This window comes from Geotrypetes seraphini, chromosome 2 (genome assembly GCF_902459505.1).
Source record: "Geotrypetes seraphini chromosome 2, aGeoSer1.1, whole genome shotgun sequence".
In the NCBI taxonomy this organism is placed as follows: Eukaryota; Metazoa; Chordata; class Amphibia; order Gymnophiona; family Dermophiidae; genus Geotrypetes; species Geotrypetes seraphini.
The window spans coordinates 264,870,988-265,015,166 of record NC_047085.1 but is presented as its reverse complement, the minus strand read 5'-3'; the positions used below and the strand labels follow the sequence as shown (position 1 = coordinate 265,015,166).

General features: G+C 43.8%; 1 protein-coding gene across 4 annotated transcripts; it reads left to right on the top strand.

The window, feature by feature from the left end:
* Positions 1-31,507: 31,507 nt before the first annotated feature.
* On the top strand, positions 31,508-140,153 carry MICALL1 (MICAL like 1). Of its 4 annotated transcripts, none has more exons than XM_033929562.1 (16): positions 31,508-31,551; positions 36,255-36,303; positions 54,965-55,106; positions 56,833-56,945; positions 57,081-57,199; positions 59,960-60,684; positions 61,715-61,769; positions 62,106-62,479; positions 65,102-65,499; positions 79,255-79,389; positions 79,476-79,602; positions 87,732-87,822; positions 111,692-111,765; positions 123,274-123,388; positions 127,230-127,276; positions 136,870-140,153. In XM_033929562.1, the coding sequence occupies exons 3-16, from the start codon at positions 55,022-55,024 to the stop codon at positions 136,989-136,991; spliced, it is 2,580 nt and encodes an 859-aa protein (XP_033785453.1). In that variant the 5' UTR covers positions 31,508-31,551; positions 36,255-36,303; positions 54,965-55,021; the 3' UTR covers positions 136,992-140,153. The 4 variants fall into 4 exon arrangements, with proteins under 4 accessions (XP_033785453.1, XP_033785451.1, XP_033785452.1 ...); XM_033929560.1 differs by lacking the exon at positions 31,508-31,551 and adding an exon at positions 31,720-32,014 and having other exon boundaries at positions 56,836-56,945; XM_033929561.1 differs by lacking the exon at positions 31,508-31,551 and adding an exon at positions 31,720-32,014 and having other exon boundaries at positions 62,106-62,464.
* Positions 140,154-144,179: the final 4,026 nt, after the last annotated feature.

Here is a 144,179-nt window from a genome sequence, read left to right as displayed (position 1 = left end):
GACAAAATTACGAGAACATCGATAAAAATAAATAATCACGAATACCCAATTTCCAAAAACATAAAAATACTGGGCATCACTCTTGACACTCACCTAACTATGACTGACCACACAAACTCACTAGTGAAAAAATGCTTTTACACGCTATGGAAACTAAGAACCATAAAAAAATACTTTGACCCTTCTTCATTCAGGTTGCTGGTACAGGCACTGATCCTATCCCTTCTTGACTACTGCAACATCATCTACCTAGGCATCCCACAAAAAACAATAACAAAACTGAGATTAATATAAAACACCGCCGTTCGCCTAATTTTCGGACTAAGAAAAAACGACCACATCAGCCCCTACTATAAAAAGCTGCACTGGCTTCCAATAGAAGCGCAAATTCTATTCAAATTCGCTTGCACCTGTTTCAAACAAGCCTGGGGACTAGCACCTTCATACCTACAAACTCACTTCACCCTACACAACCCCACAAGAATGACCAGAAACAAAAACATCTTTGCATACCCAAAAATTACAGGCTGCAGATACAAATCCTTCTTGGACAGAACCTTTCAGTTCCAAGCGAACAGACAGCAAACCTGGCTGAAAAACCACATAAACGAACCAAACATGACTTATAATACTTTCCGCAAATCGATCAAAACCACCCTATTCGCTAAATTCATTGGCTAAAACGGTCCCTCCCCCACTAAGACCCCTTTCACGGATGTTCTAAATCTTTCAGACACTCATTACCCTAGATCTCCAATTAGTATGTAAGTTTACCATTTAGACTATTGTACTGCATCTAGACTCTTTATTCGGTACTGTATTTAAACTTATTGTATGGTATTGAATTTGGACTCACTCTACTGTATTATATGTGGATTTATTGTATTGTATTAGTATTGTACTGTACTTGTTATTCGCTGAATGTCCAGCCTTCTTACAATGTAAACCGCCTAGAAGTCGCCTGACTATGGCGGTATAGAAAAATAAAGTTATTATTATTATTATTATTATTATAAGAGGGGGAAGGGGAAAGATAGAGTTGTCTGACCATGGGAGAAGGATGAGATGGTGCACAGGGATGTAGGGGAAGGGGAGACAGGGAGGAGATGGTACACAGCAATGGGTGCGGCAGGGAAGAGAAGAAGAAATGCTTCTTATGGATAGATGGGAATAGGGGAGGAGATGGTACACATGGATAGATTGGAAGGGAAGACATGGAAAAGTAGATAGATTTGAGAAGAAAGCAGAAAAATTGAAGAAAGTTGAATGTTAAAGAAGATGGATGTATTTTCCAAAAAAACCCAGGGGATTTAAGTCCAAATAAAGTACTTGGATGAGATAGGAGATCAATAGTAAATCAAAACAAAATCCCTCACCCGTTAGAGCAATCGTATAATCATCAAGCTTAGTAAGTGTTACAGCATTAAGAAATACTCTTTAAACTGGAGCCGAGATACACCAGTTCAGATAAGTGTCATTCCTTTTTTGAAGAGCTATATGAACAATTCAATGTTTAACAGAAGCTTTAGCGCTCATGATTATGTGCTATAATTAAGAACTTGCAGTATCAGTGACTTTGTATCGCTGCATGGCGCCCTGTTGAAGCATCTATGAGCACACCAAAAAATTTAAAAAGTATTTCTTAATGCTGTAACACACTAAGCTTGATAATATAAGATTGCTCTAAAAGGTGAGGAATTTTGTTTTGATTTACTAAAAATGGATGTATGGCAGAAAGCGAAGGAGAGAAAAACAGCAAATGAATAAGGTGGCCTGGATACACAACTAGGAGCACAGACAGAAGGAAGTGCAGCCAGAGACTGGGAATAGATGGTTTGAAAAACAAAATCACCAGACAACAAAGGTAGAGGAAATGATTTTATTTTAAATTTAGCGATTGAATTGTGTCAATTCTGAGAATTTACATCTGCTGTGTATATTTTGCACTGTTCAGGAAGCAATGCATTTGTTTCTAATTCTCTCTGTATTGCATGCAGAGTCTTGAATCTTAGGGTTTCGTTTGTATATATTAGTACTTTTACTTTGTGGTCCTGTATTTGCATAGGGGTTATCTGTGTTGTGGTAGGAATGAATGTTGAGAAGCATACAGTGTGCTTTGTGTAGTTTAATTTTGTGGTGCCTTGGAGAGCTTATAGAGCAACTATCGTATCTATGGGTTCATTTCTAAAATGTAATCACCCCAAAGCGACATTATCCCATATGTTTTGGGAATGTCCATTGATTCACAGTTTTTGGTCAGAGGTCTTTTCCAAAGTAAATAATATGTGGCAGGTAAAATGGCATTGTAACAGTTATAATCTATTTTGTATTTTTGATATTCAACACCCAATACCTAAAGGCTATAAAGGTTTTTTGAAAAGAGTAATTCTTATGGGTTTGAAAGCTATTCTATATTTATGGATAAGATCTTTAGGTCCAACTTATGGTCAATGGAGAGCTCATATGATATATACATTTCTCTGACTCCTTCCTGCCTTGTAATATTTCTGAAACACTTCCGGATATACCTAACTACTCTCAGCTTACCAATGTAATTTGAAAGTTTTTTTCTGTAACATCGCTGTCTGTGTACAGTCTCTTCCTCTGTAAACCGCTCTGAACTGCTTGTGGTATTGCAGTATACAAAAATAAAGTTATTATTATTAGTTATTATTATCTTGTGTTCATGGAGGCTATGTCTGTCTCTGCTTGGGATATGAAGCAGGGTAGATTATTTCTCATGATTTGGCAACCTTTTTTAAACACAGTGACACCCACTGCTAGAAGTCATGTTTTAATAGGTAGACCTTAATTTTTCATTATGCAGTTTTGGGAAGGGGAATGGGAGAGGGTGGTTAGTGGGACAGGGTAATTAATGGGATAGGGTAATTGGAGGTAGAGGGTAATTAATGGGCGAAGGTAATTAATTGAGTCGTCTTTCTTTTATTATAATTATATCTGAAATATAATCCATCTTATTATTCTTGTATTTATATTCATCTGTTATTGTATATTTATATACTAATCTTTAAGCCCGTTATATTAACGGGTGCTAGAATAGATGTGTCTGTCTTTCTTTCTGTGTCTCTCCTTGGCCGTTGTCTGTGTGTCTCTCTGTCTCTCTCTCTCGTTGGCCGCTGTCTGTCTGTTTGTCTCTTTCTCTCTCTCTCCTTGGCAGCTGTCTGTGTGTCTGTCTGACTTTCTGTCTCTTTCTCTCTCTCTCCTTAGCCGCTGTCTGTCTTTCTGTCTCTGTCTCTTGTTGGCCGCTATCTGTGTGTGTGTGTGTCTCTCTCTCTCTCTCCTTGGCCGCTGTCTTTCTGTCTCTCTCTCTCCTTGGCTGCTGTCTGTGTGTATGTCTGTCTTTCTGTCTCTTTCTCTCTCTCTTGTTGGCCGCTGTCTTTCTGTCTCTTTCCTTGGCTGCTGTCTGTGTGTATGTCTGTCTTTCTGTCTCTGTCTCTTTCTCTCATTGGCTGCTGTCTGTGTGTCTGTCTGTTTCTTCCCCTCCCTCCCGTTCCTTTGACCGCCCCCCACCTCCCTCTCTGCGGCAGCACCACCAGCCTCCAGCCTCCAGCGCCATGGCAGCATCCTCAACCCGCCCAACGAACTCAAATTCTAAGGTAAGGGGTGTTGGTTCGCCGCTAGGCGGGCAGAGAGCACAACTCCTGCAAGCTGCAACAGTGCTCTGACCCAGAGGGAAGAGTGGAGGCAGAGGAGAAGGCTGTGCGACCAGAGAGCGGCAGTGGTTGTGGCCTTCCCTCCCCTAGTTCCGTACCTCGGTCACCACCGCCTCCTTCTCTCTCCGATGTTAGCTTCGAACGTGCACACACGCTCCGAATATCCACATGCACACGCCACACTCTAACATTCTGCCGGCCACAGAGCTACAGATTACGGAACATGCAGGTAGGAGTACGCATACGCGCTTAGGGTTTTATTATTAGTGATTGTATATTATTTTATTCAATAAAAATGATTTAAAGTTAATTTTGTGGTTAATAATTATGTGTTGTTAATAAGATTATATTGTGTGTATATATGAAAAATGAATGGAAAAAATGGTATTACAATTAGTACTATTATGGGGGTGGAGATTGGGTGGGGTATGGCCCGCGACTTAGCCTGTGTTTTAGATTTCAGTCCCTTAATGTGATTGAGTTTGACACCCCTGGTTTAAATAGTTCATGCAATGGCAATTTGAAGAGCTCTTTGGAAGGTCCATGAAAGTTCAATATAGTTTGGAATTCAGCATTAAATTGAGGCATCAGTCTCCACTGAAAGAGACAAATCTTTGCACAATTGGTAAATATAAGTGGCAAAGGAGCTGCACCAACAGACTTAGGTTCAGAGAGGGAAAACCTACACTCCAAGTTAGACTTTAATTCCGAAAACACTTCTGGGAAAAAATGTCTAGAAGAAGTCCTGCAACATTTTTGGTACCGGTCCAATGAAGAGGCGGAAATGGATCGATGAAGTTCCTGATACCTCTTCGAAAGAGGTTGCGTAAAAGAAGAACTCCAATGTCTTGATTTGGAATGCCTGACAACAGAAGAGGACTTACGGCCCGAAGTAGCAGTTCTAAGTCTCGAAGGGGAGCATTGCTGAGAAGAAATAGAATTTTGATGTGAAGAAACATGTCTGGAGAAAGATCGGCACCAAGACATAGAACCATGACGCCTCAAAGAAGAAACCTGAGCAGCATTTTGATCAGAACCTTGATGCCGCACAGTGATCAGGTTGGGCTAGTACCAAGGGAGCCGAGTGTAGGAGACGCATGCAATGTGACCTAAAAACAGTGGCAATTTCCCTGTGAAAGAATTCATTGAGCTTCTGTTAAAAATGCACCAGTAGTGATTGCTCAATAGCCAGTACTGTTGGTGCAGCAGGTTGTTTTGGTATGGGTGGCCTAGTAGAAGACGCACCTCATATGGGAGAAACAACCTGCAGCTCAGCAGAACTATGATGATGTCTCTTGGCCTGCATCAAGAGACTTGATTCCGTCAAGGCCTGTGATACCTGCTGAGCAGCATGCACCAGTACTGCAGGACAGAGGTATCTTTCATCGAGCTCAGTATTTGTGAGTTAAAGAGTGCTAATGTGCTAACTTTATGTTAGAAGCACAGAACATTAGCACTCTTTATCTCACAAATACTGAGCTTGATGAAAGATACCTCTGTCCTGCAAAGACTGTAGAATAAATCATTCATGATTGTACATTGCAGGCATCTGAGAGCACAGTTAATTTAAAAAGTTAATCTAAGAAGTGAGTTTAGACTAGAGATAATTTATTAGACAAGTCTGTTCTTTTGGATTATCGGACGATACATTTGACTTGTTTCCATTGTGGAATAATTTAGTGTTTTCACAATCTCAATGGGGACATCATTTTCCATTCTAGGTAAAGCCAATCCGGAAGATGTTCCAAACCCTCAGGAAGGATCCAGTACATACCCTGCCGTATGATAAAAGCTTGATGATATCTATAAAAGTTTGGAAAATTTACCCTGCCCACCACAATTAGTTTTTGTAAAGATACTAAAGCTATTCTAGCATTTTTACCCAGCCAAATAAATTTTGTGAGAATGCCATTTAATTTCTTATAAAAGGACCCCTGAAAAAAACCAGGCAGCATACGCATTTGGTAGCAAACTACAGGCAAAATCATCATTTTTTACTGTTTGAACTCTCCCCCACTATGAGAGATGTAAAGGGTTCCAATGCTCACACATTTCTTTGACTTTCAGATTTTTCATTTACTGTTATTGTGTCTTCCAGTGTTTTCTGTATCATAATGCCTAAATATTTTATACCTTCTTCCTTCCAAAGGAATGGAAATGACTCAAATAATCCTTTTGTACAATGTACAATAAGTGGCAAGACCTCCAATTTACTCCAATTTATTTTATATCCAGAAAATTTTCCAAATCTTATCAATAAATTCTAGTAAATGCATGGACAGATCGACTGGCTAACATCCCATGCCAGGGCAATGAGTTGTTTGATGATTCTATTGAGGCAGCTACCAAACGCTTATCTGAGCATGAGAAGTCCTTTGCTTCTATCATTAGACCAAAGCCAAAGAATTCCACTGCCAAAGGTTATAGACCTGTTCCATCCTACCAGAGGCATTTTCCTCAGAAAGCAGTTCCTTATTCATGGCCACCTCCTAAGAAACAACAACAGCAGCAGCAAACACCTCAGACTTCTGCTGTACCTAAAGCCTCTCAGTCTTTTTGACCATCTAAAACAGAGCATAACCTCCATCATTCTGCCTCTATCCTCTCCTCTTCTCATAGGGGGTCGTCTCCATCTTTTTTACCACCGATGGGAGCTCATTACATCTGACCTCTGGTCCTCTCTATCATCAGGGAAGGTTACTCTCTTCATTTCATCCAGATTCCTCCAGATCTTCCCTCTTCCTTTCAATCCATCCCAGACCACCTTTCTTCTTCAGGAAGCTCAAGCTCTGCTCCATCTCCACAGCAGAGCATGGTGTTTTACTCCCGTTACTTCCTAGTTCCGAAGAAGATGGATGATCTGTGACCTATGTTGGATCTCAGAGCAATCAACAAATTTCTGTCTCTGGCATCCTTGTATCCCCTTCTAAATCACAACAATTGGTTATGCTCTCTGGATCTCAAAGAAGCTTATACTCACATTCCTATTCATCCAGCCTCTCGCAAGTTCCTCAGATTTCGGGTGGGAAATCATCATTTTCAGTACAGAGTGCTACCCTTCGGCCTGGCATCATCTCCCAGAATCTTCATCAAGTGCCTGGTGGTGGTAGCAGCAGCAGCTCTGTGAAACCATGGTCTTCAGGTTTTCTCGTACCTGGACGATTGGCTCATCAAAGATTCAACATTTCAAGGGGTTATTGTAGCGACCCAATGGACTACTTGGTTCCTCCAAAGCTTGGGATTCGCAATCAACTTCCCAAAATCCCACCTACAGCCCTCTCAGACTCTACAGTTCATCGGAGTTATACTGGATACTGTGCAACTCAGAGCATTCATTCCTCAACAACGTCAGGATGCTCTTATTCAACTTTGTCACAAAGTGTCATCTCTCACTTCAATTTCAGTGAGGCACATGATGGTTCTCCTAGGTCACATGGCCTCTACAGTTCACATGACTCCTTTTGCTAGACTTCACTTCAGTGGACTCTGGCATGTCGGTGGGCGCAGGCTTTCAACCCACTCTCTCAGCACATTGCAGTGATTCCTTCGTTGAGACAGTCCACTGGTGGATGCTTTCTTCCAAACTCTCCAAAGGTTTACTGTTTCAAACGCCCCCTCATCAGAAGGTCCTCATGACAGATTCCTTGACCTACGCTTGGGGGGCTCATCTCGATGGTCTCCGTACTCAAGGCCATTGGTCCAGCACAGATCGTCAGTGTCACATAAATCTGTTGGAACTCGGAGCGATCTTCAGTGCTGTCAAACCTTTTCAGTATTTCTCCACAATCAAGTAGTCCTCATTCGGACAGGCAATCAAGTCACCATGTACTACGTCAACAAGGAGGGAGGCACAGGATCTCTCCTTCTCTGCCAGGAAGCTCAAAAGGTGTGGAATTGGGCAATTTCACCACACCTTTCTAAAAGCGGTCTATATTCAAGGAAAGGTGGACAAATTGAGTCATCTTCAACCTCATGAATGGACACTCAATTCCTCGCCTCTCCATCACATTTTTTTCTCAGTGGGGGACTCCTCAGATAGATCTCTTTGCGTCTCCCCACAACAACAAACTGCCTCAATTCTGCTCCAGGATATACTCTCCTCATTGCCTCGAGGCAGATGCTTTTCTTCTGGAATGGACGAATCAGTTTCTGTATGCATTTCCTCCATTTCCTCTCATTCTCAAAACACTCGTCAAACTCAAACATGAACCTGCCACCATGATTCTGATAGCTCCTCGGTGGCCCAGACAACCGTGGTTTTCCCTTCTACTTCAACTCATCAGCAGGGAGCCACTACTTCTACCAGTTTTTCCCTCTCTGCTTGCACAGAGCCAAGGGTCTCTACACCTGACAGCTTGGTACCTCTCAACCTAACTGCCACTCTATAGTTTTGGCAATCTATCAAGGACATTTTACAGGCTTCTAGAAAGCCTACCACTAGGCCATGTTACAACCAGAAATGGACTAGGTTTTCTGCTTGGTGCACCATTCATCACAAGGAGCCTCAATCTTCCTCCTTGTCTTCAGTTTTGGATTACCTCTTGCATTTATCTCATTCAGGCCTGAAATCCACATCTATTCGAGTCCATCTCATTGCAATTGCTGCTTTTCATCAGCCTATTGAAGGGAAACCCCTTTCTAATCCTGTGGTTTCCAGATTTATGAAAGGACTTTTCAATATCAAGCCACCTCTCAAACCACCTCCAGTCATTTGGGATCTCAGTGTTCTTGCTCAATTGATGAAGCCTCCTTTTGAACCAATGGCTTCGGCTCATCTCAAATATCTGACTTGGAAAGTGGTCTTTCTCATTGCTCTCATGTCTGCTCGCAGAGTCATTGAGCTACAAGCTTTGGTAGCAGACCCACCTTTCACAGTCTTCCATCATGACAAGGTGGTCCTCCGTACTCATCCTAAATTCTTACCTAAAGTAGTTTCAGAATTTCATCTCAACCAATCCATTGTACTTCCAGTGTTTCTTCCAATGCCTCATTCTCATCCTGGAGAAACAGCTCTTCATACTCTGGACTGTAAGCATGCTTTGGCTTTCTACTTGCAACACACTAAGCCACACAGATCTGCTCCTCAACTTTTTGTCTCCTTTGATCCAAACAAGTTGGGGCATCCAGTTTCCAAGCGCACCATCTCCAACTGGATGGCTGCTTTGCATCTTTTTCTGCTATGCTCAGGCTGGACTGCATCTACAGGGTCGAGTCACAGCCCACAAAGTCAGAGCCATGGCAGAATCAGTAGCTTTCCTTAGATCAGCTCCTATTGAGGAAAGCTGCCACTTGGTCCTCAGTTCATACATTTACCTCTCATTATTGTCTGGATTCTTTTTCCAGACGGGATGGCCATTTTGACCAGGCATTTAAAAAAAATATATTCTCCTAAATTGCCAACACTCCCACCATCCCATTTTGGTTAGCTTGGAGGTCACCCACATGTGAGAATATGCTGCCTGCTTGTCTTGGGATAAAGCACAGACAGACAGAACTACAATCAATAAATGTATGGATGAGGAGATGGTGTGAGGAAGAGGGTTTTCTCTTCGTGAGGAACTGGACAACATTCTGGGGCAAGAACAAGCTCTTCAAGAGAGATGGACTACACCTGAGCATGGCGGGGACTAGACAACTAGCAAATAACGTCAGAAGAGCAATCGAGCAAGCTTTAAACTAAGTAGAAGGGGAAAGCCGAGAAGATACTGAGTGGGAAAAAGGCTGGGAAGATGCAGATGGCAAACAACAGGAGCTAAAAGAGCAGGGAAGTCGGACGAAACTTGAGGAGGATAGGAGCGTACTACAAGGGGAAGTCAAAATGGAGAAGGATGAAGGGAAGGAACGAGAGGAGGTCAATAGGAACATACCACAAGAGGAAGACAAAAGAGACAAAATTCAGGAGTCAGCAAGTCAGGGAGGGGACGGAAAGAAAGACGTAGCACAAGAGAAAACAACAAGGAAGGGTAAATACCAGGACTTGAACTGCATGTACACTAATGCACGGAGCCTAAAAAACAAAATGGGGGAATTAGAAGTCATGGCCAATAATGAGAGGCTAGACATCATAGGGATCACAGAAACATGGTGGAACGAGGAAAACAATTGGGACATAGTTCTGCCAGGGTATAAGCTCTACCGAAGAGACAGGACATATCAGAAAGGAGAAGGAATTGCACTATACATCAAGGACACCATTAAATAAACCATGGTGGACGCGGCAGCAACAAATGACCAACTGGAATCCCTATGGGTTAAAATACCAGGAAAGAACGGAACCAATATAAAGATGGGACTGTACTACCGTCCACCTGGTCAATCTGAAGCATTTGATACAGTAATGGAAGCTGAATTGAGGCGGGAATGCAAGAACACTAACACCACGAAGCATAACCCAGAAAGTAACATACCCCCTCGCCTCCCATGCGCAAAACACCCCTCGAGCTTCCCCCCCCCAAAATTGAGGCTCACCCAGAATAGGAGCCAGCATCGAAATCCCACTTCGCCCCTCACTCTTACGAAATTTTCCCCATAAGCGTACCAAGTGGCTAAAAAAAGGATTGGACACCTTGCGCAGCCTGTCCACCTCCGAGTGAGAGGACCACATCCAGTGTTTCAACAAACCAGTCTGTACATAACTCTGTTCAATCTGGACTCCAGGTTTATATTGTGAAATAACCCAATCTAAGACCAGACGAAGCTGCGCAGCTAAATAATACCAATGAAGATTTGGAACAGCGCGACCGCCCTCCTCTCTGGCTGCCCAAAGTACTGATTGCCCAATCCACGGTGCTTTCCCTTGCCAAATAAATGATCGAAATTCCCTGCGCAGCACTTTCAAAATCCCTCTAGGTACCACCAATGGAAGCATTTGAAATAAAAATAACCGTGGTAGAATATTAATTTTAATCACTGCAATACGTCCCCACCAAGAGAGCCAGAGACCCTGTCACTGCCGCAAATCAGCTCATACCAGACTCACTATCCGCGTGTAATTAAGCTCATACAATCTCGTTAAGTCTCGTGAAAGCTGTATTCCTAAGTATCTGATATTACCCTGTGCTCTCTTAAACAAAAAGTTAGTGACCAATCTCTGTTCCACTTCTTCCGTTACAGATACCCAGATTAAGTGTAAATCCCGAGACCCGACGGAACTCCCGAAATACATCAACTAAAACAGGAAACGAGTGATGAGGCTCATGCACATATAAAAGGATATCATCAGCAAACATATGCAATCCCTTAATAGCTGTATGTGCCCTAATATAACATGCTAAGTGTTCCAGATAAAGAGCAAACAGCAGGGTTGATAAGGGACACCCTGTCGCGTGCCACAGTAAATATTAAAAAAATCAGTATTAAACCCGTTAATACAAAGGCATGCACGCGGCTCCAAATAAAAACTTTTAATCCATTGCCCAAACCCACCACTCAACTCCATCCTGTCCATCACAGACCAAAGAAACTCCCAGCATACTTTGTCAAAAGCTTTCTCTGTATCTATAGATAATAGAACCATAGGGCTGTGATAGGTCTGAGCCCCCCACATCAAATGTAGCATCCTACGTGTGTTATCCCCCACCTGACGTCGCTGAATAAAACCGGATTGATCAATATGAATCAAATCAGGAAGTATCCGGCCCAATCTCAGTGCTAACACCTTTGCAAGAATCTTGGCATCAACATTTAGCAAGGAGATTGGTCGGTAAGAGCCACAGTTCTCAGGATCTTTGCCCGGTTTCAACAGCAATGAGATACCGGCCTCCCCCATAGATCTTGGTAAAGGTATCCCCTCACGCACTCCATTACACACTCATACTAGGAATGAGCACAATTGGTCCCTGAACCGTTTATAAAAAATATTGGAAAGACCATCAACCCCCAGTGACTTACCCCCTTTTAAGCCTTTAATAACCTCGAATACCTCTCCCTCAGTTACAGGGCAGGCCATGTCCTCCTGGACTGATTGAGGCAGTATAGGTAAGTCCAATTTATTTAGAAATTCCTCAATTGCTCCAAAAGAGCTCTGTTGGCCTCCCTGATACAATTGGGAGAAAAAATCCACAAACGCAGCTCGGATCTCTTTATCAGTATATTTAAGGATCCCCTTTCCATTCTTCATTCCCTTCACTGTATGCTGTACCCTCCGAGCTTGCAAGAATCGGGCCATCATAGCACTAGATCTGTTTCCACTTTCAAAGAGCGCCTGCTTTAATTGTAGCTTTCGAAATTCCATTTCTTCCAATTGAAGCTGATGCAAATCGAGCCGGGCTAGTTTCAAAAGCTCATATATTGCTGGAGTTGGAGTTAATTTATGCTGGCGCTCCAAATTCACTAACCGCTCTCAGAGCCCAAGAGAACGTTCTGCCCTATCCCTCTTCTTGCGAGCTCCCCATTTAACAAAAACTTCCCGAACAACAGCTTTCAGAGCATCCCAGAGTATCCCATCTCCAACTTCTCCATTGTCATTTTCATGTAGGTATACCGTAATCGTGTCCCTTACCTCCTGTAAAATCTTAGGATCCCCCAGGAGAGATTAGTTAAGGCGCCAGAATTGATTACCCGTATTCACCCTGAGTCCAGTACAAGAAATCCAAACTAGAGCATGATCCGAGATTTGCATCACTCCTATCTCCGCCTGTTTAATTGCACCCCATAAATTCAGAAAAGTTGTCTCTTATGGTCAAGCGGTCACCCTTCTTTTTAGCTTTATATGAAACATTAATCAGTTCTAAAAGGTATTCTGATTCAAGCAGCATTCCAGGGCACCATTATGCCACCTCCACACTCTTGTGGGCGGTCTGACATTGTGAAGATCTGGCTCTGCTCTAAAGCCTTAGCCAGGCCCAACTGCATTCCTGCAGTCCTTGCTGATAACATTCCTGCTTTGGAAAGCCTCCCTCTTCTAAATAATTTCAAATCAGACCTGCCTATTTGTGTGGTGGAAGAAATCATGGTGGTAGTAGGCCGTCAGTAATGCAGGAATGTTTGGAAATTTACAGGCAGTTATTATGGGTGAATGTTTTATCAAACAGCAGGCACGCTTTGGGTCTGCTCCGAGAAGTAAAACTGATACTTTGCTTGTTTTCACTGTTTTTGTATAGATATAATTTTTGAACATCCATTGAGGTTTTATAGGCTGTATTATGTTCTGGCTAGATGTAGTCCTTCTGGGGATGCTTCGCTCTTTCTTATAGGCAGGAGCCACTGATGATAAGCAGCAGGTGTCAAAACTGCCCAGACTGCAGTTTCCTGTGGTACCCACAGCTCACTACATTTTTGTAGATATTTGAACAATAGTCAAGAAAGGAATGAAATAAACTTGGCTCTTTGTGTTCTACAGGGCCAGGACCCTATTCTGCCAGCTAGGCCTGGCCTCCTTGTTGGCTGACTTTTTCTTCCTATAGCTCTGCTTTTTATTTTTGCCTTCTTACTCATCCTGTTTGTGATGATATCTCTGAAAATCAGTGTCAGAAGACAAATGGATAAAGTAAAAAACTAGGGCTTTTTAATTTCATAAAAGGTGCTAAAAGAGGGTGGCCAGAGGTTTTTTTTGAGACATAATAGTGCCAAAGGAAGAGGCAGGCAGTGAGGGGGAGAGAATTGTGGTTGAACATAGCATATTTTCCATGATCAGCCAAGGCAGCAAAAGAACCAAACCATTGGAAAAAAAATTGTCAGAAATTAATACTGAAGTTTACTAAGTGTGTCATGAGCCTTTTGAGAAACTTCCATCAAACAAGATTCCAGTGCGTGGTGCCTGAATCCCATAAAGCATTACATACATTCCTGAAGAGCTCAGCTAGTGACTCAGCAATAAACTTTTGTTCTTCTTATAAATGTATTTAGTTAAGTCAATAAGCATCTCCTAGAACTGGATTGTTAGATTTCATTTCTGTGCATCTGATTAACACAACAGATGCTTTATTTGTTATAAAATTTATAGCCTGCTTCATGCACAGTGCAGAATGGGTAACAGTACACAAACGGTACATAATAGTAAAACCAAAGCAGTCATCAGACTTTAATAGGTATCACATTACTAAAAATTCTGAATATATTACTACAATATGATCTCTTCTCCAGTTGACTTTATATTCTCATCATAATATCTTACATAATGTAATAAAGTACCAACTTCATAACAATCATCTTGCCAACATCCAGAAAGCATAGTTACTTACCATAAAAGGTGTTATCCAGGGACAGCAGGCAGCTATTCTCACATATGGGGACGACATCGACGGAGCCCGGATGCAGACGCCTCGCAAGCAGACTTGCTTGAAGAAACTCGAAGTTTTGAGTTGCCTGCACCGCGCATGCGCGAGTGCCTTCCCGCCCAGCGCAGGGTGTGTCTCCTCAGTGCAAATAGCTAGCAGAGAAGCCAACCAGGGGAGGTGGGTGGGTTGTGAGAATAGCTGCCTGCTGTCCCTGAATAACACCTGTTACGGTAAGTAAATGTGCTTTATCCCAGGACAAGCAGGCAGGTATTCTCACATATGGGTGACCTCCAAGCTAACCAGAATGGGATGGTGGGAGTGTTGGCAATTTAGGAGAATAAATTTTGTAATACTGATTGGCCAAACTGTCCATCCCGTCTGGAGAAAGTATCCAGACAATAGTGAGAAGTGAAGGTATGAACCGAGGACCAAGTAGCAGCTCTACAAATTTCCTCAATAGGTGTAGATCTGAGGAAAGCTACTGAAGCTGCCATTGCTCTGACTTTATGGGCTGTGACTTTACTGGGAAGGGGTAATCCAGCCTGGGAATAGCAGAAAGAGATACAAGCTGACATCCAGTTGGAGAGGTACGCTTAGAAATAGGATGGCCCAACTTATTTGGATTGAAGGAAACAAAAAGTTGAGGAGCAGTTCTGTGTGGTTTGGTGCGATCCAAGTAGAAGGCCAAAGCACATTTACAGTCCAGAGTATGAAGAGCTGATTCTCCAGGATGAGAATGAGGTTTTGGAAAAACACTGGAAGTACGATGGATTGGTTGAGATGAAATTCTGAGACCACTTTAGGTAGGAATTTAGGATGAGTTCGAAGAACCACCTTGTCATGATGGAACACAATGAATGATGGGTCAGTAATCGCAGTTCACTGACTCTTCGAGTGGAAGTGAGGGCTATGAAAAATACCACTTTCCAAGTGAGATACTTCAGATGAGCCTTATCAATTGTTTCAAATGGAGGCTTCATGAGTTGAGTAAGGACAACATTTAGGTCCCAAGCTACAGGAGGCGGTTTGAGAGGAGGTTGAACATTGAAGAGTCCTTTCATGAATCTGGAAACCACTGGATGAGCTGAGAGGGGTTTCCCTTCAATAGGTTGATGGAAAGCCACGATTGCACTGAGATGGACTCGGATAGATGTAGACTTGAGGCCAGAAGTGGATAAGTGCAAAAGGTAATCCAAAACAGAAGATAAGGAGGAATGTTGAAGCTCCTTATCATGAGAAAAACACCATGTAGAAAATCTAGTCCATTTTTGGTGATAGCATTGTCTAGTGGTAGGTTTCCTAAAAGCCTCTAAAACATCTCTTACAGATTGAGAAAACTGAAGAGGAGTCATGTTGAGAGGTACCAAGCTGTCAGGTGTAGAGACAGCAGGTTGGGATGAAGGAGAGACCCTTGACTCTGTGTAAGGAGAGATGGAAAAACTGGTAGAAGGTATGGCTCCCTGCTGCTGAGTTGAAGTAGAAGGGAGTACCAAGGTTGTCTCGGCCACCGAGGAGCAATCAGAATCATGGTGGCATGATTGTTCTTCAACTTGACCAGAGTCTTGAGAATGAGAGGGAATGGAGGGAATGCATATAGGAAGAGATTCGTCCATTCCAGAAGAAAAGCATCTGCCTCGAGGTGATGAGGAGAGTATATCCTGGAGCAGAACTGAGGCAGTTTGTAGTTGGGAGCTGCAAAGAGGTCTATCTGAGGCATTCCACACTGTGAAAAAATGTGATGAAGAGGCGCAGAATGGAGTGTCCATTCGTGAGGTTGCAGAAGACGACTCAAGTTGTCCGCCAAGCAATTCTTTGCCCCTTGTATGTAGACAGCTTTGAGGAAGGCTTTGAGGAAGGCGTTGTGGCAGATTGCCCAATCCCAAACCTTCAGAGCTTCTTGACAAAGGGAAGCAGATCCTGTCCCTCCCTGTTTGTTGACATAATACATGGCGACTTGGTTGTCCGTCCGAATGAGGACTACCTGGTCGTGAAGAAGATGTTGAAAAGCGTTGAGAGCCTTGAGGATCGCTCTGAGTTCCAACGGATTGATATGACACTGACGATCCGTACTGGTCCAGTGGCCTTGTGTACGGAGACCATTGAGATGAGCGCCCCAAGCGCAGGTTGAAGAATCTGTCGTGAGGACCTTCTGATGGGGAGGGGCGTTTGAAAAAGCAAGCCTCTGGAAAGATTGGAAGAGAGCATCCACCAACGGAGAGACTGCTTCAATGAAGGAGTGACTGTTATGTGTCGAGAAAGTGGGTCGCAAACCTGCGTCCATTGAGATGCCAGAGTCCACTGAGGAATTCTGAGGTGAAGTCTGACAAAAGGAGTCATGTGTACTGTTGAGGCCATGTGACCCAGAAGTACCATCATGTGTCTCGCTGAGAGAGAAGAGCGGGAAGACACTGTATGACAAAGTTGAAGAAGAGCTTCCAGACGCTGTTGTGGGAGGAATACTCTGAGTTGGACAGTGTCCAGAACAGCTCCGATAAATTGTAGATTCTGTGAGTGCTGAAGCTGGGATTTGGGAAAGTTGATTTCGAATCCCAAACTTTGTAAGAACCAGGTAGTCCGTTGGGTCTCTATAACCCGTTGAGATGTTGACTCTTTGATGAGCCAGTCGTCGAGGTAGGGAAATACCTGAAGATCATGGTTCCTTAGAGCTGCTGCTACCACTACCAGGCACTTGGTGAACACTCTGGGAGATGAAGCCAGGCCAAAGGGCAGCACTCTGTATTGATAATGCAGATTCCCCACCCGAAATCTGAGATATTGACGGGAGGCCGGATATGAAGACGAAGCAGAGCTTGAGCTTCCTGAAGAAGAAGGGTGGTCTGGGAAGGATACTCTCTTGGAGGAAGCTCTGGTGGGACCTGAGTGAAATGAAGAAAGTATCCTTCCCTGATGATGGTCGGATGTAATTGTCATCCATCGGTGGTAAAAATGATGGAGACGACCTCCTATAGGGGGAAGAGAAGTCAAGAGACAGAACGATGGAGGTTATGCTCTGTTGTAAACAGTCAAAAAGGCTGTGAAGCCTTAGGTGCAGCAGAAGGTTGAGATTTTTGTTGCTTCTGAGGCTGCTGTTTCTTAGGAGGGGGGCGAGTATAAGGAGCCGCCCTTGGAGCAAAATGCCTCTGGTAAATGAGAGGAGGACGTGTAGACTTTGCAGGAGTTGGCTTGGGCTTAGGTCTGACAACAGAAGCGAAATATTTTTCATGTTCAGACAACTTCTTGGTGGCTGCCTCGATAGATTCATCAAAGAGGTCATTGCCTGCACAAGGAATATTAGCCAAGCGGTCCTGAAGATTAGGGTCCATGTCAATGGTATGAAGCCAGGCAAGGCGATACATTGCTATAGAGCAAGCAGCCGCCCGGGCAGACAACTTGAAGACATCATAAGACGATTGAAGGAGATGTAATCTGAGTTGTGATAGGGAAGCAATGACTTTTTGAAATTCAAAGTGTTTTTGAGTATCCAAATAACTCAAAAATTTAGGTAAAAGAGTTATGACGAACTCAAAATAAGTAATAAAATGAAAATTATAATTATAATTAAGGACTTTAGAGGACATCATAGAATTTTGATAGATGTGACGTCCAAATTTGTCCATAGTTTTCACTTCCCTTCCAGGAGGAACGTGGCATAAACCTTGGAAGGATGGGACCTCTTTAAGGATGACTCCACAAGCAGGGATTAATGAGATAACTGTGAGTTGTCAAACCCTTTACGGTGGAGAGTTTTATATCTAGAGTCCAATTTGCCTGGAACAGCTGGAATGGTATAAGGAGTCTCCAGACATCTGGCAAAAGTCTGAGACAAAAGCTTGTGAAGAAGAAGCTTAAGTGACTCTGCCGGAGGTTGAGGTAGATGCATGACCTCGAGATACTCCTTAGAGTATTTGGAACCAGCATCTAATTGAAGATCCAAGTCAACAGCCATCTGACGAGGAAAAGATGAAAAAGATAGCTGATCCGCCAATTCTTTGCCTCGAGAAGGACTCGAGGTCGTCGAGACAGCCTGGGTTGAAGATGAAGCTTCGGCAGGAAAAAAGGCATCAAAAGAATATGGAGACTTGGATGAAGCAATTGAAACCACTGCATCCTCGAGGTGTGGAAACGGAGACCTCGATCGAGGAATCAGCGGTCTAGTCAAAGTAGGGGTAGATCAAGGCTTAGTTGAAGAAGGACATTCTTTAGAAGAAGAACTATGCCTGGAAGTATGCCTCGATGAAGGCCTCGATTGTCGGTGAGAGCGATGCTTGGAAGCAGATCTCGAAGATCGAGGAGACTTCGCCTCGGAGACAGAAGCAGCCAATGCCCCCAAAGAATGGATAGGACTGGAGGCTGTAGATCAAAGCTCCAGAGGCTTGGTGAAGGAACCTCGATGCACTCCCAAAGACTCTGCTCCTTGTATAGAGTGTGAGGATTCCTGCCGAGGCACTTGCAAAGATTCTGCTCCTTGCTTTACATGCTTGGATGCCAGACCAGACACTCACAGAGACTCTGCTCCCTGCATAGAGTGTGCAAGCTCAGACTGAGGCAAAGGAAGCAGCTTGACCTTGCGGGAATCTTCAGAATGCCCAGGCTGGATGAGAGGAAGAAGCTTCGGTCCCATATTAGTAAGGAACTGAATGAATTGCTTCTCCAACATGGTCTGGAAAGAAGCCGGCAAGGATGGATCCGCGTCAGAAACCGGACCACCTGCTTTGGCTGGAGGTTACATAAGAACATAAGAAACGCCTTCACCGGATCAGACCTAGGTCCATCTAGTCCGGCGACCCGCACACGCGGAGGCCCAGTTAGGTGCTCCCTGTTGAAGACCCGGATTTCCCGTATCCCTCGATATGATTTGCAAGGAGGTGTGCATCCAACTTGCGCTTAAAACCCAGAACAGTTGTCTCCGTCACAACCTCCTCCGGGAGAGCATTCCAAGCACCCACCACTCTCTGTGCGAAACAGAACTTCCTGAGATTTGTCCTGAACCTGCTTCCAGTGGAAATGTGCTTCGACTTGGAAGTCTTAGGCACCTTAAGCACCACCACTGGAACTTTCTGATGAGCTATCTGACCTGAGGATACAGGGGAAGATACAGCAGACATCGTCGAGGAGAGAGTCGCTGCAAACGATTAAGGTCTGATGAGGCTCGAGATGGAAGCAGGAGGAGTCTCGGTCGAAGCTGAGGCCGAGGTCACCTTCGAAGTCGAGGGATCGGAGGAAGACTCCATCCCGAAGAGCTTCTCCACCAAAAGACGATGACGTTTAAGAGCTCGAGGTTGAAGAATAGCACAGCGCTCGCACGACTTCGGTTGATGATCCGGCCCAAGGCACTTGAGGCACCAATGGTGTGGGTCCGTGAGAGAAATCGCACGCTGGCACTGGCTACACTTCTTGAAGCCCGTTGCTGGCCGGGACATAAGAGGAAAAACAACCGCCGCAAAGTCGAAGACCCTGGGCTGCGGCCGAGCGGCCTGCCCCAGCAGCCGAACGGAAGAAAATAATTTTTTTTTTTTTTTTAAAAGAAAGAAAAAGTAAAAAACAGCGATTCGTGAAGAAAAACCCCCACAAACTGCAGTTGAGAGAAGGCACGAAGTAACAAAGTTAACGCAGAGAGTCAAAGACGGACTTCTCGGCTCTGTGGAAAACTGAGAACTGAGGAGACGCGCCCTTCGCTGGGCGGGAAGGCACTCGCGCATGCGCGGTGCGGTCGACTTGAAACTTCTAGTTTCTTCAAGCAAGTCTGCTTGCGAGCTTCCGTATCTGGGCTCCGCTGATGACATCACCCATATGTGAGAATAGGCTGCCTGCTTGTCCAGGAATAAAGATATAAGAACATAAGAACATAAGCAATGCCTCTGCTGGGTCAGACCTGAGGTCCATCATGCCCAGCAGTCCGCTCACGCGGCGGCCCAACAGGTGGGGATTATAATCATGTTAAGAAGAGCCACCCGCTCTAAAAGGGAAAGAGGATAATCCTGCCACAGTCGTAATTTAACAGCCAGCGAGTGCAATAAAGAAGTCACATTAGACGAGTATAAAATGGAAAGATCGGCAGGAATAGTTACGCCCAAATATTTAATAGCAGTGTTAGCCCACTGCAACGGAAAGACACCCACTCAGGAATCCCGAATAGAGGAATGTGAAGGCAAAGCCACCGATTTTTCTAAATTAATAATAAGCCCTGAATAGAAACCATATTCTGCTATAAGATCCAACGCAGCCCCAAGCGAGCTAGCCAGGTTTGTTAGAACAAGCATTAAATCATCTGCAAAAGCCAAGGTTTTAATTACTTGGCCCGCTATATGCAATCCATTCACTTCCTCAAATTGGCGAAGGGTGCACAATAAAGGTTCCAAAGTGAGAATGAAAATTAAAGGGGACAGAGGGCACCGCTGACGTGTTCCATGGTGAATAGGAAAGGTGTCAGAAAGAGTACCATTAACAACCAAAGACGCAGTCGGGCCAGCATATAGCGACGTAAGAGCAGCATGGTAAAATCCCAAAATCCCGATATAGTCGTCAAATGCCTTAGCCGCATCCAAACTAACCAACAAGGTTGGCTCCTGAGCGTGAGCAAGAGTCAAAAGGATTTTACGAATGTTCAGCATCAACTGTCTCCCAGGAACAAAACCCACCTGGTCCCGTGGATCAGAATTGGAATCAAGGGGAGGAGGCGATCTGCCAAAATCCACGAGAAAAGTTTAAGGTCAACATTAATTAGTGAGATGGGATGATATGATCCTGCAAGATCAGGTGGCTTTCCAGGTTTAGGCAGTAAAACTATGGAGGCCTCATTGGCAAACCTCGGGAAAGCCCCAGACTCCACAGCACTATTATAATATGCTAACAAAGGACCACAAAGCTGTGGTTCCAGCATCCTGTAAAGTTCTCCTGGGAAACTATCAGGACCCAGAGCCGTACCTACCTTGCTAGTCCGAATAGCACGCTGTAACTCTTATCGCCTGTAACGGTCTGTTCAAGCGGTCAATGTCCACCTCCCGCAAACGTGGCATGCCCGACGCAAGGAGGTAGTCGTCAATCAGGTCCCCAGGGAGACCAGAAAGAGAGCTCTACTGGGCTGCAAAATAATCATATAAAACCCGAGCTATGTCATCTGTACGTGACACAACTGTGCCACTTGCGGAGTGCAAAGACAAAATCGGTTTCTTTCCCACGTGACTATCCACCAATCTAGCCAACAGCTTTCCCGATTTGTTACCGAAGCGCTGAAAGGTATACCGACGATAAGTGGACCAACATTGGGTTCAGGAATGCAAGAGAGAGTTGAGCGCTGCCTGCGTGGCCAAGTATTGTTCCCTGGTGGATACCAAAGGATGGACGATGAGCCCTCTTAGCCATACGCAGGGAACACTCAAAGTGACGATCGCCTTATTCAATCTATGTGTGCGGGTACAGGTATAAGCTAAAATATGACCCCGGAGCACGACCTTAGCCGTCTCCTAGAATAAAAGTGGGTCACCCTGATGCTGTTCATTAGTCGAGACAAAATCCTTCCACCGCGCCAGTAGAAACTTTTGAAAGTCTTCATCATGCCTCAAATAAGCAGGGAATCGCCAACGGCTAGATCTAGTCAGGTTTGCATAGAGTTGAATATCTATCCATACAGGAGCATGATCAGAAATTTGTATCGAGCCCACTCACGCCACCGTTACCTGCGGGAATAAGGAAGAAGAGATGAGGACGTAATCCAGTGAGATCATCAAGTTTGCAGATGACATAAAGCTATGCTGGGCAATCAGATCGCAGAAGGATAGCGAGGAACTCCAGAGTGACTTGTGTCAGTTAGAGAAATGGGCGGATAATTGGAAGATGAAGTTTAATGTGGAAAAGTGCAAAGTAATGCATTTATAACACGAGTATAGAATGTCAGGTGCAACTCTGGGTAAGAGCGAACATGAAAAGGACCTGGGTGTACTGGTAGACAGAACCCTGAAGCCATCAGCACAATGCGCGGCAGCGGCAAAGAAAGCAAATAGAATGTTAGGCATGATAAAGAAAGAAATCACGAGTAGATCGGAGAAAGGAGTGGAAAATATGAAAAAGGATCTGCAAAAGTTAGAGGAATGGTCTAATGCCTGGCAACTAAAATTCAATGCAAAGAAATGCAGAGTAATGCATTTGGGGATTAATAATCGGAAGGAACCGTATATGCTGGGAAGAGAGAAGCTGATATGCACGGACGAGGAGAGGGACCTTGGGGTGATAGTGTCCAAAGATCTAAAGGCGAAAAAACAGTGTGACAAGGCAATGGCTGCTGCCAGAAGGATGCTGGGCTGTATAAAGAGAGGCGTAGCCAGTAGAAGGAAAAAGGTGTTGATGCCCCTGTACAGGTCATTGATAATGCCCCACTTGGAATATTGTGTTCAGTTTTGGAGATCGTATCTGGCGAAGGATGTAAGAAGACTTGAAGCGGTCCAGAGGAGGGTGAAGAAAATGATAGGAGGCTTGCACCAGAAGACATATGAGGAGACTGGAAGCCCTGAATATGTATACCCTAGAGGAAAGGAGAGACAGGGGAGATATGATTCAGATGTTAAAATACTTGAAAGATATTAACGTAGAACATAATCTTTTCCAGAGAAAGGAAAATGGTAAAACCAGAGGACATAATTTGAGGTTGAGGGGTGGTAGATTCAACGGCAATGTGTTCCCTTTTTATGTACCTTCTCTATATAAAAATTGTAGTTCTTCCCCCCTTCCTGTTGTTTCTTAACGACTTAAGAAGTCATGTACATCAAGTTAGTCAACATTGTTTGTCCTCCTGTAACTTCTTAGATTTTTAATCTTATTGTAAAACGCTTTGTACCTTAGGATAAGCGTTTAATCAAATATTCAAATAAACTTTTAAAAAAAACCTTAAAACTTACTTTACGGAGAGGGTGGTGGATGCCTGGAATGCGCTCCCGAGAGAGGTGGTGGAGAGTAAAACTGTGACTGAGTTCAAAGAAGCGTGGGATGAACATAGAGGATCTAGAATCGGAAAATAATATTAAAAATTGAACTAAGGCCAGTACTGGGCAGACTTGCACGGTCTGTGTCTGTATATGGCCATTTGGTGGAGGATGGGCTGGGGAGGGTATAGATGGGCTGGAGTAGGTTTTAACGGAGATTTCGGCAGTAGGAACCCAAGCACAGTACCAGATAGAGCTTTGGATTCTTGCCCAGAAATAGCTAAGAAGAAAAAATTTAAAAATTTAAATTGAATCAAGTTGGGCAGACTGGATGGACCATTCGGGTCTTTATCTGCCGTCATCTACTATGTTACTATGTCCAGGACAAATATCAGGAAGTTCTGCTTCACGCAACGAGTGGTGGACACCTGGAATGCTCTCCCAGAGGAGATTATTGCGGAATCCACCATTCTAGGATTTAAAAGCAAACTAGATGCACATCTCCTTACGAGAAGTATAGAGGGTGACTAAAATTACGCCAGGTGTACACCTGGCTGGGCCTCCGTGTATGCGGATCGCCGGACTTGATGGACCAAAGGTCTGATCTGGAGATGGCAGTTCTTATGTTCTTAAGCCTAGACCACGAGCCATGTGCCTGGGACAAATGAATGTAATCAAGTACCTCCAGATGTAACAGTCTCCAGGGATCCACTAAGTCTAAAGCATTGCAAAAATTTGTAAGCACAAGACCCTTGGGCCCCAAAGGAGCTGCGGAACTGGAGGATTTGGTCATGGATATCAGGATCCATGACCAAATTAACATCCCCCAAGCAACAAAAGTGGTTCAGCAGGATACTTCATGCGAAGAGCAATCAATTTCTGAAAGAAGGGCAGTTCAGCTGAATTGGGCCCATATACTGTTAACAATAGGTAATGTAAGGCGCCCACCTGCAGACGAACCAGCAGGTATCTACCCAGCTGGTCTGTCTCCAGCACCTGAACACCTATGGGAGATGATTTACGTAGAAGTAGAGCCACTCCCCCATGGCGTCCCGTGGAGAAGCAAAATAAACTTCTCCCACCCAAGATCGTTTCAACTTCAGGTGCTCCTCGTCAGTCAGCCTGGTCCCCTGGAGGCAAACTAGATCAGCTGTAGTGCGCTGCAACACAGCTAAGATTTTCTGCCGTTTAATGGGTAAGGTAATGCCCCCTACATTCCAGGAGAACAGCCTAAACGAAGAGCCCGGCATGTCCTAAAGAAAAGGCGTGCAGACAGGGCCCTATGTGATCAAACCCCAGGAACTCAGCCTCCCCCATGGCAAAACAGAGTCGAAAGAGCAAGAAGGAACAAAGACATGAAATGTGTCCTATATCCAAAAGAAAGTTATACATAGTGTGTTGATGCATATATATATCTAACCCCCATCAGGGACTCCAGACCTCCCCCCACCCCAACCACCCTACCCACCCTTCCCAACCCCCTACTTCCCCAACAAACCCCCATACAACCACACCCACAAACAGGACCCACAACCAGTGGAGCCCCAGAAGATCAACAAAATGCAAAGGACCCCCACGCACACTTACATCAAACCATGGTAAAAATAAACAAAATTGTTAAGAACCAAAGAGTCACATGTGCAGGCAACAAAGCCAGCTCCCTGTGTGCCGCAGCTCTGAGCACAAGCCAAATGGAACTAGGCATAAGAGCCCCCCACCAGAACAAAAGGGCTCCACAAGTACAATCAGGTAAGTCGTGTCACCAAGGGTTGTGCAGCCTCTATGGAGTCAAATGACTTCCAGACTCCATTATCTTGAATCTTGAGGACCGACGGATATAAGAAAAGAAATCGAATCTACTTAGTTGCCAAAGCCGCCCATAATGGTTGAAACTTCCGCCGCCGAGCCTGGAGGGCCACAGAATAATCTTGGAAAATGCGGATGGGTGTATCATCGTAGTATCCCTCCGGAGACGATATTGCTTAAGGATTTCACCTTATGGAGATAATTATGCATTTTTGTCACCACGACCCTAGGCCGCTGCCACTCTGTCTCCGGGCGTCCCACCTGATGGATCCGTTCAAGGCAGATAGAGCCCATGCCAGCAGGCAAGGGAAATTCAGCTGCAAGCCAGTCTTTAAAGGTAGTGCCCAATTGACGATCCGACAGCGTTTCCGGAACCCCTATAAAGCGCAAGTTGTCCCACCTAGATCGATTTTCGAGGTCTTCCATTCTTTCTTCACTCACCACCAGACGCTGCTCCAGACTGGCAAGTCGATCGCTCAGGGTCTGGGCTGAGTCTTCTGCTGCCGAGACTCTTGTCTCCAACTCAATGGTTCGGGTTACCGTGTCCCCCAGCAAAGTTTCTAAATGAAGATGGCCCCGCCTCCGCCATACTGTCGTCCACTGGTCGCGCTTTCTCTTTGGGTTTAGCCGTGGTTCTGCAGCCCCCCGATTTGGAAACAAAGTGGTCCCTAAGCTGACCTACTGGAGGGGGGAACCACGGAGCTGCAAGTTGCCGATTACAGTAAGTAGAGAAGGGCTGTGCGCGCGAGGGCCCGGGAGCTGCAGATCACACATCTGCTCTCCTCACTGGATCACGTGGTCCTCTCAGAACTTTGATTTATAAAATGACAATTGTACAGAATATTTTTTCTTTTTATACTTTAACTAGTATTTTAGTTGTTACTTAACTAGTATTTTAGTCTGTTACATTAACGGGTGCTAGAATATATGTCTGTCAGTCTGTCTTTCTTTATTTCTGTCTCTCTCTCTCTCCTGCTGTCTTTCTTTCTGTCTGTCTCTCTCCCTGGCCCCCTTTGTCTGTCTGTCTTTCTGTGTCTCTCCCTGCCCGTGTCTATGCAGCAGCATTTCTCTCCCCCCACTTCCCTGTACAGCAGCATTCCCTCCCCCTCCATTTCCCTCCCCCCACACTACTTCCCTGTGCAGCAGCAGCGTTTCCCCTAACCCCCTTTACTCTTCATGGCCTCCTGTCTGTTAAAACCAATTTCCAAAGTCCAAATATATAGAGAAACCAGACTTCATGGCGAATCTCTCCTCCACCTCGCAGGGCACCGGCATTGGCACCTTGGAAGATAGCGGCGCAGCGACCCCTGGGGCCACATCTGCACTCTAATCGTTCCCTATCCTCCCGGCCCAGGGGGTCAGGAACTGTCAAAGCTACCTCGCACTCACTGCCTCGCGTTGCTTCATCCTTTATGCTAGCAGGTCCTGCCTCGCGCTGCAGACTGAGCAGCGGTGCGAGCGCCCCTACAGCTCCCCATTCATCACAGCCACTGAGTGCTGAGGCCCCGCCCCTCGCAATGCCCTGCCATTGGCTAGTCACACGGGCCATCGTCCTCGTTGGTCCTCTGCTCTGTCTGGTCTCGCGAGCCTCCTGGTGCAGCTAAAGCGAAGGGCTTGGAATGGACATCACCAAAGTCAGCCAGGATGTACAGCCTACCTTTACATCTCCACAACAGAACCCCAAGTGCGCATGCGCACTCCTACCTGCCGGAGACCTACAGATCACGGAAAATGGAACACGCAAGTAGGAGTGTGCTTGCGCGCTTAAGGTTTTATTATATTAGATAAAATAAGTTCAGTATAAAACTATTTGAGGCTTGTATGGATGGGATCAGATGGTTTGCGGGGACAGGGACCAAGCTCGCGGAGACAAGCTTGCAGAAAAGGGGACAAATTTTTTTCCCTGTGTCATTCTCTAGCATTAGGTTCACCAAGGCTCTCTAAACTCAGCTCTCATACCCTCTTCAAATCTTAATAAATTGCCCCGGCCTAATAGGGTGCACACTAGAGGCCACACACCACAGGCCGCACATGTGCAGTACAGGCAGTCCCCGGGTTAAGGACGGGTTCTGTTTTTTAAACCGTTCTTAAGTTGAATTTGTATGCAACTTGGATCCTAGTATTCTTCCCTTCTCCATCTCCTTGAGGCCCCTCTTGCATCCTTTTCCGTTCATCCCATTTTTCCCTCTCCACCACCACATCCAACATTACTCCTTCTCATCTCTCTTTCCCATGCATCTCTACCTCACTCTTCTCCCACCACCATGTCCAATAATTCTCTCTCCCTCCTTATGCCCAACAATTCTCCTCTTTCTTCATCTGCAGCATGTGCACCATCTCTCTTTCTCTCTCTCAGAGATCCAATTCTCCCTTTCTATTCCCTCCCTCATCTCAGCATCTCTTTCCCTCACTCTCTCCATTCTTCCATCCTATGACTCATGCTCCTCTCCCCCCTTCATTCTGTGTCCCAAGTTCATGCCCCCTCCCTCCCTCCTTCTTTCCATCATTTGTCCAGTTTGTGCTCCCTCCCTCTTGAGTTCCAACACGCCCTTCTCCCTCCCTCCAGTGCCTCAAGTACATGCCTCCTTCTGGTGGGTGTTTACGTTCTGGCCGGCTCCCTCCTCCTCACTGCCACAGTCGTTTCTCTGTTCAAAGCCATGGGTGATGGCTCCCACGTGTGCCCCACAAAGAAGCCACGCTCCTGATAGAACATGCCGTGACAGAAACAGGGGACTGTTTCCCAGAAAGAATGTAGGCTGATGAAATGGCATTATGGATTAATCTGGAAATCGGGGCCTTGGAAGCGGAAGCGCCCTGCTTAACTGAATGAGTCAGCACAAACAAATGGTCAGAGAGACAAAACTCATTAGTGACCTCCAGATAATGCAGAAGAACTCAAGTCAAGAGGGAACCATTCTCGAAGGGGCTCAAAAGGAGCCTTGGTAAGACTAGACAGCACCAGGTTAAGGACCCAGGAGGAGAAAGGTTGCTTAACCGGCGGTCTGACATGAAGAGCTCCCTTCAGAAATCTAATCTAAGTCTTGGATTTACAGTCAAACCTTGGTTTGCAAGTGTTTTGCAAGACGAACAAAACATTCTCTCAAATCTTGCCTTGCAAACTGAGTGTTGACTCGATATGCGAGGCATTGCCCCTCCCGCAAACTGGCATCACCCTCCCCCCCAAAACCCTTACCGTGATTGGGCACCGGCATGCAGCACCAACCCACAGGATGTGCCAGTGCCCAAAGAGCCTGCCGCTTGCTGCAGATTCTGCTGGGCCTTCAGCATCTGCGCATGCTCAAGACCTGCTGGTTCCCGTTCTCTCTGAGATTCTCAGAGACACTGAGCTATGTGCATCAGTATGGGCAGTATAGAAAGTATTAATACCGTAAACTGTAAAACAGTTGTGGGATCATATTGATTCTTATAGATTTACATTCATATCATAAATACACAGACTTCATTGTTGACAAGTTTTGATGTCTTTAGGTAGAACTTTGACTCAGGGATTTATTACATTTTAGTTTTACTTGATGTATCAGTGACATTTGACACAGTGAATCACAAAATTATGTTGTAATGTTTAATTGACATTGGGATTACTGATGAGTCCTATGCTGATTTGAATCCTTTTTGACTTAGTGTACACAGCAAGTGAGATTTGTCTTGTTGGTTTACTTTGCCTAAAAGAGTATCCCAGGATTTGCTCTATCAGCTATGCTTTTTAAAAAGAAAGCAAATCAAAAATTAAGGGCAATTGTTAAATTATGTGATAACCAGAACAGAGCTAGCGAAATGCAACATATGTACTTGCACATTGCCTGTTGGATAGTTCGTCCATACACAGTGTAGCACTCAGCCTTTAGTCGTGGCAGTCACAAGATCAGAAATATGGACGCTCCCATTGTAAGATTGCATCATCAAAAAACAATGTGCAGTAGTGCACTTTCTTTGGGCAGAGGGAATGAAACCTGTGGAAATTCACCATTGGATGGATATTGACTCAGTATGGACATAGCATCATGAATCAATGTAAGGTTTATGAGCGGTAAAAAGATTTTAAAGCGGGAAGAACAGGTAAGAACATAAGAAATGCCTCTACTGGGTCAGACCATGAGGTCCATCGTGCCCAGCAGTCCGCTCACGCGGCGGCCCAACAGGTCCAGGACCTGTGCAGTAATCCTCTATCTATACCCCTCTATTCCCTTTTCCAGCAGAAAGTTGTCCAATTCCCTCTTGAACCCCAGTACCGTACTCTGCCCTATCACGCCCTCTGGAAGCGCATTCCAGGTGTCCACCACACGCTGGGTAAAGAAGAACTTCCTAGCATTCGTTCTGAATCTGTCCCCTTTCAACTTTTCTGAATGCCCTCTTGTTCTTTTATTTTTTGAAAGTGTGAAGAATCTGTCCCTCTCTACTCTCTCTATGCCCTTCATGATCTTGTAAGTCTCTATCATATCTCCTCTAAGTCTTCTCTTCTCCAGGGAAAAAAGTCCCAGCTTTTCCAATCTCTCAGCGTATGAAAGGTTTTCCATCCCTTTTATCAGACGTGTCGCTCTCCTCTGAACCCTCTCGAGTATCGCCATATCCTTCTTAAGGTACGGCGACCAATATTGGATGCAGTACTCCAGATGCGGACGCACCATTGCTCGATACAATGGCAAGATAACTTCTTTCGTTCTGGTTGTAATACTCTTTTTGATGATGCCTAGCATTCTATTTGCCTTCTTAGCAGCCGCTGCACACTGTGCCGACGGCTTCATTGTCAAGTCCACCATCACCCCCAGGTCTCTTTCTTGGGTACTCTCATTTAAAAACATCCCTCCCATCGTATAGTTGTACCTCGGGTTTCTGTTTCCCACATGTAATACTTTACATTTCTCAACATTGAACTTCATCTGCCATCTCGTTGCCCATTCCCCTAGTTTGTTCAAGTCCCTTTGCAGTTTTTCACAGTCTTCTTTAGTCCGAGCTCTACTAAATAGTTTAGTGTCATCTGCAAATTTTATTATCTCACACTTCGTCCCTGTTTCCAGATCATTTATGAATACATTAAATAGCAGCGGCCCTAGTACTGAGCCGCTGCTATTTAATGTAACAGACAAAGGCTGTTCTGGACGCCCATCAACATTGCACATACAAGAGCACACTGACCGACAGCGGATGCCTTAATTAGAGAAGACCGACAGACAATGGTGTCTCAACTGACTGCAAATCTGGACATCAGCTATAGATCTGCATTTGCCATAATGCATGATGATTTGGGATACAGGAAAATCTGTGCACAATGGGTTCCCAAACAGCTTACTGATCTGCACAAGCAACAGCGTGTGGAGGTTGAGGCCCAGTTCCTGAGATGGTATGAAGAAGATTCAAGCATTCTGGAGAGAACTGTCACCAGCATCAAGACATGGGTGCATCACTGTGATCTGGAGAACAAAAGACAAAACATGATGAAATAAAGGAAGTGGTGCTCACCTGGCTTTGGGAGCAGCCAAAAAAAACTCTCTGCATGAATGCAGAAGCTAGTTTAACAATACAATTGTGTCATCTTGCATAGGGACTCTGTGGAAAAGTGAGGTGTTCAGTTGCTCACAGTTACTTATATTAAAGCCATTAAATGTATTTTGCCTTTCCTTTTTGATTTCCTTTTGTATTTATAACACCCTTATTTGTAAAATGCTTTCTACCCTTGGGGTCCATTATAGGCTATATGCAATTTTTGTTCCAGTAGATGGAACAGTAACCTAAACACTAATTTTTAGCTTTAAACTATATTATATGTGTGGAGTGATGGGTGACTCACAATAAATTGTTAACTTTAGGGAAAGTTGAGTTTAAGTTCTTAATGCAGTCTTCTGGTATTTCTGTGTTTACATCCCTTGAGGCTGAAGGATGGTCTTTACCTTTTCAAATCTAAAAAGATTAGGCATCAGTGATGCCAAGTTAGATATTAAACTTCAAATTACAACTGTTGTTCTAAAGGCATTTTGAAATTGTTTATCTAATCTATCATCTCATGTTTTCTTTATGCCTGATATTTTTGGATGGTTTTGCAATTATTTGTAACGTATGTGGAGCAAGTTATATATGTGTGGCATTTTACACATTAACAATTTCTTATCAGCGTATAAAAAAGAGGTAGTGTGATTTATGTTTGCCTCCCTGTTTCTTCTTTGAAATCTCTTCAAGTGTTTCAGAATGCTGCTGCTTGGGTTTTTGTGGGTATCAGAAGTATAGATCAGACCACCCCTATTCTCTGGTTTGCATTGGCCCCTGACAGACTAGAGGATTCTATTTAAAATTCTGTATTTAATATTTATAGTCCTCAGATTGGCAAGCATGAATTTCCTAGATATTCCCTCTTTTCCTTTGGCTTGTGCATTTGCAGTTGTTGGACCCAAATTGTGGAATTCTTTACTTGGTGGTTTAAGAATTAGTATATGTACTGCAGTGTTTAGTAAGTAGCTTCAATGCATTTTTTTTTCAGCAGGCTTCTTCTGTATATTTATCATAATTGGAACTACATGGCAGATGGAATAACAGAATTAGCCTTTACAGGGAACATGATAGGCAAGATTTTAATTAATCAGTAGTTGTTTATGGTAAGAACATATTATGTCTGTTTTTATTTGCATTCTACTATGTATCTTGCTCTATGTGGAGCAAGTTATATATGTGTGGCATTTTACACATTAACAATTTCTTATCGGCGTATAAAAAAAAAGAGATAGTGTGAGTTTCAGTGCTTAAACTCCAGGTTGTAACTCGCCTAAGATCATCTTGGGAGATGGGGTGAGTCAGTGCCGGAGATGTTATTTGGTCCCATTTATTTAAGGCCACGAATCATTAGGGAACGCCCCCCAGGCTTAAAGTTTAATGCATTTGCCTAGGCCCGAAATAGTGAAAATATATATAGAACAGAAAAGAGCAGCTTTGGTGAGAGACAAATACAGTAACCGTATACAAAAATAATAAAAAAGCGAGGGGGGCAGTTTGTAGCGGTGGGTGGCGTGAGGCCTTCACTGGTTACTGAGGGGTGTGTATGTGTGTGTACCGCCCCGGGGTTGGCTGAGGTGATTTGGGCGGCGTCGAGAGGCCTGTGCTTGCGGGGGTTCGCCGGAGAGAGGGGAGGGAAGAGGAGGAGCCGACGGCAAAGGGAGGAGGAAGAGGAGGCGGCGGCGCCGCCGGGCAATGAATGAGGCGAAGGCCGGGGAAGAGGGAGAGGAGGAGGAGAGCGGGGCCGTGACGGGGCCGCCATGTCGGCGACGCGGGCGCTGCAGGAGTGGTGCCGGCGGCAGTGCGAGGGCTACCCCGGCGTCGAGATCCGTGACTTGAGCGCCTCCTTCCGAGACGGCCTGGCCTTCTGTGCCCTGCTGCACCGCCACCGCCCCGACCTCATGTGAGTACCGGGGAGGGAATCGCTCTGGGAGTGACCTCCGCAAGGGTCGCGAAGAGGCTGGGGTGGGGCCACTGGATACCTGTGACCGACTCCCAGCATCTTCCTCCAAATACCGAGCAAGCTCCTTCGCTCCGTCCGGCCACTCCAAGGGTCGTTTCTGTCGAGTTTCTGTCACAGGAGCTCAGTCAAGGGCAAGAATTCAAGTCAGGTTGGGATAGGTGAAAAAAAAAAAAAATTGCTAAGCGGTCTGAGGGAGCACAGTAGGGAGGGACTGTAACAAGTAGTTTCCTCCATCTAAAACTGCCTCTGTCACATACAAGGGAAGGGCAAAGAGGTTGCATTTTATTTTTTGGTCAGAGGTGAGGTTCTAATCTGTACCATCCCATCATCTTTGTTTACCACTGGAGAGTGAAGGGTCTACAGTATAGCAAACTTCTCAACATCAGTATTCTTACTAGTTACAGTAAAAGAGATCAAAGACACTGCAGGCTAGAACATTTACATAGTCATTTATATATTCCATGGACATGTGAAATTAGATAACGTTTTAAGGGTTCTTGATGACAAACTGGTAGCATATTCTTGCTCAGATGTCTCCTTTTAAGAAATAGCCAGTGCAACTGATCTGTCTTCTGTCCAGCATCCATATTTACTGAGGAATGGGAAGAATGGGAAAGTTCGCTTTCTTCAGCTGCCAGTGGAAGAGTTTGAGACCTGGTACAGCAGGCCCAAACTTCCTCCAGCCAGAAAAGCCATGGGGGTTTAAGAGATTAGTAAATAAACAGCAAGTATTTCAATCTTTCCTGAAATGGAAGGGGGTGAAAAAGCAGCACAATTCCAGGGTTCATATGGACTTAGATAAACCAAGCCTCCCTGTATGTCAGCATTTGCCTGTGTATAGCAGAGTCTTAGGTGGGTAGGCTGAGCTCTCTGATGCCCGACAAAGGTGTTATTTATATACAGGCAGTAGTGTAGTGCTTATGGTTGGCGCCCATCATCGCTTTGCTCTCCACTCTTCCCTGTCACTTGAACACCCCCCCATACTTCCTCACTGTGTTAGTGCCCCCCTCCCCCACGTACCTCTTGAAATGTTCACCAGCATAAGCAGCATCTTCTATACACTGCTCTCGCTGGCCTCAGCACCCTTTTGGTTCCACAACCAGGAAATGGACTTTAAAAGGGAGCCAAGGCCAGCATGAGCAGTAAGTGGAAGATGTTGCTTGCGCTGGTGAACATTTAAAGAGGTATACAGTGGCAGAAAGGAGGAGAGGCGCCAGTGACCAGCCTTCGTGAAGATGGCGCCTGGAGCGGTCTACACCCCCTCATACTATACAGGAGAGAATGATTTGGCAGCCAAAGAAGGGGACTGAACTGGAAGTTCAGTCAAATGTGTGGCTTTAAAATATGGGTATTGTGAATTAGAAGAGTGGCAACAATTTTGAATCACAGCTACAATAAATGAATTTACTTTTCACTCAAACAGGATTCAGATACCCTTTACTGTTAATGTACAGAATTACAGAGACAGGTGTGGATGGCCTGGATAAACTGAAACCCAGGGAGAGTCAGACACTGCAAAGTGATTCCTCTTGGATTAAATCTTCTCACCATGCAACATTACCTTGACTGTGTTATCGCTGGTTTGACCTGCGACTTTCAGAGAAGTCTAAAATGGCCTTTGAAATATAATGGAATGGGTCTAGTGCAGGGGTGCCCACACTTTTTTGGCTTGCAGCTGCTTTTAAAATGACCAGGTCAAAATGATTTACCAACAATAAAAATATTAAACATATAGCCCCTCTTTTACTACGGTGTGCTAGCCGATTTAGCGCGCACCAAGTGCTAATGCGCCCATTATATTCTATGGATGTGTTAGCATTTAGTGCGCTTTAAATTGGTTAGCGCGCCTTAGTAAAAGACCATATATATATATATATATATATATATTTATATATACCGAGTGCACCTCTTCTGTCCTCCAGACCTCATTCCATTCCCCAACCAACATCTCTTTCTGTCCCTCCAGTCCAACTTTTCTTCCTCTCTTCTCCACCCCTATTGGCAACATGTCTCCCTCTCTCTCCCTCCTCTGTTATGATCTTGCATTTCTCTGTTCTTCCTCAGGGTTTCTCCCCCTCTGTCTCTTCTGTCTGCACCTCCCACAGTCCAACATCTGCCCCTCTCTCTTCTGCCTCCCCTTTGTTTCAGGTTTCTCCCTCTCTCTATCTTCCTTCTGCTAACATTTTGAGTCCTTCCATCTTTGGTCCAGGTCTTTGTCTTTCTCACTAGTCTCTTTGTCTTCCCCCTCCCCAGGGCCTGGCACCTCTCTCCTCGATTCAGGGTGTTTCCCTTCTCTAACGGTAGTTAAAGTTTCAAGTTTATTAGGTTTTTATATACCGCCTATCAAGGTTATCTAAGCGGTTTTACAATCAGGTACTCGAGTATTTTTCCCTATCTGTCCCGGTGGGCTCACAATCTATCTAACGTACCCCTCTAGTAGTCCAGGATCTGCCCTGTCTTCCCCCTCCCTTTTGGTTCAAGGCTGCTTTCCCGCCCCTCCTCGAGGTCCTTTTGTCTTCCCCCCACCCCGATCCAGCATCTCTAAGGCAACCCCCATTCCGATGGGGCCCTCACGATGGACACAGTCTTACCCTGACTTGGGGGCCTTACCTCCGCTGCTTCCCTCAGACTGGATCATTGTGCAGTCCTTGCCTCCATTCTTCCCTCTGGGCCTAACTACCACAAGTTCAAAGTAATTACGGCAGGCTGCCGTCATCATCTGTAGCACGTTCCCTCTGCTGCAGTCTTGCTCCTCCTCTGACGTCAGGGGCGGGACCGCAGAGGGAACGTGCTACAGAGGCTGACAGCAGTCTGCTACATTTGCTCTGCAGGCTTCCGTAATTACTTTAAAAGTAAGACAGTGACCATGGGGGAATGTGCTATGGAGAACACTGGCTCTGCGATCTACTGGCATTGCCTTTGTGATCGACCGGTAGATCGCGATGGACATTTTGGGCACCCTGTTTTGGTCTAGTGGGACAAAATCCTTCCTAGAGTACACAGTTAAGTGAAGTGTACAAGTTGTGCAAGGAGTCATGGGTTACATTAAAACTAGGTCACAATTTAAAAATATGATTTGTGACCTAACTATGAATTTATGTTTGGCTTGAACTCTTCCTAGAGGCCCAGAGATCTTTTTTTGTTCACAAATTATTTTTCTGTTGATTTTAATTGTATGGATCAGAGTATTTCCAGCTAAGTACTCCTGTGAACACTGCTCCCAGTAAGCTGAGTGAGAGTCCTTCAACTGCATTACTGCCAGTGGGGGAATGGTGCTTCAGTATAGTGTTTTCAGTCACTAGTGAGAGGCAGATTCCCTGGAATACTACAGAGCTTTCCTGCCCCTGACTACTGAAAATGTGATAGTGAAACAGCACACCTAAAAGATGATGATCACATCAGTGGCACACTGAAACTCCAGTTCATAGATGAACAAAAAAAATCCCTTTATACATTGTTCATTATTGCTGAAAATGATGCAAAGAAAGGTGGTGACTGCTGGGTGGGAAAGAGCAGGCTTGCAACATTTCCAGTTGGAACTGGTGGCAACACTGAGCATTGTGGGTAATGATGAAGCAGAAAGGATTAGCTATGTGGATTTCAGGTATCTGATTTCCTATTCTGTTCTCTGCTCTGCTCTCCCCAGCCCACAGGTACACATTTACATGGTGGTTAAGGAAAGTAAGGACTTGCTGTCTGTCACATTTTTGGTGACATGCCTCTCGGCTCTTGTTTCCCGACTCACTGGTTGAGAACCACTGGCTTAGAGGAAATAGTCTGAGATTTTTTACTTATTTAATTTTTTTTTTTTTTTTGAGCTCCTCTGCCCTCAGCATAATTTGTACTGAATTAGAAAATTCTTCCATCTCTAATTGCAATAGCAGAATAGTTAAGCCAGGCCTAGATTTAAGCATAGGCAACAGAGGCAGCTACCTAGGTTACCAGATTTTGAAAGCACCAAATACTGTAGTTGACCTAAACAGAAACTTGATTCTGCTTGCTCTATGATCTCTGAGGAACCTCCTTTCCCCATCACTCTCTGGTCCTCTGGGCTCTGTACAGAACAAAAGTAAAAGAATATCACCAAATTGTTTTGCTAATAAAGAAAAACTTTGATGCAGTAGGCATGCTCATATGCCTCACTTTTTTTCCATTCTGTCAATTTTTTTTTCTTTTTCAGAGACTTTAACTCGCTCTCCAAAGAAAATGTGTATGAGAACAATCGACTGGTGAGTTAAGAACTGGGGAATAAATTTTGAAAAATGGCTTTTTAAAATGTTCTTTTCAGCGTGGCTAGTGACAACACCCTGGAAATGCAGGATTGCATCTCAAGTACAGCTTATTCCATAGGGAAGAGGGAGTCTCAGTTGTCACTCAGTGATGACACTTAACTGGTGGACTTGAGCAAACTTGTGATATTCTTTAGTGAGCCACAAGACTGCGATGTCCATAGGAGCCAACTTTTCAAAATGATTGAGGTGTTCAACTCGGCACATACAGTAGTCCCCTGAAATTTGCGGGGGTTCTGTTCCAGGAGCACCCACGAAGTTTGAAAAACCGCAAATCAGTTTAGAAGCGGATCGGAAGTGGGAGAGGGCTGCAGGGGCGGCAGCAGGCACTGAAAAAAAGGTTGATGTCCTGCAGAATCGTCCTTAGTAATTTCTGACTGCCTCTTTCGGGAACTAAAGTCAGGCTACACCAATCAGGAGCTGCTTTGACATGCTATCTAGCGCATCAAAGCAGCTCTTGTTTGGTGTAGCCTGACTTTAGTTCCCGGAAGAGGCGGTCAGAAAATACCGTGAATGACTGAGTCTGCAATTTGTGAACCGTGAATTTGCAAGGGTTTACTGTTTTACCATGTCTGTAAAAAGAAAAATAAGTATGGCAGGGTCATGGGCATAGCTAGCCAGCTCATATTTAGATGTAGAACACAACAGAAAGTAAGCATACTGGAAGGACTTGTGATTAAAAGAAGAGCAAAGGCAGCACTGAATGCCAGATTCTATGAACGGCGCTGGTATTGGTGGCTGTCTAAAAAATGACTGCATGTCAATCATGCAACAGCACTGTTTGTAGAATCGTGACTAATTTAAACACAGGTGCCTGAAATGTAGGCCAGAGTTTTCGAGGCCTGCATTTCGGCGCCTATGTTTGATGTGAATCGCGTCTACGAAGGTGCCTAAGGCCACCTAAGGTCATTTCTGGCATTAGCCACATCTACTTCAACCTTGGGCATTCTAAGGCATCATTTATAGAATATGGGCCTTAATATCCCACCAGTTTCTCTTCCTTCCCAACTTTTACTCATCCCCACCAATTTACTCCACTACAGTTTTTTCTCCTCCCTCCCACCCACAGCCTATCTAGATCACAATCCTATCCATTCCCCCCAGACTCAGACAGGATGATTGTTTATTTTTGTGAAAAAGGAACATGATGGTCCTCTCTTTCTCTTTCAGTTTGAGACTGGACTATAGTCTTCTCTATTACAAAACCTTTTCAGATCATGGCATCATATACTACCAAAACTCCCTCTGCTCTACCTCTTCTCTTCAGTAAAATAACTTGTATATCCTAACATAGTAACATACATAGTAGATGACGGCAGATAAAGACCCGAATGGTCAATCCAGTCTGCCCAACCTAATTCAATTTAAATTGTTTTTTCTTAGCTATTTTAGGCAAGAATCCAAAGCTCTGCCCAGTACTGTGCTTAGGTTCCAACTACTGAAGTCTCTGTCAAAGCTCACTCCAGCACTAATGAAGTCTCCATCAAAGCTCGCTCCAGCCCATCTACACCATCCCAGCCATTGAAGCCCTCCCCAGCTCATCCTCCCCCAAACGGCCATATACAGACACAGACCGTGCAAGTCTGCCCAGTACTGGCCTTAGTTCTTCAATATTTACTATTATTTTCTAGTGACTATAGGGCAAAATACCTCCCAACCCAACTAGAAAGAAATCTTTACTTTTGTATCTAGTTTGTCTTATATCTCTGTCTCTGCTTTTTCTTGCTCTTCTCTTATGCCTCCTCTCTGCTTTTGTGTTCTTTGTGCTTTTATAAATTATTTTCCAGGCTTCCTCTCATTCATTTGATTGATCTTTACTCGATGTGTTTGACTCTGTAGTCTATCTCTCTATCTTCTCTCATCTTGCTTCCTTCTAATGTCACCCCCTCATGACTCTTCTCACCCTTGTCACCTTCATGTCTGTTTCCTCCATCATGACCTCTCTTTTCTCTCACCTTTCTCTTATCCCCTCTTTCTGTTACATAAACATAGGAGTCAGTAGGTGAATATCCTCTGGTCAATCACATCTTTCAGTTCCTCCTCCTTCACCAGTGGAGTATTATGCCCTCTTCAGTTTTTCCTTTTGCAAGAAAACTGAGAAGGTATGTTCTGATCTGCTCTGTTTGGTTTTATTATTTTTGGGAATTTTTTGTACTTTATCTGAGGCTTACGTGCCTGGAGGTCCCAAATTTGGGGCTACTCTACCTGGAAGATCAAATTTGAGGGTGGTCTCCAGCTCACGGGGTAACCCCCAGGTGTACCTTCTGAGTCAGCTTGCTCTGTGCATTAAACTCGAGATCCATTCCCCTGGGAGCTAGCTTGCCTTCTGATTTATCAGAAGCTTGAGCGCAGGCTTTGGGGCCCCTGTGTTAGTCACTTTGGGCTTCAGGGACCCAACTGCATTTCTCACACCCTCTTGTCAGAATGCGAGGATCTGGGTGGCCTGAGCTCACAGTCAGTACTAGTACGACTGGCAGCCTGAAGATCTCCAGTTTTGGAACACTTTTGACAGAAATTGAGGCAGAAAGTCTTCTCCATTCAGTCAGGCTGCTGAAAAAGCTGACACAGGCAGGCACCAGCACAGCACAGTGAGTACAGCTCATTATTCCCTATGGGTAAAATCGAGGAGGGGTCTGAACATTTGATTTTTAAAGGTTTCTGGGGACAGTTAGGGCCCCCCCCACACCTCTTAAACCCCTTTCCCTGACTTTTTTGAACTTCAGGGAGCCTCCACGGGCCATTTTTGGCACAAATTCACTGGCAGTGGCCTTCTTGAATTTTAAACAATTTTTTTTTCTAAAGCCTCCATCTGCCACAAAACCCCTTGATTTGACTCATTCGCTTGGGATGGACTTCTATGTTTTGTGCTAGATGGCTGACTGAAGAGCGTCCATGTGCCACGTACTGCTGGGCACACAAGGGAGGGGCGGGAGCTTCTGTCTTAGCCTCCTCTGAGTCCTCTAGGGCTTTCAATCTCACAGTACATGGTCATGAGTGGCACAGATGTTCAGACTATATTTTTTCCTGCACACCTAGACATCACCTTGCTAGTCACTGAACAATTGAAGTCTCTGGAAGGCTCCTTAAGGGTAGCCAAGACTATGTCCAAACTTTATCCTATGGCTCTTGAATTTCAGCAGGTGTTTACTCAGTCGAAAGTGGATTCCATGGTGGCTCAAGTGACAAAGCATACCTCCCTCCCTAGTGAGGGAAGTGTGGTGATAAAGGATATGCAGGATCGTAAAGTAGACATGGTGCTTAGGAGGCAATTTGAAGCGTTAGAGATCAAAGCTGCAGTGGCAGCCTCATTTGTGGCATGTGCCTGCCACACCAGATTGCGGCCGAGTTTTACTGTAGATGAGGACGTATGCCCCCAGCTGGTGTTGGAGGGGGGGTCGATTATGTTGCGGATGGTTTCTGTCACATAATCAGAGTCATACTTTGGATCAGGCAATGGGCAGGTAATTCAGCCTCCAAAGCCACTTTAAGTAGACTGCCATTTAAAGGGCAGATGCTATTTGGTAAGGGCTTAGATGACCTCATGGCCAGTGTGGTGGATCGCTGTCTTAAGGCTCTCTTAAACAGCAGACCTCGCCAACCTGCTGGGGAAGGCAGGGGCAATTTTCGTTCTTCATGATGATCCTGCCACTATTGCATAGGTGCCTTTGCTCAGAAATCTTATCAGGGATCCAGACAGAGATTAGGCAGCTCCAGATACCAGCAGTCCTTGAAGTCTCACATCAGTTCTGTTTCCAAGAAGGCATAATGATGCCAAGGTGACAGCACATTGGTGAGAGGCTGTTGGCATTCTGAAGGACACGGGAGCAAATTCCCTTGGACCGCTGGGTTTTAGATCTTATTTGGGAGGGTCACAAAATCAATTTCTATCACCCTCCCCCAGATCTGTTTGTGAATTCTCCAGCTGGCTGGCCGGAAAAGGAGCCGAGAGTCTGAGCAACCGTGCAAAGGCTACTGGATTTTCAAGCCATAGAACCAGTTCCTGACGAAGAATCGGGCTATGGCAGATACTCCATATACTTCATAGTGTCCAAAAAAGCAACTGGAGACTGATTCTGGACCTGAAATCTGTGAATGTGGCCCTGAAAGTCTGCTCTTCAATATGGAGACAGTCTGGGAAATTATTGTGCCAGTGCCACCAGGTGAATTCCTAGCCTTGCTAGATCTGATGGAGATTTACCTTCATATTCCCATCTTCCTGGTCCACAGGAGATACCTGATGTTCCATGTTCTGCAAAGGCATTTTCAATTTGTGGCTCTACCCTTTGGGTTAGTAATGGTTCTGCGCACCTTCACCAAGGTGATGATGGTGGTTGCAGCTCACCTCTGCAGGAGGGGAATTCAGGTGCACCCTTGCTTGGATGATTGGCTGGTTAGAACCCCGTCAAAGGTGGAGGGAGAGCAGGCAGTACAGCAAGTTGTAGATCTTCTTCAGGATCTAGGTTGGATAGTCAACTTCAAGAAGAGTCATGTAGAGCCTTGGAATACTTAGGAGTCTGTTTCGACGTGGTGAAGAGCTGCATCTTTCTTCCCGAGCCATACAAACAGAAGCTCAGGAAGCAGATTGCAGATCTGCTGCAATGCAAACCCCTACTGCCTGGAATTGCCTTCAGGTCCTGGGCTCAATGGCAGCCACCCTGGAAGTGGTTCCTTAGGCAAGAGCGCACATGAAACCCCTACAGGAGTCCCTCCTCTCCAGGTGGTCCCCACAACATCAATCCCTTCAGATGCAGCTTCCCTGGTCTGTGGAAGTGAGGAACAGCTTAACATAAGAATTGCCATACTGGGACAGATCGAAGGCATTGTCCTATGCATGGTATCTTCCTTTCAACTGAAGGTTGTTTCAGCATTTCACATCAACAAAAACTGGATGTATGGAGTATTTTGCTCCACTATTTAGAATGGACCAATGACTAGTCTTTCTGACTGTCTGTTCTTACCGGTCAGTTAAGACAAGCCAGACCAGCTTCCAAGGCATCTGTTGCCAGATTGATTTGTATGGCAATCTTGTTGATGTACATTGTCTGTGGCAAACATCTGCCTATTTCTCTTGAAGCTCATTTGACTAGAAGTGTGGCAGCTTCCTGGGCAGAGACCAGGGCAGTGCCACCCGAAGAGATCTGTAGAGCAGCAACTTGGTCTTTCCTCCATGCCTTTACTAGATTCTGCAGAGTGGACATGGCGGCTCAGGAGGACATCACTTTTGGGTCCTCGGTCTTGTAGACAGGCTCATCTGTCCCACCCTAGACATCTGCCACTGCTTTGGTACGTCACCTAGAGTACAGACTCCTATGTTTATGTATCAGAATGGAAGATTAGGTTCTTACCTGGATAATCTTCTTTCTTTTAATACACATAGGAGTCTGTATGGCCTGCCCTGTCAGTTTTCAGTGCACCTGCTTTCTGCCTCAGATAAATCTATGGTCCAGAACTGGAGTTTTTCTCCTATCAGATGTCATTTTTTGATCAATACATGCCATCAGAACATCTGAATGAATGCCAACATCTGACCAATGATCTCATAGAGACTAGAAAATATATGGTATGTTCCACCTTTGATGCTTTTGACATAGTCTCTTGTATCTCGGCAGTCTCTATTGCCATGCGTAGACAAGCATGGCTGAGAATTTCAGATCTAGATTCCAGTGTACAAGATCAACTCTCCAACATACTCTGTATTGGCGATGATATTTTTGGAGACCTTATAGAGGAGGCAACTCAAAAGATCAAAAGACATACTGATTACGTGACCTCTGTCTTTCTCCAAGTCAACCCAGTTCCAAGCACCAAGGAGGTATTCTACTGCCTTCAGACATTCCACTTATTTGTATTATGCCAAGCGGAAGTATAGCCAATTTCCACATCTGCTTTTTAAACTAAAGGTGACCTAGGCAGCATAAGACCCAGTCACAGCCTCAATCCAAACAACAGGTTTTTGTTTTTTTTACTTCATACTAGAGCAGTGGTCTGAAGCTCGCGGCCTGGGGGCCACATGCGGCCTGCCAGGTACTATTTTGAGGCCCTCAGTATTTTTATCATAATCACAAAAGTAAAATAAAACAGTTTCTTGATCATATGTCTATTTAGCTATAAATGACAATATTATTATTAAGGCTTAGCCAAAAGGAAAGATTTATAAACTATAAAGCAGGGGTGTCCAACCTGCGGCCCAAGGGCCATATGCGGCCCAAAGAAGTATTTTGTGCGGCCCCGGTCGAGGGAGATGCAGTGTTTTCCTCTGCTGCCCCCGGGTGTTTACCGTCTTGCCGGCTCTCCTCTGTTTTGCTGCAGCGTTTGCATGTTTGTGCAGCCCCAGAAACATTTTTTTCGATCAATGCGGCCCAGGGAAGCCAAAAGGTTGGACACCCCTGCTATAAAGAGTTTTACTTCATGCAAAATTGTCATTTCTTTAATAAGACATTTTTCTGAGACCCTCCAAGTATCTACAAATCCAAAATGTGGCCCTGCAAAGGGTTTGAGTTTGAGACCAGTGTACTAGAGCATTATCAGAGTTTCTCACCCTAAGCCTCAGATTCTACCTATAGGAGTTTGACTCGCTCACTATTCTCATCGGTGGTTTTTGATAACATCAGATCACTGGGTCCTTCAAATGGTGAGTCAGGGCTATGACCTTCATTTCCTGAAAGCAATTTCAAACCATCCTCAATACAATCCTCTTTCAACTTCCATCAGAAGACCCTCCTTCACCAAGAGCTGTCAGCCCTCCTCCAGCTCAATGCCATAGAACAAGTACCTCTGCAGGAGAGGGGCCAAGGGTTCTATTCAAAATATTTTCTCGTACCAAAAAAGACCAAAGGCTTCCATCCAATTCTAGACCTCAAAGCTCTCAACAAATACTTGGTGAAGGAGAAATTTTGAATAGTCTCTCTGTGAACCTTATTAGCACTGCTGGAGAAGAATGACTAGCTCTGCTCTCTAGATCTTAAAGAAGCCTACACACATATCCCATCCTTCCAGCTCACAGGAAACTTCTTTTGAGTGAGAACATGCCACTTAATAACGGGTGCTTCCATTTGGACTGGCATCAGCACTCAGAGTATTCACAAAGGCCTGGATTCTCTAAACAGTGCCATTTTTAGGTGCTGGTAGGTACCCAAGCTTATTAAAAAATGCCGTTTAAACAATGTTTATAACTGAGTTTCAAGGTGCCTACTGATGCTGAAATGACGCCTCTGTAGACACTTTAGGCCGCCTAACACTACTGTAGGCATGGCTAATGCCAGAAGTCAATACAACCTAACCACTGACTCTATGAATTTTCTAATCTTCCTTCGAGTCAAGCAACATATATATCAGTAAGAAGATCTTGTAAAGACTTATAGCAATACTTTATCTCGATGTACTCACAGACCTCAGTGATACCATCTGTATGTCACTAAACTTTAGATCATACAGAGATAAACGGTATCCCTAATCGTCATCGGTCATATTACTTATTTTGCAATACTTTTTAAGTTATTTTCAATAAATATATTTTAGTAATAAATTACTCATCTTATCTCCTGCTACGCGGGTGGGGGTACGCACTCCGACGTAGTCTACGTTTCGCCCATACAGGTTTTATCAAGGAAATCCCCCTCAGTATTAGCAGTTCATGCTCCCCGCGTTGTCAGTTTAAATCGGGAATCCCGACTACGTCGGAGTGCGTACCCCCACCCGCGTAGCAGGAGATAAGATGAGTAATTTATTACTAAAATATATTTATTGAAAATAACTTAAAAAGTATTGCAAAATAAGTAATATGACCGATGACGATTAGGGATACCGTTTATCTCTGTATGATCTAAAGTTTAGTGACATACAGATGGTATCACTGAGATCTGTGAGTACATCGAGATAAAGTATTGCTATAAGTCTTTACAAGATCTTCTTACTGATATATATAATGCCAGAAGTGGCATTAGGCAGTCTAAAGTACCTATGGGGGTGCGATTTACATCAAAGAGAGGCACCGGAAATGTAGGCCTGGAAAACCCTGGCCTACATTTCAGAAACCTACCTTTGCCAGAGGTGTGATTCTGTAACTATTGCCATCACATGATTAGCACACAATCGGTGGCTGCTTTTAAGTTGGCCACCAACAACGCTGACGGTTAGAGAATCTGGCCTGAAATGCTTAGTATTAGTATCTGTAATCATCTGCTCATACAGTTTTCATGTGTTCCCTTACCTAGACGACTAGTTGATTAAGGTCCCAATACCTTAAAAAGCTCATCTAGCCATGAATTCAACAGTTCGTCTACCTGAATTCCTAGGATTTGCAGTCAACTATGAGAAATCACATCTAGAACCATTCAGACTCTAGAGTTCATAGGGGCCCTTTTAGACACATCCCAAACTTGTGCTTTCCTGCCTCAACAAAGACTCAATATTACAAATATGTCGGAAAGTTTCCTTTCAGCACATCAAATGCTGCAACTCCTCGGCCAAATGGCCTCTACAGTAGATGTAACTCCATATGCTCGTTTATATCTCAGGGAGCCGCAGTGGGCACTTTCGACCCAGTCTGTAGTACCTGAACATTTGAGAGGGGAAAGATTCCGGAGGACTGGAAGGTGGCGAATGTTATGCCGATCTTCAAAAAAACGTTCGAGGGGAGACCCGGGAAACTACAGACCGGTGAGTCTGACCTCAGTACCGGGAAAGATGGTAGAGGTGCTGATAAAGGACCACATCATTGATCACCTTGAAGGACATGGGCTGATGAGGACCAACCAGCACAGCTTCAGCAAAGGCAGATCTTGTTTGACAAACTTGCTGCAGATAGACAAGGGCGACCTGGTCAACATGGTATATCTGGACTTTCAGAAGGCGTTCGACAAGGTTCCGCATAAAGGACTACTTCGGAAAATTGCGAGCCATTGAATTGAGGGTGAAATAGTCATGTGGATTAAAAACTGGCTGGAGCATAGGAAACAGAGAGTGGGGGTAAATGGACAATACTCGGACTGGAAGAGCGTCACCAGTGGGGTGCCGTGGGGCTCGGTGCTTGGACCCATGCTCTTTAACATCTTTATAAATGATCTGGACATAGGTACGACGAGCGAGGTGATTAAATTTGTAGACGATACGAAGTTATTCAGAGTAGTGAAGACGAAGGGGGATTGCGAAGATCTGCAACGTGATATAATCAGGCTTGAGGAATGGGCATCGACATGGCAGATGAGGTTCAACGTGGATAAGTGTAAAGTGATGCATGTCGGTAACAAAAATCTCCTGCACGAATACAGGATGTCCGGGGCGGTACTTGGAGAGACCTTCCAGGAAAGGAACTTGGGAGTTCTGATCGACAAGTCGATGAAGCCGTCCATGAATGTGCAACAGCGACGAAAAGGACGAACAGAATGCTAGGAATGATGAAGAAGGGGATCACGAACAGATCGGAGAAGGTTATGCCGGCGTACAGGGCCATGGTGCGCCCTCACCTGGAGTACTGCGTCCAGCACTGGTTGCCATACATGAAGAAGGACACGGTACTACTCGAAAGGGTCCAGAGAAGAGCGACTAAGATGGTTAAGGAGTTGCAGGAGCTTCCGTACAGCAAAAGATTAGAGAAATTGGGCCTCTTCTCCCTCGAACAGAGGAGATTGAGAGGGGACATGATCGAAACATTCAAGGTACTGAAGGGGATAGACTTAATAGATAAGGACAGGTTGTTCACCCTCTCCAAAGGTAGGGAGAACGAGAGGGCACTCTCTCTAAAGTTGAAAGGGGATAGATTCTAATGCATCATTTTTGTAAACCGCTTAGAAATCTCACGGTTATTAGCGGTATATAAGAATTAAATTATTATTATTATATAAGAATTAAATTATTATTATTATTATTCTAAACAAACATAAGGAAGTTCTTCTTCATCCAGAGAGTGGTAGAAAACTGGAACGCTCTTCCGGAATCTGTCATAGGGGAAAACACCCTCCAGGGATTCAAGACAAAGGCAAGTTCCTGCTGAACAAGAACGTGCGCAGGTAGGTCTAGTCTCTTAGGGTGCTGGGCTTTGACTGGAGGGCCGCCGCGTGAGCGGACTGCTGGGCACGATGGACCACTGGCCTAACCCAACAGCGGCAATTCTTATGTTCTTAATGTTACCAATTTTTATTAAGGTTTCCAGGAGAGATCCAGGAAATCACAGACCAGTAAGCCTGACTTCAGTGCTGAGCAAAATAGTGGAAACAATTAGAAAAAATAAAATCGTGGAACATGTAGAGTAGACAAACATGATTTAATGGGACAGAGTCAGCATGGGTTCAGCCAAGTGAGGTCTTGCCTCACCAATTTGCTTGACTTCTTTGAAGGTTTGAATAAACGTGGATAAAGGTGAGCCAGTTGATGTAGTGTATCTAGATTTTCAGAAAACTTTTGAAAAAGTTCCTCATTAGAGGCTCCTGAGAAAATTAGAGTCATGGGATAGGAGGCAATGTTCAGTTGTGGATTAGAAATTGGTTATTGGACAGAAAACAGGGTAGGGTTAAATAGCCATTTTTCTCAATGGAGGAGTGTGCCGCAGGGATTTGTACTGGGACCAATGTTATTTAACTTATGTATAAATGGAACAAGTGAACTGGAAATTGGAACGAGTGAACTGATTAAATTTTCAGATGACACTAAACTGTTAAAAGTTGTTAAAATGCATACAATGAAAAATTTGAGGCAGACCATAGGAAATTGAAAGACTAGGAGGCTCATAATCGAAACGGAAATACATCTAAAAACTGGCCTAAATCGACACTTAACGATCAGTGAGAAAAGTCGTCCAAGTGCCAATAAATTTTTTTTAGATGTATCTAAAAACGACTTAGGCCTTCACAGTGCTGCAGTACGCCCAGAGCTAAAAGGGGCGTTTTAGGAGGAGTGGTGAGGACAGGAATTGGGCAGGACATGGGCCATCCTAGACTTAGTCGTACTGCATGTATAACCGAAAGTTTAACAACACTGCCTAGACAGAACTTGGACATTGTGACTTACGCTATCTAAAACCAGGCCTAAGTCACAAGAAGGTATCCAAAGTGACCAGATAACCACTGCAGGGACAAAGTACAGACCCCTCCCTACATGCTCCCCCAGTGATCACTGACCCTGTCCCCCCACCGCCATAAAATTTGTAATAAAAAGTCACATATCTGCCTCCAGAACATCAGCACCTGGCAGCCTGACATAGGAAAGCCTAGTAGAGCTGCATAGAGGTGGCTTAAGTGGTTTGGGGGGTGGGCTAGTGAACCATGGAGAGGAGGACCCAAGCCCATAAACCACTCTAACCACTGCATGCATGGTGAAACATGTACACCCCCTAAAACCCTTATGTACTACCATATAAGTGGCACCTGCAGCCATAAGGGCTATTGGGGTGGTAGACAGTGGGTTTAGTAGGTTCTGGGGTGGGTTTGGGGGCTCACCATGATCTATAAGGTTGTTGTGGTGAGATGTGTATGTGGCACCCTTTTTGTGAAGTTCACAGCAGTGCCCTGTAAGGTTCCCACTACTCTGGTGCAATGTTTGGGTGTCCAGTCCATCACTTTGCTGACTGCCCACATCCAAAAGGTCTTTTTCTAGGCATTTTTGACTTTGCTGAATTTTTGGACAAAAATGAGGTATAAAAATAGACAACTTAGCAGTCTGGACGATCTGACAGCTGGACATACAGTTAGACGATTTTCGGGAAAAAATATTTTTCAAAAATTGACTTTTTCCATGTCTAGCTTTGGGCGACTAGCGACTTGGGCCCAAAAAGGACTTAGACGTATCTTTTGATTATGCCCCTCCACGTGTCTAAATGGCAGATGAAATTTAATGTGAATAAATGCAACATGATATACATTGGGAAGAATAACCCAAATCATTGTTACCAGATGCTAAGGTTCACCTTGGGGGTCAGTGCCCAAGAAAAAGATCTGGGTGTCATTGTAGACAATATGTTGAAATGTTCCATCCAATGAGACAGACATAGGGGAAGCCACTGCTTGCCCTGGATCGGTAGCATGGAATGGTACTTGTGACCTAGATTGGCCACCATGAAGATGGGATATTGGGCTAGATGGATTGTTGGTTTAACCCAGTAAGGCTATTCATATGGTGTCAAGCCACTGGTCTGCTATCCCAAAAGATCAGAGTAATCTCACAACTTCAACAGTCTCTTCAGTGGTGGTTATCACCGACCAGTCTCTCTATTCCAAGCACCACCATATCAAAAGGTATTGACAACCGATGCTTACATGCTCTTGTGGGGGAGCCCATCTCGATGGCCTCCATACCCAAGGCTCCTGGACTTCTCCCAAAAGAGCTCTCCGTATCAATCTTTTCAAGCTTCGATCAATTTGCATTGCTTTGTATACATTCCAGGATAGTCTCCTCAATCAAGTAGTACTCATCTGCACAGACAACCAAGTAGCCATGTACTATGTAAACAAACAGGGTGGAACTGGGTCTCATCTGCTCTGTCAAGAAGCAATCAAAATTTGGTCCTGGGTGATTCCTCGCAACATTTTCCTCAAAGCAGTTTAGCAGGAATGCAGAATATCTTAGCAGACAAGTAGAGCAGACTTTTATAGCTGCACAAGTGGTTACTCAGCTTTACATTGGATATTTGTGGCTTGGGGAACCCTGAAAGTGGATCTTTTTGCTTCTCCTAACAATCACAAACTTCCACTCTTCTGTTCCAGACTCTACACTCCCAATTTTCTGGAGTCAGATGCCTTTCTTCTTGTGTAGCGAGACACGTTCCTTTATGCTTTCCCTCCAGTTTCTCTACTTGGATAGACTCTACTTAAACTTCACAGAGAACAAGCCACCATGATTCTCATAGCACCTTCGTGGCCGCATCAACCATGGTTCCCTGTCTTCCTACAGCTCAGCATAAGGGAACCCATCACACTTCAAATCTTTCTGACCTTGTGGACACAAAATGAGGGCTCTCTCCTCCATTCCAACCTACGTTCATTAACTTTCACTGTGTGGTATCTCTCTCCCAACCACTGAATATATAGATAGTGCTGAATGCTAACATTAAGGGGCAGATTCTGCAAAGGACGTCTTACTTTAGGCATCCACAATGTGGACATCATCGACTTAGGTGTCCAAATAAAGTGGATAATAAGCCCAGTTAACGACTTTAGCAAGAACTAATTGAAAGTTAGATGTCCAAAGGCTGGATGCGATTCACAAAATAGGCGTCCACAATTTCGTGAACACCCATTGGAAAAAAGCTACACCTAACAGGAGAGATGTGGGCATGGCTTCGAAATAGATGCCCATTTACAGAATCACATGCCATTCAGCATGCTAACGTGTTTACCCAACGCCTAAAATGTAGGCGTTGCAAAAGCAGGTCTACTTTTGAGCATGAGTTGGACACGAGTTAGGTGGACGCGACTTAGGCGTGTCAGAGGTTTCCGCATATAGGTGAACGGGGCTTTATTTTTTGAGGTATAGAGGACTCCAGTTTGATATTAAGGTCAAAAGAAGTTTAATAATGCACTACTTAAATAAAGCACATGAAAAGTAGATATATATATATTGCATACTAAACCTATTTTGGGGGATAAAGAGGACTCCTCTTTGATAATAAAAAGAAAAATATGTTTAAGAATGCATTACTCAAGCAAAGCAAATGAAAAATATATAGCATACAAAACCTCAATCCCAAAAGGCTAAGAAAATAAGAAGAGAATCCCTACCCACAACAACTGTGGTTCAGAGCAAGTGGGCATGTCTGCATAATCTTGACATCACTGTGACATCATCAATGTGCCAGTTTTGATAAAACAAGAAACTGAAAAAGCTAGAAGCAGCAGCTGAAGTGAAAGAAAAAGCTGCTTTCTGCAGAGATGTTTGTCTTTGTGGATGCTCTGTCCTCATCTCAATATATTTATTGGCTACGGTCCCTTTATCATGTACAATTGCTGCCTTGTGAAAGTATTTTTTTTAATCCCTTTTATTTTTCACCTGCTTTCCCATATGAAATGGCCAAAGCCAGGTACAAAAGTTAATTAAAACTGAAACAAATGAAAATGGGTTAAAATCTATGAATAATACTAAACTGGTATAAAATATCAATTTGGAATAATAGTATTTAGGAAAGTGGAGATGTGGTTTTCTTACTCTTGATTTCACTAGACACTAGTATGCTTGTGGTTTTCTTTTTTGCAGTAAGTGTAAAATAAATGAATGATTCCTGAACTAAGCAAGCCTGACTTTCAAGTCATAGATATAGCCCTATAATGTTATGATGCACCCTTAATTACAGATGTAGTCAGTGTTTTGCAAATACTGTACTGTTGCTGAATGATCACACTCCAGAAAAATCCTGCAGGGAAAATAGGTCAGGACTGCTATTCACAAGAGGAGTGGCAGTTTATCTGACTGATCATACTCCTTTCTCTAGCTGTGATGTGATAACTTGTGGTGGCATTGCTTACAACTGTTACTACTTGGTTGTGCTGCTGTCAGGTAAACTTAAGAACTGCAGCAGTGAGACATGTACCGACAGCTTGGTGCTGCAGGGCGTAGTGCTGAGGTGAGCAACGCTGTCTGGCATTGAAGATTTCCTAACCGCATTGGGCAGGACAAGAGGTTGAACAGCTACAAAGCATGCTGTCATTGTTGAAAACAGGTTAGAGGAGTGACTGTGTTTACTGCTGTCTTTCTAGAATCCTCCTAGCTCAAGCTTGAAACAACCCTGAGTCACCATTGTGTCTGCCTCATTCTCATACATTCCTGTGTTTTCTGATCATAGCATTTTAGGATGTGAGTAATCGCCCATCTGAGCCCTCTTGACTTTACATATGATCTCTGGAAGGACCAATTTGTCCCAAAGTCTGCTCTCTTATTTTGAATCAAAGTGCAACAGTTTGTTGAGTAGTGGGAATAATCTTGGCTAAGATTCACTTTCTTTCAGACTCTTTTGCTGCAGATAAATTGGCTGATGACTTGTACAGGGAAGACTATAGGTTGAGGATGTTTCTTCTAGCTCCCAGTTACTATGAGAGTGGGACTGACTCCCCATGCACTTCAGCATGCTTGAGAGAGAGAAAATTCCTAGCTTAAGCTGACTTGGATTGCGGCAGGCTGAAGAGTCTGTGTCCTATAGTCTAATGCAGGGCTATCAAATGATCAGGTTTCTGGAGGGAGATTTTAGGGCTATTTGCATTGTGGTGAATGTTGGCACTTGCAGTGATCTGAGATAGAAGAAGCAGGGCCACTAAGATGGGATGTAGGTAGTGGGATGTTCATGAGTCAAGTCTCTTTCATTTGAAAGGAAACTCTGCAATGAGAGAGCATAGGATGAAGTTAAGAGGTTATAGGCTCCGGAGTTATCTGAGGAAATACTTTTTTATGGAAAGGTGGTAGATGCGTAGAGCAGTTTTCCTGGAAGAGGTGGTAGAAACAGACTATGTCTGAATTTAAGAGGGCCTGGGATAGGCACGTGGGATCTCTCAGAGAGAGAAAGAGATAATGGTTACTGTGGATGGGCAGACTAGATGGGCCATTTGGCCTTTATCTGCCTTCATGTTTCTATGTTTCTAACTGGGCAGTATCAAAAATCTTCCTATAAAAACTGGGTTGTTTAGAAGCTCTGAGCAAATCTTGCTCTTGGTGTGCTCAGTAACACATTTTTAGGGTATGTTTTCAACTTTGAGAGGCTGACCATTTATGAAGCAGGAACACTAAAAGTTCTGTGAGCCCGTGGTATGCAGATCTGGTTCGTGTTCTCATGGCAGATCCTCTTCTGCTGCCCCTCTTTCCAGACTTTCTGACTTGGTCCCATTCCAATATATGATCTGTGTCCCTTTTGTCTTAACTGCTTGGCTTTTGAAAGGGAACACCTAAGTAAGAAAGGTTATTCGGATAAGGTGATCTCCACTCTCTTAGGTTCTTGGAGACTTTCTACCTCTTGGGCTTTGTGCGAGTTTGGCGTCTCTTTGAGGAGTGGTGTTCCGCATGGGGTGTGATTCCACTTTGTGCATCTTTGTCTCACATCTTGGAGTTCTTGCAGGATGTCCTGGCCTGGTCCTTCCTCAGGGTTCAGATTGCGGCTTTGACTTCTTTTCGCGGTCTGTTGCATGGTTGGCATTTGGCCTCTTCTGCAGATGTGATTCAATTCTTCAAAGCAGCAAAATTGCTCCAGCCTCTAGTTCAGGGGTGTCCAACCTGCGGCCCAAGGGCTGCATGTGGCCCCGTGAAGAATTTTGTGTGGCCCTGGTTGAGGGCGATAGTGTTTTCCTCTGCTGCCCCTGGGTGCTTACCGTCTTGCCTGCTCCCTCCTCTGTCTTGCTGCAGCGTTTGCGTGGCCCCAGAAACATTTTTTTCGGCCAATGCGGCCCAGGAAAGGCAATAGGTTGGACACCACTACTCTAGTTCATCCTTCGGTTCTGACCTGGGATCTTTATCTGGTTCATACTCCTTTTGAGCCTTTCGGCTCCTGCATGTTGAAGGATCTTACTCTCAAGGCAGTTTTTCTGGTGGCCATTATATCAGTGTGGGGCATTTCTGAACTGCAGGCCTTTTTGTGTAGACCTCCCTTCCTGGAGTTTTCCAGGGAGTGGGTTCCCTCGTTTCTGCCGAAGGTGGTTTTGCCTTTTCATGTCAACCAGTCCGTTGTCCTTCTGGTCTTAGATAGTTGGGAGTGTTCTTTTTGGAGCAGAGACAGCTGCGTAGATTGGATGTCTGTAGAGTCCTTCACGCTTATGCTCAGCGGACTTAGGTGTTTGTCAGTTGGATCGTATTTGTGTCCTCTTAGCGGGTCCTTGTAAGGGGAACGGAGCTTTCAAGGCTACGATTGTGCGCTTGATCAAGGAGGCTATTGCTTTGGCAACGTTTCAAAAGAAACTTGTTCTGGATTTTCTCAAAGCTCATTCTACTCGGGGGCAGGCAGCTTCTTAGACTGAGTCTTCTCTTGTGCCTCCTGTGGATATCTGTAAAGCAGCGGTTTGGTTTTCTCTCCATTTCTTTCTGCGACACTACTGTGTGGCCGTTCAGGCACGTTGGGACACGGTGTTCACTGAGCGTGTTCTTGTGGTGGCTCTTCGGGGGTCCCACCCATGATGGGAATTGCTTTGGTTCGTCCCATCCGTTTCTGTGCTTGTCTGCAGGAACACTAAAGAAGGAGAAATTAGGTTCTTACCTGCTAATTTTTTTTCTTTTAGTCCCTCCAGACCGTCACAGACCCCCGCCCTGTCATTTTTATTCGGTGTCTTTTCTCAAAGAATACGTTTTTTTTCTGCGGTATCTTTTTGTTGGGGAGTTCAGTTAGAGCAGCTGCATTTGGTTCATCTGGCTTAGCTAGCGAGCTGTGGGGATGTTTTTGAAGGTTCTTATTTTAATCAATATCCAGCAGTGTTTTTCCTGTCCACTTACTTGATATCCTCCTTCTGGGAGTGACGGTGGTGTTTATCGTTCACAGTTATTAAGTTCTTAGTTGGTTGTTGCTTGGCTCTTCGTCAGACTGATTGTAGATGGGACTGCACAGCCCACTTATACTACAGCCAAAAGTCAATGTCTCAGTCTTCACCTGCTGGCAGAGGAGCGTAAACCATTCATATGTCTGTGCCATTCTGGAGGGACTAAAAGAAATAAAATTAGCATACAAGAACCTAATTTCTCCTTGCCTGCTGTCTCTTACTTGCTAATTGACAACTCAGCTGAATAATAATAATTTTATTTTTTATATACTGCCCTACCACACAGTTCTAGGCAGTTCACATACAGTACTAAAATTATACAATCGGTGAATAAAATACATCATTCTAAAAAGTTAAACTAAAATTATGCAATAGGCGAATAAAATACAATGTACTAGAAAACAGTAAATTTCCACAAAAAATATACTAACTGTAAGATCAATCTATAAATTGCCAGTCAGTAATCTGGGGCATCAATTTATAAATGTATTGAATAAATCAATTTTTAGTAATTTCCTAAAGAACATATATGAATGAGCTTGAGAAATAATGGTACTTAGCCACTGATCCATTGTACCTGCCTGGAAACCGAGCAATTTATCAAAAAATCTCTTGTATCGACCGTGCTTGATAGTTGGAAAGTAAATAAACGTTGCCCTCGAGTATTCCTGTTAGGTCTATGTCGCTCAAAGCATAAAGACAAATAAATAGGAGCCATGCCAAACAATACTTTAAAACAGGTACAACCCAAACTTAAACAGTATTTTTGCTTTAAAAGGTAGCCAGTGCAACTGTCTATAAAATGGAGAAATATGGTCATATTTTTTCAACCCAAAAATTAGATGACCTCTTTATTCGTGCCTGATGACAGAAACCTTTAAAATTGAGATGGGCTGTGTAAGTGATTTTCTAATTCCCCCAGCTGTTTCCTTGTACAGCTGAGTTCAGAATTACCTGTTCTGCTCCTTTTAACTGGTTAGAGCTCTTCTTTGGCTGATGTGGGCACTGTTGCTTGTTTCTTTCCTGAAAATGCTGTTGTCATCACCTGCAAACTAAAAATGAATAGCATAAGCTTCTCAGCTATGACATCTGTGATAACAACTAAACTGCATTTCCCCTTTCAAACTGTCTTCACTTGCTGTTGCTGATTGTCTCCCTCTCCCTCTTAGGCATTTGAGGTGGCGGAGCAAGAGCTGGGGATTCCAGCACTATTGGATCCTGAGGATATGGTCTCCATGAGGGTCCCTGACCGGCTCAGCATCATGACTTACGTCTCCCAGTATTACAACTACTTCCGCAACCCACCCCCTGGTAAGAATCGGCTGCCTACCTCTCACAGCAGTGTCTTGCTCACCACTACAGTAGTCATGTAACTATCTTTCTTGGGTGCATGATTGAAAAAGAGATGTATGTTAATGTCACAATATGCTGTACAATATGCAAAGGCTTACTGCATATAAACTACAGTATCTATTTCCAACCCACCCCTCCCCCCAAATACTTTTTTAAGGACAAGGTAAAAGGGAGAAAAGCTATCAACAAAGCAGTTTTAGCAATAAATAACTTTTTATGCAAATGAAACATGCGTTTGTTTTGAGGTTTGGGAGTTTGTCAAGCACAGGTCACAAAACTCATTCTTTTAAAGCCTGATCTGTTGGAAGTGTTAAAAATTGTATGGAAAGTATTCAGTGGCTCCAGTTGCAAATTAATGTAGACAAAGTGATTCACATTGGGAAGAATAATCCAAATCATAGTTACCAGATGCTAGAGTCCACCTTGGGGATCAGCACCCAAGAAAAAGATGTGGGTGGCATTGTAAACAATATGCTGACACTTTCCACCCAATATGGTGGCAGCCTAAAAAGCAAACAAGATGCTAGGAATTATTACGAAAGGGATGGTAAACAAGACCAAGAATGTTATAATGCCTCTGTATCACTCCATGGTGCAACCTCACCTCAGGTTGCGTTGAATTCTGGTCGCCATATCTCAAAAAAAGGTTCAACGAAGAGCAACCAAGATGATAAAGGGGATGGAACTCCTCTTGTATTAGAAAAGACTAAAGAGGTTAGGGCTCTTCAGCTTGGAAAAGAGATGGCTGAAGGAATGAAGTCTACAAAATCCTGAGGGGTGTAGAAGGGGTACAAGTGGATCAGTTTTTTTTACTCTTATCAAGAATTACAAAGATTAGGGGGACACATGATGAAGTTAGTCTTAGAATGTCTGTTTTGTAGATCTGGCTGGTTTTCAAGCAAATCTATCGGAGATATCTTTTGGTCTTGCTTTGCCTTCATTAAACTTTCATTTCATAACGTGTTCCTGATAGCTGAAGTTGGTAGCTGGATGATGATGTGAAAAGCTAAGGTTGTTATCTGCATTGTTTTACCTTTTATTAATAAAATATATAAAACAAAACAAACAAAACAAAAAAGAAATTGATAGCTGGAAGCATTTCAGTATTTTTCACAACCTTCTCCTGCAGTGTAAGAGTGAATTATCATTATTTTCAAATGCTATGACTGTGCTTTTCCTTGTGACCTTGGGCAAGTCACTTAATCCTCCATAGCCCCAGGTATGTAAGATAGATTGCGAGCCCACCGGGACAGATAGGGAAAATGCTTGAGTACCTGACTGTAAAACCGCTTAGATAACTCTGATAGGCAGTATATAAAATCCTAATAAAACTTGAAACTTGAGCCCACAGTTGTTGCCCTGTCTTTTAACCCTCTGTGGACTACTGGCATAGAGTGTGCTCCTTGCAACAGAATGGCCCTTCCACTCCATTCCTGTTGTGTGTGTTTCTGGTTGTGTTTGGTCTTGGGTTTAAGGGGACCCTGTGCAAGCTGTCAGAGAAGTTGAAACATCATTCTCTAGCGTCAGTGAATCTGGATTTCCCTGACCAAGTACACTACCTTCCCCTCCCCCAATCCCCAGCTGTTAGTCATCTCTTCTCTTTAAGGCCTGCTCAGCAGTATTTTAGGGAAGTATGTTTTGAACATGGTCACATCAGTAATCTGTCTCACTGTGTGTCTCCCAGCAGCTAGTATGCCTCACTCCATGTCCATGAAGCGCACAGCTATCACATCCTCTTCATCGGAACCTGTACTCAAAAAAACTGTTTCCAGCTCACAGAGAGTGCTCACACCACAGGTAGGAGAAATAAAGTGCTATTGGTTTTTGGAGTCCTTGTGATCTCTGATGATAAGGAGATGAGAGGGGATTTTGGAGATTGGGTGGAGAAGCAATGCAGTTTGTCTCTAAACTTGGTTTTCTTTTCTTTTTTAGAATGATGCAGCATCTTTGCGTACCTCGCTAAGCAGCACCTGTGCAGCTTGCCAGAAGCATGTTCACCTGGTCCAGCGTTACCTGGTAGAAGGCAAACTGTATCACCGTCAGTGTTTCAGGTAGTGTTGTCATTCACGTGGAATGCAGTCTGATTGGTTCATGTAGTCTGAGGATGTTTGTGACCCCATAGTTCATACAGACCAATTAGATCAAAAGAATGTGAGGTAATCACTTACTAACATGGAAGCTTCCAGACTTTCAAGGGAATTGCAAAGGAGTATCTGAAAGAATTTTACTAATACTATAAAAAATTTTATTTGCTATAGGGAATTCAAGACATATTCAAGATGTTACAACTGATATGAAAGATTTTGAATATGATTATTGCACAGTGCATTATTAAATCTAGTTTTGAGTTCTATTATTAGTGCTTCAATTTTGCAGTTTTCTCTTGGTTCAATGCGGATTACAAAATTAACCCCCTCCTTTATTAACATGTAGTGCGGGTTTTAGTGCTGGCAGTGGCGGTAACTGCTCAGATGCGCATAGGAATTCTATGAGCGTTGGAGCAGTTACCACCACTGCTGATTCTAAAACCCGCGCTATGCATTAGTAAAGGAGGGGGTAAGAGAACCTCTATCTGGTGACAAGTTACAAAAAAATTCTTGATAAGAAAGACTTAAAGCTGAGCTATTTTTTAACTATCACCCGATGTAAACAAATTGTAAGTTTTTCAATTTCTTTCTGAAATGAGTGTGTGAGTTAATTTGTGTAATTTGCAAAGGTAGATTGTCCCAGATAAAAACTGCCTAGTAAGCAAATGTATGTTCATGAAAATGTATGTAATTTTTGGAATACTATTGAGTTCTCATTCCGTTGTTAAAGAACTCCAACCATTGAGCAGTGATTGCTGTGGTTGTGAGTGTTTTGTACTAAGATTCTTTTTCTCCACTTTTTTGATATTTAGTGACACACATTGATGTCCAAGTCAGAATTTCCCAAATGGATGTCCATCTCAAATGTATTTTTGAACAGGACAAGGCCTGTTTGAAAATATGTGAGACCGACATCCACGTGCTGGAAACGTCCAGCTTGAACATCCATTTTACAAGCTGAAATGTCCAAATTTTGAATGGAGGAAAACACAGAACAAGGACATCTGAATAGCAGCATTCCTAGAAAATGGCCACACAGATGTCCATGCAGAGCAGAGGGTCTGCCTAATGGTTAGTGCAGTGGACTATAAACCAAGGGACCCAGGTTCAAATCCCACTTTACCTCTTTTGTAATTGTTATCCCTCCAGGAACAGAAACGTGCCTGCTGTACCTGAATGTAGACCACTTCAATAACCTTGAGACTTTCAGGTGGCTTATACAGTATATTTAGGTATAGTACGGGAAAGTTATTGGAACTTATATATCGCCTTTTTGTAGTTTTACAACCACAATCAATGCAGTTTACGTACAGGTACTTCAAGCATTTTCCTCAAATCTGTCTAATGAACCTGGGACAGTGCAGAGTTAAGTGAATCCAGAGTTAAGTTTGAATCCACATCCTCAGGGTATATATGTTTCTGTTTCTGGAGGGCTCACAGTTTAAGATAAAGAGATGAAGTTGGATTAAACCTGGGTCTCGGGGGGTTTCAGTCCACTGCACTAACCACTAGGTTACTCCTCAGACTTGCTTCCTGCTCTGTTAAGCTATCATAGAGCCCAGTATCTCCTGGTTTCATTTTCAAGGGCGAGGGAGGGGGATTAAGGACATATCATGCCTTAATCCTTCCAGTTGACAACTATGCCTGAAACATGTACTCCTTGTACACCTGGCCATTTCTTCTCCTTTGGTAATCCTTCGATGGGCCCTAGGCACACAAGTACACTGGGTCATCTGGCTCCGCCCTACCCATTGATGCCCGCAGCCTACCCCCACCCCTGTCTGGCTATGCAACTGAACAATACAAAGCTAACATATTCCAGTTAATAAATTACAACACAAAATACCTTTTTTTTCTACCTTTGCTTTTCCATCATGTTAGTCCCAGTTTCTCGTCTGCCTTTCTGTGGCTCCTGCTAATTCTCTTTCCAGTGTCTGCTATCCATTTGACTTTTCTCATCTCTCCTGTCTTGTTTCATTCCTTCACTACACCTGTCTCTGATATACTAATTGTTCACTTTTAGGTGTTTTGTTTTGTTTTTTTCCCTTTCTGCCCTTGTCCACTCAAATCTCATCCTCTCTCTTGTTCATATCCTTATGCTCTAGCACTCCTATTTCCTATCTCACTCCTTCCCCAGACTCCTATTTTCTGCTACACCTTTTATCTCATTATCACATTTCTGCCTTTATAGTCGCTATCCTTTTCTCATTCATGTCCTTGCCACCCCTCCCTTCCCACATAGTTCAGCCGTTTCCAGTATCCCACATCCCTCCACTCTTGTAGCTAAGCATCTCCCTCTCTTCTCCCCTCCACCATCCTCCTGACCCATCTCTCTTTCCTCCCCTACCATGGCCATCTCTCATCTTTCTCCCCTATCCAGTTCTTCTCCCTCTTTCCTGCTGTTTTCCCTACTTCTGCCCCGTTCTCCAACATATCTTCCTTCCTCCCCTAAGTCCAACATTTCTAACTCTCTCCTCATAATCCAGCATTTCTCCTTCCCTCCCTCCTTCCCATCCCCAGGATCAACTCTTTAATCCAGTCCTGTATATTCCACTTGATCACCTATGATATTTTTGATGGGAATTTAACCCAGACCTTCCACAGATAGCCCTAATTCTGAATCATTCGGTTTAGCCTGTGAAGACAATTAGTGCCTGTTCGGTGTATTTCAGAGAGGTGTAGCTGTCTTATGATGGTTGTTTCTTTACTTGTTCCTGCCCTTAGGTGTAAGGAGTGCTCCAGCACACTGCTTCCAGGATCCTACATGCCAGGTCCAGAAGCTGGCACCTTTGTGTGCACCCATCATCGTGGCAGAGTGTCCATGAAAGTGTCTGCAGGTCAAAGGCAGAGCATGCTAGGCCACCAGAAAGAGGACGAACCAACAGAGAATGTGGTTACAAGTTCTGAAGAGCAAGAGTCAGTGGTAGACAAGGATATTGGAGAGGAGAAAGTTGTTTCAGAGGTAGAAATTGAGAACTTGGTCCAGGATCTTGAAGAGAAGGATGTGGAAGTTATTGATATGCCAGAACTTACTGTAACAATGTGGCGCTCACATTCATCCCCTGTCAAGGAGGAAAATACCAAAGAAGAAAATAAAGTGGCTAACTTCCAAGAAGTTGTTTCTACCTTGGAAATGCCTGAATCATCCATTCGTCAACAAGATGATCAAATTGGATCACCCAGCACAAAGCATAGACCGCTATCACCCCAAGCCCCACTGAAGCCTGTGGTTCCTGACAAACCATCTAGTCTCCAAGAGCAGGCAGGCCTCCTCCCCAGCAGTGTCGCCCTGCCTAGGGGGACAACCAAGGCTACCCGCCCTGTTCCTGCTCCCAGGAGAACTTCAGAGCCTACACAGCCCCCTGGCACAGCTCCTGTCCCCCGACCTAGAACCCCTGTCCATGCTATCACTGAGCAGAATCCTCATGGAGTGGCTAAATTAACAAATGGTAAAGAGACTAATGGTGTAAGGATTAGGGGTTAATGGCACTTTCTGGGGTTTGATCTCTGGTGTCTTCTTGATTCTCAGCATGTAGACTTGAGGTTCATACTTGCAGCAATAAATAGATTATAAATGTCAAAAAAGACCATAAATAGGTGACTTTGGCTCTTTTTCTTCAGGGACTGAAACTTAAGGAGTTATACAGTTGAGGAGAGTTAGTACAATCCATTTGATTGAATGCTTGTTAAGAACATGCTGGCTGGGGCAGTGGATTAATTCTGCCTGATATTCAGCAGTATTTAGCCAGCTGGGAACAGCTCCTTACTGGCTAAGTTGGCTAACTGCTGATATTCAGCTGGAGATAGCCGGCTACCTCCTTCTGAATATCCTGGTAATCGGCTATGTTTCCCAACATATCTGGTCAGTGCCAATATTTATTGGCTGACCAGCTGAGTCTAACAGTAAGATAGTCTCGCCCAAATAGCAGGTCTACCTTTGGCTGCTATGACTTAGCCAGCCAGTCAATGAATATTGGCTTGGTCGGCTATGTTAAACGCGGCTGAACGTAGACTGGAAATTGAATGCCAGTGGCTGAATGCAACCCTGGCATTGAATTTCAGGGTTCGTTGCTGACTATGGGAGATAGCCGGGCTGCCTCCTGTGGTCTGAATATCAGCCCCGTTGTTTTCTATTTACTCTTATCTCATATCATGTATGTGGAAACTATTAGAACTTTTGGACAAGGTGGAGGTATGTAGGAGGAGGATTTTCATGTGTATCAAATGAAGGCTCAAGTTTAGTAGGGTGCAGACAAAACTCAGCTGGTTAGCTAATATGTAGATAATAATTTAGATAGACTTTTGATCTATACAGTTCCTCTCTCTTGTAAGGCACCTTCAACAGCAAATCCCATGGGGCACAAGAAATTTCCTCTCATGGTCATTCTAGTCTGTATTAGAATATTATTTATATCACTTGTTCTACTAATTAAGTCAAAAGTATTTGGTTTTTTTCCCCCCATTATTTATGTGATATAGGGACCAGTCCCCCACCTGTTCCAAGGCCAAGAGGGAAACTGAAGTCCTCAGAAAGGTATAGAAACCCTTTTGTCTCTTATCTTTTGGTTTTTGCCTTCTTCTTTCTTTCGTGTTCATTTTTACTTTGTTTTTTTCCTTTTGGTTCCTCTTACACTTAACACTTTAATCTTTCATTCTCTTATTGTTATCCTCTTTGTCCTTCCTCTAACTTTTTGTTCATCTTTGCTCTCCTTTCTTGCATCTTTCACCCTATCTCTGCCACCCTCCCAAGTGCCTCCTTTATGATTCTTATCTTTGTAGCCTCTTCTAGTCTTTCTATCCTGCCTCCTTTATTATTGCTTACTCTTTCCTTCATTATTGTTTTATGCTCGTTTCCTCCATTTGTCACTAGGGTGGAAAATGGGAAAAGACAGAAGGACCCTCCATGGATTACATTAGTTCAGTCGGAGCCAAAGAGGAAACCGGCTCCACTTCCCCCATGTAGTGGCAGAGAGACCTCTGTGATGGCTGCTGGGGAGGAAGGGAAAGATGAGAAACCCACCCTCCCAACAATGATGCAAGAGGGCAGATCTTCTCAACAGGAGCCTGTAACAGATCCTAAACCATACAACCCTTTTGAGGATGATGAAGAAGAAGATGATATGGCAAAGGAGAGGAACGAGAATTCGGGGAAGCCCACTCACCCTTGGTACGGCATCACACCAACCAGCAGCCCCAAATCCAAGAAGCGCACAGCTCCCAAGGTCCCTGGTACGTCACTGCTTGGTGAGTCTATGCTTTACTCATTGTAAGATAGTAAGTGGCACCTATACTCTGATGCTAGTCGTATACCCAGTACCACACTTTTCCTGATCAGGACTAGCCCTGTCATGCAGCCAGTTCTGTAAAGTGGGCACTAATATTTACCAGCCAGTTACATGCTTATAAAATGAGTATTGCAAGCTCTTTTAATACTTTTGGTTGTGCTAAGCATTGAATAAAGTGAATACATCAAATCCGAATGTTTATTAAAACTTCATATACCACTATAGCTTCCAACAGTTCCAAGCGGTTTATAATAATAATAATAAGAACATAAGAAGCGCCATCTCCGGATCAGACCTTCGGTCCATGAAGTCTGGTGATCCGCACATGCGGAGGCCCTGCACGGTGTATACCTGGCGTAATTTTAGTCACCCATATCCCTCTATGCCTCTCGTAAGGAGATGTGCATCTAGTTTGCTTTTGAACCCTAGGATGGTCGATTCCGCAATAACCTCCTCTGGGAGGGCATTCCAGGTGTCATCCACTCTCTGCGTGAAGCAGAATTTCCTGATATTTACCGCCATAACGAAAAAGTTCTAGGTGGTTCACAACAAGATGAGCTAGTACATGGGATACAGATAAAATACAAATTTAGAATAATGGACTTGCAATATAATGCAGAAAAGAAAACAACAGTTTAAAATTGGGGAAGCACTGTTGACAGTTTAAAAAGAGCTGTTAAATGCCAGTCAGATAGGCAATAAAATACTGGCATGGCAGGGAAAGAAATAATACATAGAACAGATAAATATATCAAGTTGAATATAAGGAACTTGATTTTAAAAATGAAGCAGAATGCATTAAGATACCAGCCTATCAAAGAGTTGAGTCTTTAACAATTTTCTAAACTGACTTATACATGTGTCTGTGTGCACCTACTCTTGTAAATGTCTAAATTCTGCCTTGGTGTGTATTTGTGAGATGGGTATACATATAGGCAGAGCCTGGGTGGGACTAGCACATATACGCATAACTTATGGCATACTTCGTAACGCGCATATCTCCAGCACTTCAGGCTCCAGTACTGTATGGCTGGTATGAGTGCTCACATCTGCATAGGTGCATATATGCCCAGTTATGCTAGTATTCTATAAAGGAAAGTAGAACCTAAATAAAGGCACACTGTTAAAGAATTACCCTGCATGTGTGTGTGTGTATGTCATATCTGACAAGGGTATGATTCCCGAACACCAAATGAACTAAATGTAGGCTGAAAAGGCAGCTGCTGTGATAGGTTTCACGTCACATTGGCTCCCATTTCTTGGACTGACTTGATCTGTGCTTCAAAGATGCTTGTGATCCTCTCTATTGGGAGGCCAATTGTTGATGGTTTGCTTTTAAGGGAGTTGCTTCATCTTCCCCCCTCATCGGAGAAGGAGTGGATTAGGTCAGCAATAAGACATAACATACCAGAGCCACATATAAGTGCATCTATATGTAATTTCCTACCCCTTCTACCATCCTTCTGGGCCAAAAAATGTTACCCCACTGAGATACTCAAGAGTTTCATATTTCCAAGCTGAGGGGATTTCATAAGGTACAAACATAAATTAATACTTACAGCAAAATTCCTCAGCAATGGGGTTTTTAAAAATTTCAGCCTTATTAGTTTGCCGGTCCACAAAATAATTATTTTATTTCCGCCGGTCCATAGGTGTAAAAAGGTTAAAGAACACTGGGCTAGAGGATTCCCTCCCATCTACCTGGTTAAACAAGAGATTGCCATTCTGGTTCTTCATTAAGCCCAAACGGGCTGACAGTGTGCAATACATAAATCCAACGCTGCTCTAAGTAATTAAGTTTAGGGACTTCACCTTGAAAAAGCATTGTTATGCGATACATGTTAGTGATATCTGTCCCTGATTCCGACCACATTGAAAAAGATAAGTACAGTACTAGCAATAATCTATTAAAATTGATGAAATTTACTAGTACGCTTAAATATAAAAGTAACACTTAACCTAACGAAATACTAAATAAAACCAAATGTATAATGATCCCATGATGACAGAACACATAAAGCTCTGTGTAGTGAAAATCTATTGAACACAGAGTGGTGTTTCTGAGGATCAAAGGATTTGGAAAGGTGATACTGCTGGGTGATATTTGAATCGTAACACCTAAAACGTTCACTACGAAAGCTCAGTCATATTGATATTAGTTGATTCTGTGCATGGCATGCAGTTACCTTTATTGGCATGTTTGGATTTTATGTTCTTTGAATTAAAACTAATAAACATATATGTGGAGAAAAAGAATGAAAAGGTGGGCAAACACTTGGATTTTAGGGAGAGATGTGGCCTGCTTATAAGGTGACATCTAAGGGTGATCAGAAGAATAACAACAGGGCTAGTTTCTAAAAATCTGCAATGTTTTCAGCTGTGGAGCATCACTGCAGTGCCTTCTCCATTGCGTGGAATGAGGATTCAAGAGAAGCAGAGGCATGCGTGATGGGTTAAATGGGAATGGGCATGAAGAGGGAGGTCTTGCAAAAGGAAACTAAAACCACATTTTGGAAAAATGTTTGAAAAATCATCTTTGGAGTGGTACTATATTATATGATGGTCGTATTTTGTTCTTTAGCTCGGCAAGCCGGAATCCCCCCATCTCCCAGGCACTCGCACTCAGAACCTCCTTCCTCCACCCCATCTCCAGCGTTAAGTATTGAGAGCCTTTCATCAGAGAGCTCCGCCAAGACCGCAGGTGACCAGGATGAAATTGCTCTTGCAGAGGCAGTTACCAAAAGTTCCTCCGAGCCCACTGTGAACACTCTTTGCTTGCCTAATGTGGACTATCCTGTTAACATCGAGGCCCCATCATCATCCTCACAGAGCAGCAGGAGCTCATCCTGTGGCAGCTTGAAGACCAGCCCAAGTCGGCCTGCACCAAAGCCGCCTTCCAGTGCTAGCCCTAGTCCAACATTACGAACTGGAGACCCCACTGGATCCAAAACTTCCTCCCCACCTAAGACTCCAAGCAAGGTGAGTGCAAACTTTTTATTATTTTCTCATCATCTGGGGGCATAAGAACCCCCAATTTCTGGTCATTTTTAGGACTTCAAATACAAATACATAGCTACATCCCTGTGAATCTGTTTAAACTGGAAGGTATGCCTCGCAACAAGTTTTATGAAATCTCTTATGAATGGCACTCATCTTAGGCTTACAGGCAATAAGTGTTCTTTGCTTAGATGGTGTGTGAAGAAACATCTTACTGCACTTAGGTCCCAAAGGCCTGGCTGCTTTCCCAACACATACATAGTTTACTTCCATACACAGATTCTAGGGATGTGCATTCATCAATGTACATCTAGTTCGTTAGTGCACCTTAAAATATTTAGTTGAAGCTAAATCAATTTAATGTACATTAACGTATGAATTAGCACATGTCAAATTGATTACCATACATTAAAAGGTCTTAATGTTTTTAACTTTTATTAAAACAAATGTGTGACATGAACTGAAAGAATGTCTGAAATCAGAGCAAAAAGGTCAAACAAATTTTTGCCTTGTTCACATCCATATATATCAGCTATATAAAAAAAATACATACGTAAATAATCTGATTAGCACATGGCAGCTGAAACAACTTCCAGCTTTCTAACAAGTACGGTTTGCTCCAGCCACCCTCCCCCCAAGTGAAGAGGCAGTACTGTGTTTACATTGGGTTTGGTGGTAGACAGCCTCCCAGGAACAGGTTTGGAAAAGCCTAAAAATTTCTGTGTATTTAAAAATAAATGTTCCCACATTCTGGGAATAATTTTATCAGGAGCCAGATTACTTAACTTGTACTGGATCTTAGCCAAGGTATGCACATATCAATTAGCCACTCCTAGAACTAACCAGCCTAAATACATAGAGACCTGGAAAAGCTAGCCTGTTGGAAAATGAAGTGCTGGTATAAATCAAAAACAGCTAGAACTTCTAGGTAACTTTATTGTTTATTGAAAGCGTCTATACTTTTATTTTTTTAATTGTTTATTTAAAGTGAAGAACAACTCACAATTACATCAGGCACAAGAAACAATCCACAGCACAATACCCCCCCACATGGAACAATCCAGTGATACCATACTCTTATACATCTTCCCTAATAAGTTTAGAAACTAAAGAACCCCATCCACCCCCCTCCCCCCAGACAAGAAAAATAGACAAAGAATCCCAAGCAGGATAACCCACACAATATAAACACTATAAACAATACAAGAAGTTCAGTAATCCACCATTGCCTCTCAAACCCAGAGTCCACCTTCAAAAACCTATAAGCTGCACCCCGAGCTAGAACATCCATCTTCCAATTCCAAATAGTGGCCCCATATGTTCCGAAAAAATTGCCACTAATGTGCCAATAGAGCAGTCAACCTATATTGATGACACACTCCTCCCCCCCCCCAAGCGATCCCACACCTGCTGCAAGGAGGGCACCACTGATTGGTTCCAGTATTGAGCCAGCACTAAATGTGCGGCCACAAAAGCCAAGGTAAGTAATTTATCCTGATCATCCGTTAATCCCTCCACATGCACACCCAAAAGAGCCACCATCGCGTTCCTATCTATAGGGACTTGGCCAGTTTACTAATGTACAAAAACACCTGTTCCCAATAGGGACCCACCACCGTACATTCCCACCACATATGATAAAAGGTACTCCTGTCCCCACAACCACACCAACAGGCAGCAGTTGTGGACCGTGTTATCTTCTGAAAAAGCACAGGCGTTAAGAAGCCACGTAGTCATCAACTTCACAGCATTCTCAACCAGCACAGGCGCATAGACAATATGCTGAAGATGGTAAGACAGCATCTATACTTTAATGGCAGTTAAAGCCAGTGCTGAGCAAATAGGGCTCCTTTTACTTACTCATGGTAGAGCTTTATACTTCAGGCCGGCGAGGTAAATGCTCCAACACTCATCAATTCCTATGAATTGATGCATCAGAGAGGGGCCCAAGATCCTGAATGGCCTAGGCGCTTAAGACCCCCTCATATGGGAGGGATCTTAGGTGCCTGGGCCAATCAGAGTCTTGGGTCCCTCCCAGTGCATCCCAGGGTGCACCAGTATAGGCAGGCCTGCCAGCAGGAGTGAATGAGCATCCTTCCTGTCGGTCTTCTAAAAAAGGTATGGGGAGGGTCAGAGGGGGGGGATGGCCCACTAGACCAGCAGCAGATTATCTATTCCCCTTAATTATATCCATGACATCCTGATTGTCTGTCTTGTCTATGTAGATTGTAAGCTCTTTCGAGCAGGGACTGTCTTTGTGACACTGTACAGTGCTTCGTATGTCTGGTAGTGGTATAGAAATAATTATTAGTAGTAGTAGACCACCAGGCTTAGTGTGGGGGGAGGTGTTTATAGGCGCAGTTCTTGTGTGTGTGCTGCTTACAAACAGCAGCTGCGCCCGTTTAAAAAGAAAAAATGCAGCTCCTGCTCACCTTGCTTGCCGGTTCAGGCAAGGAGAGCAGGGACTGCTTTTTTTGGGCAAGCAGGAAGGGAGCTGTGCTATCGGGGGGGGGGGGGGGGTCCTTCTGAGCACAACTCCCCCCCCCCCTTACCAGCAATTTTCCGCACACATAGCATGCATATAATTTGCATGCTGTTGTGCTGAGAATTGCCAGTAAAACAAGAAATGCTCCCACCATGGTGTTGGAGCTTAGAGAATCTGGCCCTGAATGTTTACATTTAATGCACCTATCATCCTCCCAGATACCCATTCATTTTCCTCTTACCCTAGTGATATATATCCTATGTAACAGTTTAAAATATATGTGTTGTAGGGTTGCATTCATGGTAAGAGTGTTTACTTCAATAAAGATCAACTGCAAATCTACTTCTCATATTTGTTCCACAACATCCTTGCTTCAGGAAGCTGCCATTTGAGTCATGTATGGTGCTTTCCTACTAGATCTAACGGTTGTTGCCATTGGAAAAGCCTATTCTGTTACATCCACTCAGGAGTCTGTACAAAAGGTGTTCAATCTGTACCCATAAATTAGGTCTTGCAGAAAGTCATACTCATTGCTTTTGGCTCCTCACACATTAAAAGGACACAGATCCCCCTTCAGTTTTTTCTTTCTGTAAGCGAACCGTGCAGAAGTGTTTTCTGCTCTGCTCTGCTTATTTTTCTTATTTTCCACTTAAGTTCAACCCCCACTCAGAGATCTTCCCAAGGGTACAGGCTGCACTATGGCAACCCCAGACACCAGCAGGCTTCACGTTCTTGCACAGTCCCTCCTTCAAGAAATCCCAATGATGGCAGGATTCCAACTGCACCGTCTTGCATTGGCGGCCAATTGCGGGTGTTTCGGCGGGAATGGGAACAGATCTCGGACCAACAGATACTGGACATCTTTCTTCTCCCTCCCGTATTTTTTTCTGGATTCTCCAACCAGAATGCAAAAAAAAAAAAAAAAAAAAAAGAAAAGCTCAGAGGACTGGACCCATTCTGGATCTCAAGGCAGTCAAAGCATTTCTGAAAATTCTGTGATTTTGAATGTAAACAGTGTGATCGGTCATTGCAGCGGTGGCTCCAGGGGAATTCCTAGCATCTGTGGATTTGACAGAAGCTTATCTTCATATTCCCAGAGTATAGGAAATATCTTCGGTTTCATGTCCTCAAGCAGTATTTCCAGTTTTCAGCCCTTCAGGTTGGCGATGACCTCTCGCACTTTCACCAAAATTATTCTGGTAGTGGCTTCTCACCTCCACAGAATGGGGGTCCAGGTACACCCCTATCTGGATGACTAGCTGATCAGGGCTCCATCCAAGCTGGAGTGCGAGCAGGCAGTGGGGACTGTGGTGTCTCTGCTTCAACGCCTGGGCTGGATTGTCAATTTCAAGAAGAAAAAAACAAAAGGAATTGACCCCAAAATATCCACAAAAAAGAAAATCCAGAGAAAACCAAAAAAACTCTGTGGAGTGACGATGTTCCTAAATGGACTTTATTTGAAAGTATCAAAGTTCCAAAGGTACACTAAAATCATCCACATAAAATAATTCCATCCACATAAAAGTAAATCATCCACATAAGAGCCTTAAAGGACCTAGTCCGCTAGGGATACAGGACCCAACATGGTCCGTGTTTCGACAAAAAGTCTTCTTCAGGGGTCCCTGGGGGTCCTATAAAGGTGTGTACGTGGGAAACAATTGTGTGGTGAACCGGAAGTGAGACACTGCTTGCATTTGCAATGGAAAGAAGAGCCAGTTAACGCTCACTTAGACCTTGGAATATCTGGGTGTTCAGTTTGACATGGTGCAAGGTTGTATTTTTTCCCAAGCCACACAAGCAGAAGCTCCAGAAACAGATTATGGATCTTTTAGCATTTCCGACCCTCACTGCCTGGCATTACCTTTCAGATGTTGGGTTCCATGTCGTCCTCACTGGAGGTTCTTTGTACCAGGGCGCACATGCAGCCTCTCCAGGAATCCCTCGTGTCTCAGTGGTCCCCTCAAAATCATTCCCTGCAGATGCCAGTCCCCTGGATGGAGACAGCATGGAGCAGCCTATGCTAGTGGCTTCAGGGAGAGGTGGACAATGCTTATGACTGACACCAGTCTTTTCTGCTGGGGAGCTCATTGCAGAGACTGCTTCATACATCTAAAGGGGTGGTCGATCAACCGTCTAGAGCTTCAAAACATAAGACTGGCGTTGAGAGCTCTAGAAAACACCATAAGAGGAAAACAATAAGGTTTTTTTTTCTGACAATGCCACCATATGTGAATCAACAGGGGGGCACCAGAAGTGCTCACTTGAGTCAGGAGACATGGATGTTATTCTAGTGGGCAGAAGTGTATTTTCAGGCTCTCTCCACTGCGCACGTGGTCGGAGTGGAAAATGTGCAAGCAGACTTTCTCAGTCACTAAGCCCTGTACCCGGGAGAGTGGTGTCTCGCAAAAGGCATTGTGCGTCATTGGAGCAGACCAGTAATAGACTTGATGGCTTCAGCCAAGAACTCGAAAGTCAAGTGCTTCTTCAGTCAATGAACAGAACCAGGAAGCTTAGGACTAGACGCGTTGGTTCAGCCCTGGCCAACTCAGAACCTCCTTTACGTCTTACCACCTTGGCCTATGGTGGGTTGCAACTTATCCAGGATTGCGACTATGGTGGGTTACGACTTATCCAGGATTGCGACTCATCCAGGCTTAGTAATTCTTGTGGCCCCGGATTGGCCTCACTGGCCGTGGTATGCGGATCTTGTCCATCTTCACCAGGACAAGGACCTAAGGCTCCCTTTTATCATGATCTTCTCAGTCAGGTACCGGTTCCTATGGAGATCCCCCAGCGCTTTGGTCTTGCAGCATGGCTCTTGAGCACAAGGCCTTGAAGCAAAGAGGGTACTCTGACTTGGTCATTGCCGCTCTTTCGAGGTTCAAAAATCCCTCTACTTTGGCGGCAAATGCTAGTTCATGGACTCCTCATCGGGACGACCAGCAAAAGCAGTCGGGGTAGAGGCCACAGTATGAAGGTTGTTGGATGTTCAAGCCATAGAGCCTGTGCCATCTGAAGATTAGTGCTTGGGCAGATACTCCATATACTTCATCGTGTCAAAGTGGCTCATACGACTGGAGACCAATTCTGGATCTTGCATCAATGCAGCGCTTAAAGTTCCATTCTTTGGAGACTATCTGTCATAGCAGCGGTTGCTCCAGGGGAGTTCCTGGCCTCATTGGATTTGAGAGAAACCTATTTGTACATTCCTATGTTTCCAGACCTCAGAAAGTTCCTGAGGTTTCATGTTCTGGAAAACCATTACCATAGTGAATCAGAAATTAAATCTAAAAGAGCTGATGGTATGAATAGACGGAGGACCGTCGGATGATGGCCTTGATCGAGGACCATCACAGGGTCTAACACACACATGCACCTGTTTGCGACCCTGATAGAGAGGGCAAGTCCTGAGACAGCAAGGGCATAGTAAGAGACCCTTCATCCTCTGACTCTCCCTCAGAAAGGTCCCCTAGATCCTGACCGGCTGGGAGCCATTGCCCCCTCGTGCACCATCTGAAGCGCTGCCAGACTTTCTCTTGGAAGGTCAGCTGTCTTGAAGGGTTCTCCACATCAAATTAACAAATTCTGGAGAAAAGGCCATACTAGGCAGCGTTGAGTCTCCTGTAGAGGGCTCCAGCTTACGTTTCTTGGGCTCTGTGGCCTCTTAGCCCCTGTGTCTAAGATGACCGCCATTCTGGGACTCTGAAAGGAACATAGTCCCAACCAATGGGCTCCCTGCTGAGGAGTCTTATCCTGTCGGATCCTTCACCTCTTCTCCATAGAAGACAATCCTTGCCTGAAACTCTCTCTCTTACAGGATTCATCAGGCAAATGGGTCTAGCTCTTCCCATTCATATAGAATCTGAGCAGGAACCTTGAGCAACGCTCATGGAGGTGTTGGACTATGATAAATGGCCCAAGGACTGTGTAAAGCTTCCTCTACACAACTTAATGTAAGAAAATCTCTTTAAAATCTGGGAAAGTCCCAGTAGCTCCTAAAAAATTGGACATACTATATAGGCTCCAATCTACTCCTACCTTTGACAAGCTACAACTACAACATCAATCCTTGGTAGTAGAAACAGCCTTAAAACATGCTCATAGCTCACATTCTTATGCTAGTACTCCTCCTGAGAGAAGGCAGGACCTTGGACAGATTTGGCAGGCAGGTATTTCAACCATCCATGCTTACCAATTGCATACTCAACAATACTTATCTTCAGACCAACAGGAAACTTTCCAACACCTCACCAAAGACTTCTTGGAAACAAGGAATACATGGTGAGATCTGCCTTTGACACTTTTGACATCTTGTCTAGAACATCAGCAGTTTTTATTGCTATGTGCAAGCAGGAATTGCTCTGTGTTTCTGACGTAGAGCCCAATGTCCAAGACTGACTGTCAAATGTCCCATGTATACGAGGAGACTTTTTCAGGAATTGCATAGAAGAGTCTACTGAAGAGATAAAGAAACATATTGATTCCATGACAGCATTGTCCAAAGTGCAATCTGTTCCAGCTACAGAACAGTCACATAAATATCTTGCACCTTATAGACAAGAGCTCTATTATCCATCCAGGCATCATTTTGTCAGCCTGCCACCTCCACATGACTATGTATTCACAGATGCGCATGTCAGGAGAGATGATAAAAATCAAAATTAGCTGGTGGGTTTATTTTGCAGCCTCTTTACCCACCCCATCCCACTTTGTCCTCTCCAACCCCACACCGACGCTGTCAAGTGTAAACAAAACAAATATTATTAAGTCCTAGCTCAGGCTTGCTGTCTAACACCTGCTCTGGCATGATATACATTTCAAATATGATGTAATCAAAAAATAGAAAATAAAATTATTTTTTCTACCTTTTGTTGTCTGGCCATTTTATTATTCAAATCATGTTGATCCTAGGCTTTGGTTTCCATTTGTCTTCTGTTAACTTGCTTGCTAGGGTCTCCTGTCCATTTGACATTTTCTTCTTTCTCCATCCATCTTTCATCTCTGTACCTTCCCTTCCCTTCTCTCTCCTCCTCCCTGCTGGTCCAACACCCCCTAAGGGTCCAGTTTTAAGGAAAAATATCTGCCTGTTCTTCTTCTTATGTCCTTCTCTGACCCCAGCTACCCCTGGCAGTTTGTGAGGGGCCAGCACCCTCTCTCTTCCCTTCCTTCCAACTCCCCACCACACCCTATGTGGCCAGCACCCTCTCTCTCTTCCCTTCTCACCAGCTCCAGCCTCAGCCAGTCAGACTGCACCCCCTCCCTCCCACAAGTCCAGCATTCTCTCTCCCTGGCCTTCCCTCCAGCTTCCAGCTCCCCCTGATTCCATGGGTGGCAACAACCACCCCCCTTCCCCCCGCATGGGTCTGAGTCTAGCGGCGGCACCTCTCTCTTCCCCCTCCAGACTAGCTGCAGCACCTCTCTCTCTCCCCTCCCAGGTGCAGCAGCAACCCTCTCCTGACTAGCTGCATCACCTTCTTCCTCTCTTCCAACTAGCAGCACTACCACCGCTCCCTTTTCCCTTCCTCTCCTTGACTAGCAACATCTCTCTTTTATTATAATTTGCCTTTACAGCTGCCAGTATTAGTTCAGTGATTCCCTCTTGCAGCCTCAGGTTGTTTGCTAAGCCAGGCCCGCCTTCAATAATACAACTTCCTCTTTTCTCGGAGGTGGGTGCAGCCTATAAAAGGCCATGAAGCTGCCGGAGGGATGCCGGCATCTGTGCAGGTAAGTTACAAAAGAGTATGCTGCTGCTAGTTGGGAGGAGAGACAGAACGGTGGTGACAACAGTTGGAGATATGCTGGCACCATGTACCCTCTGCTACTGATACGTGTATCTCCTGGAGTGCGTATACCACTTGTTGGGAACCTCTGTTCTAAATCCATCATGTGGGTTTCTTGTAGAAATGCAATTCCCACTTCCTGGTGTCGCAGCACAGTAAAAATGTTCTTTTAATCAAGGAATTAATACCATGTATGTTCTATGTAATAAAATGGACTCATCAGTAAACAGCAATATTCTGGTAGGCTAAACTTCCACCTCTAGTAATTGGCAAGTAGAAGAGCATATAACATTAGGGTCACAGCTCCATTAGGATATGGATTATAATCATAAAGGCGTTAAGATAATGTGGAATATTTCTGCCCCTCCCACCAACTATGGATGCATTTGAACATTTGCTTTATCTGGAGAAATAATAGCAATCACTCCTCAATAGGCAATCTCCCTCCTCCTCCTCCCAACAATATCCAGAAATGTAGTCAGTATAGACCAAAGCTAACCCCGAAAGGAGATGTATATACCCTCTTCACCTTTATTCTTTCTGTCCTTGGTTTCTTTATTGACAAAGAAAGCACCCTGATCTTTTAACCCCATTTCCCCTCACTTCATCCCAAGATCCCTTTTGGAGCAAACCAAAGTCTAGTTCTTGGCCAGCTCAAGAATGAAAACCACTATTAAAGTGGTAGTAGGAATCCACCTTATTTTGGCATGTAGGTCTGCTAATCTTGTCAGTTTTTACTGATAATTCTTGGTCCACTTTGTGTAAAATAATATAGTGGTTCCTCTTTAGGTAGCTGATTGGTTGATAATAAACTTTCTTGTCGATTTGGCAAATAAAGACTATAATTTAGCTCTAGTGTGATCACTTTTCCACTGGATTGTGCATCAGTTCATACATTACCTACCAATTTAGCCTTACCTATGAGGTTTGACAATTAAGTTCATGAACTTGCCACCGTGTACTTACATTGGCAGCACTGTACAAACAGTTTAGTAAGGTTTCATAATCTTAGTATATCAGTGTCTCACAGCTGTGTTCATGTCGACGTGTGGTGGTGTCTTGCTGAGTGACATTCATTATTGTTGTTACATGTTTTTGTGTTTCTTGTTAAACTTGGCAGGAGTGGAAGTGAAATCAGGGACATGTTAGTCCAAGTTTATGGGGATAATACCATGAAGAAAACTGCAGTGTACAAATGGATTAAACATTTTTCTGAGGGGAGAGAAAGCGTCACTGATGAAGAGAGGTTAGAGTGGCATTAACAAGCAGAACTGATAAAACATTACAAAAAATTAATTGAATTGTGCATCAAAATCATCAACTGACTGTAAGAAGCATAGCAGACCAAGTAAACATCGTTAGAGAAACAGGAAAATCTTAACTGAAAATCTTAGCGTGAGAGAGGTGTGTGCAAAAATGATCCCTCATGGCTCTTGCATCACAGCAATGCACCAGCTCACACACTGTCTGTGAGAGAAGTTTTAGCCAGTAAATAAATAGCTGTATTGGAACACCCTCCCCACTCACCTGATTTGACCCTCAGTTACTTTTTTCTTTACCCAAAGATAAAGGAAATATTGAAAGGAAGACATTTTTATGACATTCAGGACATCAAGGGTAATACAACGCCTCTGATGGCTATCCAGAAAAAGAGTGTGGAGTGTGTGACGCAGTGGTTAAAGCTACAGCCTCAGCACTCTGGGGTTGTGGGTTCAAAGCCCCGCTGCTCCTTGTGACTCTGGGCAAGTCACTTAATCCCCCCATTGCCCCAGGTACATTAGTTAGATTGTGAGTCCACCGGGACAGACGGGGAAAAATGCTTGAGTACCTGAATAAATTCATGTAAACTTTTCTGAGCTCCCTTGGGAGAATGGTATAGAAAATTGAATAAATAAAATTTCCAAAACTGCTTTGAAGGGTGGACTAAGTGCTGGCGTCGGTGCATAGCTTCCCAAGGGGAGTACTTCGAAGGTGACCATAGTGATATTCAGCAATGAGGTATGTAGCACTTTTTCTAGGATGAGTTCATGATTTTGTAGATTGCCCCCACCTGCCTCCACCCTTCACTGCTCCCCCAAATGATGACAGAGTTCTTCTATGACAAAATTCACATGATTCACCTTGAGTTCCCAACCAGATCCCCTCCCCTCCTCTCCCCACATGCCCCCTTCTAACTGTCCACTCTACCAACATTCCTTCAACCCCTGCCACCTTTTCCTCCTTTTCTGAAATCACTGAAGAGGAAACTGCACATCTTCTCTCCTCCTCCAAACCCACTATCTGTTCCTCTGATCCGATTCCCACCCACCTACTCAGTGCTATCTCATTCACTGTTGTCCCTCCTATCTGTCACATCTTCAACCTATCATTCTCCACTGCAACTGTTCCTGATGTCTTCAAACATGCCATAGTCGCATCTCTCCTCAATAAATCCTCATTAGACCCCACATCTCCCTCCTCCCCTTCTTAGCCAAGCTACTTGAATGTGCTGTTCACCGCCATTGCTGGACTTCCTTTCATCTCAAGGTATTCTTGACCCACTTCAATCGGGCTTTTGCTCACTCAATTTCACAGAAACTACCCTTGCTAAAGTCTCTAATGACCTGTTCCTGGCCAGATCCAATGGTCTCTAATCTATCCTCATCCTTCTTGATCTATCTGCTGTCTTTGATACTATTCATCACCACCTGTCCTCTCTGGGAATCCAGGGTTCTGTTTTCTCCTGGTTTTCTTCCTATCTCTTCCATTGCACTTTCAGTGTATGCAATGGTTAATCCTCCTGCACTGCTATCCCACTGTCAATCGGTGTATCTCGAGGTTCTGTCTTGGGCCTTCTCCTTTTTTCCCTGTTACCCACTCCCTCGGTACACTGATCTCCTCCCATGGCTTTCAAAGTGGTGAACTGGATTAGAAACAGGTTGATGGACAGACACCAGAGGGTAGTGGTAAATGGAATTCGCTCAGAGAAGGGTCAGGTGAGTAGTGAAGTGCCTCAAGGATCAGTGCTGTTCAATATGTTTGTGAGCGACATTGCTGAAGAGTTAGAAGGTAGGGTTAGCCTTTTTGCGGATGATACCAAGATTTGTAAGAGAGTGGACACTTCGGAGGGAGTGAAAAACATGAAAAAGGATCTGCAAAGTTAGAAGAACAAAATCCAAGGGAACCGTATATGCTGGGAGGTGAGAGGCTAATAAGCATAGATGGAGATAGGGACCTTGGGGTGATTGTGTCTGAGGATCTAAAGACATCTAAACAGTGTGATAATATGGTGGCTGTAGCTAGAAGGATGCTAGGCTGTATAGAAAGAGGAGTAACCAGTAGAAGAAGGGAGGTGTTGATTCCCTGAGTATTGTGTTTAGTTTTGGAAGCCATATCTGATGAAGGATATAAAAAGACTTGAAGCGGTCCAGAGGAAGGCAACGAAAATGGTAAGGGGTTTGAATAAAAAGAAGTACGAGAAGAGATTGGAAGATCTAAATATGTATACTCTGGAGGAGAGGAGGGACAGGGGAGATATGATACAGACGTTTAAATACTTGAAAGTTATTAATATAGAACCAAATCTTTACAAAATGGTAAAACTAGAGGACATAATTTGAGATTACAGGGAGGAAGACTTAGGAGCAATGTTAAGAAATTCTTCTTCACGGAGAGGGTGGATAGATGCCTGGAATGCCCTCCTGAGGGAAGTGGTGGAGAGGAAAATGGTGGTGGAATTCGAAAAAGCATGGGATAAAATTAGAGGATTTCTAATTAGAAAAAAAAAGGATGTAAATTAAAGAACTAAGGCCGGTATTGGACATACCTGCACGGTCTGTGTCCATATATGGTGATTCAGTGTAGGTTGGGGTGGGCATCAATGGGAACTACACTAATATGGAACATGAGGATGTTACTGGCCAGACTTTACGGTAGATATCCTGCAAACAATGGGATGGTTGGATAGGCTGAAGTGAGCTTGGACGGCAACTTCAGCATTTGGAACTTAGGATAATACCAGACTTTACAGTCTATGGCCCAGAAATATCAAAGAAGGGACAAGTTAATTTAATCATGGGTTTTTTTTTTCTTTATAATCATCTTTATTCAGTTCCAAAAAGAAACCATACTACACAGAACAGCGTGCTAAAGTCATGCAAATAGAACAATAAACCACAGTGCAGAGAATGCACTCGCAAAATCAAAACACAGAAGCAGAACTGTAAGTTTCCATAGAAAACGCTCAAATAACTCCCAACCAAGCAATCATGTATTTTTTAATGGTTATAACTTATGGCCAGACTGGATGGACCATTCAGGTCTTTATCTGCCATCATTTACTATGTTACCTGTATGCTGATGACTCCCAGATCTTCCTCTTCACACCAGACATCGCTACAGAAATGTTATAAGGACATAATGTCTCATATTTTAGCTACCGTAATTTAAGAGATTCCATATTCAATTGAATCAAAGCTTAAAAAACTCAATAGTCTTAGGTTCACCTAGGTGATATTTATTGATATGAAATTTTAACTTTTGTTCTTTTTATATATAATAATCTCAGTGAACCACTTATCCAGTTTAGAGGAGTATGCAATATGGATTTTCAGTGAGCAAAGAAACCAAGACAGTTAAGACCATCTTCCTTTTTGAAGAGTTTTCTCTCTCAATTTGAAATCTTAGTATACAGTAAATACCATCTTTACTAGGATAATGAAATATTTTACTAGGAACCTGCAATTAAATCTTAGAGGAGGCAAAATCTTACTCATTTGAATGGAGATCTCACCAATTGCCTACATAACATTGTTATACACAGAAATTAATTCCAGGTTTAGGTTGGTTCCCAAAATTGGCATGAAATCAGCAATGCAAGGCGTTTGCATACATGTTGGTACATGTTGGTGCATTGATGCTAGGTTATACTAGTATTCTGTAATGAAATCTAGGATCTCACCATATTGCCTTTGGGAGGCACCCACTTATAGAAACTGGTCCCATAGTGCTGGCCTGGTTATTGTTCAGTATGTATATTCAGCACCACTGCCTATATCGATAGCAAGGGAATATATGGATTAATTTAACTGCCAGCACCTCTCTAATGTTAGTCTCTCTATTTTCAAATAGCTTCCTGATTTCGCTGTCTTTTTTTTAAAGAATGGTAGAATGGCATAATCTTATGTTGCTGAGCACATGACAAGGAGATACAATGCTTAGAGGAAAACACTTTATATAATAAGAGTAGAAAATGAGTGAACAAGAAATGGTTCTGTTAAAAGGCATACCAGCACACAGCTTGCAAGGGATTCATGTTTTCTCCAAATGACTTCAAGAACTATACACTTCATGAACATTAAGTTAAATAAAAATACACATTTCTGTCTGTTAATACTAAAGCAACCCTCCTTGCTGCCCTTTTAAAAACTCCAGCTCTGTGTGAGTGCCTTTCCTAAACAGCTGCTGAAGTTTGTGTTTTTATCCCCCTACCAGATGTCATGCAAAGAGAATCCTTTCAACAGAAAACAATCACCTGTTCCCTCACCTGCAAAGAGAAAATCTTTGAAAGGACCCAAACCAGCACGTCCTCCTGCCCCAGGCCATGGTTTCCCTCTCATCAAACGCAAGGTATGGGATTTCCTCTCCTGAAGGGGTGTTTGCACTCTTAGATTAACTGTGATGGCAGGGTGATGGAATCTCCTGTTTCTTGTTAGGTGCAGGCAGATCAATACATCCCGGAGGAGGACATTCATGGGGAAATGGAGGCCATTGAGCAGGAACTAGATGAGCTGGAGCACCGTGGAGTAGAGCTGGAGGAGAAGCTACGCAGCATTGAGAATGGTAAGAGGGCTTTATCTCCTTTATTTCAGGAGAGACAGGACTATATCCTCTCTCTAGGGGAATTGGGAAAAGATAGAATTATGCCCTATCTGTATGATGGTATACTACCACTCTTGAGTAAGTGAGGTGTAGGGAGAAAGGAGGACCAAGCTACCTGCTTCTCTTGCCCTTTAATAGAACTCTATTCTTTAATCGTCTCTCCAGACTGGCACAGCTCACTGATGGGCAATAGCTCACCATGACCAGCAGGTGGAGACTGAGACCCAAACTTTTGGCTGAAGTACAAGTGGGCTGTGCTTTCCCAAATACAATCAGTCTGCTCTCAGTCTCCAGCAGGTAGTCCCAGTCTCCAGCAGGTGGTAAGCCTATGCAGTCTTCCCTGATTTTGTTTAGGCATTCTATTCCTCATCTGTGGTGCCGGATTGAGCTTGGGAGACCCTTTTGGGGATCCGCCAACCTTGTGGGTGTCGCACTTGATGTGTCGAGTCCCTCCCCCCATTTCCCCTACCTTCCCCTAAATTTTTTTCAATAAAGGTGCCTCAGCTGTAAGCCTTGCCACCGATACCAGCAAGGCATATAGCTTTGAGAGCTAGTGGGGTCTGTTCAACTATCCCTTACAGTTACATTGTGAAAAAAAAAAATCTTGAGGCAGTGCCAGTCTGAAGCGAAGCCTTCAATTGAGATAAATTGCATTTAATTGCTAACCAACACTTTTATTTTTCAGCTAATAGTAGTTTTCGCAATGAGCAATTTTAAGAGGACAGAGTGTTCATTGTGTTCATAGAAACATAGAAAGTGACGGCAGAAAAAGGCCAAGGCCCATCGAATCTGCCCACTCCATTGACCCACCCCCCTAGATAATCGCTCTCTGATGATCTTTCCCTCGTAGAGATCCGACATGAGCATCCCATCTGTTCTTAAAATCTGGCACGCTGCTGGCCTCGATCACCTGTACTGGGAGCTTATTCCAGCTGTCAACCACTCTTTCGGTGAAGAAGTATTTCTTGGTGTCGCCATGAAACTTCCCGCCCTTTATTTTCAGCGGGTGTCCTCTTGTGGCTGAGGGTCCTTTAAGAAGGAAAATATCATCTTCTACCTTGATACGACCAGTGACATACTTAAACATCTCAATCATGTCTCCTCTCTCCCTATGCTCTTCGAGAGAGTATAGCCGCAATTCGTTCAGCCTTTCTTCGTATGATAGATCTTTGAGCCCCGAGACCATCCTGGTGGCCATTCGCTGTACCAACTTGACTCTCAGCACATCTTTACAGTAATGTGGACTCCAGAATTGTACGCAGTACTCCAGATGAGGCCTCACCATGGTTCTGTACAAAGGCATTAGGACGTCGGGCTTCCGATTAACAAAGTTTCTCCGGATACAACCCAGTATTTGCCTAGTCCTGGATGAAGCCTTCTCCACTTGATTGGCCGTTTTCATGTCTTCACTGATGATCACCCCCAAATCCCGTTCTGCTGTAGTCCATTTAATGTGTACGTTCTGCACGGATTATTGTTGCCAAGGTGCATGACCTTGCATTTGTTAGCGTTGAAGCTAAGCTGCCAGGTCGAGGACCAAAGTTCCAATAAAAGCAGGTCTTGCGTCATGCTGTCGGACAGACTGCCGTTACTCACAATGTTACATAGTTTGGCATCATCGGCGAATAATGCTATTTTACCTTGAAGCCCCCGAGTCATGTCTCTTACGAATATGTTGAAAAGGATCGGGCCCAAGACCGAGCCCTGCGGCACCCCACTGGTCACCTCCGACGTTTTAGAGATGGTACCATTAACCACCACCCTCTGAAGTCTACCACTCAGCCAATCGTGGACCCATGCTGTAAGTGTTTCACCTAATCCCATCGATTTCATCTTGCTCAATAGTCTACGGTGGGGGACGCTATCAAAGGCTTTGCTGAAGTCCAAGTACACGACGTCCAGGGATTCTCCCAAATCTAGTTTCCTTGTTACCCAGTCAAAGAAACTGATGAGATTGGATTGACAGAACCTACCCTTGGTGAATCCATGTTGGTGGGGATCGCGTAGTTCCTCCTCGTCTAGTATCATGTCTAATTTGCGTTTGATGAGTGTTTCCATGAGTTTACTCACTACCGATGTGAGACTCACCAGTCTGTAATTCGCAGCTTCTGTCCTGCAACCCTTTTTGTGCAGAGAAACGACGTTAGCTGTTTTCCAGTCCAAGGGCACTATTCCCGTGCTCAGGGACAGATTGAAGAGTACGGATAACGGTTCTGCTAGGACGTCCCTGAGCTCACTGAGCACCCTGGGATGTAGATTGTCCAGCCCCATTGCTTTGTTCACCTTGAGTCTTGATAATTCATTGTAGACGTCTCCGGAAGTAAACTCAAAATCCCGAAATGGGTCTTCTGAACTTTGCTTTGCCTGCAACTGTGGACCGGACCCCGGTGCCTCGTAGGTGAAGACCGAGCAGAAGTATTCAATTAGTAGTTCGGCTTTGTCTGAATCTGATTCTACATACTTCCCATCTGATTTCCTAAGGTGCACTATCCCATCAGTGTTTCTTTTTCTGTCACTAATATACCTGAAGAAGGATTTGTCACCCTTCTTGATGTTCCTTGCTAGGTTTACCTCAGCTCGATGCATGGCCTCTCTGACTGCCGCTTTCACTGCTGTAGATTTTGGCCATGTATTCAAATTTAGCCTCCCTTGTCTCTGAATGTTTGTAGGAAATAAATGCTAATTTCTTTTCTTTAACGAGATCTGAGATCTCTGCGGTGAACCATTGGGGTCTATTGTTTCTTCGCCATTTGCTTGCTGATTTTATGTATTGGTTCGTTGCTACATGTAAGGTAGATTTCAAGGTTGACCACATATCCTCCACATTATTGGCCACAGCTTGGATTTGTAGTGCGTGATGGACGAAATCTCCCATGCGTTTGAAGTCAGCGCCTCGAAAGTTGAGTACTCTTGTTGTCGTGCTTGATCTAGTGAAATCTTTCTTGAGGTTGAACCATACCATGTTGTGGTCACTGGAGGCTAACTTATCGCCTACCGAGACCTCCGATACGCTTTCTCCGTTGGTGAATACCAGGTCCAGTATCGCTTGTGCCCTAGTGGGCTCCAATACCAGTTGTTTGAGTTGTGCTCCTTTAATGGTGGATAATAGCCTTCTGCCGGCACTGGTTGTCGCTGTGAGCCTGTTCCAATCTGCATCCGGCATGTTGAAGTCCCCTAGCAGTACAGTGTCCCCCCTTAAAGTGATATTCTCTATGTCTTGGATTAATTCTATGTCTTTGTTTTCCAGCTGTCTTGGTGGTCTGTATATTATACCAAGATACAGACACTTTTCTTTGCCTCTGGCTAGGTTTACCCAGAGGGATTCCCCGGAGTACTTAACCTCCGTGATTCTCGTAGTTTTAATGTCCTCCCTAGTGTATAGCGCTACCTCTCCTCCTAACTTGCCCTCTCTGTCTTGACGAAGTAAGTTGTAACCCGGTATAGCCATATCCCACCCATGAGAGTCCGTAAACCAACTTTCGGAAATCGCCACCACATATAGGTCAGCATTTATTATCTCGGTCTTCAGTTCCAGGATTTTATTGCCTAAACTTTGTGCATTGACATACATAGCCCTCCATGCCTTGTGATGAAACCCTGTGGGGAGTTACCCATCCGAGTTAGTTTGCCCCCTAATGAATTGTTTGCAATGTGAGTATTTATTACGGACTCAGAATTATTTGCAGTGTGAGTACTTACCTCGGACTTGGTATTGTTAGCAAAGTGAGCACTTACCTCGGACTCAGAAGTGGAACTGTGACTCTCCTCCTCAGGATAGTTACCTACTGCACAGGTACCCTCCCCCAACTTACCTAGTTTAAAGCCCTTCGAAGCAGACGGGCTAGTCGGTGTCCGAAGACGTTCTTACCTCTGCTGGTTAGATGAAGTCCGTCTGGTCCCTGAAGTCCCTGTAGTGCCTCTCTATGGTTCAGGAATCCGAAGTTCATCTCCCTGCACCATCCGTGTACCCACTCGTTGGTCCTCTGGATGCGCTCATCTCTGGCTCTTCCCTTGCCTCTAACTGGGAGGATCGATGAGAAGACCACCTGTGCTCCCGTCCGCCTCAGCTTCTCACCCAAGGCTCCAAAGTCTATGGGTATATTCTCCACAAGGTCGTTGTGGCCAGCCTGTGTTTGCAGTGTGCCAGCCACCATAAAGGGAAATCTTCATTGGCTTCGGATGCTGGTGAGCATCCCTTCATGAGTGCTTTGTGCGTTGGCAGAAGGCAGGAGGGAAGCCCGGGCTTCCCCTACTGCCCACGCAGGGATTTCCCCAGCTGTTGACAGGGAAAAAAGGTTTCCCATAGCGCAGATAGTCCTGGGGACTCTTTTACTGCTGCTGCTGGCTTGCCTGCTTTAGCAGCTGGGGCGATTCAGGCCTCTTTGCTGCTGCAGGCCTTGGGGGAATTTTTTGGGGCAGGTCTTGCGTCAGTTTTTGCGTGATTTTTGTTATTACTGCCCTGGTGGGTGGCGCTTTTTCTGTTCCAGGTCTTCCAAGGGCCGTTTCTTTCTCTGCATGCAGTCCTTTTGGGGAGCCCGCCGGGGTGTGTGTGTGACACCACTGGCAACCCCTCTGCCACCCACTCAGAACAATCCTATCATTCCTCCTTGCAGGCCCTTCCCCTGGTGCCGGTGGGCACCTGGTTGCGAGAGTTTTACCAGGGATGGACCAATATCACATCGGATCAGTGGGTCCTGGAGGTGATTTGGGATGGTTATGTTCTGGAGTTTTCCTGACCCTTGCCAGATCATTTCCTCGCTTTTCCTTGTTAGGCAGCTTGGAAGAAGTGGGCCTTTCGTCAGACCCTGCAGCAGCTGATTGACCTCAAAGCGGTAGTTCCAGTGCCTACTTGGGAGTGTCGTACCTACAGGTATTCCATTTACTTTGTGGTGCCCAAGAAAGAGGGGTCTTTTCGGCCCATCCTAGATCTGAAAGGTGTCAACAGGGTGCTCCAGGTTCCGTCTTTTTATATGGAGACTCCTGAGATTGGTCATTCTGGCGGTTCATCTGGGGGAATTCCTGACCTCTCAATCTGACGGAGGCCTACCTGCATGTTCCAATTTGGGCATCCCATCAGCGGTTCCTTCGCTTTGCGATCTTGGGAAAGCAGTAACAGTTTTGTGCACATCCTTTTGGTCTGGCCATGGCTCCGCAGACATTCACCAAAATTATGGTGGTAATGGCGACAATTTTACACAAGGGGGGCATTCTGGTTCATTCCTATCTAGATGACTGGTTGATTCGAGCGAAATCCTTTCAGGAAAGCTCCTGGGTTACAACTTGGGTTGTGGAGTTCCTGCAGTTACTGGGATGGGTGGTCAACCTGTTCAAGAGCCAGTTGACTCCATCTCAGTGCCTGAAGTACCTCGGAGTTCTCTTCAACACTGGTCTGGGGAAGGTCTTCCTTCCAGAGGCCCATGTGTACAAATTGCAGTCGCAGATTCGCCTTCTGATGGCATCCCGAAGCTTGGGCACAGGACTTTCTCCAGGTCTTGGGGTCGATGGCGGCCTCCCTAGATATGGTTCGGTGAGCTCGGGCTAACATGCGGCCACTTCAGTATGCTCTTCTTCAGCGGTGGTCACCTCAGATGCACGATTTGGACTCACCAGTTACTCTTCGGGGCCTGGTTCATCGAACCTCCGTTAGTGGCTGCAGTCTTCCAATATGGTGCAGGGAGTGAGTCTGGATCAGCCTCAGTGGACAGTGCTTGGCACGGACGCCAGTCTCCTCGGTTGGGGAGCTCAATGTCTTGGTCGCTCGGCATAGGGCAGCTGGACTCTATAGGAGGCATCTTGATCAATCAATGTTCTGGAGACCAGAGCCATCTGGTTGGCATTGCTAGCATTCCAGATGTTGCTGATGGGCAAGTCAGTTTAGGTTCTCTTGGACAGTGTCACGGTGGAAGCTTACGTCAATCGTCAGGAGGGAACCAAGAGTCATCTGGTGGCTTAGGAGGCTTCTTTGCTCATGGCTTGAGCAGAGGCTCACCTACTGGACCTATCGGCTTCTCACATTGCGGGAGCAGAGAATGTCCAGGCAGACTTCCTCAATTGTCATGGCGAATGGTGTCTCAGTCCTGCTGCCTTCAAGTTGATTGTGCAGGCTTGGAGCTGGCCGGTCATGGACCTGATGGCTACGAGTGTCAACGCCAAAGCACCATGGTTCTTCAGTCGGTGCAGAGATCTTCAGGCTGGATGCTCTGATGTAGTCTTGGCCAATGGAGGATCTCCTGTACATGTTTCCCCTGTGGCCGATGGTGGGCAAAGTCCTTTGCATTGCTTGGTGCCTCGGCTGCATGATCCTGGTGTTTCTGGACTGGCCCAGGTGCTTGTGGTACACAGATCTGGTTCATCTTCTTGTGGCAGATCTCTTCTGCTGCCCCTCTTGCCCAACCTTCTGACACAGGGTCCCATTCCCATGTTCAATCCAGGTCCCTTTTGTCTTACAGCTTGGTTCTTGAAAGGAAACGCCTAAGTAAGAAGGGTTATTCAGATAAGGTGATCTCCACTCTCTTGGGTTCATGGAGACTTTCTAACTCTCTGGCTTTTGTGTGTGTTTGGCGTATCTTTGAGGAATAGTGTTCTGCATGGGGCATGGTTCCCCTTTGCGCTTCTTTGCTTCACATCTTGGTTGTCTTGCAGGTTGGCCTGGACAGATGTCTTGCCTAGTTCTCCCTTCAGGTTTAGCTGGTGGCTTTGTCTACATTTTGCAGTTTGCTACATGATAGATATTTGACCTCTTTGCCGGATGTGATTCGTTTTTTGAAGGTGGCCAAATTGCTCCAGTCTCCAGTGCGGCCTTCGGTTCTAGCCTGGGGTCTCAGTCTGGTGCTGTCCATGCTCGTGCACCCTCCTTTTAAACCTCTAGGCTCCTGCACCCTGAAGGACCTTACTCTTAAGGCGATCTTCTTGGTGGCCATTACTTCTGCGAGATGCATTTCTGAGTTGCAGGCTTTCTCTTGTAGGCCTCCCTGGAGTTTTCTAGGGATTGCGTCGTGCTGCAACCAGTTCCTTCTTTTCTGCTGAAGGTGATTTCACCTTTGCATATCAACCAGTCCGTGGCCCTCCCAGTCTTGGGTAGTCAGGAGTACACTTTGGAGCAGAGACAGTTGCACAAATTGGATGCTTGTAGGGTCCTTCGCTCTTATGTTCAGTGGACCCAGGTGGTCCAGATGTCGGATTGTCTTTTTTGTCTTCCTGATGGGTCCTCGTAGAAGAGAAGGTGCTTCCAAAGCTACCATTGTGCACTGGATCAAGGAGACTAGAGCTTCAGCGTATCTTCTTCAAAAGAAGCATGTTCCAGAATTTCTGAAAGCTCATTCTACTCAGGGTCAGGCAGCTTCTTGGGCGGAGTCTTCTCTGATGCCTCTGGTAGATATCTGTTAAGCAGCGGTATGGTCTTCACTCCGTTCCTTTGTGCGGCACTATCGTGTGAATGTTCAGGCACGTCGGGACGCGGTGTTCGGGGAGCGTGTGCTTGTGGCAGCCCTTCAAGTGGTTCCACCCATGATGGGTACTGCTTTGGTACGTCCCATCATTGAGCTGTGCTAGTCTGGAGAGATGATTAAAGAAGGAAAAATTAGGTTCTTACCTGCTAATTTTCTTTCTTTTAGTCTCCTCAGATCGGCACAGCCCCCATCCTGTCTGTGTTGTTCGGGAGTCGTATAAAGAGTGTGGGTTTTTTTTGGGGGGGGGTTGGAATATTGGGGAGCTTACAAAAAAAAAAAAAAAGAACAGTGGCCTTTGGTTCGTCTGGCATAGCTGTGGAGCTGTGGGGACATTTCACAAGGTCCTTATCCTATTCAATATCCAACAATGTTTCTTTTTGTTGTTTTCTCTCCTTCTAGGAGTGTTGTTGCTGTTATAATTCACAGTTAGTTTATTGGTTCTGCTTGGCTATTCAGCAGACTGATAGTATTTGGGGAAAGCACAAACCACTTGTACTTCAGCCAAAAGTTTGTGTCTCAGTCTCCACCTGCTGGTCATGCTGAGCTATTACCCATTAGTGAGCTGTGCCGGTCTGGAGAGACTAAAAGAAAGAAAATTAGCAGGTAAGAACCTAATTTCTCCTTCTCTGGGTTTATATGCAGAAAATGAAGAGGACAATCTCTTGGTTGAGTGGTTTAAGCTGATCCATGAGAAGCATATGCTGGTACGGCGCGAGTCAGAGCTTATCTACATGTGAGTGAGGAAAACAGTGTTAATGGATTTAATTACATTTATGACATTTCAGTCACAAATAAGTTATTAAATTTCCTCTATCCATAGTGTCTTCACCAGACCAGTCCAGAACCTGTAAGTTGTTCCCATGAACCAACAGGAGAGAAAAAAGAAGTCCTGTATTCTTTGCCCGCACTGTACATACTTAGATACTCAGTATTTCTCTGTCTCCAGTGGAGGTTGACGGACCAACTCTGTAGCTTCTAAACAGGTTACTGAGGCAGTTCCTGTCACAGTTGGAGAACTGTGCATGTGTTAAAAATTGAGATTTTAAGCTCCATTAAAAAGATTAAAAAAAAAAAAAAAAGATGACCATAAGGCAATTGAAGACCTTAAAGCAATTGAATTGGACCTGGAGCAAGAATGATACTTGGAGTATAATAAGTTCTCCTCCTCCCCTGACCTTTTCCTCCATTATTCACCACCATTTTTTTCTTTTTCTCTGTAAGAAGTTTAAGTAATTGGATGAGAAGTTGTTGCTTCAGCTCAAAACATTCAAATTAAAATACAGAAAATCTCTAATTAGAAAATGAATGGTATAAATTGAAGAATTAAGGCATGCACTGGGCAAATTTGCACAGTCTGTGTCCTGTATATGGCAATTTGGTTTAGGATGGGTTGGGAAGGGCTTTGATGGGAACTCCAGTAATTTGGAACATGAGGACAGTGCTGAGCAGACTTTTACAGTCTGTATCCCTCAAATGACAAGATAGTTTGAATTTCTGGAGTAAGCTTCAACAGTAACTCCAGCAATTCGAACCTAAGAATAGTACCAGGTAGACTTCTATGGTCAAGAAAAAAGATGTTTATGTTTATTAAAAACTTTATATACCGTGTATACAGCCCAAAAAAGGATAAAAGCGGTTTACAATATACAAATGCAAACAATTTTGAAAAGAACTCCATTCACATAAAAAAGAAAGGAAAGAAATTTTATTTTATTTTTTTAAATGCATAATCTTCTTATGATCCTCAATTTATCACTATTAAAATAGTTAATACCCTAAAAAAAATTGTTAAAATGGATGACAACATTATACAAACTATAGAAACTGCAGTCCCAAACTATAACTATTGGGCAGACTGGATGGACCATTTAGGTCTTTATCTGCTGTAATTTACTGTGCTACATTAGAAGAGCTTCAAACTCATTTGTTTGGGGCTACAGGTGGGAGTTTGCATCTGCACCACAAGGAAGGATGTTTTCCTATTTTTTAGATAGTCCCAATCAAGCTTATGTCAGAAGCCCTGTTTGGGCTGGCAGCAGAGTTTATTTCAGAGAGACTAGGCTAAAGCACGAGCCTTGTCTGCTGGCTCAGCCTGCCCACCTGAGGTAATTTTTGCTGGTGAAGTATTCATGCTTCAGGCCTTCTACCTTCATTTTCATGAAAGAGAACTGAGGGCATTCTAAAGACCTTACTACAGTGCATCAAGTCAACAGATAATGAAATATTAGAAATCTATTTTTCTTCTCTCTGTAGTACTCTTTGCCACATAAACACTGTAAATGGTGGTAGATAAAGACCCAAAAGGAAAAACCAAAAGAGCAGAGAAGATCAGACCTTCAAACTAAAACCTTTAATGACAAAAATGGGAAGTGGAACAAGAAAATAGATCATGTTTCAGCCTGCATCTGGAGTCCTCAGGTTGTCCACTCAACAAAAAGACAAAATAAATGAGCTTATGTTGCAATCTAATTCAGCAAAAACTGTCATTCAAAAGCGTCACATCCAATTTACCCAACAAAGATGAAGGTCCATCCTCCACTCTGTGCAGGTTTTAGTTATTCATGAATATAAACATTCAAGCTAAATTTCTGTCTTTGCACTTTTTGTCTTGATCCGGGAGACCTGACTGCTCCAGTCTTTTACATTTATATCAGCTGCGTGAGACTGGCCTTTTCTAGTTCCCATTTAGGTCCTTTTAAAAAGGTGTGCTGCCATACCACTTGTTCTATTCCTATAGGCAGCAGCACACCTTTGTAAAAGCTCACCATTGTATCAGGGGTCAACATGAAGATTCCACTTATTTTTCATTTATCAAAAATAGACTAGTTTCAAAAGTCTAGAACTGTTTCTGCTGCCCTAGCCCCATGGAAAACTATGGTTAGGTCTCCTCCAACATTAGGTTGGGTGCTCTAGAAAATCAACAGTCAAACTCTCCTCATTTTTTACTTTGTTTTCTGTAACAGTTTCAGTTTTTGAAGTGTTTTACATGCAGTATATTATGATGAATATTATTAATACATCAACTCAAAACAGAAAACACAGTTCATTGCTTTTGTTGGTCAAAATACTGAGCATCTAAGGCCAAAAGGTGCCCTTTTCTCTCTGTCTCCATCTGCTGGTTGATGAGCATAACCCAGAAGTTCTGCACATGTCTGGTGGGGCTATAGAAAAGAAAATTAGCAGGTAAGACCTAATTTCTTCATTGCTAGCAAGGATCTTTTTCTATAAAAAGAAAGGAATTGGAATGGATTTGTTATGCTTCATAGTCACATAGAAAATGACAACAGATTTTTCTTTGTTATTTCCTTACTCATTGTGGTTATTTTCTGTTATTTCTTTCATTCAATATGAGGCTCATAATCAAAACGGAAATACGTCTAAAATTCCGTCTAAATCGGCACTTGGATGATTAATAAGACAAGTCGTCCAAGTGCCGATAACCAAAACAGGTTTTAGACGTATTTAAAAACAGCTTAGGCTTCTTAAGTGCTGCTGTACGCCCAGAGCTGAAAGGGGCGTTTTAGGAGGAGTGGTCAGGGCGGGATTTGGGCGAGACGTGGGCTGACCTAGACTTAGTCGTACTGCAAGTATAACCGAAAGTTTAACGAGGCTGCCTGGACAGAACTTGTACGTTGTGACTTAGGCGATGTAAAAACAGGTCTAAGTGCCCAGAAGGTATCCAAAGTTACCAGATAACCACTGCAGACCCTCACACACTCCCCCAGTGATCACTGACCATAAAAATCGGAATAAAAATATACATACATGCCTCCAGAACATCAGCACCTGGCATAGGAAAGCCTAGTAGAGCAGCACAGAGGTAGTTTAAGTAGTGTGGGGCCATTGGAGTTGTAGTCAGGTGGGGCAAGTAGGTTTTGGGGGGCTCACCATGACCTTTAAAGGAGTTCTGGTGAGATGTTTATATGGCACCCTTTTTGTGAAGTTTGCAGCAGTGCCCTGTAAGGTGCCCCACTACTGTGTTCCCATGTCTGGGTGTTCAAGTCCATCACTTTGCTGGCCCCTCTCATGTCCAAAAGGTTTTGTTCTAGGCATTTTTGACTTGGATGATTTTTTGGACAAGAATTGGTTATAAAGATAGATGACTTAGCGGTCTGGCCAATCAAACGGCTGGACGTATAATTAGACGGTTTTCTTAAAAAAAATATATATTTTGGATGTATTTTTCGAGAATGGACTTTAGACGACTTTGGGTGACTAGCAACTTAGGCCCAAAACGGACTTAGATGTTATCTTTTGATTATGCCCCTCCATGTGTTTATTTATTTCAATATATTGAAATAAAAAAAAAAGAAATGACAGAAGATAAAGGCTGAAATGGCCCATCTAATAACCCATTTAAGGTGGTTAGATTTGTAACTGCTGCTTTATGCAGGCTATACAGTATACCCTTCCCCACCATGTTGTCTTTGAAATACAAGGAAATGATTTTGACATTGATGATGGAAATTGAGGGGGAGTGCTCTAGTGGAAGAGCATGAACTAGGGAATAAAAGACATTCTCCAAAAAATTCTGGAATTTTTTTTGTGGGGGGAAATCATTTTTATTAATTTTTTCAGATATATAAGTACAAGCCACAACAAACCAACAACCACTAACAAGAAAAATAGCAGGAACAATCAAGTCTTTCGCATCATTCCTTCATGAAGACCCACAGAACGCCCCTCCCCCCTGCACTCCAATGTCAAAAGATGCAGGCACTGTTTATTTAACTCTAATGGTATATACAACCTTATTACCAATCGAGGTACCCGACACGGTCCGTGTTTCGGACAACAAACCTTCCTCAGGGGTCCATGGTAGATAAGGTTTTGCAACAAACAGCATTAAAGGAAAAAACAAGTACCCGGACGAGTGTAGTGTTGGATTGTAAAAAGCATTGCAAAATAGTGGCTCTGCAGTCTTGCTTTCCAATGTGACTTGATAAATAAATATGTGCAAACTGTGCAATGGTACAAATACGCAAACTACTGAATTTCCATTACTCCCCAACTCAGTCCTGAGTTTTGCCACAATGGCTTCTTCTGGAGGAGTCTTTACTAAAATATATAAATAAATTGTGTAAATATTTAAAATATAAAACACAATCATATTTAAATCAAACACTTATCCTCTAAACAATCCTCTATATTTTTAGATCTCTTTTAGTATATACTTTTTATTTTTTATATCTACATGATCTTATATGCTATAATGATTTCATATATGGTTATAATAATAAATTGGTTCAGCAAACACTCGGATTACTAGGAGATAATCCAGAAGGTGAAGAAAAAAGCTGGTGGCTTTTGCTAGTCTGAGAATGAAGAAATCTTTCAAGGTATTTTAGATATCTAATATAGAATAGCTTTAGGTTTGAGCGATTGATCTCTGGGATAGAGTTCAAAACTTGGGAACAATTTTTGAGTAGTGGAGATGATTAGAATTGTGTTGTTACTTGTACAATCATCCATCTTGAGTACGCTGGAATACTGCAACATTATATATCTGGGAGCTTATAAGAAGACACTTAAGAAGCTGAGATTAATACAGAACACTGCGGTCCGGCTCATCTTTGGTTTAAAAAAATGGGAACATATCACCCCATACTTCCAGATACTCCACTGGTTGCCGGTGGAATCCAGAATACTCTTCAAGTTTGCCTGCATCAGTTACAAAGCTATCTTTGGGATGCTACCAACTTACCTCGCCTCTCAATTCATCCTCAACAGCTCTAATAAGAGCTCTCGCAGAATAAATCTCTTTAATTACCCATCCCTGAAATCATGTCTTTACAAGAATTTCCTTGACAGAATGTTATCATTCCAGGCAGCCAAACTGAACACATGGCTCGTAAAACCCATTCTCGAGGCCACTTCTTACGCCGACTTCAGAAAATCACTGAAGACCTGTCTCTTTAACAAATTCTAATTCTTATTTCTTGCCCAATCCCCCTCAGTCATCCTCATCCCAATCTCCAATTCTCTTGATTTTAGATTAACTCATCCTTCTTCCCATTTGTAAAGGTATTCCACCCAAATTGTTTTCCCCTGCACCCCAATCTCTGACTAGATACTTCCTTTTGATTCAAAACATCTTGGTTCTCTTCCATTTGCAATTTGTATCCCAGAAAGTACTTTCTCTGTTCCCCTTACATCTCATACACTCATTGTATGTATCTAGTTGTAAACATCTCTTACTTCTTGTTGTAAATATCTCTTACTCTCATTGAAATATCTCTTACTCTCATTGTATGTAACTTGTTGTAAACCGCTTTGAACTTATGGTATAGCGGTATATAAGAAATAAAATTATTATTATTATTATTATCTCCTGTGGCCTGCCCTCTTTCCCCCGCTCCTCGGTTGACTTGCACTCCTGCACCTGCATTGTTGGATACATCAAAGGGAAACTGAACTTCACTTCAGGGTCTGCTGTCGGCAGCGCCTGGCCTTGCCTGTCTAGTGACTGGTGTCATGGTGGTCCTCATTGCGTGGTTCCTGGTCCTGCTTCTTTAGTGGCAGCTGGTTGACCTGGTTCTGCAGACTGAATTACTATCAAACTGCCTCAGAGACTTTCCTATCTCTTAAATTTGTTTTATTTTATTTTTAGTTTTTTTATCTTCTTTAATTCTTTCTATTTTCTATTTCTTTGATTTTTGATCTTGGAAATGTATTACATATTTTTATTTTAATCGGGTACTTTAGCTAGATTGTGGGCCTTCGGGACAGATAGGGTAGTTTTTCTCAAGTACCTAATTTCATTTTAGTTTAATACATTGTAAACCGCTTAGGTCAGTAAAATGCAGGAGCAGTATATCAAATCTTAAATAAACATAAACTTTTGAAACTCCAAAGCTTATTTAGTACAAAAAGTTGTACCAGTAGACTAAATTTCAGGCTGATGTTAGCAATACTCTGTGTATGTACGGCACACACAAAAAGTTTTAGGCCTCTACTTAGGCACCTCTTGCTACATTAATTTCAGGTTTTAGAGGTTGAAACTTTTGCATGGCTTAGTGCCATAAGTTAGGATACCTACATGCAGTGTTCCCTCTAAGCGGGCGGGTGTTGTGAGCAAACTTTTTTCACTGTGAGCTAAAAATATCGGGCGCCAGCAAGTTATGAGCCAAATAAATATGTTGCTTTCTACCACAGAACTTCCTTACGTTTGTATGGAATCTATCCCCTTTCAACTTTAGAGAGTGCCCTCTCGTTCTCCCTGCCTTAGCTACTAAGTCTATTCCCTTCAGTACCTTGAATGTTTCTATCATGTCCCCTCTCAATCTCCTCTGCTCAAGGGAGAAGAGGCCCAGTTTCTCTAATCTTTCGCTGTACGGCAACTCCTCCAGCCCCTTAACCATTTTAGTTGCTCTTCTCTGGATCCTTTCGAGTAGTACCGTGTCCTTCTTAAAGTACCAGTGCTGGACGCAGTACTCCAGGTGAGGGCGTACCATGGCCCGGTACAGCAGCATGATAACCTTCTCTGTCTCTTCAGTCCAGCATCTGCCCCTTCCATTCACTGTCTGTCTTTCCCTGCCATCTCTCCTCCTGCCCCCCCCCACCCCCCAATTTGGTCTAGCATCCATCATCTTCCTTCTGTTCCCCTCATGGTCTGGCATCTCTATCCTTCCCTCCCCCCTGTGGTTTTTAGCATATCTCTCTTCTCATTTCCTCCACTCAGATCTGATCATTCTCTGCTCTCTCTTCCCTTTTCTTCTCTGGTCTTCCTTCTCTATTTTCTGCCTCCATCTAAATTAAATTCTTTCTTACTATTTAGTCCCATTTCCCTCTTTTCACTGTGTCTACACACAGCTTGTCACCCCTTTCCCTCACCCCTCCATTATCTTACTATTTTCTTCCCCCTTTATTTATCTCCTCCTTCCATCCAGTATGTGTTCTTTCCCCACTTCCATTCAGCATCTGCTCTCCCTTCTCAACTGACATCCATCTGCCTTCTGCTCTCTCTCCCTTCTTCTCACTTCCATCATCTGTCCCCTTCTCTCTCTCTCTCATCTCCTCCATTCCATCATCTGCCCCTTCTCTCTCTCTCTCCCCCCCCCCCCCAACTTCCATCATCTGCCCCCCTTCCCCTCACCTTTGTGGGTCACTTTCTTTCCCCTGAGGGTGGCTCATGTCACAGGGGAAGCTTTGGCCGAGCAGAACCGCTTGATTGACAGTGGAACTTACTTGATTGATGTCGATGCTGGGGCCCGTTGCCGTTTGAAGGAAAAAAAAAAAAAGGTGGAAAAAAGGAACCTGTAAAGGCGAGAGGAAGGGAAACCTCCAGGACAGCTGCTTTTTGCCCTCCTTCAGCGGCCCAAGAGTTCAGACCAGCCGCGGCAGCTCTGTATGCTTTTAACTTCGGCACAGAGCTGCCCCTAATCAATAGTTTAGCGCGGTTTCATGAGGCAGCCTCGGGGCCTTTGATAGCCGGCCCGCTTCGATGATGCGATGTGGGCCGGCCTAGCAAAGGCCCCGAGGCTGCCTTATGAAACCGCGCTAAACTATTGATTAGGGGCAGCTCTGTGCCGAAGTTAAAAGCATACACAGCTGCCGCTGCTGGTCTGGAGGTGCGGAGACAAGGCAGGAGGCAAACGCGGTGGAAGGCAGGAGTCCCGGCGAAGGCAGGAGTCCCGGCACAGCGACTGCAACAGGAAGTTGCAAGTCAGTTGATGCCGGCCTTTCGTTGCGGCGGGGACCGAATCCTTCGCGGACCGGCAAGATTTTGTTTGCGGACCGGCGGTTGAAGAACTGTGCTCTACACTGTGTGCGCTGTGACGAGAAACTTGTGCGCTGCGAGGTAATATTTTGAGCGCCAGCGCACCCCAGCGCAGCTTAGCGGGAACGCTGCGGATGCCAAGTTGACATGGACTGACCCAGATCTTTATTGTTAATGGTTCTAAAATTATCCGACGTGGGCCATATTTTGCCCAAAACAGGGCTGCATCAAGAGCTATATTCTAAAATACGTCTAATTAAAAATATAAATGATAAAAAAGATCCCTCCATATGTCCTACCAGTTCTGCAAATTCCTGTTTGATTTCATGGACCGCATATTTGATTTTGCCTCAAACCACTGTGAACTCTCTTTTAATGTCCTCAGCCCCCTTCTGCAGATCCGCTTTTGTGATTGGGGCTGCAGCTTCAAAGTCTCTGCACACCTTAAATATGCATGTCTCTAGTTAATCAGCACATCTTAAGTACAGAATAACATATTATGTACTTTCATGACTCCAGATTTATCTAAGCTATTCTAAGTTCTTGACCTTCTGGTTATTCCATTATCTGGCTAATTCCTATAATTACTCACAGGGTCAACCAACTACCAGCTCCACCTTTCTTTAGCGGGACGCCCGACACCTCCCTCTAACCCGACCTAACACGAGGCCACATATATCGCCCGCCCAGTGAGAGGAAGGGCAGCCAATCATCCCCCTTTCCCCACAGCATACAGCCTGCTCCATTTCCTTTCGACTGACAAGTTCCTAGTCCCATTCTCTCTAACTCCTCCACCAGTCACAGAGCAAACATGACCAACTCCACAGGAAAGCTTACAGCCCTCCTCCTTCTCTACCTACTCGGTACGAGAAACTAGATCTCAAGAGCCTTAGCATTTGAACCTATCCCAACCTACAGAATCACTGGACCTGAAAAATCACTTTGCCCCTCTCTTATCTTCCATGACTGCTTGGAATTAGGTCCTCCCCTCCCTATCTCTGTGGTTAATGCCTCGTCACTCCTCCAGACCATTGCACAAAATAAAACGATTCCTTAAAAACTTACACCGAGCTGAGCACTCGACACCTTCGGAACACCACACCATTACTGGCGCATATCTGAACATTCATTCGGTTAGAAACAAAGCCCAACTGGTCAAAGACTGGCTAGAAGAATCCCACCTAGATATCTTACTTCTAACCGAAACATGGCTAATTTCCAATCAGGACGCTATCATAGGTGATTTACTACCTTCAAATTACAAAATTATTCCTCTATCAAGAAACTCAAAGAGAGGAGGTGGTTTAGCAATAATCCTCCAGGATCACTTCCAGTTTCAAACGCTTGACTCTAAACTAACCAACGACTTGGAAATTATCACCTGCAAAATATCCAAAGAGGACTGTAAAGATGGAATTTGATCATTACAGTATTCTACACCCCCCCTAACAAATGGAGCCTAGCAAAAGAAGATCTCTATGAATTCCTCCTTCCAAACTCAGTTGCCGGTGCCTACGATCTTCTTGCCGGTGATGTCAATCTACATCTCGAGCAGGAAGAGAACTCCAAAGTTGCAGATCTACTTTCCTTCCTCACATCTCTAGGCTTTTCCAAACCACCTCCGACTAAAACTCACAGGAAAGGTCACCACTTAGATCTGATCACATTTCTTTCCAATGCCACAACCATCCCCAGTGTAAACTTTAAAGGTGAAACCTGGGCCAACACCCCCTGGTCAGACCATCTTCTATGTAATTTTGAATTACACTGGCTCAAAAAACAAACCAAAAGGAACCCTAGGATCAATCTCAAAGAGAAAATGATATGGATTAGAGTCACAGTATAGCCTAATATCCATCCCTGATCTAGACCCAAATTTCATCCTAGGATGGAAAAATTTCAGTAATCAGATTCTCAATGACATTGCACCATTGAAATTATGTAAAAAAAGACACAGTTTATCAGCCAGCTGGTTTGATGCTGACCTACTAGCACTAAACGAGAAGTACGTAAATGAGAAAGATTATGGTGCAAATCAGGAAAAGATAATGACAGGTACAATTGGCGACTAAAAGTTAGAGTACAAAAGAATGATCAAAGAAAAGCGTTGCAAACATTACTCCCAAACAATCAACTCTCCTTCGCTGAACAGCAAAGAACTCTTCAAAATAGTCAATTCCTTACTTAATATTGATCTACATAAACATACCCACACAGATCTCCCACCCTCCACTGCAAACCTAGCCGACTACTTCACCAAAATAATTTGCACTCTGAAAACGTCTCTTGTAACTACAAGCACTGACCCTTCAATCAATCTATCTGTCCTAGAATATGATGGCTCAACTACTGACATGATCTGGAATCATTTCGAAAACCCAGACTGGAACCAATTCCTCAAGCTCTACTCTGCAAAATCCAATTGCCTACAAGATAATTGTCCACCGACTATTATGAAAACAGCCCCCTTCCCATTCAAAGCTGAACTTTTCAACTGGGTCTCTCTCTGCCTGTCCACTGGCCACTTCCTGTTGGAACTTGGCCATATTCTTGTAACTCCTATCATCAAAACCCCCAAAGAACCAGTCTCTTCAGCTTCCAACTACAGACCCATTGTCAATATTCCTCTCTTCCTTAAACTTTTTTTTTTTTTTTTAATCTTTATACTTTTTTATTACTTACATCAAGTGAAATATATGTAATACATAGTTTTAACAAACACTTGAAATTACAATCAAATATACTTATATTGTAAGTTAAAGAAAACCCTTTTATCAGAATTTTATATCAGAATATTCTTACAAAAGTTTACCCTCCCTAGCCCCCCTATATGCTCTATCCATGTGTTATGATATCTGATCAGTAGAGAAATTAGTCCATGGTCCCCAAATTTTATTGAACTTATGGATATATCCCTGTTGTAATGCCATCACTTTTTCCATTTTATAAATATGACAAATTGAGTTCCACCAAAAAGTGTAATTTAACTTAGTGTAATCCTTCCAGTTTTGAGTAATTTGCTGAATGGCGACCCCTGTCAATATTAACAAAAGTTTATTGTTGTTTGCAGATATCGGACTTTGAGTTCTCATTGCTGTTCCAAATAATATTGTATCATATGATAGTCCAACATGATTTTCTAATAAATTATTAATTTGGGGCCAAATTATTTTCCAAAAAGCATTAATACAGGGACAAAAGAAAATTAAATGATCTAATGTCCCCACTTCTATCTTACAATGCCAGCATCTATTGGATCTATTATTATCTACTTTTTGTAATCGCGTAGGGGTCCATAAAACTCTGTGTAACAAAAACATCTCATAGATGCTGACCTTGTAGTATGTATCCTCCAGGACCAAAATTTTTGCCATTGAGATGCAGAAATTGTCTGTCCTATCTCAATACTCCAAATGTCCCTAAGCCCTGTTCTTTTTTTTTGTTTAAAAATCCATATAAAATCTTATACCATTTAGCGGCTTGGTGTCCTAAAAAATCCGCCTGAAAGCAAAGGATCTGTAAACTATACTGAGTGTTAAGATTCTTCCATTCAGGGAACCCTTCCTGAATAGCCTGCTTCAATTGCATCCATTTAAAATATTGTGTCTTGTTCAATCCAAATTTCTGTTGCAATTGTGAAAAACTAAGCATTGATCCATTTACTATAACATCATTTATCCCAGGACAAGCAGGCAGCATATTCTTAACGCATGGGTGACGTCACCGACGGAGCCCTCGGTACGGACCTTTTTAACTAGAAGTTTCTAGTTGGCCGCACCGCGCGTGCGCGAGTGCCTTCCCGCCCGACGGAGGAGTGCGTGGTCCCCAGTTTTTTTCGTTTCCGCGGAGCGAAGAAGACGCGTGTGTTTTTCAACGGCCGTTGAACTCACTTTTTTGCCTTCCCGCTCGCGAATTTTTTCTTATTTTATTTGTATTCACCTTCGGGTTTCTTTTCTTTTAGTTGCAAAAAAAAAAAAAAAAAAAACTTTGATTTTTTCTATCTTTTTTCGTTTTGCCCCGGCGGGGCCTGTTGCCATTATCCAGGCCTCGGGATTCGATTTTGCGGAGGCTGTTTTCCCCTTCATGCCCCCGCAGGTCGGTTTCAAGAAGTGCCAGCGGTGTGCACGCCCGATCTCCCTCACTGACCCACACAATTGGTGTTTACAGTGTTTGGGGCCAGAGCATCGGGCGGACTCCTGCACCCGCTGTGCCACTCTTAAAAAGCGGACGCTTAAAAACCGAAAAATCCAACAAGATCTGTTGTTCGGCACCGGGTCGACCATGGAATCCTCGACTTCGACAGCGGTACCACAGAAATCGGCACCGTCGGCTTCGACGACGCCCGACCCCACATCGGCGCCACTGGCGCAAGGTAAGCCGGCTAAGAAGCCTACCCCTTCCCTCGAGCGCCCACCAGCCACAGTGGCGACACCGACCCTGCCGGCCTCGAGCCGAGCCCGAAAGCGCTCCGTCCCGATTTCGGTGAGTGCCTCATCATCGGCCTCCTCATCACCGGGACGTAGAGCGGCACCTAAGGAACCGAAGAAAAAGAAAGCGGTTCCGGTGCCTCCCCTGGATGACCGAATTGCGGCCATCCTCCAGGGTCAACTGCAAGACCAGCTGAAACGTCAGCTCGAGCAACTGTTGCCTACTATCCTGGCACCGCTCCTTCCGGTACCAGACCGGCCCGAGCCCCGTACCGAGCCACCGGTGTCCACCCCATCGGTACCTATTAATACCTCCATGCCGATTCTCTCGGCCCAACATGCCACTGCGGATCCTCCTCGGGACCGAGCGGAGCACCATTCTTCCCGGGACCGGGACCGACGCCGGTCCTCTTCCCCCGGTACCGTTTCGGTACGCTCTGGGAAATCTTTGTCCAAGACTCACCATACCGACCCTTCCACCCCGGTGTCGCGTCATGCACACCCGGAGGTCCGGGACCCAGACTTGTGGGAAGAGTCTCCCCCCGGTACCGAGGAAGATCTCTCCTCCTCTGATGAGGATCCCTCAGCTCCTGATGCCACCTCCAGGCCTGAGCAATCCTCCTTCTCAAAGTTTCTCAGGGAGATGTCTGCCGCCCTATCCCTCCCTCTGGAATCAGACTCCAAGAAATCCCAAGCCTTTCTAGAGGCTCTGGATTTTGAGCAACCTCCCAAGGAGTTTCTTAAACTACCCGTGCATGACATCCTACGGGAGACTTTCTATAAAAATTGGGAAAACCCCCTTACAGTACCTGGGGCCCCACGCAAGTTAGATAACCTTTATAGGGTTATCCCTATTCCAGGATTCGATAAGTCACAACTTCCCCATGAGTCCCTCCTGGTTGAATCCACCTTAAAGAAGACTCAGGGCTCCAGTGTCTATGCCTCCACCCCTCCTGGCAGAGAGGGTAAAACCATGGACAAGTTTGGCAAGAGGCTCTATCAGAATGCCATGTTGGCCAACAGGGCGAACAACTATTCCTTCCATTTTTCATTCTACATGAAACACTTGGTCCAGCAGTTGTCAGCCCTCCAGAAGTATCTCCCAGAGAGGAAGATCCCACTTTTTCAGCAACAAATCTCTGGTCTCCTCCAATTGAGAAAGTTCCTGGTCCGCTCGATATATGATTCCTTCGAGCTTACCTCCCGTGCCTCTGCCATGGCTGTAGCCATGCGCCGCCTGGCCTGGCTGAGAGTCTCAGACTTGGACATTAATCACCAAGATCGTCTAGCCAACGCCCCTTGTCTTGGGGATGAACTGTTTGGAGAGTCCCTGGATTCCACCACCCAAAAACTCTCTGCGCATGAAACCAGGTGGGACACCCTGATTAAACCAAAAAAGAAGGCTCCGCCTACACGTCCTTACAGGCCTCAAACCTCATACCAGCGCAGATTCTCAGCCAGACCACTCAACCCGCCTTCCCAACAGTCTCGGCGGCCACGGCAGCAACATCACCAGGCGCAGGCACGTTCTCAATCCACTCAACCTAACAAGCCTCTGCCTTCTGCTAAGCCGTCTCAGCCCTTTTGACTCTTCTCTCCAGGGCATAGCCAGTCTTCCACCTTCGCTACCTCTTCCACAACCAATCGGAGGTCGTCTCACCATTTTCTCCAGCCGTTGGGAGGTCATCACATCGGACCAGTGGGTCCTCAACATCATCCACCACGGCTACTCTCTCAACTTCCAGACTCTTCCACCGGACAACCCTCCCGTAGAGTCTGCTTCTCATTCATCTCAAATCCCCCTCCTCCTGAGGGAGGTTCAATCCCTCCTTCTTTTCAATGCCATCGAAGAGGTCCCTCCAGAACAAAGGGGTCAGGGATTCTACTCCCGCTACTTCCTGGTACCCAAAAAGACAGGAGACCTCCGTCCCATTCTCGATCTCAGGAACCTCAACAAACACCTCGTCAAGGAGAAGTTCAGAATGCTTTCCCTTGCCACGCTCTACCCTCTTCTCTCTCAACACGACTGGCTATGTTCCCTGGACCTCAAGGAGGCCTACACTCACATCTCCATCAATCAGACTTCTCGCCGCTACCTGCGTTTCCAGGTACACCACCATCACTATCAGTACAAGGTGCTTCCCTTTGGCCTCGCCTCATCTCCCAGGGTATTCACCAAGTGCCTGATAGTGGTAGCGGCCTTCCTCCGGTCTCACAACCTCCAAGTGTTCCCCTACTTGGACGATTGGTTGGTGAAAGCACCGTCGCCTCAACTTGTGCTACAGGCTACTCATCACACCATCTCTCTCCTCCATCTCTTGGGGTTCGAGATCAACTACCCCAAGTCGCATCTGCTTCCCACCCAGCGACTTCAATTCATCGGAGCTGTTCTGGACACCACTCTAATGAGGGCTTTTCTTCCCTCCGATCGTCAGTGGACCCTGCTCCATCTCTGTCGTCAGGTCCTCATGCATCCCACCATTCCTGCCCGACAAATGATGGTCCTCCTGGGCCACATGGCATCGACAGTTCATGTCCTTCCTCTGGCACGCCTCCATCTCCGGACACCTCAATGGACTCTCGCCAACCAATGGTCACAAACGACGGATCTTCTTTCTCATCCCATCTCTGTGACATCATCTCTTCAGCAATCTCTCCAATGGTGGTTGAACTCCTCAAATCTTTCCAGGGGTCTACTCTTTCATCTGCCCCCTCACTCCATGACCATCACCACAGATGCCTCCCCCTATGCGTGGGGAGCCCATCTAGGGGATCTACGCACCCAGGGTCTTTGGACCCCACAAGAGCGTCAGCATCACATCAATTTCCTGGAACTCAGAGCCATGTTCTACGCTCTCAAAGCGTTCCAGCATCTTCTCTGCCCCCAGGTTCTTCTCCTGTGCACAGACAATCAAGTCGCCATGTACTACATAAACAAACAAGGCGGCACCGGATCTCGCCTCCTTTGCCTCGAGGCCCTACGCATCTGGACCTGGGCCACGGCCCGCAATCTTTTCCTCAAGGCGGTCTATATCCAGGGCGAACAGAACTCCCTGGCCGACAATCTCAGCCGCATACTTCAACCTCACGAGTGGACACTGGATCCTCCAACACTCCACTCCATCTTTGCTCGATGGGGCACTCCGCAGGTGGACCTCTTTGCAGCACCTCACAATCATCAGCTGCCCCAATTCTGTTCAAGACTCTTCTCTCCTCATCGTCTGGCACCAGATGCATTCCTGCTCGATTGGAAGGATCGGTTCCTGTATGCCTTCCCTCCACTTCCTCTGATGTTGCGGACCTTGTTCAAGCTCCGCAGGGACAGGGCCACCATGATTCTCATCGCCCCTCGATGGCCACGACAACACTGGTTCTCCCTCCTGCTCCAACTCAGCTCCAGGGAGCCCATTCCCTTTCCTGTGTTTCCTACTCTACTTACACAGCAGCATCAATCTCTACTACATCCCAATCTGTCTTCGCTCCACCTGACAGCTTGGTTTCTCTCGGGCTGACCTCTCCAGAGAATCTATCTCAGCCTGTCCGTCTCATTTTGGACGCCTCCAGGAAACCGGCCACCCTCCAATGTTACCATCAGAAGTGGACCAGGTTCTCCTCCTGGTGTCTGCGGCATCATCAGGATCCCACCTCTTTGGCGGTGGAATCTGTACTGGACTATTTGCTCTCTCTGTCCAATGCTGGTCTCAAATCTACCTCCATCAGAGTCCACCTCAGTGCCATCACTGCATTTCACGAGCCTATCCTCGGAAAACCCCTCACGGCTCATCCTCTGGTTTCCCGGTTCATGAGAGGTCTCTTCAATGTCAAACCACCTCTGAAGCCTCCTCCTGTCGTCTGGGACCTGAATGTGGTTTTATCAGCTCTCATGAAACCTCCTTTTGAGCCTCTTGCCTCAACTTCGCTCAAATTCCTTACCTGGAAGGTGCTTTTCCTGATTGCCATCACCTCTGCCAGGAGGGTTAGTGAGCTGCATGCACTGGTCGCTGATCCACCTTTCACTGTTTTTCACCATGACAAGGTGGTCCTGCGCACCCATCCTAAATTTCTTCCTAAGGTGGTCTCAGCTTTTCACCTCAACCAGTCCATTGTGTTGCCTGTCTTTTTCCCTAAGCCCCATTCCCATCCTGGGGAACAGGCGCTGCACACACTGGATTGTAAGCGTGCCCTAGCCTACTATCTTGACCGTACCAGGGCTCACCGCTCCTCTCCTCAGCTTTTTTTGTCTTTCGACCCTAACCGTATGGGTCATCCTGTCTCCAAACGAACGCTTTCCAATTGGCTTGCTGCCTGTATTGCGTTCTGCTATGCTCGGGCCGGTCTGTCACTGGAAGGTGCTGTCACGGCACACAGAGTCCGAGCTATGGCTGCTTCTGTGGCTTTCCTCCGCTCCACGCCCATCGAGGAAATCTGCAAGGCGGCCACTTGGTCCTCAGTTCACACGTTCACTACTCACTACTGTCTGGATGCCTTCTCCAGACGGGATGGACACTTCGGCCAATCTGTGTTACAAAATTTATTTTCCTAATGGCCAACCATCCCTCCTCCCTCTTTGTTAGCTTGGAGGTCACCCATGCGTTAAGAATATGCTGCCTGCTTGTCCTGGGATAAAGCACAGTTACTTACCGTAACAGGTGTTATCCAGGGACAGCAGGCAGATATTCTTACGTCCCACCCACCTCCCCGGGTTGGCTTCTTAGCTGGCTTATCCTAACTGGGGACCACGCACTCCTCCGTCGGGCGGGAAGGCACTCGCGCACGCGCGGTGCGGCCAACTAGAAACTTCTAGTTAAAAAGGTCCGTACCGAGGGCTCCGTCGGTGACGTCACCCATGCGTTAAGAATATCTGCCTGCTGTCCCTGGATAACACCTGTTACGGTAAGTAACTGTGCTTTAAAGATCGTATACCTGCAATTATCCATTGCTTCCATACTATTTTGAATCCACCAATTTTGATCCTGGAATTTACCCAAATGGATTGATTTAATGATTTAGCCAATGGATCTGGTGATATATTGCTAATATATCTTAGTGTTTTCCATGTATCTAGTAGAATTCTGTTATCTTTATATCTCCTAGGCATTGTTATACTAATTAGATGTTCTAAATGCAAAGGGAACATGAGTCGCCATTCTAAATATAACCAGTCAGGTACATTTTCCATGAGATCTGGGAGGATCCAATACATACCCTGTCTTAAAATATAGGATTGATGGTACCTATAAAAATTTGGAAAATTTACCCCTCCCTCCTTGATTGTTTTTTGTAGTGATGCTAAAGCAATTCTGGGTCTTTTCCCAAACCAAACAAATTTTGTAAGAACGCTATTTAGCTTTTTATAAAATGACCCCTGAAAAAAAATTGGGATCATACTCATTTGATAACAAACCACAGGCAAAATCATCATTTTAATTGTTTGGACTCTTCCCCACCAAGAAAGATGTAAAGGATTCCATTGCTCGCACATTTCTGTTATTTTCTTTAATAAAAGTTTTTCATTCTCTGTTACTGTGTCATCAATTGTATTTTTTATAAGAATACCTAAATATTTTAGTCCTTCCTCTTTCCATTTAAATGAATATGAGTCAAATAATCATTTGGTACAATGGACATTAATTGGAAGAACTTCAGATTTTTCCCAATTGATTTTATATCCAGAAAATTTTCCAAACTTTTCTATTAAATTAAGTAAACATGGAATGGTGTCCCCTGGTTCTCTTAAATATAATAAAATATCATCTGCATGTGCAGATAGTTTAAATTCCCAATTAGAAAATGTGATTCCCTTTATTTCCTTAGTTTGATTGATTGCAATTAATAAGGGTTCAAGAACGATATCAAAAAGTAAGGGAGATAAAGGACATCCTTGTCTAACTCCCCTTAGCAAGTTAAATCTATCTGATAAGTTATTATTTATATTCAATCTTGCTCCAGGGGAGCTATACAATGTTTGAATCATTTTAATAAAACCAGGTCCTATACCAAATCATTCTAGAGCTTGATACATAAAATTCCATTCCACTCTATCAAATGCTTTTTCTGCATCTAACGATATTAGAAAAGCTGGATCATTCATATTTTTTGCTAAATTTAAAGAATGAAATGCCAATCTAGTGTTATGTGAAGAGTATCTTTTAGCAACAAATCCTGTTTGGTGTACATCAATAATAAAAGGAAGAGCTTTTGCTAATCTTAATGCTAGCACTTTAGCAATCAATTTAGCATCTACGTTCAACAAAGATATAGGCCTGTAATTTGATACCATTGTCAGATCCCTGTTTGGTTTTGGCAAGACAATAATGACAGAATCAGCCATAGTACCTGATATATTTCCATTATTTATCTGATACTGATATAAATTTAATAGATATGGTAATAAAATATTTTGAAATGTTTTATAAAATTCAACAGTATAGCCATCTCCACCTGGAGCGGATCCAACTCTAAGAGCTTTCAATGCTGATTCTACTTCTTTTAAAGATATATGTTCTTCTAAACTTCTTTTTATATGATCCGGTATATTTGGTCCAACAAATGATTTTAAAAACTCTAATCCATCCTGTTCTTTATTTTCATAAGTATCAGAAGAATACAAATCCTTATAAAAATCAAGAAATTGTTTTATAATATCCTTAATGTTAGTGTGTGTATTGCCCCGTTTATCTTTAATTGCAATAATCTTGGATTTTCTTTTTTTTGCTTTAAGAAAATTTGCTAATAATCTTCCAGCCTTATTTGAATTTCCATAATACTGCACCTGCTGACAGAACATATCTTTCCTTACAAATTGAGAAGAAATCTCATTATATTTAACTTTTGTTTTTAATAATTTCTGCAATGTATCATGTTCCCATTTAACAATTAATTTTTGTTCTAATAGTTTAATTTCTTGTTCCAATTCTGTATATTGTTTAAGTTGTTTTTTCATATATGCAGAGTATGATATAATATTTCCTCTCATTGTTGCTTTATAAGCATCCCATAAAATTTCAATATTTATATTATCTGAATTATTAATTTGAAAAAATTCATTCATTTTTACTTTAAAATCTTCTATAAAGTTCATATCTGCAAGCAAAGTATTATCAAATCTCCAAATTGGTTTAGAGTATATTGGTATATCATTCTGTAGGTCAATCCACACACCAGCATGATCTGAAATAATAATAGGATCAATAATTGCTTTCATCACTCTTTGTGCTATATTATTAGAAACAAATATATAGTCAATTCTTGAAAAGGATTTATGGACCTGAGAACAAAAAGAATATTCCTGATCATTAAAATGAAGAATACGCCATATATCAACTAAGTCACAAGATTGTATCAAATTGTCTAAGCCTAACGATTTCATAATTTTACTTGGTTTTTTATCCAAAATAGGATCCATTACAGCATTGAAATCTCCAGCTACTACTAAATTAGAAGCAGCCAATGGTAGTAATATCTGTTGGATTTGTTTGAAAAACTCCATTTGATTTGAGTTAGGAGCATATAAATTAAATAAATCCAGGGTTGTATTTCTCAGAACCATTTTAATATGTACCCATCTTCCTAAAGAATCAAATTTTATTAACTTGAAATCCGCAGTACACTTCTTATTTATAAGAATAGCTACTCCCGCTTTTTTACCAATAGCAGGTGCAAAAAAACATTTGGATACCCAACCCCCTATTAGATTCAATTCCTGACAGATGTGTCTCTTGCATGAAATAAATGTCAGCGTTCTGCTTATGAAGAAAATCCAATATTTTCTTTCTTTTGATTGGGTGGTTTAGACCATTGACATTAAGAGAATAAATTTTAAGCGCCATCTAAATTAACAATTAATATTTGACATGAATCTCTATAATAATAATTTTGATCAGATACCCACACATGTTTAATACTTATTCCTTTTCCTATTATTAAACCCTGACTTATAGAATTTTCGTTACCCATTTCCCTCCCCCTTCTCCCTTCCCCCTCACCACCCTCCCCATTAAGCAAAAGTTGTGTAAACTTGGCCTCCCGCATATCAAGATCGGTAATAGCACACTCCAAGAAGACCTTTTCACATTCAAAATTCAAATTAAGTCACTTAATATTTAAAATGATATTCAGGTATAAATAATATACTATATTTTTGATGAATTAAATCAACCTCATATACATTCCTAAAGATATCTTGAAATTCTGTATCCAGTATCGTTAATTCATTAATATATCTTCATTCCACTTGTATACCAATTTAAATCCTGGAATGAATATAAAATATAGAAAAGAATACTATTCTTTTTTTTTTTTCCCCTCCTTCCTCCTCTCCTTTCTGTTATATGTTATATTAAATATTATTATTATTATTTTTTTTTTAAATAAATAAAGTATTCATCTTTAATAGCACCTTAAATCATTAAAGCGCTCTCTTATTTTATTTTATTTTTTCCTCCTCTCTCTATATTATTAATAATATTAGTATGGGAACATAATGATATATAAACAATGAATCCACGAGCAAAGATTCCCTCCCTACAGAAGAGATCACCGCCAAACTATACACCAGCCAAACTTATCATTTTTTTTCCTTGTTTGCATTTCCTTTCTCCTTCTTCCCTTTTTATCTTTTCTCTCTTTTTTTTTTCTTCATCTTTTCTTTTCTTCTCTCTTCTTCTTCCTTTCAAAGAGAGAACGGATTATAGAATTCATTACGATCTTCCAATGTTCTTGTAAACCATTTCTGATTTCCATTTCCTCTTCTTTCTTCTTGTATTCTCTGTAGTACGTTCACATTATGTTTCCGGTAGATGTAAAAAAAAAAAAAAATCCATTCTCGTATATCCTCCCGCACAGGCTTTCGGGAATGTAAGTCTCCTGAGTTTAGAAAGATTTTTGAACCATTTCCGTTCTCTCTTTTAGACTTTTGGGAGAGGAAAAAAAAATTCCAACAATCTTACAAACATGGCTAGTATATAATTCCGCAGCAATCCCCCCACAGGAAAAGAAAACCCTTACCCGAAAAACATCGTTCTAATCATTAAATTAAATTAATATTTCTTATATACCCATTATAACTATACTGCCAATTTTCAAAATTTTAGAGCAGGTTGTGGAATATAATTGACTGTCCAACAAAAACATACATCCAAATAGCTATCATCTTCCTTTTTTTCCCCGTTTATATATTATATTCCATTTTCTATTAAAGTCTTCAATATATAAATTGTATTAAACCATTTAACACTTTACATTTGCATTTTAGAATGTCTATTCCATCTCTTCCTTAAACTAATGGAAGATCTAGTTAATCTCAATCTTATGAAACACCTAGAGAAGTTTAACATTCTACACGACTCCAAGTCAGAATTTCGCACAAATTACAGCACGGAATCCGTCTTAGCGTCTTTGACTGATCACCTCTTCCATTTGTTTTCTCTTGGAAAAAGCGCACTGGTACTTCAATTCGACCCAAGCAGTGCCTTTGACCTTGTCGACCATGACATTCTGATTAGATGCCTCGATTCTATTGGCATCTCGGGACAGGTACTAACCTGGTTTACAGGCTTCTTAAAAAACCACACCTACCAAGTTCACAGCGATGGAACCTTTTCCCAACCCTGGAGCAACCCCTGCGGAGTCCCACAGGGCTCCCCTCTCTCTCCCTATCTGTTCAATGTCTACATCATTGGGTCATATGCTATCCGATTTAAAACTGAAATCATACATTTATGCAGATGACATTGCAATCATCATCCCCATAACGTCACTGACTCAAGAGACTGAACAACTCACTTCCTCCATTCTCACCAAGGTAGAACAATGGACCACTCAATTCAAACTAAAATTAAACCCAGAAGAAAGTAAGCTTTTCCTGGCAAGTCTCAACCACAAACTAACGAATACCTCTCTGAAATTAATTGGGCTAACCTAACCAATCAATTCTACCATCAAAATCCTAGGATTCACCCTGGACCGATGCCTGATGTTTGAAGACCATATCAATGCCCAGATTAAAAAATGCTTTTGCATCCTCTGGAAACTCTGTACCATCAAATACTATTTTGACTTCCTCTCCTTTCGATTGCTGGTTCAGTCACTAATCTTAAGCACCTTAGACTACTGTAATATCATATACTTGGGATCCTATAAGAAAACCATAAAAAGTCTGAGAATCATACAGAATACTGCTGTCCGCCTCATTTATGGTCTCAAAAAGTCGGACCATGTAAGCCCATTCTACAGAAAACTTCACTGGTTGCCAATGGAGGCAAAGGTCATCTTCAAATTTGCCTGCCTTTGCTTCAAAACCATAACAGGTTCATCCCCGATCTACCTGACGCACAATTTTGCATTTCCAGGCACCGCCCGCACATATAACACTTACCTGTTTGCCTTCCCCTCCCTGAAGGGCTGTATCTACAAGAGATTCCTTGATAGAACACTGTCATTCCAAGCTGGCAAATGGAATAAATGTCTAACCACCCTCATTTCTAACACACCCTCCTACCAAGCCTTCAGGAAATCAATCAAAACCTATCTCTTTGACAAATTTCTCTGACTCCTCCCTGTCTTGTTGTATCTCTGATCTACTTATTGCATATCCGACTACTCTACCAATGTAACTGACAATATTCTCTGTAACATCACTGTCTTTGTACAGTCTCTTCTTCTGTAAACCGCTCTGAACTGCTTCTGGTATTGCGGTATACAAAATAAAATTATTATTATTATTATGGGTAGATTCTTCTTCCAATGCACTCTCCCGAAGCCAAACACACCATGCCCAATGTGCCATGCACCTAGCAGAGGCTACTTTTTTTCTGGCGCTTTAAGAGAACTTCAGGATTCTTCCATTTTCTTTTTTGCTGGTATAATCCACTTCCAGCTATTCACTGTACCAATATGACACCAAATGCTTTAACAAACCAGGGATTACTTCGGATGCTAGATTTTAACTTCTACTGGGGCTAGAGCTCCTAGTTTACCCAGCCATACTGCCCAATGATGTCACTGGAACCTACTTTTGCTGTTTCTAGTCTATCTGGAATTGTGAAATGCAGAAGCCTGTCGTTGACTCATGCCAGCAGGGTTGTTGTTTTTTTTTTGTTTGTTTTTGCATGTCTGAGATTTTTGCTTAGCCATTTGCATATGTGTTGAGAAAGAATTTGTACTCCGAACTTCTATATGATGAAAATCACTTGTATATTTAATGTACAGTAAAAGACAGAAACTAAACTGTAGGAAAATATTATAGTAATAGGATTAGTTAACCTTGAAGCTGCCACTAATACCTCTATGCAGGGTGAGCATCTCTCAACCTGCTCTCAGACCTGGATAGCCCCAGCACACTTGCCACCTTCTCCTGCACTGCTGCAGTTATTCATTGCAGAGCTCTACATCCCTCATCCTAGGGACCTGCCTTCCTCCCCATGCCTTTCTCATAGAATTCTTTTTTTCTCTCACAGCTTTAAGCAGCAGAACCTAGAGCAGCAGCAGGCAGATGTGGAGTATGAACTTCGATGCCTTCTGAACAAACCAGGTGAGTGCTCACAGGGACATCCTACTCCAGAATAGTCATTTTAAAGTGCAGTTAACCTTTATTAGAAAGGTGTTTTGGTTTTTTTTTTTCCTTTAATGATGATCACGCACCACAAATCTGGGTCGTCTAGAGCTGTTCAGTAAAACAATACATTAAAGTTGCTAAAAACTTATTTTATAAATCTTTATTCATTTTCAATTGGCGAACAGTGCATTAAATATATATACATGCAATTAACGTCATAGACACCACTTACAATCGATCAATGTATACAACAAAATATATTACCCCCCCCCCCCTCCCTGGATGTGCTGGAGTACTGCATCCAGCACTGGTTACTGTATATGAAGAAGGATGCGGTACTACTCGAAAGGGTCCAGAGAAAAGTGACTAAGATAGTTAAGGGGCTGGAGGAGTAGCCGTACAGCGAAAGATTAGAGAAACTGGGCCTCTTCTCCCTCGAGCAGAGGAAATTGAGAGGGGACATGATCGAAACATTCAAGGTACTGAAGAGAATAGACTTAGTAGATAAGGACAGGTTGTTCACCTTCTCCAAGGTAGGGAGAACAAGAGGGCACTCTAAAATTGAAAGGGGATAGATTCTGTACGAACATAAGGAAGTTCTTCTTCACCCAGAGAGTGGTAGAAAACTGGAACGCTCTTCTGGAGTCTGTTATAGGGGAAAATACCCTCCAGGGATTCAAGACAAAATTAGACAAGTTCCTGCTGAACCTGAACGTACACAGGTAGAATTAGTCTCAATTAGGGCGCTGGTCTTTGACCAGAGGGCCACCGCGTGAGCGGACTGCTGGGCATGATGGACCACTGGTCTGACCCAGCAGCGGCAATTATTATGTTCTTATGCAAATCAAATAGGAAATAAAGGCATAATCCAACTAATCAGAGTTAACAAAATTCGTCAATGGACACTATGTTAATTTAAATAGTTTATTATGATATTTTTGAATTCATTTTTTCATATTTATAACATAAACATAAAGTTTCACACCAAAAGGAAAAATTGTCTGTCCCAATTTTTCCAGTTCTTGGTAACCATTTGCATGGCTATCCTAGTCAATGATAGAGTCTGCTTTTATACCTTTCTAATGGAGGTTTAGTTGACAACAATGTCCCACAGATTACCACCTCATAGGATAACGGAATCGAAGATTCCAGTAACAAATTAATTTGTCCCCATATTGATTTCCAAAAATTGAATATCAAGAGACAATAGAACAACTGATGAACCAGTGTCCCTATTTCAAGATGACAGGGCCAGCATCTATTAGACTGAACTGTCCAACTTTTGTAAACGAACTGGGGGTCCAAAAAATTCTATGTAACAAAAAGAACCATGTTTGTCTCATAGATGCTGATGCTGTAGATCTCATCCTCCAAGTCCAAATCAGTAGCCATTGAGTAACAGAAATCTGCTGCTTTATCTTAATGCTTCAAATGTCTTTTAAGCTTGTTTTTGTTTTTTTATTTAAATATTCAGATATTAATTTGTACCACTTGGCAGCCTGATGCCTTTGGAAATTTGTCTGGAAACATAGGCCAGGCAAGCTATACTGATTTTTTTTAATTTCGCCAATCAGGGAACCCTTTCTGAATGGCCTGTTTCAACTGCAGCCATTTAAAAGCTTGAGACTTTGAGATGCCGAATGATTGTTGCAGTTGTAATAAATCTAGCATTTTCCCATTTGAGATCACATCATCTAAAGTACGTATACCTGCCTGCAGCCAATGTTTCCAGAGGATCTTGGACTCACCAGTTTGAATGCAAGGGTTATATCCAATGGATTCCTAAGCCATCCGCAGCAGAATATTAAATGCCTAATCCAGAAAACTGCTATGGTCTTAACTGGTGCAGCTGCTCTAGGATTAATTATTTTCCACCCACTTGACAGGTCAGAAATAGGGGACAGATGAAAGATAATGCTTTATGTGTTTTTTAATTCTTCAAATTAAACCATTTGGTTTATTTTTTAAACAGTATGAGGAACATTATCTATGTGATATTTTAGGTCAATCCAAGTATGAAAACTACAATAGCATTTTATAAAAGGCTTTCTTGAACAAGATTTTTTTTTAGTCCTATAGGTGTGTCATTCTGGACAGTAGGGTATTCTCCCCATGCTTGTGAAACATCAGATGGACCTCCAGGTTTTCAACTCTTCCTGCTTCTACCGAGGGCTTCACTGCCTCCTTCAGTTTTTCCTTCTGATTTCGAGACGGAAGGTGTCTTTCTGACCTTATTTCTTTATTATTTTCTGTATTTTTCACAATTTTTCCGGCTATCTGTGCACCAGAGCTCCCCAGTTCAGGGGAGAACTCTGCCTGCATGGAGAAGAAGCAGACTTGGGTCTGCAGCTGGCAAGTTAATCCCTTGGGGACCTGTTTGGCCAGCTGCACAGATCTTTGTGGAGCTCGGGATCCATAACCTTAGTATCTTAGCGCACCTACTGAATCGTAGGGTCTTGAGTGCAGCTGTTAGGCATCCACGGGGGGCTCAGCAGGGCTCTTCAGGGCTGTGATTTTGCCTCCCCCTCTTCGTATGTGTGGTTCTGCAGGAATTGAGAATCAGTCCAACCTTGAGCCGACTGGCAGCCTGAAGATCTCAGTGTTGGAGGAATGGTGGATTGAGGCAGAGTTTCTTCCATATCCAGCTACTTCCTTGTCATCAACAGCAGATAAATCCAGAGACTAATGGGATTATATCCATCAACCAGCAGGTGGAGATAGAGAGAACGGAGTTGTCTTTAGCATTATTGGATGCACAGCCTCCTGGCCAATCAGTATACTCTATCTCCAGCAGACTGATGGATGTGTTTCTCATAACTCCTAGCTTCTGCTTGTGGATTTCGGTCCAGGCCTGCATATTTCAAAATGAGGGATGTCTGGCTGAGCAGTGCCAGCTTTCGGGGTTACACCTGGGCTCCCCCAGGTCCATGCCTTACCCTCTTTTGGGACACACCTGCTCACCGCAGGTCTCTTTCCCTTTTTGCAGTGTTGCCTTATTTCTTCTTTCCCATGTAAAAAAAAAAAAGAAGGCACAGTTGTACCAGCTTTCAAAAGCGGTTTCCATCCTCAGGGGCTTCAGCTCTATTTAATTAAGTGGCATGTGTGCTAGCTCCTTCGGTGTCCGTTCATTATTGATTGCAGGTGAGTGTTATGTTTTCCCTTTAGGGTTGTCAGGTTATCGTGCGGTTAGCATTTTGGGAAGCTGAAGGAGCTGACACGGGCATTTTGGGACTAGCTCAGCTGTACTGCGGTCGGGGAGCTATGCGATCTCCATTTCTCTTCAGAGGGACACAGGTGGGAGGAGTATCTTTACCTTTTCCGCATAGGAGAGCAGAGTTTGTCAATTTTGGGGGGGTTCTTAAATCGGGGTTTTGGGTGGTTTCCCTACATGCCCTGGTCGCCCCCACCTGTAAAATCCTAAAATCGCCATTTTTCGTGTTTTCCTGAGTTTTAACGGGCATTTTTCAGGCAAAATCAGCACCCGCAGTGGCCATCTTGGATTTTCTTTAAAATTTTTAAAAGCATATTTTTTTGGTCTTAGAAACTTTGTTTTTGCTCCAAAGTTCACAGATGACCACCTCGGGACAGGATGGCATGGATTCATGTTGTAAATGTGGCGGATGGCTGAAGGATTTGCAGCTGTTTATCATGTGGACCACGGCCCGCAAGGGGCGTGAACTGTGCGTGGATCCCGCACTATCCTCCGGAGAGGCCCTGCTTTCCTCTGATTCTGCCAGAGACACAATTCCAGCGTTTGGGACGCCAAATTTGGGCGAGGGAGGGCACTTCCATGAAATGCAAGCACAATTCTGGGGAAAAGTCTCATAAGTCTTAAAAACATTCCAAATCTGAGTCCTGCAGATTGGCACTGTCAGCTGGGGACTATTTTCCTCCGGAATATGATGTATCAGGCTTTCATGAGAAAGCAGGCTATGCCTGTATCTCCCTCTCAGACTCTGGTTTGGCAGTCTGTGCAGCCTTTGGATTCCAGCATGTCAATCTTCTCCCTTGCTGGTCTTCCTGAAAGTCAGCGGCAACTTCCTGCTATTGCCTCGGTGCCTGCATCAGTTTCTATGCCATTGGTGGACTCTGCTGATGTGGCTAAGTCTAGCGGATCTCGGGGATTCCCAAAACACTGATTTCCACAATCTGGGAGAAGATCAGATGTTGCGCAGGCTCTTTAAGTCCAGTCGCCTTCCTGATCTTATCTCTGAATCCCTGTGGACATTAAAACTTGATTCAGACTCAGCGGTTCAGGCGGAGTGTTCTGTCATGAGTTCTAAGCCCCCGCTTTCGGCTGCATTTCCGGATCACACGGATTTGGCGGAAATGCTCTTGGAGGTTTGGGAGGCCCCAGAAGGTCCCCTGAAGTGCACTAGGGCCATGACTAAATTGTATCCCATGGCTTCAGAATTTTCCAAATGCCTAGTCCCGCTGAAGGTGGATTCTGTGGTGGCTCTGGTCACTAAACGTACTTCTTTGCCCTCGGATGGAGGGGTTGTCCTGAAGGATGTCCAGGACCAAAGACTAGATTTTGTCATGAAGCGTCTTTTTTATTTCGCTGCAATGGGAGTGTGAGGTACAGCGGCAACTTCCTTTGTGGCCTGGGTATGTCATACTAAACTTTGTCAGGATCCTGAGGAGGTTGTCCTTTAGGGATCTCGACTTCCTGGTTTCTGGAGGGAATTGTTTGGCAGACACACTCTATGATATTTTGAAAGTTTTTGCTAAGCTGGGAGCTTATTCATTTTCTGCTGGGAGAATGTTATGGATTTGGCAGTGGTCGGGTGATTCTTCATCCAAGGCTACACTGAGCAAATTACCCTTCAAAGGTTTGCTCTTATTTGGATGACCTGATGGCAAGTGTGCAGGACCGTAAGCCTAAGGCGCTTCCTGGCTCTAGACCTCGTCTGACCAAGGGGACGGGACGGACAAATTTCATCCCTTCCGGAGAACCTCACAGTACGCCGGATCCCCTGCGTCAGTACAGCGTTTCGGAGCGTCCTACAGACCTCGCTTTGGAGATGCAGTGCGCCAACAGCCTTCCAACTCTCTGCCTTCTGTCCCTTCCAAGAGAAAATTGACACCAGGTCTCTGGCGAGGCCCCTCCGAATCGGGGGCAGCTTTCGGCCTTCCTTCCTGAATGGCTAAAGATAACCTCGGACCAGTGGGTCCTAGAGATACTCAGGGACGGACTTCGACTGCAGTTCTTACTGCCGGCGGCGGACTTCTTCCTGTCTTCTTCCAGCGGTGGATAGAGGGAGTGTGCTAGATGTGGTGTATTTAGAATTTAGCAAAGCCTTTGACAGTGTTCCACACAGACGTCTAATAAATAAACAGTTCCCTCGGGATGGGCCCCAAAGTGACGGGCTGAGTCAGAAACTGGTTGAGTAGAAGACAAGAGTAGTGGTCAATGGCGATCACTCTGAAGAAAGGGATGTTACCAGTGGTGTGCCTCAAGTTTCTGTTCTTGGGCCTGTTCTTTTTAACATTTTTATAAGCGATAATGCTGAAGGGCTTTCAGGTAAAATTTGCCTCATTGTGGATGATAACAAAAATACGCAATAGAGCAGGCATCTCGGATGGTATAAATAACATGAAGAAAGGCCTAGCGAAGCTTTGACAGCTAATATTTAATGCTAAGAAATGCAAGGTCATGCAAAAACCCAAAGGAATGGTACAGTTTAGGGGATGAAGAACTTAATGTGCACGACAGAAGAGTGGGATTTGGGTTTTAAAGTTTACAACGAAAGCTAGAAGGATTCTAGGGTGCCTAAGAAGAGATATGGCCAGTAGGAAAAGGAGGTATTGATGCCCCTGTATAAGACTAAGGTGAGACTTCATTTAGAATTGTATTGTGTACAATTCTGGAGACTGCACCTTCAAAAAGATATAAAAAGGATGGAGTCGGTCCCGAGGAAGGCTATTAAAATGGTATATAGTCTTCATCATAAGGCATATGGGGACAGACTTAAAGATCTCAATATGTATATATACTGTGGAGGAAAGACATGAAAGGGGAGATATGATAGATGTCTAAATACCTATGTAGCATAAATGCTCATGAGTCAAGTCTCTTTTGTTTGAAAAGAAGCTCTGGAATGAGAGTGTATAGGATGAAGTTTAGAGGTAATAGGCTCAGGAGTAATCTAATGAAATACTTTTTTACAGAAAGGGTGGTAGATGCATGGAACAGTCTCCTGGAAGAGGTGATGGAGACAGAGACTATATGAATTCAAGAAAGCATGGGATAGGCACATGGGATCTCTTAGAGAGAGGAAGAGATAATGGTTACTACGGGTGGGCAGACTGGATGGGCCATTTGACCTTTATCTGCCATTATGTTTCTTTGAGTTCCAACTGTCTGCTAGATACTGTAGACCAGTGGTTCCCAACTCTGTCCTGGAGGACCACCAGGCCAATTGGGTTTTCAGGCTAGCCCTAATGAATATGCATGGAGCAGATTTGCATGCCTATCATTTCCATTATATGCAAATCTCTCTCATGCATATTCATTAGGGCTAGTCTGAAAACCCGCTTGGCCTGGTGATCCTCCAGGACAGGGTTGGGAACCACTGCTGTAGACTGGTGTCCTAGGCCAGTGTTTCTCAACTCTCTCTCTCTCTGTGTCTCTCTCTCTCTGTCTTGAGAGATCTAGGCAACTCTCCCACATACTTTACTGCCACATCCAACATTTCTCCCTGTCTCATCTCCTGGAGCATGTGCAGCATTTTTCACCACTGCCAACCATCTCCATGCCCACTTTTCCTTCTATCACCCCTCTCTAGCACCATGCCACACTTCTCCCTCTATCACTATGTCCAATATGCATCCCCTTCAATCTGTCCCTCTGTTCCCTCTCCACCACCATACCCAACATTTCTCCCTTTCATCCTTCTCTTCCCCATGCATCTCTCCTTTCTCTCTCTCTATTCCCAATTTCCCTCTCACTCCACACCTATATCCAACAATTCTCTTTTCCTGTTCTCTCACCCACCAGCAGCATCTCTTTCCCTCCCTTCCTAACCCCTTCCTAACCCCTCAGCCCGTGCAGCATCTGTCCTTCCCTTATTCCCAACTCCAGCCCCCACTCCTCTCAGTTGGATCCGACCTCTGCCCAGTTTCTGATTCCCCCACTTACCAGCTCCCCATCGCTGGTCAGTGATACAACAAAGCCAGCCTCCCACCATCTGCCTTCCTGTCCCAGAAGTGTTATTTCTGCAGCCTACGAAGAACACTGCAGGAAGAACACTTCCGGTGCAGGAGGTAGGCTTCATTCCTGATTCCTCCACCTACCAGCTCCCTGCCACTGTATTTTAAAATCTTCAGGCAGCCAGAGGCACAACAAAGCCAGCCTCCCGCCATCTGCCTGCCCCAGATGCTTTCTTACTGCAGCGTTCTGTTAGGAAGAAGATGCCCTCAGATCTGCTTGGGAATTTAGAGATAAGGTGAGAATAATATTCTTCTTTTGCTTCTGTTGGATTGCTTTTATATGTCTGTTAACAGTTTCCAGGCATTTTTGTCAGCCAGGCATTTTCACTTACACAAAGTTCTCTCCACTTTCTGTACTTTTCTTTTCAGCAACCTTAGATTCGGGTTAAACCCGGGGGAGGTGGAGATTTAGTCACTGTTTTTGCAAGTTATTGTGATCACCAAGCTTTCATAGAGTCTACATACCCTTGCATTCCAGTTCTCCACTGAATCTGTTATGGATTGTTGGTCTGTGTTGCTTTGATCCAGTAATTTAAGTAGGTCTGATCCAGAGTCAGGATCAGGTGTTAGTTTGATGATGGCAATAGATTGAGGGGTATCTATCCCTGATATTATTTCGCTATTGAAGGTGATGAGGTGATGGTTGGACCAAGGCACTGGTGTTATTTCCTCATTGCTTGAATTGGGATGTGATGATCTATTTAGAACAAATTGAGGGTGTGACCCAAGGAGTGGGTAGGGGAGTCAATTGTCTGGACGAAGCTAAGGTTGTATAAGGTGTTGACAAAGTCAAGTGTCAGTTTAGTCACATTAGGGAATTCAGGAAAGTTACAGTCTCCTAAGATCCGGATTTGTTAGTGGGATAGGACTAGTTTCCCTATAAAAGCAAGTAGATTTTCTAAGATACTTGGTGGGGAGTGGGGAACTCTATAGACGAGGACAAAGACACTTTTCTTGAAGCCTGTGGTGGGTTAGGCATTCCAGACCCTCAAAAGTGATTTGATTTAGCTAGCTGAGATCTTGTAATGGCAACTATTTACCCTCCTTTTTTATCCGGCCATTATGATGCAAAGGCTTAGTAACCTATTAGGCAGAGATGGCCCAATAGTACTCTATCGTCTGGTAGCCAGGTTTCAGTGGTCCGATAGAAGGTCATGTAGTATGAAAATCTTGTTGACAGATCTTACGTTAATCAGTACAATGTGTAATGGAATCACTGTGATTTTCTAGCGAGTTGTGGGATTGGGATTAAGCATGATTTTTGGGCGATGGTCTTTTCCTGCAGAGTTCACCTAGGTCACATACCTCCCTTGGCCGATGACCACTGGAATTGCTGATACTGGACTGGAAAGACAGGAATATGGGAGCCCAGGTCTAGCCAGTTCTGTTGTGGAGAATAGTAGGAACTTTAATGGTCATTAATGATGGGCCGGTGGAGCTAGAGGTGGAGGGAGGGTAGGCACCGGTTTGACCCACACTCTAACTTGCCTGAACTGGTTTCCAGAGGAGCTGCGGTTGGCTACGCCGTTTCTCTGGAGGTGGTCCAGGGGTTGGATAGGGGTTTCTTCCTGTGGGGCGGGGGGAGCAGGTAGTGGAGGATAGAAGTGCCTAAGCCACTGTTCTTCATTGCAAGGGCTGTGAGCCAGTGGTGGTCCGCAGGGACCTCTTGTGTGGCTTGCAGCTCCCCACCGGGTTCCAAACCCTCCCCCTCGCCTCAGGGAGGGAGGTGGCGCAGTGACAATTCTCTGCCGCTGCTGGTGGCCTCTTCTGTACTGTTCTTTTGTCACGGTCCAGCCCCTTCTGAAGCAACTTCCTGTTTCTACTTGGGCAGACTGCAGATCCTGATTGGATAAGGCCCGACTTAGTGCAGGAAGAGGCGGTCAGAGCATACCGTGAGTGATTTCCTGCACTTGCGGCGCTCCGACTACTCTCCTGCTGCCCTCTCCCGCTGCCCTCTTCGGGCTCCCCCATGAAAAACCATATTCGCGGTTTTTCGAGATTCGCAGGGGTAGGAGTGAAGGGCCACTACTCGGACTGGAGGAGGGTCACGAGTGGTGTCCCGCAGGGGTTGGTACTCGGACCGCTGCTGTTCAATGTATTTATAAATGATCTAGAAGCAGGGATGAAGTGCAAAGTAATAAAATTTGCAGACGACACCAAACTATTTAGTGGAGTTGGGACAAGAGAGGATTGTGAGGACTTACAAGGGGACCTGAACAAACTAGAAGAGTGGGCGACGAGATGGCAGATGAAGTTTAATGTAGAGAAATGTAAAGTCTTGCATGTAGGAAACAGGAACCCGAAGTACAGCGATATGATGGGAGGGCTGGTAATGGGTGAAAGTACTAGTGGACAAGATAATGAAGCCGTCGGCACAGTGCGAATAGAATGCTAGGTATTATCAAGAAAGGCATTACAACCAGAACGAAATAAGTTATCCTGCCGTTGTTTCGGACGATGGTGCGCCCGCATCTGGAGTACTGCGTCCAATATTGGTCGCCGTACCTTAAGAAGGATATGGCATTACTCGAGAGGGTTCAGAAAAGAGCGACGAGATTGATAAAAGGTATGGAAAACCTTTCACATGCTGAAAGATTAGAGAAACTGGGGCTTTTCTCCCTGGAAAAGTGGAGGCTTAGAAGGGACATGATAGAGAATTACAAGATCATGAAGGGCATAGAGAAAGTGGAGAGGGACAGATTCTTCAAACTTTCGAAAACTAAAAGAATGAGAGGGCATTCGGAAAAATTAAGAGGGGACAGATTCAGAACCAATGCTAGGAAGTTCTTCTTCACCCAAAGGGTGGTGGACATCTGGAACGCGCTTCCAGAGGGTGTGATAGGACAGAGTACGGTATTGGGTTCAAGAAGGGATTGGATGATTTCCTGAAGGAAAAGGGGATAGAAGGGTATAGATAGAGGATTACTAGACAGGTCCTGGATCTGATGGGCCGCCGTGTGAGTGGACTGCTGGGTGCGATGGACCTTGGTCTGACACAGCAGAGGCACTGCTTATATTCTTATGATCTTAATATCGGGGGAGTACTGTATATGCATTTTGTTTCCCTATGTCCAGCATCTCCTGGCCATCTGTCTCCTCCATCTCTTTAAATTATCCTTCATGTTGTGCAGTTTCCCTCTGTCTTCCTGTATTCCCCATAGGCCATTATTGAGATGACTTGGGAAAATCCACTGCTTATTCCTAGGATAAGCAGCATAAAATCTGTTTACTGCGTGGGTTCTAGCTAGGTACTTGGGACCTGTGTTGGCCACTGTTGGAAACAGAATAATGGGCCTGATGGACCTTCAATCTGTCTAAGTACGGCAATTCTTATATTATATTATGTATTTGACATCTTCCTTCCTTCTTCCTGTATATCCATTTTCTTAGCTTCCTGTGTTCAACATCTCCCTATACACCCCCATGCCCAGGATCTCCCCTTCATCTTACCATTCTCCCTCCTGTCCAGCATCTATCTTCCTCTCTCCCCATGTCCTCCCATTGCCTTTTGGTCATTTGGCCTTTATCTGCCATTATGTTTCTATGTTCAGAATCTCCTTTGCCCTCTCCATTTCCCATCTCCAATGTGTCCACCATCTGTACTACCAATCTTTCCTTTTATATAGTATTTGCACTCTCTCCTCCTCATTTTCTATGAGTGTCCAACAATCCCCCTGGCTGCTTCCAGGGCCACCTCTCCCCCCTCCTCATATCTCCCTAAGTCTGTGGCTGTTGGTGCTAACCAATAAAAAGAAACAGTATTATTCAGACTCTGAGTGCTTCCAAGACCCTGCCAGTCCTGCCTTCTTTGATGCAAACTTATGATATATCCTTTCAAGGAGTGGGTCTGGCAAGCTGTTGGAAGTGTTGATCTGCTCTGTATATTTCTTTATTATTTTCTGTATTTTTGAGGTTTTTGTGACTATTGGTGCACCAGAACTCCCCAGAAGAACTCTGCCTGCATGGAGAAGCAGATTTGGGTCTGCAGTTGGCAGGTTATTCCCTTGGGGACCTGTTTGGCCAGCCTGCAGAGATCTTTGTGGAGCTTGGGGTCCATACCCCTAGCACCTTAGCTTGCCTACTGAATCTGAGGGTCTTGAATGCAGGCTGTTAGGCATTCGAAGGGGGCTCAGTGAGGTTCTTCATGGTACTGGCTGCAATTTTATCTGTCAGTTCGTGGGTGTCAGTGCCACCAGATCAGCACACTGTGATGAGGAGAGATTTTACGGGAGCCCAGGCCTCACTGGGTTTTGGTTTTTTTTAAATTCCTAGATAAAGACTGGAGCGAGGATGATCGTGAGCGAGAGCAAGTACTGATGCAGGAACTGGTGACCATCATTGAGCAACGGAATGCTATTGTGAACTGCCTTGATGAAGATCGGCAGAGGTAATGCTGGGAGGTGGAGTGGAGAATGTCTAATGCTTTCACTGTGCTTCTTGGAGGCATTTTTAGCTGCCATTTGGATTCAGCAGATATTATACTGAGTTGTTACAGGCTTGTGTATGTAGAGAATGACATGGGGACAAATTTGTCCCATCCCTATGGGATTTATCTCCAATCTTGTTCCATCCCCACGAGTTCTGTCCCTGCCCCATCCCTTCAAACTCTGCCCTCATCTGCACAAGCCTCGAACACTTTAAAATGATAAGTGTTCAAGACTTGTGCAGATGAGGACAGATACAGGGACATAACTCACAGGGACGGGAATGGAGATAGATCTGACGGGGACAAATTTGTTCCCATGTCATTCTCTAGTACACATGTGTCAAGCACAAGGCCCGCCTGGCCTTTTTATGTGGCCCGCAGCAATGCTCCCGAACTTCCCCGTCTCAGAGCCCAGTGTGTCCTCCCTCCTGTGCCGTTCCGACGTCGCCGTTGCACTGGAAAGTCTGCCGGCTTCGGCAGTGTTGTCCATGGCTCCCCTCCTGCCTTCTGTCTGCCGCGGTCCACTCGGGCGGAAACAGGAAGTTGCACGTCATTGGAAACAGACCACGGCAGGCGAAAAGCAAGAGGGGGAGCCATGTACAACATTGCTGAATCACTGAGGCCTGCAGACTCCTTGGTTTGGCGGCGACATCGGACCGGCGCTAGAGGGAAAGACGCCGGGCTGTGAGGAGAGAGGGATCGGCGCTGGAGGGAAAGGCAAGCTGGGCTGTGAGGAGAGCAAGATGAAAGGAGAGAGGTTGGACCTGGGGTAGTGTGGAGGAAGAGGGAAAAAGATACTTGAAGGGAGAACCTTTGGAAAAAGAAAGGAAGAAATGGTGGACCTGTGGGGAGGGAGGGAGGCAGGCAGACGGGAGGGGAGATGTGATGGGGAACAGTTGGGAAGAGAAAGGGAGAGAAGTTGGATCTGGAGATGGAAGGGAGGGAGAAATGTTAGGCCTGGGGTGGAAGGGAGAGATAGATGCAGCATCTCTTTTTTTTTCCTTCCATCTCATTGTTCAGCATCAAGGGGGGAAGGAAGAAGAACAACCGAAAAGAGAGGGAGCAAAATATTGGACCAAGAGGAGAGATAAAAGGAAATATGAGGCTGGGAAATGGGAGAGCTACAGAATAAGAGAAGATGGATAGATAGCTGAAAATTTAAAAAGGAGAAGGATGAGAAAGAGGGTGAGATTTGAGTGGACAGAGGCAGAAAAGAAAAAAGGAGAAAAGTTGAAAGGGAAAAATCAATATGTTGGAGACAGGGACTGGAGCAAGAGAGAAGAGAAAAAAAATGGACAGCAGACACTGGAAAGAGAATTAGAAGATAGACAAAATCAGAAAGAGAAACTGGGACTAAAAGCAAAATGACCAGACCACAAAAGGTAGAAAAAATAATTTTATTTTCTATTTTGTGATTACAATATGTCAAATTTGAAATGTGTATCCTGCTAGAGCTGGTGTTAGACAGCAAGCGTGAACTAGGACCTAAAAGAGAGGAAAAGTTTTTATTTATTTTGTAGCCAGCGTGGGGTTGGAGAGGTTGTATCCCTATATTTCTACTAAGACTAACCCCCTCCTTTTCTGGCATGCAGTGTGGGTTTTGGCAGCGGTGGCGATTGATCCGACGCTCACAGAAATCCTGTGAGTGTCGGAGTCACCACAGGTGCTGAGACCCACACTGTGCGTCAGCAAAGGAGGAGGTGAGTATCTTAATAAAAAATCCGGCCCACAACTTAGCCTGTGTTTTAGATTTCAGCTCCTTATGTAATTTGAGTTTGACATCCCTGCTCTAGTAGAAGGCACTGGGTGTTACTTTTCCTGATAAATGTTTATTACATGGAAGTAGGGTAGTGTGTGACAGAGTGAGGGAGGGGGTAGAAGGGAGAGCAATGACATGGATAAATATCGCATAGAAATTTTGTCTTAAGTGCCCATTGACATCCTTTGTTAGTGTCCTTTAATGAAGTCTCTGTTAGCAGAGTTAAAAACTCCAAGGCAAAATTCCTGTCCCTTGTTTGATGGAATTCACAAATTACAACAGTGGGGTTTCTGGCCTTCCCCTGACTAGGCTATAAGTCCCATGCAATAGGGAACCTTAAAAGATTTCTTTACAACTGCAAAGAAAAAATAGGGTTGTTCTTTTTTTTTTTCCATTATATTTTTATTTTCAAATTTCACAAAAAGTGTACAGAATAATAAAATACATTTGATACATGCATGGTATCACTTTTATATCTAACACAATGTATGTCTGAATTTGATTTTCCCCTTCCCCTTCCCCCCACCCCTTCACCATTTTAATATAATATTTTAAAATTTTATAAAAGTATATAACATATTGGAATACATTTATTCAATAACATATTTATATCTAATACAATATATTTTGGATAAATTTTATTCATTTTTCCTCCCCCCACCCTTCTATTATCCCTTAATCATTTGTTACATTTTGTATAATATATTATAATATACTATATATAAATTGTTTTCCTTACCCCCCCTATATGTGTGTCATAAGAAAATCTCTAAAAGAAGAAAGGAAGAAAAAGTATTCTATTATTTAATCATTACAGTATTTTGTCAATGGCCCCCATATTTTTATAAATTTATCATATGTCCCTTTTTGTATTGATATTGTTCTTTCCATTTTAAAAACATGGCATATTGTATTCCACCAAAATGTGTAGTTTAGGTTGTTGTAATTTTTCCAATTGTTAGTTATATGTTGAATGGCAACCCCTGTCATAATTAATAAAAGTTTATTGTTTTCTGGTGAAATTTGACTTTTTTTTCTCATCATTGTTCCAAATAAAATTGTATCATATGATATTGCTATATGATTTTCCATTAATTTATTAATTTGTGGCCAAATTGAATTCCAAAATATTTTAATATAAGGACAGTAATATAATAAATGATCTAGTGTCCCTGGTTCTAGATTACAGTGCCAACATCTATTAGACTTAGAACTATCTAATTTTTGTAATCGAGTAGGGGTCCAAAAAGCTCTATGTAATATAAAGAACCATGTTTGTCTCATAGATGCCGACACTGTACATCCCATTCTCCAAGACCAAATTAGTGGCCATTGAGATGCATTAATTTGATGTCCAATCTCAATGCTCCAAATGTCTCTTAGACCATTTTTTGGTTTTTTATTCAAATATCCAGATATTAATTTATACCACAATGCGGCTTGATGTCCTAGGAAGTCTGCTTTAAAGCATAAGAACTTTAAACTATATTGATTGTTTAATGATTTCCATTCAGGGAACCCAACCTGAATGGCCTGCCTCAATTGCAACCATTTAAAAAAATAGGGTTGTTCTAAGGAAACATTGTCTTGAGTGCCAGGAATCAGCCTCCATTTCCCACCTATGGCTATGCATAGGAGACCTATATCTGCTTCTCCCAGACACTGTCCCAACAGGCTTCCTAGCAGTCACCTAGCAGCTTTAACCTTCTGCTTACCTGTCTCCTTGTGAAATGTGCATGCCCCATTACAGTGTCCTAAAATACTTTGGAAGAAAGCTGTGCAGTATTTCAGTTCACATAGTACAAAGGGAATAATAGTCCTGTAGCCATCAGAAATATCTGCTTCATTGATGTCAAAATTGTTCGGTCTTGTCCTCTTTACCCTCACTCTCACCCTCATCCCCTTCCCCACTCCCTGCTAGTCTATATTTTGAGGATGAATGATATGCTTATGTGAAAACATAGAAAGGTCTCCAGAACTTATCTGCTTGTGGGAAAGGGTAAACACATGCACACATCTGATTATCCTTTTCATTTATTGCAGAGAGGAGGAGGAAGATAAGATGCTAGAAGCCATGATTAAAAAGAAAGGTAAGAAAGGAACCAAACATGAAAGTGAGAGAGGATTCTCAGCTTTAAATAACCCCACTGGCACACACAGAGAAGTGTAATAATGATTTGCAATGTACAACCTGTAGTTTGCTTTCAGAGTTCCTCCAGAAATAGTGTTTAATCTTCTACAATAACTGGTTGAGTTCTAAAATGTTTTGGAAGCCTGTTAATCGTCTTCTGGGTGTGATATCAGCCAGCTCTTGCTGTTTTCCCCAGTGATGGAGGGAATTTTGCTGTTACCATTTGCCCAGGCATGATGTGAGACATTAGCTAAGACTTGCTTCCTGTTTGCACATGCAGAATTTCCCAGACGTTTGCACCCACATGTTCCAAGGGAAAGAATGCCAGAATGCATCTGAAACTGCACCTGCACCTGCAAAGATGGCTACCATCAGTTGGCCATAAAGTAGGGGATCTCCAAACATTTCATATGAGGTTAGGGTTCTTCAGTTTGGAAAAGAGAAGGCTGAGGGGAGATGTGATTGAAATCTACAAAATCCTGAATGGTGTAGAATGGGTACAAGTGGCTTGATTTTTTTACTGCATCAAGATTTACACTTGATGAAATTACAGTAATACTTTTAAAAACCAATAGGAGGAAATATTTTTTCACTCAGAGAATATTTAAGCACAGAGGATGTGGTAAGAGTGGTTTATGTAGCTAGTTTTAAAAAAGGTTTGGACAAATTCCTAGAGGAAAAGTCCACAGTCTGCTGTTGAGACAGACATGGGGGAAGCCACTGCTTGCCCTGGATCGGTAGCATGGAATGCTGCTACTAGTTGGGTTTTTGCCAGGTACTTGTGACTTGTATTGGCCTCCGTGAAGACAAGGATATTGGACTGATCCAGTAAGACTATTCTTTATGTTCTGTTATAAAATGACTCTTCCATGTGTTTAATTTGAACTTTAGGTTCCTTAGCACATGACCCGTTGTGGATGATTACGATACACTGCTGTGGTGGCAGCAAGGTCCTAGGCTTTTTTTTATAATGTCTCTCTAGTATGATTTGTCCACTGCTGTGATTTAGCTTGTTCCAAATCCAGTCTATAACAGGCTAAGTCATTTTTAATTTATTTAATCCAAATTTTCCTTGGTATATTTCTTTAAACTTTATCCAGAAAAGAAGAAACCTCAAATTAACATGTTAATGTACATTGATGCACCCTAACTGATTAACACAATTAGTAAATAGAGCTTTTAAACTGTTATAATTGTATTTGGAACCATACAGTAGAATCTCCGTTAATCGGTACTCTCACCCAACCGGCAAAAAAAAATCACAGGTGGGAAAAAAAGTCCCCTAAAGCACCAGCCATGAAAGAAAGTTGCTTACCTGTAATAGGTGTACTCTGTAGACAGCAGGGAAATGCAGCCACACTTGTTGGTGAAGTCTTTTGACTGAGCCTGTGTGTCGGTGTTCTCCCCTAGCTATAGTAAGCTTTTAACTTATTGAGCATGTGCAGGATGCGCTACACCTGGAGCCCTTCCCCTCATCCTGCCAGTTTTGTCTATAGCAATATAACAAGTCAAGGTGGGTGGGCAAGTGTGGCTGCATTCCCCTGCTGTCTACGGAGAACACCTGTTTCAGGTAAGCAACTTTGCTTTCTCCGGAGACAAGCAGGGGATATACAGGCACACTTGTTGGTGAGTCCCAAGCTGATGGGTGGTGGATATAAATTTCAATGCAAATAAATTACGTAAGACTGATTGCCCAAAACGAATGTCTTGTGCTAAGTTTTGGTCTAAACAATAATGCTTTGTAAACGTATGCACTGAAGCCCAGGTTGCTGCTCTGCAGATATCCTGAATTGGGATTGATTTCAAGTTTGCTAATGAAGCAGCTGTAGCTCAAGTTTATTAGAAGTTTGTTGTACAAGCAATATCAAATATTTCTATGCGTATTACAATTTAAAATTGGGAGACAAAATAAAACAATTTGTACAATTAAACATACAATGTATGTACATAAGTAATTAGCGATACAAAAAGGAAGAGGGGTGAACTATAGTCTTTAAGGAAAGTAAAAATACATTTAAGGAAAAACATTATCAGGAGGGTAATGAAGAAATTTTTTTTTTTTTTTTTTAAGAAAATATGGCTAAGCCTAAAAAGAGAATAGGAGAGGTTGTTAGTTAAAATTAGGTATTTGAGCCTGGGATTAATATTAGATAAATTATCCTATCTATGACTCAAATGTGTCTTTGTACAGGTAGCATTTTAATGTGCTTTTAAATTTTTCTAATGAGGTTTCTCTACGTAAATAGATTGGTAAATTGTTCCAAAGTTGGGGTGCTATGACTGAAAAAATTGTAGATCTTCTGGTACCTATTATTTTTAGAGAAGGGATAGGCAGCAAATGCTGTTCCGTTGATCTAAGTGTCCTGGCTGGAGAGTGTGGTATCAAGAAACGATCTAGAAATATTGGTGCTCGTAGTTTATGTGCCCCTATTGAACTAGGGGGCTGTATATGAGCTCTTGTGCAACAAAAATGGATGTAGCATGTAATCCATGATGATATAGCTCTTTTAGTTGCTGGTTGACCACGGGTAGCTGGATTGTAGGAAATGAATAGTTGCCTGGATTTGTGGAAATGAGAAGTCTCCTTAAGGTAAAATAAAAAGTGCTCTTCTGCAATCTAATGTATGAAGGTGCAGAGGAATGAGGAGGTGGAAAGAACGATGGCAAAGTGATGATTTGATTAAGATGGAATTCCGAAAACACCTTGGGAAGAAATTTAGGATGAGGTCCCCTAAGGGAATTGGAGGAGCATCCAGAAGATCCAGGAGCAGTGGATGCCATATCTGTATGGGCCACTAGGGTGCAAAGAGTATAAGTTGCGCTTTGTCTGTGGTAACTTTCTAAATAACCCTGGAAATGAAAGGAAACAGTGAGAAAGCATAGAGAAGATTTTGCCCCCATGGAATGGAAAAAGCATCTCTTGCTATTGCTTGAGGAGCTGGACGTAGGGAGCAAAACAGGCTGCATTGAGCATTGATCTGAGAAGTGAAGAAATCCACATGGAGAGTCCCCCATTGTTGTAAAATGTCGTGTAGGACAGTAGGGTTTAGGGTCCACTTGTGAGGATCGAGTTTCTCCTGGAATATAGACTGCGTGAAGGTCCACTTGAAGAGAGAGTATGGTTCCATAGACGGTAAGCTTCCCTGCAGAGTCCGAGGGATCCCGAGCCCCCCTGCTTGTTTACATAAAGCATAGCCACTTGATTGTCTGAATGAGAATGATTCTTTTGGAAATCTATGGACGGAAGGCCTGAAGAGTGAAATAAACTACTCGGAGTTCTAAGTGATTAATATGCAGGGTATAAATTCTACCTTGTATATAATTTAACCAACAACTAAAATACTGGGAGTTATTTTGGATCAGCTTCTGACTATGAAAAAACAAATAGATGCTGTGGTACGTAAGGGCTATTACATGCTATGGAAACCATATACCATTAAAACCTTTTTTTATTTTTCTGCTTTTAAACTTCTGGTACAATCTTTATTACTGAGTCTTTTGGATTATTGTAATATTGTATATTTAACAATCCCCAAGAAAGACTTGGTTAGACTCATCTACGGTCTTAAAAAATATGATCATGTAACTCCATCCTATTGTGAGTTGCATTGGCTGCCAATGGAGGCTTGTATTTTGTTTAAGTTGGGTTGCTTTTGCTATAAGATGTATGGTACCGCTCTGTTTTATATGCCCTGTTTACCTTTCCTTCAGTACATGGCTGTAAAAGCAAGAAATTTCTGGACCATACTTTAGCATTCCAAGCAGCTTCACATGACAGAGAATTTCAATTGTTATTGCTTGGAGCCTGTTCATATAAACATTCAACTGAACATTCAACTGAAAACTTATGATGGAAACGAAAACGGGAAACTGACAGGGTTAACGGTCAGTCTAGAAGAGGTATGCAGGCAGATTGATAGGCTTAAGAGCGATAAATCCCCGGGACCGGACGGTATCCATCCGAGGATCATCAAGGAACTGAAATGGACTATAGCTGAACTGCTTCAGCTACTAGCCAATCTGTCGATCAAATCGGGAAAGATTCCGGAGGACTGGAAGGTGGCGATTGTTACCGTCCAGAACATGAAGAAGGACACGGTACTACTCATAAGGGTCCAGAGAAGAGCGACTAAGATGGTTATGGGGCTGGAGGAGTTGCTGTACAGCGAAAGATTAGAGAAACTCAGCCTTTTTTCCCTCGAACAGAGGAGATTGAAAGGGGACATGATTGAAACATTCAAGTTACTGAAGGGAATAGACTTGGTGGAAAAGGATAGGTTGTTCACTCTCTCTAAGGTAGGGAGAACGAGAGGGCACTCTCTAAAATTGAAAGGGGATAGATTCTGTACGAACATAAGGAAGTTCTTCTTCACCCAGAGAGTGGTAGAAAACTGTAACGCTCTTCCAGAGTCTGTCATAGGGGAAAACACCCTCCAGGGATTCAAGACCAAGCTCGACAAATTCCTGCTGAACCGGAATGTACGCAGGTAAGGCTAGTCTCAGGGCATTGGTCTTTGACCAGAGGGCCGCCGTGTGAGCGGATTGTTGGGCACGATGGACCACTGGTCTGACCCAGCAGCGGCAATTCTTATGTTTTCAAAATACTTGGTTAAATAATTTATTTCTGTCATTCTTAAATTGTCTTTAGTTTATAATATTCTCTCCGCCTTTTCTCACTTTTTTTTATTGCTGCTAGGTTCTGCTGCTAGGTTATCAATTTGTCTATGCTGCTAGTTAAATAATTTTTTTCTGTCATTCTCAAATTGTCTCTAGTTTATAGTCTTTTTGTAAACCACGGTACGCAGTTAAGAAGCACGATGTTATGTTATGTGAGTAGCAGATGGTCTTTGGAATGGGCTACCAATAGCCAATCTTCTAGGTAAGAGAACACTATATGGTGCTGTCTTTGCAAATGCGTCACTACCACAGCTAGGAACTTTGTGAACACCCGTGGTGCTGATAATAAGCCAAAGGGCAGGACTTTGTACTGGAAATGCATGTTGAGAAACTTGAAGCGTTGAAAGTGCCAGTGGGAAGGATGAATGAGAATATGAATGTATGCATCCTTGAGGTCTAGGGCAGGTAACCAGTCGTGTTGTTTCAGTAAGGGAAGAATTGCTGGAAGGGAGATAATTCTGAACTTTTCCTTCTTGAGGCAAAGCATTGAGAGGTCTGAGATTGAGGATCAGGCCGAAGACCTTGCATCTTCTTGGGAATTAGGAAAAAATTTTAATAAAACCCCTGATTTATTTGGAGTTGTACCTTTTCTATAGCATTGTTCTGGAGAAGAAGAGATAACTCTGCTGAAAGTTGAGGAATTCCAAAGTTGCAGCCAAATCTTTCAGCATGGAGCTGGGAGAGTACCATAAGGCCAAAACTGAGCCCCTGGAAGCCTTTCCAGAAACATCCACTGTTAACAGCGACATCACAGTGCCTCTCTGTGTGGGATGTGCCGCTAAAATTGCTGCCGGTGGAGAGGGAGTATCATCTCTCTGGATAGGCTTCTTTTTGTGTCCTGCTGCAACTGCCAGATTTTTCTTTTCTGCCAGCATCAGCAGCACTGAGCTTCCCTCCCCCGGCAGTACCAAGACAAGGCTTTGGGGGGGGGGGGGAGCAAGCAGTGAAGTTTGCTGCCTTGACACCTTCTTCATAGTAGAGATTCAGAGGAATCCTCTTTAAGTGGTGAGACTGTGGCTTGTACCTTTTCTCCAAACAAGCTGTCTCCCAAGCAGAGAGCATCTGCCAACCTGTCATGGAGGTTATCTCTGACCTCTTAAACTTTCTCAACTATGGAATGAACTCCCTTTAATTCTGAGGAGCCCCTGTTCTTTCCAATCTTTCCACAAACTTCTAAAAACTTTTTTCTTTTTTGTCAAGCATTTTGAAAACTAATCTCTTTGAAACTTTCGTTATTACTTTCATTAATTTTTATTTAATCATTGTAAACTTTCTTTAGTTTTTATCTAATGGTTGTAAACCAAGTCGAGCTTCCTTAGGCTGATGACCCGGTATATAAAGTTAAGCTTTAGTTTAGTTTTTAGTCTAGGTCCGATGCTCTTCATCATGTTGTGTGTTGGGCAACTGTAGCCACTGCCACAGTTCTAGTCATCATATCATAGACATCAAAGTTGGTTTTAATTAAGTGGTAAGTAGACTCCTGAAGTGCTACATGACAATTTGGAATGGCCTCAGGAGAAGCAGTGTCAAATTGTTGAAGGATTGAATGTTGAAAATGTAGTATTTGAAGCTGATGAGCCACAATCCTAGATGAAAGCATAGAGCCCTGATATACCTTGAGGCCAGCGGACTCCAGGAGACGACAATCTTTTCCTGGGGGAGCATTAGCAGGAAATTTTTGATGCTTTTGATTTCTTAATAGCTGACTCTGAGACCATGAAATGGTGATGGAGTTGAAATAGGTCATGTCTAGGTGACTCTTTCACCTTGTATTTTAATTCAAGTCTCTTAGAAGCTGTGGAGACCTATGGGGGTTTTGCCAGTTAGCCAGTCTTGTAATATCTGATGTACTGGCAATTAAATGATTTCCTTTGGAGTTTTATAGGACTGAAGGATAGCTTGAAAATCCTTACTGCCTATGGGCACAGTGGCCTTATGAAGATTCAGAAGAGTAGAAACCTTTTGTAAGAACTTAGGAAAAGAAAACTCCTCGGTTGGAACTGGCTGTAAAAGAGGTAAATAAGGCTGGCCAAGGTTTGATATAAGGACATCATCATGATCTGACTAATCTTTAAGAGAATCTGCCTGCGCTGGGGATGAACAGATGGGAGTGCAGGGACCTCAATTCATGCTCCGAAGAACACCAACAGAGTTTGATAAAACAGAAATCTCTGATGAAAGTTGTTCCATACAAGCAGGGCACTGCTGTGCTTCAAGGAGAGGAATAGCAGGAGCAAGAGAGGAGGCTGAAGTAAAGCAGCACTATCCTGCATAAACCTTTGTAAAAGATTGAAAAAATTAGAAAGTGACTGAATAGACTCAGAACCTGAGGAGGTGGTTCTGGAACTAAAACAGGCAGAGCAAGACGTTTATGTGGTACCTGGTCGTGCTCCAGAGGAGATGGAGAGGCAAGCCGTTTAGTCTTAGCATGGGTTTTTGCCAATTTTGATGTGGTTTTCAAAGTTGCAGCCAAATCTTTCAGCATGGAGCTAGGAGAGGACCATAAGGTGGAAACTGAGCCCCCAGGAGCCTTCCCAGAAACATCCACTGTTAGTGGCGTCCCAGTGTCTTTTTGTGAGGGATGTGCCGCTAAAGTTGCCGCTGGTGGAGAGGGAGATAGGCTTCATTTTGTGTCATGCCGCAATTGCTGTTTTTTTCTTCTCTGCTGGTGTCGTTGGTGCTGAGCTTCCCTCCCCCGGCGGTACTGAGACAGGGCCCTAGGAGGAGGAAGCAAGTGGCAAAGTTGGCAGCCTCAACGCCTTCATCACAGTTCTGCCATGAAGGGGGAGAGTGCCACTGTCCATGGTATCAGCCGTGAAGGAAAAAAAGATGTTTTTGTGGTCTTAAAGCATGCAGTATTTAGGCAGTTTTTAAGACCGCGTCTATTGTACATTGCTTTTTTTTTTTTTCTCTGAGAGGCAAATTAATTGGAAAAACTAATGCCTCAATGGCTAGAAAACCGTTTGGCTTTCTGTTTTTTTATTTTTTTTTTCTCTGAGGAGATAAGAGGGGAGAGCTGTGACTGTACATGAGCAGTTTAAAAAAACCTGACATGATGAGGGGAGGGGCTGCAGATGTGGGGCATCCTGCACATGCTCAGTAAGCTAAAAGCTAAGGGAAAGCACCGACGCACAGGCTTAGTCGGAGGACTTCACCAGCAAGTGTGCCTGCATATTCCCTGCTTGTGTCCAGAGAACTCACCCCTTCGAGCCCCAAAGTACTAGAAGCAGTGGCAGTCGCGTGAGCCATGAACCCCACCTCCCTCCTGACCTAAAGCATCAGTGTAGCAGTGGTCCTGAGCTGTAAACCTCCCTCAAGCCCCGACGTATGTAGTAGAAGTGGCAGCAGTCCTGAGCCGGGAACACCCCTCCTGCCCCAAAGCACCAGCACAACAGCGGTCCTGAGCTGCAAAGCCCTCCTTCCTCCCTCCTTCTGAAGCAACAGAAGCAGGGGAAGTCCTGAGCCACAAACACCCTCCCTCCCTTCCTTAACTGAAGCGGCAGGAGGCAGCACTCAAAACGGGCTTCTCACGGGCGGGAAGGGACAGAATGGAAATCTGTAGACAAGGTTTCTAATATAGCATTCTCAATCAACCAGAAACAAGTTATCCGGCATCCACTAATCTCCATGGGTACCGGATAACTGAGATTCTACTGTAAAGTCATTTATCTTCAGTTATTGTAACAGAATGCAATCTTTTTCTAAATACGATAGCATAAACCCTTAATATTTCACCTTGAGAAAGAGAACTCAGCATTGTTTATCGCTTGGTAGACTGATATAGTCCTTACAAATGGGTTATATGCCTCATTACTACCAGCAGGTGAAGACTGAGCACAAACTTGTATATCAGGCTAGAATCTGCCCCAGCAACTCTGTCTGACTCAGTCTCCATAGCAGATGGGTAAGACTAGATCGGCTCCCCTCTTACTACTGTTGGAATTTTGTTTTAGACTCCTAGGTTCCCCTTTTGTGCCGGAGAGAGCTTGGACGGGTCCTGTTTGGGGATCCGTTTGACCTCGGGGGGGTGTTAAACCCAGCGGGTCTTGTGCTGGGTCCCTTCCCCCACCTCCCCATATTTTTGTAGAGGTGCCTCAGCCGATGGCCTGGCCCCCTAGTTGGTCAGCTTTCCAGCTTTGAGAGCTGTGGAGTCTGTTCTGTAAAAAAAAGACAAAATCCTGAGTGTGTTGGTCTAAAGGGCTCATGTCCCTTTAAAACTGCCTTTTTACTGTATTTTCTCATGTAACCGGCACTTTTCTTTCAGCTAGGGCGCTTTTCAGCACAATGAGAACTTTTAAAGGGAAAAAATGCCGCTAGAAGATCTTCCTGCCTTTGCCGGGCCTTGAGCATGCATCTGCGCATGCTCAAGGCCTTCTAATTCTCCCTCTCGCCGAGAATCTCGTCGAGAGGGAGAATTAGAAGGCCTTGAGCATACGTAGATGCATGCTCAAGGCCTGGCAGAGGCAGGAAGATCTTCTAGCGGCATGGGCACGTCTTGTGGGTTGCGTGCCGGTGCCAGACAGGGGGGGATAAGTTCAAGTTGTTCGGGGGGAGGTGCCGGTTTGCGTGCGGGGGGTGCCTTTGCGAGCGGGGGGGGGGGAGAGATGCCAGTTATCGGGGGGGGGGGGAGGGTTCTCACAAATTGAGTCAACACTCGGTTTGCAAGACAAGTTTTGTGAGAATGTTTTGCTCATCTTGCAAAACACTCGCAAACCGGGTTACTCGCAAACCAAGGTTTGACTGTACAAGTTTGTGCTCAGTCTCCACCTGCTGGTAGTAATGAGGCATATAATCCATTTGTTAGTCTACAAGCTAACAGAAAGAAAATTAGCAAGTAAGAACCTAATTTCTTCTTTCTTTCCTCTCCCTTGGCAGATTTCCACAAAGATGCTGACCCAGAGGTTAAGAAGAAAGGCAAGTTCAAGCCTATAAAGGTGTTGAAATTACTGGGCAACAAGCAGGAGTCGAAAACCAAGTTGCCAAAGGACAAAAGCTAAGGACAAGATGGAAAAGACGACAAACTGAAATAGGGTTTGCTGCTAGACAGGAGTGAGAACTGGTGGGAGGGGCTGGTCCACTCCCTACTCCAGGTAGTTGCCCTGCAGCTGGTGCTTGTCCTCCTTTACTATGATCTTCATCTTTGGCAGTCATTTCCCTTTTGCCAGCACTGAATACAAGAGGAGAGATGTCTGGAATTGGCTGAGAAGAGAGGTGATGCTAACAGACCTGCATGGAAGATGGATCAGAAAGGCTAAGAAGACTTTTTTCAGTTGTTGAGGGAACCAAACTGAAGAATCTGGATGGGAATGCAAGAGGAGATGGCATTTAATTGGAAACGGGTATATGAAAGGATGTGAGTAGGCAGGGATTGTCCAAGCCCCACCACTTCTGGGTTAGTGTCTCACAATACCTCACATGTGCAGCATGAAACTCAAAGTTCACAGCATTAGCAGGAATAACCACAGGGAAAATAACATATTGATTTTCTCAGCCTTAATAATAATTTTTTTCATTTTCTGTCTTGAAACTTTGCACACTTTTAATGTGCCAACAATTTCTGCTATGGTCAGAGAGGTAAAAGGTATAACTTACTCTGTAACCCTTCACTGTGGAGATAGTTTGTGTATGTGGTTATGCAATTCCTCTTCCTCACCACCTACTCTAGGAAAAAGTCAAGAAGGCAACAAGGAGGGAGAAAAGAGAGAATATGAGGCCTGAAAACAAATGGGCCCTTCATTATGCACCAGAAATAAGGCTGCATAGTTCCTGGGCAGTTCCTGATTGGTGGTATAGAATTTAACTTTAGTGGATCCCATATTTAACTGCTGTAGTGATTAATGGTTAAATAACATGCTGGTTGCCATGGTTAAAATGAGACTGATATCTGGGTATTGGCTAGTGCTGAATATTCAGCTTCAACACCAATCCAGAAGTGCCTTCAGTTAGCAGCCATATTCAGACCACTTATCTGATAGCTAGCTGGATTAAGTTAGGACTTCATTTTTTATTGTCCTAACTTTATTCAGTTAGTGGTCTGAATATGACTGCTAACAATCTTTGACGCCAACCAAGCTCTGCCCTTGGACTGTCCCAATACTGTTAGATAGTGCCGACTGCCGAGATAGTGAGAGGACATATTCAGCTGGTACTGCTATCAGCACTTATCTGGTTAGCAATGCCTGCTAACTAGATAAGTGCTTTTCAGTACTGGCCCACTTAATTTTATTGAGACTACTACACCCAGAAACCTCAGTGTTTTGTGGCAGAGGGAGGATGTCCTTTTATCCCAGCAAAAGGAGGAGAGTCTACTGATGATTGTCTTCTCATCCTTGGCTGTTTCCTTTTTTAACAAATGAATTTTGTCAGTGATAGGTTTGTACTTGGATTCCCCTGCAGGAACCAGCACAGATTTTTGGTGCAGGAGAAACAGAATGAGCAGCTGGTGCCTGATTTGAAACAAGATGATTATATTTCTCTGTGCAATAGCAACCAGATTTTTTGTTTGTTTGGAAAGGTGGGGCAGGAGTGATAGGGGGCACAGTAATTAAGCTTCTATTGTCTGTGAGAGGGAGAAGGGAGAGGATCATCCATTCATCCTCTCCTTTGTCTATTTACTGCCATGCCAATTATTGGGGCTAGCTGGCATTAGCTTTTTGCTTTCTATTCCACTGACACCATTTCCTGCCCATGCTACCCTTAACTACCCATTTGTTAATAAAGGGTAGTGCAATACCGCTGAGATCTCAACAGCTCAAAATATTCCTGTAGAAATAGGAGCAAGATAGCGATGGTTGGAGACTACCTGTGCATTTGATTATCTCATTCCTTTCTCCCAGACACTATCTTAATGACCTGTGTTCCCTTCCTGGTGTACAGTCCATTGAAATTTCACTGGGAAGGGACTGGAGAGGCGGTGTATTAGGGGTTATGATGTCACTAGGTTTGCATTTCTTAGAGGGAGATTTTTTATCCTAGCGCCAGTGGTAAATTCAAGACCCAATGATGGGCTTTTTAGCAGAATAAGGATGGGAGAGCTGGCCACCAGTTCTCATTTTTCAAGTGAGGAATCTGGAGGTCACTGTTACTGATTTTAATATTATTTGAATCCTCAGGAGAGATTCAAAGGCTTAAAACTGCTTTACAGTGCAATAGGGGTTTACTGTTCTGTTGTGGAAAGAAGGCTGTCCTCTAATAATAACAAGAAAATACATTTTATGGAAGGTGCAGCTTTATGCACTGAAATGAATTTTCCTCAGCCAGTTCCTTAGAGAGAGAGAGGTGGGGGAGGGGGGATTGAAGGATTAAAAGTGATGAATCAAGGCTTCATTTAGACCATCTTAAACCTCATACAGGGAGAGACATCTGCCACCTGCTGATTCTTTTAATGGAGTGCAAATATGCATATAGATTTTAAATTCTTTTTTTTTTTCTCCAGTATTTTATAAAACTTCTAATTGGCCAAATTTCTCATGGATGGTCGGGAGGAAGAGGGATTGTTGGGTCTGGACAAAATTTTGTTGTGTTTTTATTTCTCTGTCTGTTACTTGTACAGTAAAAGTGACTATTTAATTTTCTGCCTGGTTGGTGTTTAAAACCTAAACTGTTCCTTTATTTTGTTCTCGTTTTTGTAAACCAGGTATTCTTGAGCAATGTGCCAGGCATTGTTCATGTCCTGCCAGGTACTTGTACTTCTTAATGCAGCTGTTCAGCTCTATCAAAATCTAGATAGGTAAGCTCAAGTGATGAAACAAGCCATGAGAGCAAAACTCATGCAAGACCAGAAGAGATTTTCTGCTGTTTATGCAAGCCAATAGCATCATAACTGCAAATGAACAATACTCTTTAGTTTGAAGAATTGTATGGAACAAGTTAATATGCTATCCAGCCCACCTAGACAGATAGGGTAAATGCCTGAGTACCTGATTGTAAACCACTTAGATAACCTTGATAGGCGGTATATAAATACCTAAAATAAAATAAATAGTGATGTCCAATTAGATATTTGAGTACAGAGAAGGTCACCATATGTTCCATTCTTGCTTTTCTTATTTCCGTTGAGAGCCAGATAAAATCTCATTATCAAGGGCAGGGGCGGTTTTCTGAGGCCTTTTTTCTTATATAAAAAGTATATATTTACAGAGTTTTATAAAATTCTATGAATAAGAATGGAGCTAAATTAAATGAGGTGAGACTCGGATGTTGGATTGAGAATTCATGTATGTGTTATCATCCGGATAACTGTTTATCTACTTGAAAGACTTGTGAGACCATCTATAGAGAGAATGTATAGAAATATGTCTCTGGCATATATGAGAGACAGAGAGAGTGCTGTCAGTAGCATCACTAGTGGACAAACTGATTTGATCCACATTATCTTTTTTGGATACTGGTTTAGTATCTCCTGTGACCCGGGGAGGGGGGGACAGTTCTGTAACATAAGCACTAATTGTTATGCATATAAATGTTTCAAATAATGGCATTTATGTGTGTATGTTTGCACAAATATGCATAAATATAGAAATTTGCAAACTGAGTGTACACGCCCGTTTATGCAGGATTCTCATTTATGTGTGTTAACTTACAGAATTTAACTTGCATGTTTTTCTTGGTAAGTCAGGCTGAGTTACCTTCAAGCAAAGTAGGTCTTTCACTGGCTGGGGAAGGCTTACAGTCTAAATGTGTGTACCTGAGGCAGAGGAGGGTGCAGTGCCTTGCCAGGTGGAGAAGAGGGGTTTCATTCACAACACGTCTCCATTCCAGCAACTGCCACTTAATTTGAATCATTAGTAGCAAGTGATAGGAATAACATTCAGCCCTGGCAGCTTGGTTTTTCTTAAATGCTGGCTGTTAGTTTCAAAAAATGATTCTCTGCACTGGGCAGTGCTTGTAAAGGGAAACTCTTCTCTTTTACAGGCCCATGCAGTCAAACCCGTCCCATGAGAGGAAGAAGACGACTTCTATTCTAAGTACTCCTAGTGCCCAAAAAGATTGGAGGGGGGGGGATTTTGTCCTATCCTAGACCTAAGGGCCCTGAACAAGTTCCTGGTCAAGAAATGATTCAGGATGCTTTCCCTAGGCACTCTCCTTCCCATAATTCAGGCAGACAATTGGCTATACTCTCTGGCTTTGAAGGATGCTTACACCTACACACAGATACTTTCCAGTCACAGGATGTATCTCAGATTTTGGGTGGGGAACATCATTACTAATATCATGTTCTGCCTTTTGAACTTGTGTCTTCTCCCAAAGTGTTTAGTCATAGTCACAGCATTGCTACACAAATTGAGAGTTCATGCGTGTCTCTGGACAATTGACCAGGCAAGAGCACATCAAAGAAAGGTACTCATTTATCGATGCAGAGGATTGTTTGGGTAGTTTATAATGAAGCCCAGTAGGTCCAAGTCCCATCTGCTTCCCAGTACAGTGATTGGAGTACATTGAAGCTCTGCTAGACATAGTTCAGGCCCAGGCCTAGCTCCCTCAGGTATGGGCAGATGCTCTAATGTACATCACCACTCAGGTCCAGCACAGCCAACAGGTCACAACTCAGCAGATATTTAGGTTGTTAGGCCACATGGCCTCTACACTACAGTACATGGCACAGCTCCATTTGAGAGACATCCAATGGACTCTTGCTTCCTAGTGGTGTGAGGCCATGGAAAACCTTGCAGATGTCATCTCTTCGGTCACACTGGAGTTCACTCAGTTGCTTCTCTGAGGGACAGTTCTGCCCAATTTGACTCTGGGACTCATTCCATATTTCTCCACCCAGCAGATTCTGATGACTGATGTGTTCAATCTTGGCTGGGGAGCTCATGTACAAGGGATTCACAACCAGGGATACAGGTCTGCGCAGGAGACCTAACTTCAGTGTTCTAAAGGCTTTCAGAGATTAGCTGGTTCAACCAAATTGTTGAATCAGATTGCCCTGCACTATGTCAACAAACGGGGGGTATGGGCTCCTAGTTGGGTTGTGACAGTGGACCATTATCCACAACATGGTGCTCCAAGCCAGGGAGAGATAACAGTCTAGCAGCAGAATGAGTAGGATGATACAGCAGTGTGAGTGGATTCTTAGTATGGGTGTTGCCCACAAGATCTTTTTGCCACTCATCTCAACAGCAAGGTCCTTCGGTACTCATTCCTTCTACCTTGCTGCACTGTATGCCTGGAACAAACTGCCTGACTCGATACATCAGGCTCTGTCTCTAGCAGTATTCAAATCTAAACTCAAAGCCCGTTTTCAATTCCAAACTCCAACCTACCTAAGCACCAATGTCTGTGTTATCATTCCCTCTGTAATTCCCCCACCTACACACAGTGTATGGATTCACCTTCTTATCCAATTTTTCTGTCTTTAGATTGTAAGCTCTTTTATGTTTTTAAGTGGAAGAGGTTTGCCAGCTGGTCTGACGACAAGGCCCTACATTTTCTTCCTGCTCTATGCAAAAACTGCTTCAGTATCTTGTATTCCTCTCTGTTCGGTTTGAAGACTGGCTCATTGCAATTAGTGCTTGCCATTGCAATCTAGGAGGTAAACCCATCACCATTAGTTTGATTTGTGAAAGATTAGCTGTTGACAAAGCCCCCTATCAAACCTCCGACTGTCATGGGACCTCAACATTTTCCTCACCCAGCTGATAAAAGCTCTTTTTGAGCCTCTTGATTTCTGTCATCTGAAGTATCTGACCTGAAACGTCTTGTTTTTGGTGGTGGTCACTGCAGCTTGCAGAGTCAGTGAGATGCAGGCCTTAGTAGCTGATCCACCTTTCACAAAGTTTTACCATAACTGAGTAGTTCTCTGCATACATCCTAAGTTCCTTCTTAAGGTTGTGCCAAGAGTTCCATCTTCACCAGTCAATTGTCCTTCCAGCATTTTCCGCAATGTCTCATGCCCATCCTGGCAAAAGTTCACTGCACACCTTGGACAGAAGCCTTAGCCTTCTACGTGAAACAACTAGAACCCATACAGTACAGCTTTTTGTTTCTTTTGGCCCAAACAGGATGGGAGCAACCATTGGTAAACTCACTTTACCCAACTGACTAGCAGACTGCATCTCTTTCACTTATTCCCAAGTTGGGCTGACTCTGGAAGGTCACGTCACAGCTCACAACATTATAGCTCTTGCTGCCTCAGGAGCCCACTAGAAGTCAGCCTCCATTGAAGATATTTGCAAAGCTGCAATGTGGTCTTTAGTGCAAACATCCACATCTTGTTATTGCCATGAACAGAATACCTGATGTGACAGTTGATGCAGACAATGCTACAGAATTTGGGATCTAGAATCTAATTCCACTTTCCTAGGTGCATTGTTGTTCTGTTCCAAGCTGCACTCTCGCAAGATATTGTGGCGGGGCCGGGGGTAAGCCTAGCGCTGGCAACCCGGCTCCTGCCCCAGGCGTAAGGACGGAGCGCTCCCAGGAGGATTCCCACTGGATAAGCAATAGAATAATTAGTGGAGACTGCGTTCTTGGTAAAGTTCAGCTTTTATCTTTATTACCCCTAGTTCACAGCACTAGGGTTCCAGTAGTCCCTCTGGTCTGAGGAAACTTAAAACAAAACATACTTTCATAAGGTTTCTTCCTTACAATACAGTCCAGCCTGCTGCCCAGGCAGAAAAGCCAAAAAAATAACCAAAACGTTTTCTCCTTAATTTTGCTCCTTTTGTTTAGAAATATTTCAGGAAGCTCTGTGACCTAACCCACCCGAAGTCCAATGCCCCCCACTACCCTGTGCTCCTGAGTAGGGGCTAGGGAACTTTATATAACCCAACCTTTTATGACTGGTGTAAGTCCCCTCCCGAAAGTTCCCTGCTTCAGGGTTACACAATGTCAGGTCTCTGAGTTCCGTTACACTTCTCGGGGAAGTTCATTAAAGGTTCTCACCTCCTTCCCTTTATCTACATGGCCTCCCTCTCAGGCTCTAAGTGATTCATTCACACATGCTCACAGTTCTGCTAAGGGAGAAAGAACGCTACACAAAGATACATTCACTTTCATTCCCCTCCCCCATTCATACCTTGTTAACTGTGATTCTCCAGGAGATCCCATACTGCGAGACTGTACTCCATCTCACTGCTTTCAGATAGCTCTCCCTCTAATTCCATTAGGGAATCTCCGCTTTCTGAGACAGGGTAAGAACTCCCTTCAGGGACAGCTAACGGCCAGCCCTGCCCTGGAAGTCT

Coding starts and splice junctions, on each gene's coding strand:
- MICALL1 (XM_033929559.1), top strand. CDS start 31,872: ATGTCGGCGACGCGGGCGCTGCAGGAGTGGTGCCGGCGGCAGTGCGAG. Junction 61,770..62,105: donor AAACTGAAGTCCTCAGAAAG/GTATAGAAACCC, acceptor ATTTGTCACTAG/GGTGGAAAATGGGAAAAGAC. Junction 87,823..111,691: donor GAGTCAGAGCTTATCTACAT/GTGAGTGAGGAA, acceptor TTTCTCTCACAG/CTTTAAGCAGCAGAACCTAG.